This window comes from Drosophila navojoa, chromosome 5 (assembly GCF_054131105.1).
Source record: "Drosophila navojoa isolate 15081-1374.11 chromosome 5, UAZ_NAV_1.0, whole genome shotgun sequence".
Taxonomy (NCBI): Eukaryota; Metazoa; Arthropoda; class Insecta; order Diptera; family Drosophilidae; genus Drosophila; species Drosophila navojoa.
Window position 1 is genome coordinate 8,395,687 of NC_142893.1, and position 144,179 is coordinate 8,539,865.

Below are 144,179 nucleotides of genomic sequence, written 5' to 3' on the forward strand. Positions count from 1 at the left end.
AAGTTTTCGTTGTTTCTATTTGTGTGTGCGCGCCGTGTTCTGGCAATACTTTTTTGTTTTGCTTTTTTTTTTTGTGCTTTCTTTTTGCGGATGTGTATCAAATTGGCCGACATAGCATGGCATAGCAATTGTTGTTGTTAGTGTAGCTTTTTGCTGTTATTGTCTGTTGGCTTTTCTTGATGCTTGTGTGTTTGATCGTGTCGCGCATTGTTTTTGCTTATTCACCGTTTTCCGTGCGCTTTTTTCTTCTCCTCTCTCGCTCGCTCGCTCGTTTCGTGTGCGGACGCGCTTTTAATAAACTGACTGCCGCAAAGGAAATGATTCCGTTAACTCTGTCGGATAGCGAAACGCGTTTTGCTTGCAAATAACTGTTTCTCCTATGTTCTTTTTTTTGCTTCCTCCTTGCTTGTTTTTGCTTTCCCTTTTGGCTTGGCCGCGCGCTGCTCGGTATTTATTAAATTTCAATTACAATCGACGACTCGCTTTCTCTCCTCCGCTATCCGCTTAGCGCTAACCGCAGCCAAAGAGATTCTAATTAATTGCATAATCACTCAAACAAAACCGCAAAACCCTCCAGAGCCCGCGACGCGACGCTTGTAAATGAGAAGGCAAAGAAACAATCAAAATTCCAAAAGTCAGTGGTGCGACCCTCGCAACGCCCCGTCTGCCCCGCCTGCCCCGCCCAGTGCGCCAATTGGCGCCGTCAGCGACAATTGTACAAGTGTTTTTAATATTTAATTGCTTTTTAAATGAGTCCAAGCATTTTATTTTATTTGATGATGTAAACGTTACTTAGAGCACGTCCACCAGCTGCAGGCCAGGCCAGGCCAGGCCAGGCCAGCCCAGGACAGGACAGGACGGGACAGGCTACACAGCCAGCTCCAATTCTCGACGGCAACTTGGCAAATTATTCAAAGCGTCCTTGTCGACAGCGACTGTGGCAGCGGCGGCAGTAGAGGCAGCAGCAGCGCCAGCAGAGCGACAAGTAATGGCCCAAGTGGCAATTTATCAATTAAAATTGTGCTTAACAACACGAACACCAAAGACAGTTAGCAAAAATACAAAAAGAAAACAAAAGAGAAAGACGAAGAGTGCACGAAAAGCAAGCGGAGGAGTAAAGAAAGAAAACGTAAGTCACAGCTAACAATACCCTGTTAATTAATTTAATTAATTGTAAAATTATTCCATTTTTTCTATCCTTATAATAAATGAATGTTTATGTTAAATATTTTTCTATATTAATAATAATACTTTAAATGTTGAATTGCTATTATAAAAACCATATTTTCAATTATAATATATTTTATATATTTATATTTTTGATTGAAAGTGAGTATATCTAAATAATAAATAAACAAAACAAAAATAATAATGCTTTAAATGTTGAACTACTTTTATAAAAACCCTAATATTATATTTTATATATTTATATTTTTGATTGAAAATGATTATATCTAAATTTTAAATAAATAAAACAAACACTAATACTAAGTCATGATATATTTGCCATCTATCTTCAATTATGGAAACATTTATTTACATTAACTAATTAATTATGCTTTATATTTCATATATTATATATCTTAAATTTTTAGCTATTTCTTATATCATAGATATTCATATTTATATTACTATTTATAATACAATATATTTTTATATATTTTTTATATTTTATTTAATTTAATTTTTTCCTCTATACACTATGTAGATATTTTATTTTTAAATTCAATGTATTGTACATGAATTTCTTTCATTCTGGTTAAAAAGTAAATGAAAATGAAAATCGCGCAGCGAGTTGTAACTGCCAGGTGGCAAGTGGCAAGTGGAGTGTTGCTGTGGCAGGGTTTTGTCTGCTACCATTGGCATTGTCAGTTGACACAGTCGCTGATGCTGCAGCAGCTGCAGCTACTGTTGCTGCTGTTGCTGCTACTATTGTTGTTGTTGTTGGCGCTTTGGCACAGTTAATATTTGCCATCGCCTTCGCCTTGGTGTTGCTTTCCATTCTGTCCAACTGTCCAATTGTCGACCAAACTCCCCCAACTGCAACATTGATGGCTACTCGGGTTGCAAGTCGATTGTAGTTGTAGTTGTTGTTGTTGCTGTTGTTGGCACCCGTTGCAGCTGCCACCACTGAGTGGCAATTTAATTAAAGCTCAATCGCCTGCTGCATAAATCTTGCTGCGCAATGAGATGCGAATCTTTTGTGGTTAGAGAAAATACCAAAGCAGCTTCAATTGAACTTTACATTAAATACTTTATCAAGAGTGGCATCAGAGTGCTTCAGTTTGATTAGTTGCGAAACACCTGCTCACGCTCTGTCCCCCCCTCTCTCTGTCTCTATGACACTCGCCCTATCTCTATTTAGCTCTCCCTTTCATTCACTGAGTGGGCTAATTAAATTAAATTAGTTAGTTGGCTGCGTTTAATTAGAATTTGCTGTTTGCAAGGTGAAATGGATAAGGGCTTGAGTTTGCATTGAAAATGTATTTAGGGATATGAGTTTTAGGATATTTACTGTAAAGGACATAAAGTTGATGTACTATTAGCATTTATATTGTGGAATTGCTTGGAGTGAAAATATCTATTAAATATTAATGTGAACTATGTTGCATTTATATAGAGCAAATTTACTGTAATTAATATCTAAGAATTATAAGCACTAATTATATATATTGAGCTAGAAAGAAAAGCTTTTTTTAACTGAATAAAACTGTATTTATATAGAGCTGTATCCATTCAGAGCATCAACAGCTTTGGAATTATAAAAAAAATATTAGATATATAGAAAAAAAAAACTCTTAAAGCTTCCACTAAACATTAAGACTCTTAACTAGCTTGGCCTCTCCACAGCTCTCTCTCTCTCTCCATCTCTCTCTCTCTCTCTCTCTGTCCCTCTCTCTCTTTCTCTACTTTTCTTTATTTAAATATACATTCTAATATCATATCGTACATCTTACATTTCAACTTCTAGCAAGTTTTTTGTTATTGTTTTTTAATGCACATGCTCAACTTGAAAAGCAATTTACTTATGACTTTTATCCTTTGCTCGACGCGTTTAGGGCCACTTCTGCTAGCAACATTACCCAGGCTTTATACACATACTTTATACATCAACACACACACACACACACACACACACACACACTTGCACACACATGCCTTAGGGGAGCGCACGCCGCGAGTGCGTCTCAATTGCATGAAAATTTGCATAAGTTGCCAGCTAACGTCTGGCGCAGCATCCTCGAACATCGAGCATCCTGTGGCCACAATTTCAGCTTCTGGCGCGTGCATTTTGCGCCATTTAATGACATTGACGAACGCTTAAATCAAAGCGAAAGCAGAAAAAAAAACGAACATGAAAAATGACATCAAACTTTGGCGTAAATTGAACTTTTTCAATTTTTGCTTGCCTCAATTTACAGAAATGTTGCAGGAAGAAGACGAAAAAGTCAAGTAGTTACCAGAAAAGACTATACATATATATGTATGTATATATAGTGACTGGACTGTAGACTAAATCAACAAAAGAGTTGAGCCAAATGTTTGCTTTGCCCAGGGTACACAGCTCTGAGAAGCTAAGAGGAAGCTGACTAGCTGCACAGTGAAGGAGCTGTTGCTCCCCATGGAAATCTCGCCGGCGCTTAACCTCAAAGGAGGCAATGCAATTGCACTAACAACAACAATGGTTACACTAACAACAACAACAACAATAGCAGCTACAACAAGAGCCACTAAACAGAATGCAATTTGCTTGTTTGACCCAAATTGTTGTGAGATTTGCTCTGCACCACTTTTATTTACATTTTTTCTCTATTTTGTGGGGTATTTTTTTGTTGTTGTTTTTCATCTGTTTTGTTGTGCCACGCCCCGAAGAAACGCAGCTAGAGTTTATCTTTTAGCAATTGTGCGCCAGGAACAGGACGAGCTGCTGCCGTCGCTTCAGGATAACAATGAAGCGTTACTTTCACTTTCACTTTCACTTTCACCCCAGCTCGCTCTTTGTCAGCTGCATCCTTCGCCTTTTGTCTATCCCCATCTTCGTTTAGCACTGCGGCCAGGACGAGGGGACAGCAACAGGCACCTGCATCTTGAGCCAGGCACGTTTTGCATTTCGTTTGCATTTTCGGCTGCTGATTATTGCCACTTGGCGAGTGTGTGTGTGAATACTGCACGACTCTGCTGTAGCAGCCAGCTGCCAACTGCCAACTGAGAGCTGCGAACTGCCAAATTGCCAAAATAGAAATAAAAGTGCATAAAAATTCTGTTAAACTGGTTCAAGTTCTCTTGTCCCTTTACATTTCTATTTCCATTTATATATCTCTCTCGATTTCTGTTTCAGTTTTTGACTACATTTAGCTCCAACTACATTTTATGGCTTGTTTTGATCGTTAACGCTTGGATTCCTATTTGCTTTTGGCCAAAAGTAATTTCGCTTAATTTTATTATTGTTTTTACTTTATTATTTTTTTTCTTTTCTTTGCTTTTTGGCCAAGCTAAACACAGAAGAAGCAAAAAGAAAAGTTATGACAGCGCCCGAGGCGCAGAAGTGCGACGCAACAACTTTGCATTTAGCCGCAATAGAAAATTAACGCAAAGCAAATAGTGAGTGGCATTGAAGGACTTGTAAATACCCTGGAAATGGCTGTGAAGCAAACAGTTAATGAAAATATAACTCTGAATATTTTTAAAAGATTTTCGATGGTTAAAATAAAAGAAATTTTCACTGAATACTGTTTTTTCTTCAATATTATTATTCTAAAAAATGTTATTAAAAATGATGAATATGTTTTTAATATTTAGTGTTCAATTGTGTATAATAAATATTTTTTATAATTTTTTCATTAAAAATATAAAATATGTTTAGATGCAGTTTACGCTGCGTATACTTAATTTACATATTTACTATATAATACCTTAACCCAAATACTCCCCATTCAATCTCACGCTTACTCAATACAGGGTATCTGCAAGTTAAACATAAATAGCGCAAGCCAAAAAATAAAGTTCATATATTTATTAAGAGTGGAAAACTTTGAACTTTCTTGGCCGCTGTTGTAGGCCGCGTGTTAATTTCCTTTAGGAATAAGCCAGGCCACCGCTGCTATTTCTCACATGGCTTTCTAATGTCTTAAGCGACGCTTTGGCTAATATGCTTGCTGGCTCACTCATGTGCTGAATTATTTACATTTATTGAAAATCCCACGCAACGTTGCCACGTCCTCGGGCTGCATGTTCATAATTTATTTAAATAAGCCCTTATGACGTTTTTAATTCACTGACAATGACGGCAGGTGAGAGAAGCAGCGCCGTGTGCCAGCCGAGGGTTGCGAACAAAACAGAAAAAAAGAAGAAAACGTTAAAAATGGAGAATTTTTGTGAATCTGCCGGTTGCCAGTTGCCAGTTGCCAGGCAGACGCTGACGACAGTTGCCATAGAATAATTTGAATATTTTCAACATAAAAACAACAAGCGCAACTAAACAACAACAACAAAAAAACAACAGCAAACACACACCAAAAGACTTTTTACACTGCTGACAATGTTGGCGCAAATCTAAGCAAGTCGCTAAATACCCTTCTGGGAGCGATTTTGGCTAAAACTTAACTGCATTGGATGAAAGTTTCAGTCAGTAAATTTATGTCTACATATCTTATACTTTTGGATTTGAGGGAGTGAAAATATATTTAACTCGTTTCCTTAATTTTCTTCGGAAATAGCTTAAATGTGTCCAAAAGCTGACTTAATATTTCAACTAAAACAAATTATTTCCTATTAAAAAAAAATATATATATATTTTATATTTTAACTTAAACTTAATTTTTTCTATACCAAAATTTCACAGATTTTTATATTAAAATATATAAAAATATATATTCAAAGATATAAAAAATTAATTTAATATATCAAATATATAACAAAAATATATTTATGCATTAAATAAAAATTATTATTAAAAAAAAAATATTAAATAAAAAATTAAAATTTTAAATAAATAAAATTAAAGTATGTGTAATTTCAATTAATTTAATTTCAGCAAAGGCTCTTAGCTCAAGTTCACTTAAGCTACTCAAATATCTCAAAGCTCTAATGTGCTTTCAAAGCTTCTTTTATTAATTATAATAAATTTCAAGAGCTATTAAGTTAATTTACAGGCTCACAGGATGAGCTTAAAATTAAAAACAATAAAAAGTTGAGCTCTAGCCATATAAAAAAAAGTAATTTGTTTAAATTTAAAATTCAAGCCTCAGTGCAAATATAACGGAAATCGCAGACTAATCGTAATACGTTTCCTGCTTTACATTGTTTTTCATAGAGTAGCGCTGATTTTAAGCATATATATATATATATATATATATATATATATATATATATATATATATATATATATATATATATATATATATATATATAATATCAGCAAACAGCAAATGAGCGTAAGCAAAAATCTTGTCAGGGCTGAAAGAAAAGAAAAATTATAAAATTTCTCTTCAAGCATTTGCAACGTAATTTTTCTCAATTCCAGCATTGTTGCTGCTGTTGCTGCTGTTGTTGTTGTTGTTATTGTTATTGTTGATGACGATGTTGTTGTGGTTGTTGTCACTGTCGCGCTAAATGTCAACGGGCGGTCCGTGCAACATGACGGCATACAACACGTACATGTGGCAAGATGTACTTAATATGCGCTGCCTGCTGCCTGCCCTGCAAATAATATGCCTGATGAGAATGCGGGGGCGCTGTGACACTGTGGGCGTGTCAAATGGGAGAGACGTCGGTTCTGTTGGCGGTCGTCTGTCCTCGGTCGTCTGTCCTTGGCCGTCTGTCGTCAGTCAGGTGGCATTTGCAGGGGTCCACTGTATGCCACAGCGACGCCGGCTGCTGCTGGGCTTAAAATGTGTTCACTGTACAAATTAGCATATTTAATGCGAGCGGCACGTTAGGTTATTAGAGACACATTCTCACCAAGAGTGTGGCAGCAAAGCAATGTTGTTGCAACAACAGTGGCAATAGCAGCAGCAGCAGCAGCAGCAGCATGTAGCAACAATCACGCCCACACACAAAACGTTAAGTAAACAGCCGCAGCAGAGGCAGCCTGGACAACAATTTTGCATAATGTTTCAGCTTCTTTATGCTGGCTGAGGGTGAGGCCAAAGCAATGGGCTTGTAAGCTACTTAGTTTTTATTACACTTGCCGCATTGTTTTTCATGCCCCAATGCAGCAGCAGTAGCAGCAGGAGCAGCAGCAGCAGCAGCAGGAGTAGGAGTAGAAAAAAAAAAAAACGACTCTCGACTCTCAGCAATTTGTGTTTTGCTTTTTTAAGCTTTAACGCGTTTCTCCTTTTCTTTGCAATATTTTTTACCGTACAAAATCCACTTGAACGGCAACTTTTTGCATGCACTGTCTCGTGAATGCTTAACTTTGTGGCGTGCTGTTGCTGCTTTAATGTTGCATTTATTACGACGAGCATGCAACCATAATCAGCTGACAGAATGCAAACTGCCACACACACACACACGCAGCTTGTTGGCCGTGATATGGCCAACAGTTACACGTGTTTCGCCTGAATGCGATAAGGCCAACAACCCAGCCAATGGCCAGTCAACCAGCCAACAACAATAGCAGCAACAGCAACAATAACAACAACAATAACAACAGCAACAGCAGCTGCAACAAATGAGCCTACAGCCACGTTTCTCGCGCTGGCGTTAAAATGTTCACCGCACGTGTCCTGTGTCTGTGTGTGTGTGTGTGTGTGTGTGTACATATTTATGTTGAGATGTTATCAATCATGGCTTTTGGTGTGGATAGCTGCGGCCAACGCGGTCAGTTTTCGTTGCCAAAAACTGCATGTGTATGTGTGGCAGATTGAGGCTGCAGCTGCCACGGACTCCATTTAACATTTGGAACAATTTTTTGTTGTTTGCTTTACAGTTTCGTTACTCATATGACCTGCAGCTCATTAACACTTTAACGCTCTACTTAAATGAATTTGCAAGCAGAGCTGCACAGTGCCTGGCGTAAATATCATATAATATGCATAAATATTTACTTTTCTGCTTCAACTGCAGATATAATTTAGCACATGTAAATCAGAAAATCTGTGAAAAAACAATTGAAATTTATTTGAAAACTTAACACTTTGGAGTGAGCTAAAGAAAATCTGCAATGCAGAAAATAAAAAATTATAAACTATTAAAATATAAAATAATAACTTTGGATAAGAAACTAAAGAAAAAAATTTAACATTCATGGGAATACTTATAATATTTACAAAATATTTAAAAATATATTTAAAATAGTTAAAAACACATAAAAAATATATTTAAATTAATTTAAAAAAAAAATTATTTTAAATATATTTTATATTTAAATTAATTTAAAATTTTTTTTTAAATATATTAAAATTATATAAATAAAATTTTAAAAATAAAAATGATTTATTGAAGAAATATATTTTCCAAATGAGAAGGACTTTTAACGAAGCTGATATACTCATTTCACTCTCATGAATGAGGATCAAAATAAAAATAATAAATGTGAATATTAATCTTCAACCAAAAACCACTTAAAACTCCCTTTTTATACCCTTTTGTGACTTCAAAACAGATTTTAAATTCTTTATCAATGAAATGCTACAGTTGTTCACTGCCCTCCCATAAAATTGTAGCACATGTATGTGGCAAACATTTGTACAAGCATTTTTTTATGTGCAACAAATAAGTGCAACAACAGCAGAGAAGAAGAAGAGGCAGCAGCAGCAGCAGCAGGAAATGAAGCATAGAGGAAAAGTTGTTGGGTTTATTTTATGTATTTTGGTTCAATTTGTTTGCTATTTTTCATGTAACAATATTTTCTGTGCGCTCGCCACTTGTGCAGCTGTTTTCGTTGTTGAGGTGCCAAAATAAAATGAAATAGAAACGGAAGGAGAAGAAGAAGCAGCTGCAGCAGCAGCAGCGTTTGGCCATTTAGCAGTTCGCACACACACACACATACAGATACACCCATACACACTCACACTCACTTCCATTCCAGTTGCCGTTGCCGTTGGCACTTCTACGCCAAGTCCAAATGCTGCGAGTGTCTCAATCTTTAAGTGGGTCTCTGTTACGCCTGCTTTATGCTTGCTCGCTCTGCTGGATTCCTTCTGGCAGCATGCTGCAGTCAGCAGCAACCGGCTTTAGCAACGGCTTCGGCTTCGGCTTCAGCTTCAGCTGCAGCTTCCTATGCGCAACGCACCCTTTGGCATCCTTTCGCACCCTGCCTCAATGTGGCCCTTTATATCCGCTTCCTGTGCTGCTGCTGCTGCTGTTGCTTCTACTCCCGCCTGTCTCTAAAAATACTTGAGCTGCTATTTGGAGCACACTTTGCGTCTGGGCTCTGTGGCAAGGAGTCGTCATAGTTGGTAGTTGGCTCCGTTTTGTTGCCATCGTCTTTGTTTGCCGTTCGCACGCATTGCTTGTTAGTGCGCCCCCAAAAGTATGCACTGCGAAATTGCAGCTTTTTGTTTCGACTTGCACAGCACTGGCAAAAGAACGAACCACCCACCCACCCACACACACACACACAGACACAAGGCAACTGGAAATTGTGGTCTATTTAAGTTTTAGCTTTAGCAACGTGACTTCAATAATTTTCTTGTTGTATCTCACTTAATGGCACTCACTTTGACTAGTTTATTGCATAAGCAGAGAAATACTTATGATACGTATCTACATATATAATAACTATGGAAAATATGAATGAATGTATGTGTTTTTGTAATATTTATCAAGCAATCTGATTTCAAATCAAGTGCAACGCATCTGCTGCCTCCGCCTGCGAGCCTTCCTCAACTCAGCTCAACAATCTCGGCTCGACTCGCTCAGCTTTCAGTCAGATCTCTCAGCTGACTTTTGGCAGCACGAACTTCCGTTCGCATGCAATTTCGTTGGCAATTCGAGTGCATATATGATAACAGACAGAAAACCAATCTCTACTGGTATTGCATTCACACTGCAAATAAATTCGTATATCTCTAGAGGACAAGCATATTTCTTATGATATATGAAATATGAGGAAAATCAAATAATAATTAATTAAATGTGTTTATAGTAAATTGTAAAAAGAAACTAAAAATGTTAAATTCAAATATTCTTTTCTGCTGCATTTACTTAAATTGAATATAAACATAAATTTTATAAATTTATTTAATATTACTATTTCTTCGACTATTTGGGCATGAAATCAAATAATTTTTTTTTTTTAATATTTCTAAAGTGGTCTAAGTCTTAATAATACGATTCCAAAATCCATTTACAAAATTTATACGAATAACTTAATTTAAACAATAAAAAAATTTATTTTTTTTTATTATATTAAAATAAATAATCAACTGTTTATTATAATTGAATGAGAAAATTTATGAAGACAAACCTTTAAAATATTCTTCATATTTTAAAGTATTTATATATTATTTTATTTTATCTTAATTAATTAAAAAGTCATCAATTTATAAACAGACCAATTTTTTTTTTTTTTTTTAATATATTTTTTACATAACTGAAGCATTTTCAAATAAAGTAATTAAACAAAAAATTTCATTATTACGCTTTTGTTATTGCTCTTGCATGTGGGACTATTGCTATAGCTGTGTATATTGCATAGTAGGTCTCCTTTTCTTCAAGTGTAAACGCCTTTTCCTATATATTAATACATCTGTATATACATATATATTTATACAAATATATTTGAAATTCGATTTTCAGCGTGCTGGACATGTGCGACTTTCATCATCACAATTTTCATTATTTACAATAAGTTATATAAGGAAGTGTGTGTGTGGATGTGTGCGCGTGGGCTCTGTTAAAACTGAGCGCTACACCCTTCAGAAGTCGACAAGTGTATTTGCGCAATGCTCCTCAAAATTTGCCACACAAATACCATATGAAAGTAAACAGTCAAAACTCGAGCTGTGTTGCCATCAGCAATCCTGCAAAAGTGTTAATATGTAAGATCATATATGTATATGCACATGTATATAATTTATTCATTTATTTACTTATAATGAATATTTCAATTTGATGGAGGCTGTGAAAGTGATGTGAATAATGCCCAAACTAAATTGATTTGTGAGTGACGGCGATTGGCATAAGTAATTATCAAAGTACGTGCAATTGACAGAGAGAGAGAGAGCGAGGGAGAGAGAGGGAGAGAGGTAGAGCATGCATGCAAGCATTTAGCCGGATATACAAAACATTTTATTTGACCAGATGCCAGAGGCGTTAATAATGCATGTCTCTCTAATGGGTCAGGGCTTATGGACGGCCCAACTAATGAGTTGGACGGACTGGCCAAGACTCGAAATATTTGTTGTATACAAATGGAACACCTTCAGGCGAGAGGCAGCTGCAGCAGCAGCAGCAGAAGCAGCAGCAGCAGCTGTTGCTGTGATTATAGCCCATAAGCCTTGTGTCTAGTCTTGTGGAACGACGAGGACGGGCATGCAACAATGCTACATGCAATGTGATTTGCCATGTAATTGCAATTTAGCTAACACTCGCATAATAATGCACATGCAAAACCAGGGCGCATGCCACAAGGACATGCCGCATTGCAAATATGCACAAGACAGCAACAACAGCAAATGAACGTTGATGACGACATGGAAAAACAAGCAGCAGCAGCAGCAGCAGCAGCAGCAACAGCAACAGCAGCAATAACAATAACAATAATAATACTAATAACAACAACAATAACAACAGCTAGGCAGGCACTCTGTGTGCATGACAAATAACCCGAATGGAAAATCTGTTGATGTCTAAAAACCATCAAATACACACAGAAAGAGAGGGAGAAAGTATGAGTGTGAAGAGAGAGACAGAGAAAGAGAGAGACGTATACAGCTACATGTATGCCAAATCGATGCATTTCATTGCGGTCAGCGAGTGTTGGACTCGACATCGACGCCGACGTCAACGTCGGCTTCGTCGGCTTATGCGCTTGCCATTTGGCTCCCAGTTCAGTTATTTAGCATCGAGAGAAAAGTGTTGAGCAATTAGCAATCAACTGACAGCCTGACAGATCTTGGCCCAGCCCAAAACAGTAGACAGCTATAGTAGATAGTCTTCTCTGCCTTTGTTTTTTACACACATCAAATGCATTCTAATTGAGTTTCTGCACTAGCTGCATGCATATTTATGGCTGCATACGCTGCACAGCCAGCATACAGCTGAAGGATTATTTAATTAGACACACACAGACAGAAACACTAACAACTTTTGTAGGCCTCTAAAAATGTAAATTACTTTTAAAATTATTGTCAATTTGCAATTATTAAATGTTAAATTAATTATTAAATTTATTAAAGTAAAATTTGTGAGGCCTTTTGCTTAAATTTTTATAAAATAAATATTAATTTGCTTTGTTATATATTTATGACATACAAGAATTTTAGCTTGTCCACAAAAAGCATTTTACGTGGCTTAAAATATTTGAAACTCCGCTAAGCGGCTTTTCAAAGAGATTAAATTTATTAAGCAGAGTTAAGTTAAATAAAAAAAAAAATTATAAATAAATATATATAAATTTATTATTATTCTCATTATTCGCCATTGTAGACATTTTTTTCATTTCTTTGGATTTATTATAATTTTTCTTTTGTCAACAAAAATTGCTGCAAAAACTAGAAGAATTTTTTAAGAATATCAAATTACAACTTTGTCATATTATCAACACGTTTTTTAAATTTGTATTATTTTTTTTTTAGTTTTTCAATTTTTTATTGAAAAATTCAAAGCATTTGCAGTAGCTGCCATAAAATTTGCCACAAAAATAAATGCATATCATAAGTATATGTATGTATGTTTACTTGAATGTTGACCAACTGAAATCAATTCATTAATATGCATTTGTTATGCAAAAATAAAAACTCGCAGCAAATCAAAATTGTTTTTCGAATTAGATAAATTGTCTGGCCTAACGGGATCAAGATATTTTGTATGCATTGCGTTGCAAACAAATCAATATTAGCAGCTTTTTCATGGCTCAAAGAATTAGCGTTCGAGGGGGTTCCATGTAGATATATACATACATAAATATATATATAGAAAATACAATTTTAAATGCAAATGTGCAGCTGCTGCTGTTGTTGTTGTTGTTGCCCCACAATGCAACTTTTTTCTCAGCTGAAAAGTTTTTGTGTTGATTTGGCACGCATTTGCCATGAATTTGGACAGTTTAATTCAAAGAATTGATTGAAAAACACGAATGCACAATCTGTGATGGGCACACGCACACACAATGAAAGAAATGTTTAATTTATGCAATTTATAAATTGTTTATTGCGTTCAAGTTGCCATTGTTGTTGTTGTTGTTGTTGCTGTTGTGCAAAAAACTATTGAATAAAACAATTTTCATTTAAATTGTGTGAACTAGCCGACCCAAAGGGACCATAAAAATAATAAAAGTAAATGGCCGAAAGAGAGAGAGAGAGAGTGAGAAATGAAAACTCTTTCTATGCTCACTCAGAAAAGTCAAAGGGGTATATAGGTTTTTATGTCTTTCCATCTGGCTGTCCTAGCGTCCATTTGTATGCATGCCAAGTATTTCTATGTTATTGAAACTAGAGTTGAAATTTGATATATTTACTCGTATCAAGATCTATGCGTTGCACCCACATGGGGCGTGGCAAATGGAAAAATGTGGCATTATAGCTCGAAAGTCTTAGTCTAAAGACTAAATTGGTGAGGAAATTCTCTAATAATTTTTATTTACACATTGTGGGCGGGGCAAATGGGAAAATAGATCTGGCTGCTATCAATGAGTATTTCTAAGTCGTTACCACCCGATTGCAACTTTCTTATTTGTGTTTTTTTTTTCTTTGTTTGGTTTTGTAGGCTCTTATGATAAATAATATTTTTAGTACATATCTAACTGGTTACTCTAAATTTCTAAATATATGTATATGTATGTATGCTTGTATGTACATATATGTATGTGTATAAAAAATTTCGAGTAGCGCTTATGGCCTTTCTATGCAAATAGTCTACACTTGTCTATGCATATGCGCCCTGCGCACTGTATAAGTACGTGTGTGTGAGTGTGTGTGTGTGTGTGTATAAGCATAATAAAATTGTGTGTTGTCTCCTTCCGCTATGTGTGGCTAAAATCCAAAAAATCCTGGCCGTATTGTTGCTAACCAGACAAAAACAAAAATGGCGACAGTAGAAACAAAAGCAAAAAAAAAAAGAAGAGAATAAATATATATATATATATATATATATATAAATTGTCTACATATATATCTGAATAAATATAAGCCGTAAGGCAGAGGCAAAAATGGCGCAAGGCAAATTCAATGGGGCTTGGCGAAGGCCGCATATTTTACGTTACTTATCTTTATCATTGCCAACTAATTTCACAGCAGCGTGGGGCTAAGGCATGGGCCAACAGCGTGCAGGCATAAGCAAACACTCACACACACACACACACACACATTAATATACATGGCGTATACAAAATATTTGTTTATTTCTAGTTCATATCTCTCATGTGCGCTACACTTGTTTCTCTTGCTCTGATCTCTGTCTCAGTGTATGCATGTGTGTGTGTGTGTGTGTGCGGCATGTTTGCGCCATTTTGCGTTTTTGTTTATGTTTAGCTGGGTCATACCAAGCACTGCATATGTCTGTCTGTCCGTCTCACAGTCCCGCTCTCTCTCTCTCTCTCTCTCTCTCTCTCTCTCTCTCTCTCTCTCTCTCTCTATGTGTGTGTGTGGCTGCTTTAAGTGTTTTTATTGTGCTTTGCTTGGGGTTAAGTTTTGTCATTGCCACGCTTTGTTTATTGCCGCCCGGGCAACCCGGCCCGCACTCTGTGCGTGTGTAACGAGCTAATCCTTTTGTTTTATGGCATTTAATTTATTTTTAAAGCCCGCACTCACTACTTGCTTTCATAGGCCGCAGCAGTGAAAGATAGAGAGAGAGAGAGGGAGCAGAAAAAAATTTGTAGCATACTTTTGTGCGCTCGCTGCCAAATACACAACTATTCCCTATGGCCTGTCCAGGCAGACGCTGCGCACTCAAACTACACACGGTAGCAACTGTGTGTGTGTGTGCGTGTGTGTGTGTGTTGTGCATGCCTCTGTTGTTGCTGCCACAGCACATGCAACAGGAGGCCAAAGACCGGGCTGAGGCTCAGGCAACGTCACAATAATTGGCCACAATTTTTGCCAGAGCGCAAATAAACGAGTCTTTTGTAGCACACACACACACACACATGCACAGAGACATAATGCGCAATTGGAGCAGACACACACACACACATACAGTCATGCACACCCTGGTACTTAAACACACAAGTAATTGGCTACAAAATTGCAATAATAACAATAACAATTCAATATGCCCGCAACAGATGTTCCCTGTGCTAATGCCACAAAGACCTACAGCAACAGAAAAAAATACGAAAAAAAAATTAACAAAAAAAAAAAAAAAAAAAATAGAGAACAAGAAAACTCAGCTTACGTCTAGCTATGGTCAGCTGCTAAGCTGGCCTAATTGACGCTCATTATATGAAAGAGTTTTTGCGTGGCGAATTCCAAGTACATATGTATAAAGGTCATGTGTGCGACGACCCCTGGCCACAGGACCTACGAGCGCCTTTCAGCTCCTTTGAGCTTCCACAGATTTCGCTCAAACGCGCAAAGGCAATTCCCCGACGACTTTGACCAGCAATTGGTTCTCTCGCAGCTTGTTTAATATTCTATATTAAGCTAACAACTTTTGTGACAGACACACACACACTCACACCCATACACCCACACACCCACACAGCTGCATATTCACGTGTGTATACGTAATATTCAAACGATTAATCTGTTATTGAGATGCAATAATGCGTGAGTGTGAGTGTGTTTGTGTGTGTGTGCTCGATTCTTTGTTGGTGTTTTGACCAGGCTAATAGCTTTCAATTAGAACTGTTAGCAACGGCATCCATTTTGGCGCGGCTTAACGCCGCAATGCCTCAATGTTGCCTAATCAAACGTTATTAGTTTACGCAGAGGACACTGCGCTGATGATGATAATGATGATGATGATGATGATGATGATGATGATGATAATGATGATGATGATGATGATGTGATGTGTGTGAGTGCACCTAAAGCGGGCTTATTATGATCATAATACGGGCTTAAAGTCAAAACATTCAAAGGTATTTCAAGGTACAGCGCCGACGCCTGCGAGCACTGAACTGTGAGAGAGGCGTTGTAATTGAACTAATGAGAGCTGCACCAAGAGGCCGCATAAATCATTCGTTAATGCTGCAGCTGATGTGGTTAATTGTGAGTTGAAATGGATTTGCATGAAAAGGTGTTTGTTTATTTGAGGGAAATTGGAGAAATTAAGCCAAGTGAAAGGCTTTAAAGTGAAGTATGTATAGTGTAAGTCTGCAAGTCTACTATGGGTAAGTGTTGAAAATTTGGAACTTTCGCTTTGATAATTATGGTATTTAATCATTTGCTCAATGACACTCCCCATCCTTCCATATACAGGCTAAAAAAAGCCCAGCTTGAACAGCCACCAGACCGCATTTTTCCCTTGCAGAATTCTCGCATTCGTTTATAAACACTAATTCCCATTCATATAGCTCAGAGTAGTCTACATTAACTGTTTTCTATATCATTCTTACCAGTTACCTCAAAGATGTTCATTTTATTAAAAAAAAATCCAGTAAATGTCTAAAAAAAAAAAAAATAAATAAATAAAAAATAATAATATTAATAATAATAATAATAATAAAGTAAAATAATAAATCAATAAAAAATAAATAAATAAACAAGGAAATAAAAAAAAATAAATACAAAAATAAATAAAAAATAAACAACTAAATAAATTTAAAAAATGTACAAAATAAAATAATTAATAAACAAATAAAAAATTAATAGAATAAAAAATAAATAAGTTACTAAATAAATAAGTAAATAAATTAATAAAAAATAAAATAATAAATAAAAAAAAAATTGTAATAAATAAATAAATAAGTAACTAAATAAATAAGTAAATAAATTAATAAAAAATAAATAAAATAAAATATAAATAACTAACAAAATAAAATAAAAAGTATTTAAGTAAATAAATAAATAAAGAATACATAAAATAAATAAGTAAACACAGTAATAAAGTAAATAAATAAATAAAGAATAAATAAAATAAATAAGTAAACATAAAAATACGAAAATTCTCCTCACATCCTATCACCACGAATCCAGTAGCTATTCTAGTCCTTAACCTGCAGCCTGTTTATCAAGTCCTTCAATCAATTCAAGCTTGGCACTGTTATTCGTATTACAGTTCGCTCAGCTCCCATCTCATTCGTCTCAGAATTCAAAGCACATTTGCACAGACTCTCTGCTTATAGATGCATACGTAATATGAGCTGTGCATTGGGTCATATGCAATCCTAAAAATTGGATTAAATCAATCAATTGTTGTTACCTTGCCGAAGCAGGTGCAGCAGCTGCATAAAATTACTAAAACAACTATCAAAATCTTTGCATTTGCCTTGCTCTCTGGCATACTCGAGCAGCTTAGCAGGCCCCGTAAGCCGCTTAGCAATGGCCAACAACTTGATTTGAATTGATTTTCTATTACGATGCATGATTTGGCAGCAGCGGCAGCTGCTGTAGCCGCAATTAAATCTGCTACTTATTGAATTGTTTTCTATCGCTCGCTGCAGAGTTCAAATGTCAGCTAATTGCCTGCTCGTATTTCAAATTTAATGGGCCCTTGGGTCGAATTTAAGAGAGCGCGCAAGAGAGAGAGGGAGAGAGGGAGTCAATTCTAGTTTGAAGTGAACCCTGAAGGACTCTTTGCGCTCAAAGTTCCGCTCGAGTGGGGCTATCGTCTTGAAATTCAGCGGAATAACAATCGACAAATCGACTATCGATTACATTTCATTTGCGTGGCCATAATAAAAGCATTCGCAAAACGTTTTCAACAGGCCGTTGCGAGTCGTACGTGTCTGTCATGTTGAATTAATGCCAGGGCGACTGAGGAGCACTCAATTCGGTTGCACAGGGCGTATGAGCAACGTTTTGTAAACTGCTTTGCTTTGCAGCCCACCACCCCACGCCCCAAACGCCCAAACTGTCTGCTTGTAGCATAATTGTGCGTCGTTAACTTGATTATGAAGGACACACACACACACACGCACACACACCCACACACATGCAGAGACAGTTTTAATGTGCAAATGGCGCACTTTAAGTCAAGCAATTGGAAACTAAATTGGAATTTTTACGACAGGCATCAAGCAGCTCAGCTCAGCTCAGCTCAGTTCGGTTCGGTTCAGTTCGGCAGCGCACAATGGCTGGCTAAGGGGGCGTGGCTGAGCATTGTGTGTGCGCATTTGACCGACAGCCCAACAACAATACACACACACACACAATTTGACTGCTGCTGCTGTTGCATGTGAGCATTTATAAAATTTCCCTTAGGCCCCGTTCGTCTGAATTAAATGTTGACGTGGCTAAAATTCACGCCTGACTTGGCTGCCGCTGCCTAGTCGACCATGAAAAATTGTCGCCTTTCCCCCTCCCTCCCCGAAAAAAAAAGAAATGTATAGAAGCGACTAAATAAAAGAATATTGCTACGCTTCAATGTGCCGCAAAATGTGTTGATAAAAAAAAAATAAATAAATAAAAATAAATAAATAAATTTAAAAATATGCTAATAAAATTTAGGTGCAGCAATTATTAATTTTGGGACATTTTCAATTTGTTTCATAAACATATAATTCGATTAAATGCAGCGATGCAATGCGCTGTGCATAAATAAATCAACAAGTGTTTGGCGCTCTCTCTCTCTCTCTCTCTCTCTCTCTCTCTCACTCCATCTCTCTCTCTGTTTTTAGCAGTCGATTGGAAATTGGCTTTGATTATTGACTTGCGGCAAGCGTTTGTTTGCTTCGCTTAGATGCAATAAATGCAGCTGTGGCTCGATACATGAAATTGCTGAAATTTCGCTGAAGGGGCCAAGTAAGACTGTGGGCGTGGCAGTAAAAAATCGTAGCTGCGCGCACAGCCAGCGGCTTTGCTTTTGATAAATACTTGTGCACATATAAGCAGCATATAGTGCTGTAAGTGTGTGTATGTGTGTGTGTGTGTGTGTGTGTTGTTTGCATAAACAGTTGGCAGCTCGCAGGGCTTGCGGCTGTGTGTGTGTGTGTGTGTGTGCGATGTGAGCGAGTGTGTTAACTATTTTTGCTGCCTGCAATTGCCTCGAGGCTATTGACACATTCACAAACACTTTTGCCACAATCTGCTGCTGCTGCTGCTGCTTCCTCTCACTCTCTCTCTCTCACTCGCACATATTTTTCTTCTTCTTCCTCTTGTAGCCTGCAACCACATTTTGTGCATTTCATGCTGGAGCATTGGGTATTTTTTCTGTATTCGGTTTTTGAGGCTGGCAAATGCAAAGCATTTCGTGCGGTTCGCTCAGCTCGTGTGTGCTCGGCGCAAATAGCGCAATTCATTTGAACTTAAGATTTGGTAAACAAAATCGCATATCAATTGCAAATAGCGCAGGCAAATGTATTTTCCTATTTGCTCATCTTTTTTCTCTCTCTCTTTGAGCTAAGCTATTTAATTTGAGTATTTGCTGTCAGGCGGAAGTTGAGGCTTTTAACACTGTTTCATTGGTAATTAAAAATCCAGCAGATGCCTTGAAGGAGCCTCCATAGGCTGTCTGCCCCTTCCGGATGCTTGGCAAAAATTTAATGAGCCCTAGAACAGGCGGCTTTATTGACTAAGACCATGTTTTCTATGTAATCGCATTAAATTCAAAGAAACGTATTTGCTTCTATTTAAATGTGGAAATAAATGTGGAAATATATATATGTATTTGGGAAAACCTTTTATGATAGCCCAAGCGAATTAATTATGAATAAATAAACGAAATTCGAAATATATATATAAACGTTTACATACATACATACAAATATACATATATAAGAGCAGCACTCTGTGCCCCATTTAATAACTGAATTATTAAGAGAAGCCAAAAAGGAAACAAAAAAAATGTATATAAAGCATGCCGGAATTTGTGGCGCTTATGCTGAAAGCTCAATAGAAAAAAGAAAGAAAATAAAATCCAAATAAATCTTATGAATTGTACGTCGAATTATGACTTAATGCAAATTATGTATGCAACATTGTTGAAACTTGAAGACATTTGGGGAACAATTTAAGGCCACTTCAGTTATAATAATTGCTGAGCTCTGCTTAGTTTGGAGAGTTTTTTTTATTATTATTATTATTTATTATTATGATTTATTATTATATTATTTATTCATTTTTTTTTTTTAATTTTGATATATTTTATAATATATATATAATATAAATATAATAGAAACAGACGGACAGAGCTAAATCGACTCAGCTCCTCGTTCAGATCAAGAATATATATATGTATACTTATACTTATATGGGGTCTGCCACGCCTCCTTCTGCCTGTTAGATAGTTAGATTAGGTATCAAGAAAATAATTTATATAAAGCTAAGGAATTTCTATATGGAGTAGTCCATATCCACATTTTTTGTGTGTGTCCAAATATTTTAAACCGAACCAGAAACCCTCAGCACATTCAGACAAACTTCTACCAGGCCAAAATGCAAATTGATCGAAACCTTAAAGTTGATCACAAAATATCTCTATACCTAGACCGTAGCAAGTCCGTGCAAGCGACTTTAGAAGTTTCTGTTGTAAATTTGATTTTCTACTCAAGTGTTGTTGGGCCAATACGAAATGCTAATGAAATATATATTACACCGACTCCGTGCACCTAGTTAGAGTCTGGCTGCACTTCTTCAGTGTATGTGTTTTCCGACCACAAATACCAGGAGCTGCTGCAGATCTCGGCTGGCTTTAATTAAGTTTGAGTCATTCAAATTAGCAAGAAATTAAACCAAATTAAACCCAATTAAACCAAATTCAACCCAAAGGCAAACTATTTTGTGGGCTTTTTTGATTTTTGGCTCGTCTAAGTGAAAGTTTTCTTTGGAAACTATTTTGCATATTGGTTCTCGTTTTTGTTTACATTTGTTATTTGAGCAACATTTTTATTAAATTTTCGACTTTGTTGTTGAAATGAAAACTTAATTGAGAGCATTTCGTACAGCTTGTATTTGCAAGCATCCATAAATCAGGCTTCAATTGAGTGTAATCACAGAGGGAGAGTGAGTGAGTGAGTGAGTGAGTGAGAGCGAGAGGGCTATACCATAGTCAGTGTCATTGTGAGCTGCTGCTCATTGTCGTTGGCTTCACGCTGTCATCATTCTCAGCACACAATTTAGTTTTATTAACCAAGCCAGGCGAGCAGCTGGCCATGGTCGAGAGCTGAGAGTGGAGATGGGGCGGGCAGGCGGGGGGGGCGTGGCGAATGGCACCAAGAAAAATGAACTGCACTTCTTGTCGCTTGTCGCTGCTGATGTTGATGACTGCCTGTTGACAGTAGCTTGGCGGTGCAAACAATGCCGGCCCGGCCCCTCAGCTCGCTCTGGCCGGAACGACGAGCGGCTTTTGTTGGCCATGCATAAGCCAATCTGCACACTCAGCCAGACAGAGGGACAGACAGACCAGCCTGGACTCAACTCTTTTGTGTTTGCCCCTGGGATCACTTGAGATTGCAAAACTAATCAAATCCCAAGCTTAAAGTCTCACGAGCAACGCCCCATCGAGAGTGGAAAAGGAAAAGAAATTGTTTTTTGAAATATTTTGCATAATTTTATTATGTTTTATTTTCTGCACTTTTGTTGACTCTTGTAATTTTTGTTACATTTAACTACACATACTTAAGAGCTAGTATTTTTTTCGAATGCATTTTTTTATATATTTTATTTTTCTTTATGTCAAATAATTTTTTTTCTATTTTTTATTTAGTTTTCTTTTAATTTTAGGTTATCATACACATCAATTAAAGTTATTATGTACACTGCAAATAGTATTTAAAGGGGAGGGGGCGGCGAGGGCGCACGTTGTGGAATTTTCTATTTAATTTACTCGAGTTTACCCTTTGCGTTTAAAAATACGAAATATTTCTTAAGCTAGAAAATAGTTTATTTTTGATTACTCTGTTCCTTGCTGCTGCTGCTGCTACTGCTGCAGCCTTGTTTGTTCTTCTTCTTATACATATATATTTATTTTGTATGTATATATATTCTGTTTTTGATTAGCAACTTTTACACATGGCCAAAAGTCTTTGTTTGTAGTAACCAACATTGAAATTTCAGCTGCATCGGCAGCTTGCTTCTGTTTTTGTTTTTGTTTTCTCTCTTTATTTATTTATTTTTATTTTCTTTTTTTTTGTTGCCTCTAAGCAAACATCTTATGCTTAAATATTTACTTGGCTATGCGAAAGTTCAACAGAAAAAAACTATACCAAAATAATGTATATATATTTATATTTACAGCATTGATCAAACAACAATTTGAATGGAACTTTGGCCAAAATTAAATTTAATTTATACGGTATGTACAATTTTAATTAATATATATTTATTTTAGTTTACTCGGAATTGGTATTTTATATATATTATATTAAACTATATAGTTGACATATTAATTAATTTGTTTATGTTCCTCTTATTTATTGCTAGTTGTTAATGCCAATTTCATTTTTGTTGTTGCTTAAAATCACTTACATAAAAGCTTCAATTAGCTTTTAGTTAGAGAATGTATTTTTTTTTATTTTTGTTTTTTGTTTTCGCTTTTAAATACACTTTGCTGTATTAAATGCACAGTTAATAATTTATTTGATTACTTGATTTACTTGATTTCTTATCATTCTTAACTTATAAGTGAAAAAGCGCTGCTTGAACTCCCTCTTCCTGCACGTGTCTCGATTACACGGAAGCTAGCAAACGAAAGGCTCAATCAAACACATGCATACTCAAATCACACTCATACTCTCATGCACTCACACGCTCATGCACTCACACATATATATAAAAGTAATTACACATACGCACACACTTACATACATATATGTTGATTTATTTATTTTATTTTTTAAGAGAGCTTAGAGATGATTAAATGTTGAAGAATTGTAATAAGGTTTTGTTTTTTACTTATGCATTTAACTTAATTATCGCCTTTACGTTCCCTTTGATGAAGTTTAGTTACAAATGTTGCGGGCAGCGAGAGTCTCTAGACAATCTTCATATAGACACTTGTGTGGAATATCCGATAGCCGATGGCAATCATTGCCATCACGTTGTGCAGCAGCTGCCGCTGCGTCGTTTTGGTCGAGCCGCCCACATGTCCGTGATACATGGCCGCAGGATTATCGCCTGTGAGAGAGATGAGCGTGGAGATAAAAATCAAGGTAAAAATGTGTTCAAATTAATTAAGACCCACACATACGCTCAGGTAGAAATAATAATAAAAAAAAAAAAAAACAACAACAAAAACAAATGCTAATGATAGCGCTTGCCGCACAACCTATGCTGGCCATATAAGTTATGAGCTTTTGCCACGCCCACACACACCCACACACACCCACACACACCACTTGTAGGTGTCTGTGTCTGTGTGTGTGTGTGTGGTTTAGTGTTTATGGCCTGGCTTTAATGGCCGCCTTGGTGGTTCGGGCATTTTTAATCCGCCTGACTCTGTGGCCCTGTAATTTTCATAAATTACTTTTATTGTTTTCTCTCTCTATCTCTCTCCTTTGCATATTGTTGTTGCCTTTTCGCACTTGATATATGAACTGTAAAAGCGCCAGGCACAACTACACAAATACGTTTGCAAATAAAGATATACAGATGCAGATACGCATACAGATACGGATACAGATACGGATACGTATACAGTTGCAGATAAATTTGCATTTATGTGGGTTGACGCAGTTGTCCATCTTTTTTATTTTATTTACATTTTATTTACTTTTTTTCCGGGCTCACTGTGGGCTTAAATTTTATTTCGGCTTCAGCTTTTTTGACTATTGTAAATTGCATTTTGTCGCTACTTTATTTAATTCAATTATAAACACAGCGTGCAATTTCAACATTGAAAAGTTCATCTGCATATATTCAGTCACGTTTCCTGCTTTCGCGTTAGCCTGAAGGCTTTCAGCGTTCTATGCTTTATGGCGAAGTTTCATTCGACAATGCATCAATTGAGAATGTGTGAAAAGTTACAGAACAGTTTCGATTACATGCTCGTATGTATTTTATACATTTGTGTTTCATTCATATATTTCCAATATAAGTTACAAAGTAAATAAATAAAATTAAATCTATTAAATATATTATAAAAAAAAATAGAATAATAATTAAAATCTTCAATATATTCAATACTCAATGCTTAAATTAAAATATATATAAATAAACTAAAAATGAATATTAAAATATATATATATATTTTTATTTGTGAATTTTAGATGAAAGTATTTTGTTCATGAGCAAAAATAAAAATTTAAATAATATACAAAAATTAACAAAATAATATAAAATAGACTTAAATAATGTAGAATAGAATTAGATAAATAATTTGCAATTATAAAAAATTGCTATTTAAATAAATATTAAAATATAAATATTAATATTTAGAGAAATCATAAACTAATATTTTACAAATAGTATTTTCTAAATTTTTCTATTAACTCTCCACAATTTTTTAATTGATTACGCAATCAATAATAATCACAAGAAACGTTTTATCCCATACGTAATTAATTATCACATATTGAAGGGTAACAAATTATTTTTCCATAAAAACGAGTTAATATAAAAACTTTAAGCCATAAATCAAATGCAGAATGTGTGAGATTCCATTCGCATTGATTGCAAAGCTGCAGTCATTTACTTATCTTATTTGTTTTTTTTTTTTTTTTTTCACAACTGCATTAAGTATACGCACAGTTAAACAACATAAAAAATAGCGAGCTATCGATGCAGTTGAGGCGCTGACTCACCTTTGAAAATGTGCACCAAAACGCTGGCTGGCTGCGTATTACTGGCCACACAGGTAAAATTGCCGGAATGCTCACGACGGGTGCGCTGAATTGTAAGCTCCGATGATTGAAAGTCTGCAGTGAAGTGAACGCAAAAATGCAATCGATGTTATGGTTATGCTGGGTTTGAGTTGGGCTTGGGCTTCGAGTTGGGGTTTGATGTTGGGATATGGGGATTTGGGTTTTTTTCGAGGCAGGTGTCGTAAATATTGGGAAGGCTGAAGCGGGCAGCACTCACCTGGCTCCGTTGACACATTAATGCCCCGATCAATGTCATAATTAATCATGCGGTTGTCGTGATACCAGAATATATACTCGGATGCCTCGGTATTCTGGACCACGCGACATTGCAGGCGCAGCGTCGACCCGGGCGTCAGATAACGTATGGGGGGTCCTGATATTTCGGCGCGCGCTTCTAACCGAATTGAATGACATTTTGGGAAATTGAATTGCCATTGCCACAATCGGATGTAGTGTGTGTGTGTGTGTGATAGATGTGGAAAGGTGGCAGCGCAGTAGAGATGAAAGATTTGTAATTTAATCAAATGTAAATGCAAATGCGTGTTAGAATATATACATATATATGTAATATATACTAAATCGGATAGTTGACTATTTTATACAAGTGGCGTATGCAAAGAGCTATCTAATTGGAAATTCTAGATAGTCTAGTATACTTGACAATCCTTACTATTGTTATTGTATATGCATTTAATACTGCTAATGATTTTTTTTTTAGCAAGAAATTCTTTTTTAATAATTTCCAAGCAACGTATTTATTTTTATTATTATTTTTGGTTCAGGGAAAACAAAGTAAGCTGCAATCTTTAATATTTCTTCTATTATTAAATTTTATTAATTTATTTTTTTTCTTTAAGAATTTAGTTTCTGTGGCTCTGGTTGCATTTACTAATAATTAGATTTAAACACAATTTTTGTTTTTTTCGACAATTTTTATTCGATTTGACAAGCATCATTATCGTATCTATCGACTTAGTTCACATCTGCTAAAATATTCCAGGCATATTCGACAATCTGTTCTTTTAGAGAAGAAAATAAAATTTTCTTTGCTGATAATTTCACGGTCAGATGATTTAAGCCATTCAAACTATTTACTTGCTGAAGCAAAAATAAATTGCTCGGCCAAGGTTTTCAAAATCTCGACTACTTCACAATTTTTGTTTGCTCTATTTTTTGTATTCCCGCCCTCCACGCGCTTTGTTGCCAATGTTTTGGGCCAACATCTGCAGTGGGCCAGAGCTGCGCATCAACTGGTTCGACCGAATTTCTTCAGCATTTGCGTGTTGTATATATATATATATATACATATATATTTATTTTATTTTTCTCGATGCGCTCATGCTGAAATTAGAAATGTCCATATGCCAGTTGCAAGAGAGTTGGCAGCCAAAAAAAAAAAAAAAAAAAAAAAAAATGTAAAGAAAGAAAAAAGCTAAAACTGAAAATGAAAAGCAAAGGCATAAAAAAGGGACACCTGCCCAAATGGTAGCGAGTCAGCAAAGTTGCCTCCCAGCAAACAACGTTGTCGACGTGGTCCATTGTTGTTGTTGTTGTTGTCGTGTTGTTGGCCTTGGCTAACGCTAACTGACACACATTATTCTGAATTTAACAAACAATTTACTTTGAATGTGCTGCGCCTAATGGCCTTTTCTGCACAAAAATAAAAAGGCCACGCAGACACACACACACACACACGTGCGTTGCCTGGCTGAAACTGATGTGAAATGCGAAGTGGAGAAAAAAAGTAAAGAGAAATAAAAGTTTGCTACACATTTTTGGCAACGTCTCGCATGAATCAGACACAGACTGGCGACACACTTAATCAGATTCATGCTTTTAGCTCAACTTGCGCGCATTTAAGAGCTCAGACTCTCTCTCTCTCTCTCTCTCTCTCTCTCTCTCTCTCTCTCTCTCTCTCTCTCTCTCTCTCTCTCTCTCTCTCTCTCTCTCACTCTCTCTATATGAGTTGTTGAGCGGCATTTTCCTTTGTGTCGAGATATACGATATTATATGCATTAGAATTCAGCTGAGCTTAGAGTCTAAGCACTGCCCAGTTTGTGTAGTCTGCCCATAATTGTGGCTCAAGTTGAATGCACTGAAAGAGTTTCATCTAGCTGACTTTATTTCGAGTGAGATTTAAAGAGACGGCAGAGATTGCTGAGTATATATTTGAAGAGTATGGAAGTATGAATCTTATTGTATTTTTATTTACGCTTTTAATTATTCATTTATTTAACTATATTTATTTTATTATTTTTTTTGTTTTGTTTATTAAGCTATTTTTCCCTTGATTATTATTTTATAACTCTGCTACAAATGGATTTTTATTTATTAGCACAATCCAAACTGATTCCTTACATTCAACTAAACTTTGTTTGGTATATTAGTATAACTCTAGGCATGGCCACTTGTATGCAATTGAGCAGAGAATCTTATCAGCAAATGAATGAATTTCTCTTTTGATTGCTTTCCATATCATGGCGCTCTCTCTTTCTGTGCAACTCTTTCGCTTGCTCTACTTACCGACTACACTCAAGTGCAAAAATATGGATGTGGGCGGATGTGTGGACACTTGGCACTCGTAGACGCCGGCATCACGTAGCTGCACAAATTTGATTTGCAATGTCCAATCCTGCAGAGACCGAGAGAAAAACAGAAAACAAAAACAAGAAACCATCAGCAACAAAGAACAAGTGAGAAGCGTGAGTAGGTATTTTAGTGCAGAGCTCCCTCTCTCCCTCTCTCTCTCCCTTCTCTCTCTCTCACTCTGTCGCACTCTCTTTGCAGTTTTCGTCATTTGATTTCTGTCACGTCTATGCCGCGTTGTTGATTTCGCATGCAACGGGCGTTGCGTGCCGTTGGCAAGGCCCAGCTGTTGGGGCCACAAATGCAAATTAGTTGTGAAACTCACCTCGGAATGTTTTAAGTGTGTCGCACTGAAGCGCTCATCGCTGCTATAGGTTGTTAAGCCGACCGTGAGCAGATGATAATCCTTTTTGCGTATCCAGGAGACCTGCAGAAATTCAAAACAGAGTGAAAGCCAGACGGCGCCATTAGTCAAATGCGATTGAGGCTAGGCTAAGGCTAGCTTAGGCTAGGTTAGGCCTAACACAAACAGCACACACACACACACACACATACACACACACATAGGCACTTCTTTTAACATATGCCAGCATTATATTGGCCAGTCGTGCGTTGCTCCTAGCCAGCAAATGTTTGTCAATCCATCAAAGCGGACGACGACAACACGATGATGATGCAATTTTTCAACAGAAAAAAAAGAGGAGAAGGAGAAGAAAATAAGATACAAACTTAAGACCCGTTGCTAAATCGAAAATAAAAAATATATATCAAAAAGCAATTACGTAAAGAAAGCAATATAAGCAACAACAACAACAACAATAATAATAATATAAGCAGCAGCAGCAGCAACAACAACAATAATAATAATAAACATAATAGCAGATTGATTGATCCCAGGTTCAAAGTTCAAATTGGCTGCTTAACTGTAAATAGACAAGCAAACAAACAAAGGCAACAGACACGTGAAGGGCCTCTTACCTAACTGTGTGGCATGACCACGCCCACATCTCGCTCTCTCTCTCTCTCTCTCTCCCTCTCTGTCTCGCTTTCTCTATTTGGCTGCGTGTGTGTCGACTTTTAGCTAATCTCAAATGACCATTAATCATTTCGATTTCGACAGCAGCCACGTTTTGGCTGAGAGGTAGCTCAAAGCGCACACACACAAACACAAACACACACACACACACACACAGACATACAGTTAAGTAAACATCTATTAGCCCAGCAGCAAGCTCAGATGAAGCCTAAAGAGTCGACTGAGCAGCGCAGCTACGCCAGCTAGCTGAAGTTTGACAGGCAATCGTAAAAGCTGCCCAGGCATGGCAGCTTAAGTGGGCTGTGCTGACTGCAAGCTACTCTGCTTGGAAGTCAGTGGGCCTAAAGAGCCTGCCAGCTGAAGTTGGGCCATAACTGAGCTTAAGGCTCCAATACAATCCTAATGAGTTGCTAAATTACTTGCTGCCAAAGCAAGATTTCATCTAATTATATTTTAAATACCTATTATAGTAAAAACCAAATATAAAAATAATAAAATAATGATCATTTTAATGTAAAAAAATGTATAAAAAAATAGATAAGTAAGAAATAAATAACTAACAAAAATAAATAAATAAAAAATTATAAAAAAATAAATGATTAAAATATAAAAAAATTAACATAAATAATATAATAAATAATATTCATAGCTGACTTTATTATATGTTTATTTATTTATATATTTTGTAAAATGTATTGTATATATTTTTTGTAATTAATTATTAGTTGATATTTAGGTATGCCAATACAATTGCATTTTATTTTATGCTCAAATTTAATGTTAGTATTTTTTTTACATCTATGTACATGATTTTTGTCTCCAATTTAAATGCAGAAATTATTTTTTTAGGTCTATAGAATTTATTAAACTTTAGCTATATAAATATATACAAGAAAAATCTTGCCAAATTTTCTGAATTCCTTCTTCTTTTTATGTATACAAAATCTTTATGAATAAATACCAGATTTTAGCATACATATATAAAAATATTTGTCAAACAAAAATCTTGGCACACTTTCGCTTAAAATCTTTAAGCTCCATCAAGACACAGACCCACATGTTTCAGAAAAAAATCTCAAAGCACAGCAAATACTGTTATGCCAGACAGAGCAGTGTATACAGCACAAGGGTTCTCGCTTTCATATTAGAATGCTGTTTCTGCAGTTTATCCCACTTTTTGTACAGCCCAAAGTGCGCGCGTGTATCAATCAATACGCAATTGATAGAGAAATTGTATTTATTGGCTCAGAAAGAGGAGAAGAACAGAAAATAACGAATAATGGCAAGGAAAGAGCTTTGAGGCCAATATTGACACGCAGTAGACGAGGCGCCAGCAGGAACAAATGTTGAAATTAACTACAAAGTAAATTGTTAAATCGTCAGCAATTGGCAGCACCAGAAAGAGTGAGAGAGAGAAGCAGTGAGAGAAGGAGGGAGGGAGACGAAGAATATAAAAACCACTCGCTAAAATTGCTATTGAAATGTACAATGCGGCGTATACGCAATGCGCCACAAATGAAATGAAATAAAAATATATGACAGCTGCTATGTAGGAAATTTCCAGGAATTACAACAGCTACAACAACAACAACACGCTGAAAAATATCGGCTAGGTATATTTATTTTGTGTAAAAATTCTATCCTTGACTCTGACTTCTTTAGGCGCTTAAAATGTTTTTGCCTGAATTTTTCACTTATTTTTTGTTAAATTATTCACAGCATATTTAATGCGCGAGCATATTTGAAATTGAATTGTTTTCGAGCCTCGAAAGTCATTTTTTATCGTGATTTCGCAATAGGTTTATATAATCAATACATCTATTCAATAAAAACGAGAGAGCTGCATAAATTGTGAACATGGAAAAACTGAAGCGAGCTGAGTTCAGTTCAGCTGAGCTGAGCTGCTGTCATACATCCATCTCTCTCTTGGCCTTCTTTACAGCTCGGGTGGCTCTTCTACTTCACTCTTATTTTTTATGATATTTATGATGGCTGTGTAGTTGGGTCTAGCTGCGACGTGTCGGCAAATAAACTCTGAACCGTACGCAGAGCTAAGGCAAAATGTTGCAAAAAGCGTAAAGCGGAATGTGAGGATGTGGCTGCGTCTCCTGCTGCTCCTGCTGCTGCTGCTGCTGCTGCTGCTGTGGCAGCAGTGAAGCCATCACGAACAAAAATGTGTCTGCCCATCTCAGCCAAGTTGCAAGCCAAAAGAAAAATACACAAAGCGCTCGAAAAAAGTAAAGAGAGAAGAAAAAACATTGGAATATATGTATAAAATGTTGCGGCAATTAATCAAAAGCATACGAATTCCTTTGCCAAAGTGTCTCTGTGGTTGTGAGTGCGTGTGTATGTATGAGTGTGTGTGTGTGTGCGTAACTGGTCATGTTTGCCATGTGTGTGCGTGGCGCATAAATCTCAGCTGGCTGTCATTTGAGTGTGTGTGTGTGTGTTTGGTGTGCGTGTGTGGTGTGTGCTATTGCGGCTGCTGCGGTTGTGTGCGTATGTGTGTGTGTGCTGCAGCTGCGAGAGCGCAGATAATTGTTTACATTTTACCTTTTTTTACAAAATATACACAAAAATAAAAAAAATATACGCAGCACCAAAATAAAAAAAATGCGCCTGCAAAAATAAAAAATCAGCATTTAATTTATGGCCAAACGTTGGCTGGGGGCGCTGTTTGTTAGGGGTGTCAGCGGTACGTCCGGGCGGGTGGGGGCTCTGGCTGGAGTCTGTGCGCTGCGCACAGCCACAAATCACTTGTTAGCAAATTTATGGCAAATTTATGCTAACTACATGTCCTGGCCAAGCTGCCAACAGGCAGGCGCACGTAGGTAGGCAGCGCGAATCCTTTCCTTTCCGTCTGTCTCTGGCTGCCAATGCAGAAATTGTAGCATACTTATTTGCGCGCCGATATGTTGAGCCATTCTTGGCATTCGCCCCAGCGGCCCCACCCGTATGGAGTGTGAGTTGTGCGCTTATCGCTGAATCTCTCGACAGCTGCACGCATATGCAAACTGTCTAAAATGCAGGTAGATGCAGAGAGTGGGGCAGGGGAAGGGGCTGGGGCTGGGCCAGAGGCAGCTGCTTGTAATTGTGAACGAGAAAATTCAAATACAAAAGCCGCTTGCAAAAATTGATTTTTTCTCCCTCCCCTTTTTGCTTTTACTTTTGTATTTTTTATTTATCTTTTCCGGCTGTTCCTTTTTTTTTGTCTTTTTGTGTTTTTCTCTTTTTAGCAACCAACTTTAAATTGGCTTTTGTTGTAACTAGTTGTTGCATGTTATTGACGAGCATTTTGTATGCTTTATTTCGCGCTGTCCATCCAATTTCCGTTGCCGCAAGCCCATGCGGGTCAATGGAACACGAAAAATTGCAGCGAATAGAGCGCCCTCTGCCGTTCGCTGGCAGTCGAAAGGGCAGTTAGTTGTAAACTGTAACAACTTTACATCGGTTGCTTGTTCTACACATTCGCGAAAGTGAAATGGGCATATTGGTTTTGTGAAAAGTCCTTCTTAAAGTTGAAAACTCTATTGAAAATTCTATTGCAGATGGAGATTATATATTTGGAATATTTAAAGATTTATATGTCAAGATTTTCTAGATCAGCTCGCTATGGGCGTGGCAGATCATTAAGTGAGAAATCATGGTAGCTAAAGTGCTAGAGAGTCAGCTCACAATCATTAAGATATCTATATCTTCTGTATAAATATATAGAAACAAATGTTGTCCATGGCAAATCAAAAGAAGAATCTTTCCAAGATTTATGAGTCGTGAATGGGTAATCTGCAGTCGTCAACACCTGTTTGCATGTTTTTTACTTGTTATTTATTTATTTTTGGTTCGATTGTATGCAAGCGATTTTAATAAAATTCTATTTAGATGCTGCTTTTTGGCAGCCATTTGTGCAACGTAACGAGAGAGGATAGGAGGAGATAGATATGTATATAGATATATAAGTATATGTCTATATGAATACTATAGTATTTGTGTAAGCATTTTTTGTGGCATTTGCGCGCAATTTAAAAAGGTACAAATAGCTGATGTAAAAAACAAACAAGAATTACAAACTTTTTTACCAAAATACGCTCAATTTAATTTTGCTGTGTGAGTGTGTGTGTATGTTTGTGTGTGTGGCTTGTTATGTGTCTGCCCTTGTATATACGTGTGTGTGTGTGCGTGTGTTTGTGTGTGAGTTGTCTGATAACTATTTTGTAGCAACGCGCTCTATGTGGCATTTGGGGTAGCTGCACACAGTGAAAAAAAAAAAAATAATAATAAAAAAAAAATAGCAGTGCTCAACTAGCGGGCGCGAATATTTTGCACTAACTGCACAAGTATTCGTGTGTGTGGGTGTGTGTGTGTGTGGGCATTCAAGTGCGCGCCATATCCATAACAAACTGTAGACAAAAATGGGTCAACAACTTATAACAAAAAAAAAATAAATAAATAAAATAAAATTGCACGCAAAAGAAAACTTTTACGAAAAATGCGCAGAAATTGTTCAAGTTTACGTTTTATCAGCCAACAAAAATTCGACTCGTTTTTTTGGTAATGCAACTTTCAAGTTCAATTTGTGAGTTTGTTTTTTTCTTACATTCTGCAGCTGAACATCAATAAATAATTTTAAATGCCTTAAATTGTAGAAGAGGAGAAAGAGGTCGCGCACCTTGTTAGGCATTATTCATTATTCTTGGAGCGGAAGTGCGCATTAAATGCAATTAATGCATAATTAAACATTGAGCATTTGCTAATTGTGCTCAGAGCCCATCGTACGCCCTCAAATTAGCCTGTCAAATGGAAAGGCGAGCGAGGCGAAGCTCGAACCCTTTCACAAAACAAAACTGGGCCTCCTCTGCCAACGCACAATAAGCCAGCCATTCTATACGTACATATATATATAGAATGAGCATTAATAACAATCATCATAATAAAGGGCAGAAGAAGACGAAGGCCCAGTCCAATGTGCAAATTACCATAGCCTACTTTTCAGCTGTCAAGGCAACGCGAATCTGCAAAATGAATGTGAACAATTTCGAGTGTTTGAGTGCGAATGTTTCCCTCTCTCTCTCTCTCTCTCTCTTTTTTGTGGTATGTCTGCAGCATCCCCATTTCACATTTTCATATTTCTCAGCTCTCAGCTTTCATTTCTCATATTTTTCATAATTCACAATTCATATTTCTTTATTTTTTTGGTGGCTTTCATTAACGCCGCCCACAACAATTGTTTGTTGTCATCGTAATTGCAATGCAATTAAAGTAATTAAAAGCGAAATGCAGCGCAGCGTGGCAATGCTCAACTTTTGAGGGCTTTCAATTTGAATTTCATTTTATTATTTTGCATTTTTTTTTCTTATAAATTCACAATGTTCTAAGAGCAACAATTAGGCAAGGCGTGTCATTGAGGACTGAAACTGTTTATACAGAAATGTGAGAGGGAATTTGATAAAAAAGCTCATATTTGGAAATTGAAATTTATATTTCTATAAATGTTGTTTGTGTTTTAGAAGTGATGGGAGGCTATTTATTTTACTATTATTAATATTATTATTATTTTTTTAAATATATTTTTATTTGATATTATTCTTTTGAATAAATGATATTATTATATATATTATATATATATTTATTATATTATATATTATATATTTTTAAGTTTTCTATTTATTTTTATTTTTATTGTTATTATTATTTTGTATATCTGCTAACTTTGTTTAACTTCTAAAGCGTATCACAGATAGTATATTAATATTTTATGGAAAGAGAATGGAAAAAATTAACTAAAACTATTTTCTATGATGGACATAAAATTTCAAAAAATTCTGTGTGAAAATTAGAAGAGGAAAGGCAGACTTTAATATGAATAATTTGTATTTTGAGCAATCTTAAAAATTGTAGAGCTTAAAATGCCAAAGGAAGGTAAATTAAAAACTTATATTTTTTTGACAAAAATATGTTCTAAAATCTTCAATCATGCCGCTAAAAATATTAATTGTATATGTATATTTACTGCAAGTTATTCTAGCTTTATTAATTATATTTCTGATGACTATTTTAGCTATGCATAAATTTAACTGCTAACCTTTCAACAAAATCTCTCTATTTAAAGCAGCATCAGTATTGCTCATCTTGGCCCTTTTATGGCTTTGACAGTCGCTCTTTTCTTTGCCTGATAGCTTTAAAAATTTTTCTCTGTAAGTTTCTGCAGGTGAGTTCATTCACAATTTATATCTCAACATTGAACTTTCACCTTTTTGGGTCGTCGAAGCTCTATCGCAGTGCAGGAATTTGCAGCTTTTCTTAATTGTTTTCAGAGAGCCATTTGTCAAAACAATGCACATAAAACTTTATAGAAATAATGAATCCATTTAGCATAGACCCACCCACACACACCTTTACACACACTCCCTCTCTTTCTCGCACACACACATTCTCCGTGTCATAGAGTGAAATGTGGGTCAAAAATTGTTTGTCTTTTGTTGTAGCATTTGTTTTAATAAACATTGTGACAGGCAACGACAGGACCAAACAAAAGGACACAGCTCATTCAGTGCGGGCGAGCAGCTGGCTGCCTGGCTGCTTGAGTGTAAGCCTTTATCAAGTTGTCTTGGCCAGCTGCCGCAGCAGCGGCAACAGCCTGAATGCCTTATTAGCTGACAAACTGGCTAATGGCACAAACAGGACGAGCAGGAGTGCAAGTTCCGCTCGTTCAGCACCCGCTGCCATTGGCCGTCACTTGTGTAATTAGGGTTCAGGCTGCCAGTGAACAAAGTGATAATGATTTGTATTCATTAAAAAGGTTTATGGCAAATTTTGAGCAACATTTACTTTTCGGTCAGGCTGCCAAACAAACCTTGCATGGCCCTCGGCCCCTTCTGCTGACGTTTAGTTAATGTTAAATTAGCCAACAGCATACAAAGGATGTGGCCTCTTTTTGGGTGAGGGGGCCTGTGGTGCCGGCTGCGGTTCTTGTTGCTGTCATAAAGTTTTCTCATTTAATTGCCAAGCTCAAGACGCAGTCTGACAAATTTCTCAAGCCATGCGGCTTTATGGCAATGGCAACAGCAATGCCATAAATGCAGTTGCCTGAAAATGCAAGCGCAGGCGACAGACAATGCCAGGACTTTATTTCCATGCTAATTAAATGCTTAGCAGTTGGATGGGTATGTCAGGTGCATGTCAAGCTAATAAAGCGCATTTAATGAAGTGCTGAGTGCGCTAGAAAAGGAAACAAAAGTCGTGGTTAAAGCAGCAAAAGGGGAGGTGGGCGGAATGTGAGAAACAGAGTTTGTCGAATGAAATGATGTAGCTTAATATATATCAAATTTGTGACGGGTGCGTGGAATGCTTAAATTCATTTGTTTTTGTATATATGTAAATAATATATAAGTAAAATATATCAGTCAGATTTGCTCTGTGGCAAAGATTAAGCATCATAGCTTAGCACTGCTTGTTCTTCATTTTATTCCTCACGCTCTGCTCTCTAGATCAACCGAAACTTAAACGTAGAGTGCTCCCATTGGTCGACCGCAGCGATGTCTACCTGTCACCGAGCTCAACGTTTGAGAGCGAGTAAACCTGTGAGTGAACGTTGCCCTATATAAGGGGCAGCAGCTGCAGCATTTCTGCAGTCGCCCAGGCCTGTTGAGAGGTGAATGCGGTGAGGTGAAGTGAATTGTGTGAGCGGTAAACGGAATCAAACGGAGGAAATACTCAGAAGGAAGACTTTCAGCGAAGAGAGGATATAGTTGGAGGAAATACTCAGAAGACTTTTTGCTTCATTTAAATAGAGTCAACGAAAACTAAGAGCGTAACAAAATGAAAGATCGGGGACGAACTGCTGGAACAATCAACTTCACTCCCGGAGTAACTCTCTTAAGTTTTTCACAGACTATGAGTAAAATCAAAGACGAAATTGAGAAATATATCAAATACATGATTTCTTAGAGGCAGGTTCGCATACAAAACTATTAAAAAAAAACTATATAAAATCAAATGGAAAATTTCATGATATTCTTCTTCTTATTCTAGAGCTTAGATATATATATCTAAGAATACTTTATATACAATATATATATATATATATATATATATATATATATATATATATATATATATATATATATATATATATATATATATATATATATAAATATATTCTCATTTTTTATACATAATCAACCGTCGATTCACATAAAATAGCCCAATTGCCACTTGTTTCGGCCAATTTTAACTCTCTCTCCCTCTCACTAACACCATAAAAGGAATATATATGCATATTAAATGTTTTCTGCAAATTGATGGCTTCAATAAACTTGGTGTCAATCACTTGAGAATTTGAAATAAAATAAAACTCGGTCTGCTGCGGCGACAAGTTTTATTTAATTCGAGCGGTTTTATGGAACTTTTGAGGCTATTAAAAAAGTCTGCAATAAAAAAATGTAGTAGATGGGAATACATGGTTTTTATTTTAAAGGAAAAGTTGTGATTCCATGACAAGTGTGGGCAGACCTTTAGGTCAGCGGCCTATGAAACTAACTGCAGCTATAATTTTGCTACAATTTTTTGTTTTATTCATAAATAAATTTTTATATTCAGCAAGAAGTCTGGTGGAATTGTTTATTATGCTCAATGCAGACAACTTGTATTATCTTAACTTCGTTGCTGAAGTTTCTCTTTTTTTCTGCTTAAATTCTGATTCTGTAAAGCTGCTTTGCCACCTCTGGCATCGGGCATTACGAATAGCTACAGATGCACCCACGCATACAAACAGACACACTCACACTTGGTTGCCATGGCAAACAATAATAGGAAAAGTATGCAGTGTGTACATACGTATACATATAACAGGGACTGTGACTGCCGGGCACTACAAAAATATTTTATAATTTTATATGCTATTTTAAGCAGCGTTGACGGCGACTCTGGCTAGAATGCCAGAAGCTCAGACTGCGAGCCTCAATGCCACATTGCACAGATGTATGAATGTGTGTGAGTGTGTGTGTGTGTGTGAGAGAGAGAGATGAATGCAAGTGCCTTAAAGCTCACACAATTCATACGTAACAAAAATGTGAGCTATAAAAACGGGCCAAGAACAAAAACAATAAGAAAGCAGAGCAAAGCGAACAATAAACAAAACTTCAAATAAAATGGCACAAAAAAAATGTATATATATATATTTATATATGTATGTGCGAGTCGGACTATATAATATTACGAACTCTGAGCCTTCGCATACATAAAAAGTAATTCATGTGCACAAAAAAAAGAGGCAAAAAGCAAACTCTGCAAAGAAAAGGAGAAAAATAATTTATAGCAAACTAAGCTAAGCAAAACAAGCTCCGGTTCTGCTCTATAAACGACAGAGCGTATTTTATTTTGTAGCAATAATAAATACAAATTATTAGACACGAATTATGTGTTTGTTTTGATTAAAAACGCGCCTGTTTGCCATAGCTTGCGATATATAAGTGTGTGTGTGTGTGTGTGTATGCCTAAGCAGTGATTTTTGGCAAGTTTAGAGTAACCCTCGTCAATGTGAAACAGTTAGGCAATGCCCTGTATAGTAAAGAACCTGAATTGGGTATTTGCATTTATGGTCTTTGAGCACACTTTTGTATTTGTATTTTCAGCGTTTATTTAACAAAAAAAAAAAAAAAAAAAAAAAAAAAAAAAAACAATTTCTTATATTTAAAGATTTTTCAATAAGAAACAAAAATCAAATATATTTTTAAACCATTTATTTTGAATTAAAATTTTTTATATATGGGTAAAAAGTGTTGTTAATGTTTTTATTTAAAATTATATATTATATTTTGTTTTTTTTTTTTTTTATGAGAAAAAAAATCATTTCCAATCAATGCAATCAACATAAAAAAATAAATAAAATCATAAATAAAATAAAATAAAATTAAATAAAATAAAATAAATAAATAAATAAAACAAATAAAATAAAATAAAACAACTAAAATAAAATAAAAGAAAGAAAATAAAATAAAATAAAGAAAATAATGTATTTAATATAACAAAATTAATTTTTTTTTAATATATTTTTTTTATTTAATTTTAACAAATTAAATTTTAAATTAAATGTAAATTTTTTAATAAATGATAATTTTTTTTAAATAAATTATTAATATAAAAATTATCATTATAAAAAAAATCAGTTTGCCATTTGTTTACATTTAAAAATAAATAAAACTGTCTTCCTTCTACATTAAAAAGAGATATCTATGAGTCTACCACTCGTTCTATTGTTTTTCCATACTGTTTTGCTGGTTTGGACAATGCCAAGTTGCAGCATATCAGATCTTAAACTTTTAAAATTCTAACAAGTTATATGCGAGCTATATATATGTTTTTTTGTATGTATTTGTGTCTGTAGAAATAGAGCTGGGTTTTTGCTTAAATATTTGCGTAACCTTTTTTATCTAAACGACTTATCTGAGTGGCGGGCGGGGGTAGGTGCCGCTAACCAGAAATTCAATCCGAATAGTGTGAGAGAGAGAGGGAGGGAGAAAGGTGGAGCAAGAGAGAGCGAGCATAAACCCTTGAGCGTTAATTTTCATAAAATACCAATTTCGGCATTTTTATCTCGAATTTTGTGTGCACTTGCTAGTGGCTGTGCGTGTGTATGTGTGTGTGTGTGTGGAAATGAAATTTACCTTATAATTATATTCCTTTTGTAATCTAGCAAATTATATATAAATTAGCTGCTGTATCTGCAAAAGTTATCTAACTGCAGGGCTGCCCACTTTTCTAACACTCCAAGTTGCTCGAGCGGCGGAGCTCCGCTTAAGTTGCGCTCGGAATTTAAGCAATTGCCATTTGCAATGGCTAATGCCTTTACTTTGGCTCTCGGTCTTGGGCCTGGTGACATGCTGTGAGCACATTTAATTACTGCCACTTTTCTCTATGAAAATATCTAAAGAGTCTAGACATTAAAAACGACAATTTATCTAAAAAGTAATTAAGTGCTCAAGTCGCAAGGACGCACACGCGCACCAGCAAACAGCAAACAGGATGACAGCCTGGCTACCTACAGCCAGGCTTTTAGTCTGCCTCTGCTCTGGCTGCTGATTAAGTTCAATTTATATATGTATGTATAGTATACTCGTGTGTGTGTGTGTGTGTGTGTGTGTGTGTGTATCGCTGCTTACAGTCCATCGCTGAGCTGCTGGCTTGTGCTCTTCGTATTTGCTGCAGTTTAAATGTATTTGCCTTAGTTTATTTCTAATGCCATTTAAGCTGCATTTCTCAAATGACATATTTTAATGTCAACTTTGTCTCTGATTCCGAAATGTGTCGTAATTTACAAATTTCCAATGGAGCTTTTTCCACTCGACTAGCACGATTGCTGCTGCTGCTGCTCCTGCTGCTGCTCCTACTCTTGCTGCTACTCCAGCTGCTTCTGCTGCTGCTACTCCTGCTGCTACTGCTGCTACTCCTGCTGCTAGTCCTGCTGCTGCTGCTGCTGCTCCTACTCTTGCTGCTGCTACTCCTGCTATTCCTGCTACTTCTGCTGCTGCTACTGCTACTCCTCCTGCTACTCCTGCTGCAGCAACTGACATTTAGTGTTTTTGGCTTTTATTTGCTGTTTGTTGCTTGCAATTTGATTTATACGCTTTAAATTTGCTGTTTGTCTGCCTGTCCGTCCGTCAGTCCGTCTGTCTGCCTCTTTGGCTAATCAAAGATTTGCCTTATTGTTGTTTGTCATGCCAATTGCTTTTGTCAAACTCATTTTGCAAATTTTCCAAGACATAACTTAATTGGAATTCGGTTTGAGATTTTGCCAAAATCAAGCCAATCAACTTGGCCAGCCAGATTTTCTATGATTGAGCCGGAAATGTTCTTAAATGACAGCTTGAGAGAGATTTTCTGCATAAAATATTTATATAAATTGAGAATGCTTAAGAATTTTTGTATAATTTTATTTGTGTAATTAAGTTGTCAAAAGAGCATGTAAGGCATATGAAAATGTAGATCAATTGGATTGTGGTACGCAAGAATTTCCCTGATATTGTCTTTTCAGAATGAGTTAAGCTCCATTCCCTAAAGTTAAACGAGTATATTGGTTGTGCGCAATGCTCGTCTTGCTATTGAGATTAGAGAATTGAAATTTGGCATATATAGCCATGGGTATACTCTTCTGATTTAGGAGCGTATCAAATAAGGAAATGCTTTCTAAGGTATCTCAGAGACTTGCTTAAAAGGCATATTCTGGCAATTGAATAAGTTAAGGCAGACTCCTTTACGACTCTCAGCCGACTCCTTCCTTACTCTGTCCTCTCTTCATTACTCAACAAAAGACAATAGTTTGAATACCATGAATGAGTATTATGCAGTCGGAAGTGCCTGTCTGTGAAATTCTTACTTGTTTTGTGTTGAAATTATGAAAATTAAATAGAAATACTTCTGGCTTCACCCTCAATTCCCATAAATTTACAATTTAAAACAAGCAGAAACACACATAATTACTTAGTGCATAGCTCTTATGGGAAACTTTGTTTTCCAAAGGTGTTTCCTACACACGCACACACTCATAAATATATGCTTCGATGATTTATACATTTGCCCCGCTTCCTTCTGCTGTTGCTGCTGCTGTGTGGCAAAGGGGCGTGGCAAAGGAAAAGACGGAGGCACAGGGAAAGGCAAAAGCAACGACTGCAAAATCGCAGCGCGACAAAAATTAAAATTGCAGCAAAATGGTGAAACAAAGGCTCAGGCCAGAGCCAAAGAGAACGCATTTACGTGCTGCTTCTCGCGGAAGCAATTCATTTATTTAATGTTTCCTGCATTTTATTGTCGTCTGAAACTGAACAAAATTTACGACAATGGCAACATTAACGACGGCGCAGTACGCAAAATGTTTAGAAGGGCAAGCAAAACAAAAATATAAATAAACAAGTAAGAAAGCTCTAGTCGAGACTGCTCGACTACGAGATCCCCTGAACCCTTCGAGCAACTGATATTTCAATAATAATTCGCACATACACACGCACACATACACACACACGCATACAAACAAACACACGCACACACACACACACGCATATACAGGCGATTGCGCTTGGGTTGCGCTGCAGTGTTGGCGATATTATGAGAACTTATTTGTGGAATAATTTAATTTCTAGACGTACGATCGTAATGAAACTTTCAGAACGTAATCATGATGTATAAATGTATGTGTATACCGAAGCTCAAGTCTCTAGTATTTGATATACGGCTTCTACAAAGATGAGGGTGAGGGGGTTGATATAGGGGTGGGGGGTAAATTTTAACAAAAACCGAAATTGTATAAAATTCATCTTAGTATACATTTTAAATTTGGAGACTCTAGCTTAAAAGATGTAGGAGATATAATTTTTAAACTGATCTTCGATAAGGTTTTTTATCGATAAAAAAGTATCGGAATGAGTTATCGTTTTTTAGTGATAAACTCGATATGCGCGTGATAATTACGGACATTTTAAAAAAAAGTTGAAGTCTCTAGCTCTTATATCTTCTGAAATCGACGCGTTCATACATACGGACGGACGGACGGACGGACGGACGGACGGACGGACGGACGGACGGACGGACGGACGGACAGACAGACGGACAGGGCTAAATCAACTCAGCTCTTCGCCCTGATCAAGAATATATATACTTTGTGGGGTCTGCCACGCCTCCTTCTGCCTGTTACATACTTTTAACAAAACCATTATACCCTGATTTCCCATTTTCAATGGGTTCAGGGTATAAAAAAAAAAAATAGAAAAAAGAAAAAAACAGCCTTCATTAAGGGTGCAACAAGCAACAAACGCACAAACCAACCAGAGCACAAAAACAAGGGGCAAACCTTTGCCTAGCATTGGACAAAGGCAAAAAGTTGGCTTGGCTGCCAAATGGAAATGAAGTCAACGAAGTAGATATACCCTGTAACCTGTAGAGATGTGATGGAGTAGTGTGGAGCTAAGAGCATGAGAAGGTTATGAATGAGCTAGAACTGGAAGAGCCGAGCTATTAATAATCTTTAAGTGCCAAACAATTTTATTTATTTGCAATATGTAGTCTTAAGAAAGTTGAAAAAAATTTTTATTCAAATAAATAACAAAAAAAAATTAATACGAAAAATACAAAATAATAAGCAATTGATAATAATTTGTAATAATAATTTATAATTGCAATTTATTTAGTTTTAATTACTTAAAAATTATATTTTTTGGTGTTCAATGCAGTGAAAATTCCAAATAGAAATAAAAATTGCTTTCAGAAATAAAAAAAATATATTAGTAATTAAATACAAATATTATTCTGCTTTTCATTTATTTTATGGAATTACTCGCCTTATTATTTTTCCCTTTAGCATTTTGGTAATGAAGAAATACTCAATTCGAATTATTTCTTCTTGCTCTTTTTATCGCTTTTCATTTATTCATTCATTATTTCTTCACATACTGTGTTTCATTCTTTTCAACTTTTTTTATGACTTTAGTTTTCTTATTTTTTTTTATTTTTTATTATTTTATTTCTGTAAGTTGTGATGTACTCTATTTTTCATTTGCTCATAGACCCACTCTTTTCTATTTCCCAGCCCTCACTCCTTTGTTGCAAATATCTAACCGCTCTCTACGCAATTCCCATAAACCTGTACTCACAACTTTTCCGCAACTCTCAAGTTTTATGCATTGAAATTGTTAAAGAACTCACAAGCTGCGCTTTCGCTGACTTTTCTATATATACGCTTCATATATCACTGCCCTGCATGTGTATATGTATATGAATATGTATGTATATGTATGTGTCCCATTTGTTTGTATACATGCATGTACATATTTCCTATTCATTGAACCTTTCCCATTGCAAAATACATTTGCATATTACAGTGGTCTGTATGTATGTGTGTGTGTGTGTGCCCTTAATGCTGTTCATAAATTTCTGCGAATATTAATGCGCAGTCGGCAAAGGCAGCTGGCCTGTGGGTGTGTGTGTGTGTGTGCAGCAGGTGTGCAGGGGCAAACTATAAATATATATATATAAAAGCACACACACACACACAGAGCTACAGGCAGGCAAACGTTTATGAAAATGCATGAAAAATGCTGTGAAATGTAAATGCATTTATAACAACTTGAGACTATCATCGATGAGTGTGTGTGTGTGTGTGTATTGTGCATGCATTGCTGGCATGCATATGTGTGCGTGTCTGTTGGCAAGCCATAAGCAGCTTAAAATAGCAAAGGCGATGCATTTCAAACTGAATTCAATGCCAAAGACAAACGACTTTAACAAGCAAAAACCGAATCGAAGCTGAAAGGCAGCTGTCAACGTGGTGTGTGTGTGTGCGTGTGTGTGTGCGACCAAATGAGTCTCAGCTTCGATGAAAATTACTCTGCTTGCCTCGTCTTTAATTTGTGCGCGCCAATTACTCCGGCGTATGCTCGATAAGTGCGTATACGTATTTTCTGCTAATGATACACAGGCCATTCACACACTCACACACACACACACACACAGTCACTTACGATTGCTCGTATGGGTAAATAAACACCGTGGCCATAACAGCACATCACATTTGGGAATTATTATCATTTTCAAGCCAGTGGCTAAGCTGTTTCGTGGCGGGGGGCGGGGCAGGTCGACGACTGCTGTCATTTAGGCGATTCAAGTTTAGTAGCTGTCCAATGGCCACTTAAGCACGACCATGGCCCGGCTCAAGTGCAAACTGGCTAACCGGACGATGAGTTAACACACTCCAAGCACAAGTGTGCGCGTGGGTGTGTGTGTGTGCGTGTGTGTGAGTGCGGTCCAAAAGCCACACAACTTGCTGGAATTTCGGCCTACGGGCGCTTAAGTGCTTATTAACTTCTGCACACTTGAAGGCGCAATTATGAAATCGTCAATTTAAACCAGACACACACACACACACACACATGCAGAAAGAGAGTGAGGGAGAGAGAGAGAGAGAGGACGAGGTAGGCTGAGGGTCTGCCAACACACGTTTCTAATCGTGTCCAGCATTTTGGGGCATAAACACGTTGAGTCCCGGCAAATTCCCGAAGCGCGTGCTGGGTTAAGGCGAGGGGCAGCGGGGGGTCGGGCTTAAACAAATAGGCGAAGCGTGCGTGAGGCGTACGCTGCGTATGAGTAATAACTCTAGACAAGCGTAAAATTAATACCACTTGAGGCCATATAGCAGCAGCCGTATTTCTCACTCACTCACATACTCATCCTCTCTCACTCTCTCTCGCTTTGGAATTTGTCTCTGTGTATTGCTTGATTATTTGTAGTTGATGTACATTAGCCATTGCTGTAATTTGTTACCCCTAGACGACGTGCAAGTGTGTGTGTGTGTTATGGGTATGAGATATATGTATGTGTCTCTGTGTAATACAATATTTAGTTTCGTTTTATTATTATGAGCCACGCTCACCAAGTGCAGCATTCGATAACACAGGGAAAAATTTAATTAATTCTGCGAAATTGTCAGGTGTGTTAGGGGCGCAGGTGCCATTAAGTGGGTGTGGCAGAGCTACAAATATAGCCAGAGCTACGTGTGTACCAAACACACTTGAACTTAACCATGGAGAGAAGTGTCTTATTTTATTTATTTTTTGTTGCCTTCCACTTACGCCCAGGGTGTGATGAAAATAATTGGGATTTTTCTTAAGAATTAGTTGGAAAATCAATAAGCAGTATTGCCGAAATAATGTACTAGGTGAAGGAGAATAATTAAAGATATTATTAATTATTACCCATGATTAAGAAAGATTAAGTAAATCGAGGGAGTACAGAGAATTACACAACTATTTCCTGTAAACGTGCATAATTAATTGTTTTAAAATTGAAAATAAATATAGTATATTTATAAAAAATGTATATTTATAATTATAAAAATTTATTCAAATATTCGTGTAAATTTTTTTTATATAAATAAATATTTTCATAAAATAAATGTAAACAATTTTGTAATCAAATAAATTAAAATATAGAAAATAAAAATAAATAAATAAAAACAATTTAATTATAGATATTTTTTATATATATAATAAATAAAAATTATATATATAATTTTAATTATATAATTAAATTAATATGTACAGAATATAAATATAAAAAAATAATTATACTTTTTTCCAATTATTTGTATATAAAAGTCAGTTGAATCCAATTCAAATTTAATTTCTTTTATTTTTAATTAAAACATGAAGTGGAAATGCGCTCGATCTATTTGCCATTGTGAATGGCACTTTGTTAATTTATGCGACAGGCAATAACAGAGACAATGGCAAAGAGAAAGAGAGGGAGAATGAGAATGAGAGTGAGTGAGCGAGAAGAAAGGTAGGAAAACTTCAAGTCGAACTGCTCCAGCTCACAGCGAGGAGGGTAAACAAAACAGTTGATGAATTGATTTTAAATAAAATATTAAAACAATGGCGCGACAAGCGGAGGACCGCGAGTGAATGCGTATTGCGGTATGCCATTGCCGTGGCATGAATGAGTCATTTGTGTGGCACAGGTACAGGAAACGGACCACAATTATAACAGTGAGACTCTGTGAGAGTCGCTGGAGTATGACAGAGTAGATGAGAGCGAATATATCTATATTTACTTACCACACCCTCGCCAATGTGATGCACGGTGCAGGGTATGTGGGCTGTGGCGCCAATTTGTGTCGTAACGAGGGTTGAGTTCTCGGTGCCAAAGTACATGGGCGTGCCGAACACATTATCCGTACCATCGATGCCGTGCGTCGACTCCAGATGGTTCTCAACGGGCTCAGGCCTGTGGGCAGGTATTGGATACGGCCCGGCCGTATCTTTGGCCTGAATACGTGAGTGTTGCTGCATCTGAAGCTGCTGCTCGAGCTGGTGCTGCTGGTGCTGGTGCTGCTGCTGGTGCTGGTGTGTGGATTGCGGCAGTCGCTTGTCATCGATCAAGCTGTTGGAGTCGAAGCTTGTTATGCTGCTGCCCGAAGCGGATGAGGACGCTGATGGGGAGGAGGGCGAGGCAGAAGCTGGATGTGGAGCTGTCAGTGCGGCCGCCGATGCGACGGCAAAGCTCGAGCCGAGCTCCAGCTCTGGCGACATAATTAAATTTTGATTTATATGCCGTTGTAATTCCTCACTTGGGCCGCCCGACGTCGCGCTGTGCGCTGGCGCCAGCTCCATTGTTGTTGGCTCTGTTGGCGTTGTTGCTGCCGTCGCTGCCGTCGCTGCCACCGCTGCGATGTTGCCTGTTGAGTGTGGTAGAGAGCGGAGTTGGAAGCATTTTAAAATGTGTTAATATATGCGCTGTCTGTCGTCGGATAAACAATAACAGCGTGAAGTCAATTAATTTGAATGTGCATAAGCATTGCGTATACGTAATATCTTTCATTGGGATTTTCATTAGCAGCGGGCGGCGCGCACCCCATCTAAATATCATTTGCATAATATGACACAGCTAATTAAGGTGCCCCGAATATTATGATGCGTTTAAGCTGAGTGTTTCACCTGCCCGCCTCTGCCCACCTCTGCCCGCCCCATATGGGACCCCGCACCCACGCTCAGCTACTATTTGCGCATAATTTTGTGAAAGCTTTGCTTTTTTCGCTTTACAAGCAAAATCATATGGAGTAGAGGAAGACGCGAAATGTCAGGCTTGGACATATTTACATAAATATCAGCTTGTTTATTACACAAAACACACACTGGAGGCAATTGTTGGTGCACGTGCACAAAAGCAAATAAAAACATTTTATTTATATGCAGCAATTTGAGAAAATTAGAGCTGAGTGTGGTCACAAAGGAACTCAAATTGCTACAATAATAAATTCGTATTTATTCAATAAAATATGTTTAAATTTGAGCTTGCATTTCTAATGAATAGGTAGCTAAAATTTGTCAAACTAAAATATATATAAAATATTTCTATATTGATATTTAATTGTCACATTTTAATCCGAAATTAAATTGATTAAAATTAAATAATAAAACGTATTTAAATTTAAGCTGTTAATATAATAAAGGGAGGAATATAATAAATAGCAGTTGAATTTTAAATAAATAAAATTGTATTTTTATATAATTTAATTTATATAAAATTCAGCTGAATTTTAATTAAATAAAATGGTAATTGTATATAATTTAATTTATATAAAATTAAGCTACTCTTTCATTGAACTACCAGAATATGATTTAAATATATAATTTCTTTTAAATGTATAGCCTAAAATAGGACTAATTTATTGAAATAGAAGCTCAAATTTAAATAAATTTTATTGAATTCATATAAATATATTATATAACACTAAATGAATTACAATAAAATGCAGCAAGGTAAATTTGAACTACTATTTCATTGAATTGTTTATTTAATTTAAGTAAATTTACAATTCAATTAAATCTGTTTAATATTTAATTTCGATATGCTGCTCGAGTTTCTATTTGAACCGCATGGTTTTCATTTCTCTTAATATTCAAATAGAAATTCATAAATATTTGTATTTACACAACTCTTGAGCAATGCATAAATTACGCATACGCCCCCTAAGCACACACGCAATTAACTTTCAAATGCTATTTAAATACTTTCATTAAAAATATATTACGTATACGCCACGTAATTGACTTGAGTCAGTTGAGACTGAGCGCTCACATATCAAAAGTTCATAATTCATAATTGAATTATATAAGAAAGCCACATTCATGAGCTTAACATCTTGATTAACAAACCGACTCCTTCCAGCTGCTTCTCCTGCTGCTGCTGCTGCTGCTGCGGCTGCTCACTCTGCAGCTCTCAATCAATAATACCCGCTACCCCTAGCACAATCGCCAGGGTATAACCAAGTGCCTGTCGTTTATCTCTGTGTTATTTCATAAATATATGAAAGAGAGATAGGAGTTGGAGAAAGAGAGGTAGAGAAAGTGGGATTGGGCGCCTGGTTAGCCTGTGGTTAGCTTTTTGTTTATACGCCACGTTTATTAACCTTTTATGGTGCGGACCGTTGCTGATGGGACTGGGCTTTCGCCATTAAGGCGACCGCATAACACGTTTCGGCATCACTGAAACTCATTTGCAGTGCGTAATTTGTGTAAACCCATTAATATTTTCCTATTAAACATAATTGCATTGAAGAAGCGCAAATTTGGTTTTCAGCAATTGTCCTTGATTGGCATTTGCCTCTCATATCAATAGGGGCAAAATGCCAAAATTCAAATCTCAATTGCTTTCTATTAATTTGGTCACGCATTGCTAAGCCACAATTACAGCAAAAATTTCATTTCCTACGAGAGACAGAGAGTGAGGGAGAGAGAGAGAGAGAGAGAGAGAGTAAAGTCCATTTCGACTAGCATAAATATTTCGTAGACTACAAATGCATTTGCGAATGTCAGTGACAACTATTGATTGGATTGGCAATTTGATTTGATTTGCATTTAATGCTGCACTAATTAGACTGCAGCAAAGACATGTTCAACAAATTGTCAACTGCTCAACATTTATTACATTTATTAATAACAGTTGATTCAATCAACACGCCAAAATGCAACCAAATTTGATTTCCAATAAATCATTTAGGCTGTGCATGTTTGCAAAATCATTTGAATTTGCAATAAAGAGCACGGATTGATGTGATTCAGCTGCAATAATTAATTATTATAAGTTTCCATTTCACAATTCAATTACAGCTCATCAGAATTTTCATTTGAGTCATGAAAATTAACTGTCATAAATCAGAAAATTTTTAGAAATGGAAATACGAGGGGAAATTACGTAAGGTGGTGTTAGAGTGTATGTATGTAGGAGTAGGAGGCGTGGCAGAGCTTTTGTGTGATGTATGTATGTTCGCAGTCGTTTGAGCGCAGTAATCTCATCAGTCATATCTGGATCTATTGATTGATCTATGATATAGACTGAAACTACTTTGTAGCTCGCTTTAATATTAACACATGGATCTATGATATTTGTAAAAGTTTGTGTTTTAGTAGACACAAAAGCCAATTTAATTAAAATTTTTTTTTATTTATTTATATACTTTTCTATTTTTTGTTCACTCTCAAAATTTCATGGAGAAAGTTTAACTAGAACAAAAATTATGCAACAATCAGCTCTGCAAAGTGAAGCTCATAAGCGGCGCGTGCTTATGTGTGCTAGTGTATGTGTGTGTATAGATATAATATACATGTCATGTGTCGTAAGCTTGGAATGATTGACGCAGCCATCAGTCACTCCCTACTATAACATTGACTAGCTTCAGTTAAATCTCTATCCAATTACCCTCGATCAAATTACATAATTATTAAATTTAATTGAAAATAATTTTGATTAACAATTCATATTGATTGCCAGTATGCTTTGTGAATATGATATCTAGATATATAAATAAAGCAGCAAACATAGCTCAAATTTCAGATAAACTTCATCAGCCAGCGCTGAATCAATAAAAATCAAATATTTGCACAAAGTTTGCATCAAAATGTTTAGCAAAAAATCTGGATAAATACTCAAAAATATGCTAAGCTCTAGCACAGACAAATCTGTCATGTTGAGGGCGAACCAGAGACACATACATAGATAAAGCATTGTCAATGGTTTGGCATTAGAGTGCCAGCAGTTGCTGCTGATGTTGCTGTTGCTGTTGCTGTTGCTGCTGTTGCTGCTATTGCTGTTGCTGCTGCTGATGACATATGATGCAGCTGATGCATCAATTGACAATCTATTTGTGCGCATAATTCACAGTTATTTTCAGGAGTTTCGCATTTGAATGCGCAATGCCTCGGCCATGACATCACCCACGAAACTCTTACAAACTATATCGCATTTGCGGTACTCTCTGCAATGTTGTGGCGCAACCTCGGCCAAAAGCCGTGTTACGTACGAAAACAGTGTAATATGAACACAGACACACACACACACACACAGCTGCTGCGTGAGTACAATGCGAGTCAAGCATTTGTAGCTTTGCATTCGTCTCCATTGCCATATCCATCGCCGTCTCCTGCTCCATCTCATTCTCTGTTTTTGTTGTTGTGTCTGCTTATGGCCATTGGTAACGGCTCTGGGAAAAACTTGTCCAGAGAGCTTGGCGCATCATCGTGGCATTTTTGTCACGTTCGCACGTGACTGCTTACAGAATTCGGCTAACATTTGCCAGCTGCCAGTTGCCCATTGCCCATCGCCCGTTGCCGTTTTCTACTTTTGTAGTTCGCAGTTCTAGTTTTTCTTCTTTTTTTCCCCCCATTTCAGCTGGAACAAAATGACGACCGCACAGTATACACACACACACAACTGACTGCCGCTGTTGCTGTTGTTGTTGCTTCAACATTTGCATTTGCTGCAAATGCCATAAAAAAGTTTTGTCTATACTCTAACGCGCTGCATTATAATTTTGTTGCGAACTGTGTGTGTAATGCCTTAACGATGGTCCGAAGTCGTTATGACTCTGCTTCGACTGTGCATATTAAATTTTCCTAAGCTGAATCGGATGAACTCATGAAATATATATGGTCCTATTGGAATTTAATAAACCAGAATTTAATAAACCATATGGGCTACATCTTTGTTGTCTTTTAGATTTTTAGTATCATACAAAAGCTTACCAGATTAAAATTAAAATTATAAGATATTATTAAAATTAAAAATTAATTATATTATTAAATTATTATTTTAATTTACTGTATGTATATTATACACATATTATATTTCATTCCACTTTAATAAAAATTCTAATTTTTAGAACATTATATTCTTACTTATATATTTATTATATTTATATATGTATATTTTAGCTTTCCTATACGGATACAAATTTATAAAAATAATAAACGCACCAAAATGTTTGGGATTGATAAAATATATTTATATATTTATTTAAGATTCATTTTTATTTATTTATTTATTTTATTTTATTTTATTTTATTTATTTATTTTTTTTTTGTCTTGGAATTTACACATTTCTTCGTATATTATATATTTCCTAAATATATCATAGGAATATTGCTCTAAATTTAAGCTCAAAAGCTCAGAGCATTTTATGTAGTTTCATATATTTATTTTATATATATTTTTTTCTTATTCTTATTCTGTCTCGCCTGTTCCCGTTTTCCTTTCCGTTGCCTTTTTCTTCAATCAGAACATAGCCTTAGAGTATTTAATCATTCACTGTTTGCCTCCGTAACATCGTCTTCTATTCTATTTTATTTTTTTGTTTTGTTATATTTTTTATTTTGCATTCCTTGGCTGCAGTTGGACGACTTTGTAATTGAATTTTTCACAACGAGTAGCTGATGCGGCGGCTCTTGCTTTCGCTGCTGTTGTTATTGTTGCTGTTGCTGTTGTTGTTGTTGCTATGGTACGTTGTGGTTCTTTGTGGATTTACAAGCGCTGCGCATTGTCAACTCAGTGAGGTGCAAGAGAATCCCAACTGCAGCAGCAGCAGCAGCAGCAAACGGCGCCACAAACATTTTGCGCAAAGGGCAACAACAACAGCAACAAATTGCCTTGGCTGCACAACATGCACGTGCAGCTGAATGTGTGTGTGTGTATGTTTGTGTGTGTGTGCTTACGTGTGTGATTATTACCGCTGCGGCATTCGCGAAACTTTTGCATATGCAAGCAGCAAGGCAAGCATTTGTTTAGGCTGTCAGCGGGTGAATGTGTATGTGTGTGTGTGTGTATGTGCGTGTATGTGTATGTCATGACATTTTAATCAAAAGTTGCGTCTTGTTTGTGATGATGTCTGTTTAAAACAATGATTTGTCATGTGTGTATGTGTGTATCTGTGTGTGTGTGTATGTGTGTGTGTGTGGCTATATTCTGGTAATAATTTCAGCTATTTCATGCGGTGCGTATGCGTAATATGCACAGAAAATCTCTTCAATGATGACTTTCATTTATAATATAATTTAATTAAAAATATATATATTTTTATATATTTTTTATATAATATATTTGATTGCATTTCATGGGCAAATTAGCCAAATTTAATTTGATTTTTAGCCGCAGGCTGCAATTTTAATGGAAGCCCATTTTTGTTTTTAATTGATAAATATGCTAAGCATATACGCACACATATACATATATTTTATATGGATTGTGTGTAGCATATAAAATAAATATATAATTGCACGCACATCAATTTTACACAATTTGTTATTTTTGTATATGAAATCAGATAACAAGCATAGCGCGGGCTAAATATGCATAAAATTATCAAAATATGGCCGGGGCACAATAGTTGAATGGATATAATGAATAAAATAACAAAAATCAACTTTTACATAAGCTGAACTGAAATGTAAATATATGCATATAATGTGGAAGTAAAATTGAGGAGAGAAATTCATAAGGAAAATATTTTATAAATATATATATAAGGTATATAACATTGTAAATAATATGATAATATGATAAAAATAAATATAAATATGATAATAAAAATAAATAAAAAATAATTTTAAAAAATAATCTTGAACATTAAATGTATAAATATATTATATATATATATATATATATTTTTTTTTTTAATATTTTTATTTTCTATATCTATTTTTACATTACATATTATGCACTTCTGCTTTCTATGGAAAATCAATCAAACTTTTATGTCTGGCAGCTGCGGTTCGCTCTCAACTTTTCCTTTATTTTCAAATCAAACTTTTTTCAAAGCAGACTCAGGTTTGGTTTGCTTTTTGATTTTTGACTTACAAAAGTGAGTAACTTGAGGGTCTATCTGCTATATATACATATAGTAAATAATCATATATATATTTATATATATTATACAAGCTCTAAGCATAAATTTGTTATATGCCACCGATGCACATTATATGAATATGCGTATACTACCCTTATTTAATTTCAGGCAGATTGAGAGTCTGTAATGATAGATATTACACCGATACACCCACACACACACACAAATATAAATTATATGTGCTTTTTACATTCGCATTTGGCATTGTAACATTTTCATTGCCACCGCAGAAAGTGGCAGAGTTTAATTGTGGCACGCCCACACGCACAGCGTCGAATGTCCGCCAGAGCGTTTAACTTTGCGACTGTCATAATTTTTATTGAACGCGTTAACATTAATGGCCAAAAAAACAAGAGAAGAAGAAGAATAAGAAGAAGGACAGACACAATGGACAACAACAACACGAAGCTGTTTGGGTGTAGTGTAAAATCCAGATAAGTGCGTCGTGTGGCAGTTGCAGTCGCTAGACAAGCCCGGACCGACTATTTGCCATTTATTTAACAATAAAGCGTCACCGCTGCCAGCGATCCTAACAATCATTAATGGGGCGCACTCTTCCAGCGCCGCCCACGCCCCCAGAAAACTAACAGCTGCCCCAACGAGGCCCACTAACTGCGCGCCCCATAAAAGGGCATTAAGAGTAAAGTAAAGTGCCTATTTAAGTTGAGTCATAAAATTGGCTTTCTATCTGCCAAATGGCAGCCCCAAGTCTCAGGCGCGTCCCCCCCCTCCCCTCCAACAGAAGGCTAGGCAACCCAGCCACAATGGGCGCACAGCTGGCCAAAGCTGGCCACGTTTCTTGTAATTTTATTTATTTTATTTCAATGCGTGTCTAAGTGCTCAACTTTGACTATTGCACCAAATCGAGAAAACTCTCTTCGAATTCTCTCACCATTTGGCTGGCAAGAAATTTGCGCATAGTTCAAATTGTTGTTGTGTTTATTCCTCTTCCTCTTCTGCTGTTGCTGCTGCTTCTTTTGAAATGTCTGCAATAATATTTACACAATTTTTGAAAGCGAGGGCGTGGCAGTTGAAGGCAGGTCGCTACACTAATTAGCAGCACTTTTGAGGCAGCCAAAAATTTAATTAATACCTGCGAGTATGCAGTAAGCCATATATAATAATATTTTCTGTTTGCTGCACAAACTTATGGCGAAACTTTGTTGGTTTTTTATTTTTATTTTTTATTAATATTATTATTCTCTTTCATGCTGTAGGCATCTTCCAATTTAATTCTTACCAAAGTTTGCGTGCTTCTAAATTAAAATCTGCCAGGTAAGTTGGCCAAAGTAAATTATTTTCTTATCTTTGTGCACATTTTATGCAAATAAAGTAAAACATTTCTGTGTGTATTTATAATTAAATAATAATATATATATATATATTTTTTTATTGTAATTTTTCTTTAAATTTCATTTTTTCTTTTAGATTTATAGCATTGCAATTATATATTATGTTTTATTAAATTTATTATAATATGTTTTTAGATATATAAATATTCTGGACAACATTTTTTATTTTATTTTTTTTATTTTCTTAATTTTTTATTTATTTTTTATTAATTTTTATTTGACTTTAATATTTTAACATTTTTTGTTATTATAAAAATTTATTTCTATATATTTATTTTTTAATTTTTAAAGGTATTTAAATTTTTTGATTTGCTTTATTATACTTCTTGTCTTTGATTATATCATTCAATAATTATGTGTGAGCTCCTCAGCTGTTTATTAATATTTTTTACACAAACCTGCACAAACACATCGCAACTTAAGTGTGCCTCAGCCAAATGCCCTGCATAGTTAGCATCTTATAGCTAGCCTTACTTAATGCCAGATCTATGCGAGCATTTCACAAATCCCAACAATAAGCCAAGTGATTCAATTACTTTAATTCATACATATATGTCTAAATATATATGTATATGTATTTACTTTTTTCTCGCCTTTCACCAATTCATCACTCAATTTCTATTTTTGGCAACTTTTGGGGCTGTCGTAAGTATCAAATTCTGATTTTTATGCCACTTCATCAAATGAGGCATCAGCATTCGCTTTCTTTTCTTTTTTATTCCTTTTTGTCAATAAATGACGCCTCGGCGCTGAAGCCTGCTCGATGGGGCGAAATTGTCAGCGTCTACTTATATATTTATAGAGACTTACAGGCACATAGAGAAAGTGTGTGTGTGTGTGAGAGAGAGAGAGAGATGAATAAGCAAATGGTAGACGAAACAGCTTGATGAACTAATGTCTGTCCTGCTATAGACAGTGGCTGGCATTGACACTTGGCCCCTAGATTAATCTACGAAATGAAAGAACAACAAAGCTCATGAAAGCTCTTGAAGTGTTAAATAAATAAAATGATTGAATTACGCCATGTGATATATAGATAGCTAGATATATTAGTGATAGATATATATAGGTCTCTTTAAAGCTGAGTTTAAAGCTTTTAGCAGCTTTTAGTAAGTCGCAAGCAAAGCTTTTAGCTGCGTAAGTCAACATTATTGATTCATAAAGACATTCATTGAAAATGATTAAAAATTCCAATTGATTTTCGCAATGAAAACTTATTTAATACGTTTTCCTGCATTCAATATACCCATCAATATTTATGTGAGTAGGCAGTATCAAGGGCCAAGGCAAGGCTGGGCGAGGGGGAAAAATTGAAGAAAAGTATGCGCAACATTAATAAATTATGCGAAGCAAAATAAATAAGGTACAAATATGCTACAGCTGATTTTTCTTTCTTTTTTTCTTTATATCTGTAAAGCCGTTGAGCTGTGCTCACATTTCTGCTGTGACAGAGAGGGGAAGCGGAGCAAGCGAAAGAGGGAGACTCTCGGTCTCTCGCTGTGTGTGTGTGTGAAATCAGATGGAAAAGTCAGCAAAAGCGCAAAATATATAAAGAGCATAAGTTAAGTGCGTCATGTGGCAAGTGGCATGAGTGAATCTCTGTGTATGACTGACTGCGCGGAGGGCATGTGAATGCCGCCAGCTTGTGCCTCAGTTTGAGTTTGAGTTTGAGCCTAATGAAGATTTATACCTTACACCACCCACACACACAAAAGGCACACACACACACACACACATACATGGAGGCACACATTAGAGGCATTTGGCAATGCGTTTGGATTTTGTGCCAAATTGCAAGCACGTGCAAATTAGAATACGATTACGAATACCAAGTGAATACAGTGAATGTCTGCTTGACTAAGCACTTTGAATAGTCGACCTCGGGGCCAGCACCACCAGCAGCAACAACAACAACAGCAGCAGCAGCGAAAGAAAAAGGGCAGCTCAAGCAGCAGCAATGCCAAACGGCTGTGACTTCAATAAATGTTTAGTATCTGTCTGTCAGAATGCTATACGGGCCAGAGCAACTATGGGCCAGGATCCGGTCAGATCCGGCGAGTCCTTCAGTACATAAAATTAAATTGTCAACTTCCGTAATGCGACGCATAAACAGAGCGAGAGAGAGGGAGCGCGGCCAAATGGAAAAGAGCTAGAGCAACAGACAGAGAGGGAGAGTGAATGAGAGAGAGAGAGAGAGAGAGAATGAGAGCTAAAGCGAGTGTGAGTGTGAGCACAGACAAAGATTTAGGCAAAGTCTTGAGCAAATGTTGACCAAAGTGGCCTCAGCATCAAAGTAAAAAAATATTATTAAAAGCAAAAACAAAAAAAAATAAAAATAATAAAAAAAATACAGAAAAAACAGGAACAAAAAATTCAGCAAACGCTCCGACAGTTTGGAATTTTCCTCTTCTTCAACTTTTTTTTCTTTGGCCAGTCCACTTAATTTGAGCCCAGTTCCCAGACACACACTTGACACACCCACACACACTTAGAGAGGCGACGTCGCGTCGCAGTCGATATCAGCTGCTGCGCAGGATGTGGCAAATTTGGTGGCTCTTCTGTGGGGACTCGAGTCATAATCAAAGGCAAACAGAGGAGGGAATAGCAAGCCGCTGAATGCGCTAGCTGAAGGTCTAAGGGCTAGGCTTTAAGTTTAATAATAGCAAACCCATTTTGTAGAGTATCTAATATGCCAAGTAGACAAACTATTTAAGAATTAAATTCATTTATAATATACTAAGACTGCTACTAAGGGAGCCCCTCTCTCTAGGGCATCTAGGACTCGTCAAGAATTTCCCCCTCGACACCCACTTAGTAGCAGGTGCCAGGGTATCTTCAGTACATACACTCACACGTAGTGGCTGCCATTGAATGTCCCTTTCTAATCGATTTGGCCGTTTTGAAGCATTTTCTGTTAAATAAATTTGCTTTGACTGTAATGGGTTTTCTGTAGAGCATATAGAATAGGTTCGCTTTCCCTTTATAGCCATGTCCATTTCATTATAATAGATTTGCCATTTGACAACAAAGGCGCCGAGCACTGCAGAGCAGCCAAAGTAGCTAAATTGTTGCTTAGCATAATGAGATAGTATTAAGTGTATAAAATTGAATTGTGAGATGTGGAAATGAGCAATAGAGTATTGTAATATCGGAAATGCCTATACATATATATTTTCTTGATTAAAATGAGTTTCATTTCTTTCCATTTCCACTGCAACTGCAGGGTATCTAGACTTCTGCTATTCTGCAGCTTTTAGCGCACTGCTTACCTCTGGCTACGTCCTGGGCGCATATTAGGTTAAAATGTCCTTGACGTCACCTATTTAAGTTCAATTTATTTGCGGCCGAAAGGACAGCTAAACGAATGCCATTGATCGATTCCCTTTGCCCATTTACCATTTCCTATTGCTCTGTCCCCCAGCTCATTCTGCTTATTCTTCTTCTTCTTCATCAGCATCAGCATCCACTGGCCATTTCCATTCCGCAGTTCGCATTTGAAATGTGGCGCCGAGCATTGAGATTGGGTAAATCTCGTCCTGTCTTTTATGTTGTTGTTGTTGTTGTTGTTGCTTCTTAACATTTTCATGCGGCGGCAATGTGAAATGTCACATTTTATATTAGGGGCGACTAGAGAGACACAGAGAGAATGTGTGGTAGAGCGAGATAGAGCTAGAGAGTTGAAGAAGAGGAAACAGCTCTGACAGTGTTTGGCCTTTATCCGTTTTATGCCATTGACATTTCCACACACCAAACCCAAAGACCAATTGACTTTGGCAGCAGACGAAAGTGTTCTGAAATGTTTTTCTTTTTCATTTTCATTTTTTATTTCTTATTTCTTTTGTATTTTTCATTTTTCATTTTTCATTTTTAGTTGATTTGCTGACGGATGATAAAACCCAGACGCAGCAAACAAATCAAATTGCGGTTTATATTTTGAGTATATTTTGGCAATTTATTGTGGTTGAAGTGATGAAGGGAGGGCAAAACAAGCGCTCAGGTGTGCGTGTGTTCATAGTTTGCATTTACAGCATTTTTAATGGGGCTCGGCTGCCGAGGTGTTGCCAGGCAACGCAGCTTGCAGTCGCTGCAGTCGCACAGACCGCAATTGTTTGGCTTGAATCAAGAATTTGTGCTGCCACAAAATATTGCAGCTGCTGCGGTGCGGAGGGCTGTCAGTGGCATCGTGATTGACTAGGTGATTCTCAGCATAGAATAATTGATGGCATTATATATATAATTATATATATAATCTTGATCAGCATGACAAACAAACTTGATTTAAACTCAATCTATGTTCTCTATATATGCCCAAATCTCCATATCCATCTCCATTCCACTCAATTCCATTACAGTCCACTCTGTCCCATTCCATTCCCTATATTCCAGCTACTCTAAGCTCAAGGCTTTCTGACTCACAACTCTCTTCTCAATCGAGCTGCTCATCGTCGAGTGCCTTGAGCCCTATAAAAGGCGAGCCAGCTGCAGTCGTGCCTTGCAGTTGGAGTGTATTTATACATATAGATTTTGTTGTCTTAAGCTTAACAATGTATTTTAATCAGTTTATAAGAATTTGTGAATAAATTTAAATGAATTTATTTGATATTACAATTTATTTTATATACATGTTTGACTGTACATGTTTATGTACTATTAAAAGCCTTTTATTTTATGCGTATTTTAGCTAGTTTATTTTGAAGCTATTGTTAACTGTTATTATTTATTGTTTATTATTTATTTATTATTATTTTTTTATTATTATTTATTTTTTATTAATGTTATTTTTAATTATTATTATTTTTAATTATTATTATTTTTAATTATTATTATTTTTATTTATTTTTATTGTTATTTTTTATTCTATTATATATATATTTTTATTTATTATATTTAATTTTTATTTATTTCTTCTTGTTTTTTTTTTAATATAAAAGGCCTATTAGTTTTTTTTATTAATATGTTATTCGTATATAATTTATTTATTTATTTATTTTATTTTTTTCATTATTTATTGTTCTCATTCAATGGATTTTTTATGGATTTCTTTTTTTTGCATTGTTTCTTATTTTATATATTTGTATTTCTGTTTATTTCTTCTTTTATATACCTAATGAAATTAAAATCTCTGCTCGCCCATTTTATACATTTATTATAATACAAACTGCATTCACGCGCCTGACCTATACTCCCGTTGGTCTGCTGCACATATAAACCAAAGAGTATAATACTCCCTGTCTATGGCACAAAAATCGGTTAACAATTGGGTTAGCAGAAACAACCAGGCAACAGGCAGACAGCTAGAAAATTGCATGCAAATGCTTGCCTGCATCTGAATGCAGTTTGTGGCTTTCAAAGATGTCAAATCCCAGCACTAAACAGGTGGCATTGTTGTTAACGTTTGAGGCTATCACTTGACTGCTAACTACAATAGTAGGCAACAGGCAACAGCAGTTGGTAGCAATGGCAAATTCTGCCAAACAAAAATTTTTGCTAAAAAATTTTCTGCATGCGCACGCTGCGTATACGTAATTTAAGTTAACCTTCTTTGCAGAAGTTTCGCCGCCACTTGCAGCACTCTTTGTGCCTCTCTCTCACCCTGAGTCTTGCTGTGTTTATAGCTATTATCTAAACAAATTGACTTTAATTTTGTTGTTGCAGCAACTGGCGCCGCGCTGCACTTTGCATGATTTCCGGCCATTAAGTTCGCAGTGCAACAATTTATGTAAGAATTGAGCTGCAGTTGCCAGCTGGCAGTTGGCAGTTGGCAGTTGGCAGTTGGCTTCGTTGGCTCCGTTGGCTTTCGTGTCTGGACAACATTTTGCTGAAAACTGTGCCCCGTCTGCAGACAGGCTAATTGCAACAGTTTCCGTTGCACTAATCAATTTTGGCATATGCGCAACTCCTTTGCATGCGCATTACAACTTGCCAAAGTCGAGTGGCATGTGTTTGCAGAGCATATTTGATTAGTCGCTTGTGGTCAGAGTCGCATCTATAGCGTACCGAGTCAATCTGGCATAAAGAAACTCATCAACCCGGTTAGCCCCGAGAGCTGAGCTGAGCGCTTGTCTGATTCGACTGGGAAAGCAAACATTTCCATTGTTCAAATATTCACAGTTCTCTGTTTGAGCAGCAGCAGCAGCAGACAGCAGGAGCAGCAGGAGCAAGCAGTCCATGTTGCAAGTTGGACTCGCATGTTGCAACACGAATAGCTGGCAGGTGATTTCGTTCCAATTGTTTGGCAACGTCATGCTCCAACCGAGTGTCTTACATCTGGAATCAATTCATGCTTTTAGCCTCCACATATGCATGTAAAGCAAACGAAGCTTGGCCTGAGTAGAGTTCAGTAAAGTTGTTGATTTTATCTATATATATATATATATATTGTATTTGTATTCTTAAAGACTGTGAAATTTTCACTATTCATATATGCAGTTTTCCTCGAGATATTTTCATATGCTAAAAATGGAAATTTGCGAAAATACAGGAGGCTGGACAGAGCCTATAAATTAGAAATATTCTGGATCAGCAGCAGGAGCTAGGTCTAGCTTAGAAATGAATTTTGGTAAGGCAGCACTGCTCAGTGGCTAGGGTATATTTAAGTCGAATTAAAGTCTTGCTGAATATATTTACAATATTTATATTATTTGCTATGCAATAGGAAATTTATTATTCAGCTCCAGAGTTTTCTGGATTTAATATTTATGTTGTTGATTTTTTCAATAGGCCTAGAGTTTATGTTTGTATATTTATATGCAGCAAAATATTCTTAAATATTGCTTATATTTGCCATAATTTAATCACATATTTTCCCAGAATTTTTCGCTATAAGAAAATGTAGTTTTCCACATTTTTCGTTGCATTTCCTTAAGCCATAAATAACGTCAAAATCAGCAGCCACGCCCACACTTCTGTATATGCAGCCCAAGTATTTATTGTTATTAACAAAGTGGACTGTCATAAATTTATTGATTTGCCGCATTCATTATGAATTATGATAATTAAGCCACAAAATTCCTAATGAAGGCCTGTCACAAAATGCCCAAAAGTAATTTATACGCTTCAGCGCACACACAAAACAATTTTCGATCAATAAATCTGTTGACGATACGATAGATTCCAGTAAATCAGTGTGCAAGAGACAGAGTGAGTGGGAGGAGAAAGGAGAGAGAGAGAGAGAGAGAGTGAGACAACATATATAGCATTTTTCAAGTCTGGCTCATGGCTCATAATATTGCCCTCAGGAGAGCTCTGGGCCGGCCCCCAGTTTGGGGCGTGGTGTGGCCAAGTTTGGCATTAACTGAGTTAAGCAACAAAGTTTTCCACTTTTGAGTTTTTAACTGCAATGTATACACACGCACGCACACACACACGCAGACTGACACACACACACACACTCATACGCACATACAAAGCTGCAGGCATTGCGAATTAAATTCTATTTTCAAATTTACTCGCTTGCAATTCTATTTGCGTTGCCATTGCCACGCCCCCATTGACTAAGCCCAGATCTACGCACAAACATTTTTTGTGTGCATAAATTTATGAAAAGCATGTTAGGCTAGGCAATAAGAAGAAGAAGAAGCAGGGTGAAAAAAAAAATGAAGACATACAAACATGATGTTTGATATGCCAAATACCGTAAAGTGAGCTAGGCAAGGCATGCTGTGCCTGTGGGGGCGTGTGTAACAAGAGCTAAATGTGGGTGTTGACATTTTCATTCTACTCGAGACTTCGCTTACTCCCATACCCTTTTTTTCTTAAGATTAGCTCAGGAAACTCGGGATGTTGAATTCTCTATAAAATTTATTAAAAATGTCAGAAATATTGCAATAAATGATAGAGTATCATTATAGTCACTCCCACCTTACATAAATATTACTGCATATTAAAACAAACAAAAATATTTCATTATATTTATAATATAAATATATAGGGTATGCCAATAGTCACCCACACTCACTGGCCCAATGCCAATTCCTCCATCTCCATCCTTTACAAGTACCAAAATTTCATTATAATTTCTTCATTGCCCCCATAGCCATTACAATTTGGCTAGAGGGTATATTATAGTCACTCACACTCTCTAGAATTATTATTCTATGATTCTATTCGCGGCATGCGAACAAATCTGCGAGTCAGGCAGGAAATATTCAATCTATGCGGCTGGCGCGTGTATGGAAAACAAAAGTACAAACACGCACACACACACACACACACACATACATATATACACACTCACAATCTCACCAAGTCCTCAGTTACCTCATTGTTAAAGCAAAGTCAAGTGAATAAATGCAAATGAACGTAGATTTTTGCGCCGAGTGCTCGAAACTGAGGAACTGAGGAGCTGCCTTTTGCTGTGGGGTTGCGGCTTGCGTGTTTGTCTTATGCGGTATCTGGCCTCAGCCACCCCTCTCTCCCTCTCTCTCTCTCTCTCTCTACATTCGCCACATGCCCCAAAGAACCAGAAGATACTCTTAACAATACATGCTCGCTTACAGTATCTAATGGCAAAAATTTGTTGTCGCAGTCGCAGTCGCAGTCTTTGCTGTCATCATCATATTCTTGTCGCTGCTCCTCTTGTCTTTCTTCTTCGTTCGTATTTTTTGTATATATATAATTTTATTTTTGTTTTTTTTTTTTTTTTGTTGCGTCGTCCACCCGCCCCGCCCATATAGCGGCTTAGTGCCTACGCCCCCGCTTGGACCCTTTTGGCTTTTGTTGACAGTATCATTAGGAGGCATTGCTGTGGCTCTGTCGAAGTTGCTGCTGGCGCTGTGTGTTAACCGTTATCATTTGTTGTCCTTGAGCTGCGCTCAAATCTTTTGTAAGCGCAACTGAAATCGCGTAAATTTCTCGAGCCACCGCCCCCTGCCCCCAGCCCCCTGCGCCTCCTGCAAACAAAGATTAAAGGCAACAAATAACATAGCCGGGCCAAGAGACGACGACGAAATTCGCTTGCGCTTGTTCAACTTGTTATGGTTCTTTAATTTTTTCCCTTTTCGTTTGTCGTGCCTTTATTATACCCTGTATGCATAAATAATGCGCGGAAAGGGTATCATAAAGTGCTGCAAATATATGTGCGACAGCCCAGAGACATCTGCAATTCCATAAAGTACATATGCTCCCGATCTGACCGAAATATTTATTTGCAGTGAACACTCCAAGGGACACTATAACAGCTGCTGATAAAAGAATTCGTATAAGCCAGATATATGTGTTACTTTAAGGTACATGCACATGGAATAAGAATAAGTCAAGGTTAACCTTTTGCGATGCTCATGAATTTTTTTTTTTTCTTAGTCTTTGATTTATTCAATTTTCTCTGGTCAAAATACATTCATAAAATCGTTAATGGTATTTTCATGCATTTCTCATAATTTATTAAAAAATCAGAGAAGATTTTTAAATTTCTTAGTTAAGCTTTTGATTGAGCTTAAACGATTATTAATTTAATTTTTACTCAATTTTTGTTTGTATTTTAATTTATAATTTGTTATTCATATACATTTTCTGCAGATATTTCGTTGATTCATTTTTATTTTATTTTTCATTATTATTATTTTATTTAATTTTTTAGTATATTAATTTTTAGAAGATATTTGGTATTTTTTAAATTTTTATTTCATCATTATATTTATTTTTTTTATTTTAAAAAAATTTTCACATTTATTAATGCTAAAATACTGTATAGTTTTTTTCTATAGAGACTTCACAATTAACCCCTTTACGGGGTAACTGCTCATCGATCACTGTCAATAAAAGTCGCTGTAATTTGATTTCTTTCTGCCTTTTTCCATCTAAATTTATCTGCATTGTATTCATTATATATAGAGATGTTTATTATGCATGTATTTGCTTATAATTTGTGGCTTTTCTTTTTATGGGCTGAAATTGAAGAAGTCAGCCATAAATTACACTTGTTGGGCACTTGCCACAACTCAACTTTTCTCCACTGCTTACCCCCTTACTTTCCATTTTTCATTTTCCACTTTCACACAGACAGCGGCACTCACACACACGCAGACGCAGCGTCTACATTTGCATACTTTGGGGCGCCACAAAGAGAGCCTTTCAATATGTTTTTAGCTCATTAACAGAGCCGCAGCAGCAACAGCAGCAGCAGCAGCAGTCGGGCCTCTGGAATTGCGTCACTCAGTTTGTCAGTTTGTCAGTGGGTCAGTTAGTCATGCAGTCAGTGCACCCTTTCCAGCCAGCCAGCCAGCCAGCCAGCCAGCCTGCGGCTCTTTACCAATAATTTCGAGAGCAATTTTCATAAATTAGCTTGTCACACGCTTCGCTCCTCCGCATCGTCGAGGCAGCAATGGCAAACAGCCTCCAAACTGTCAACTACTTCAAGCGTAATCCAAATTGTTACGCAAGGTCTTCCTACGCAGCTGCACAGATACACACACACACACATACACACATATACAGCATGTATATGTATATGTATATTCAAATGCTTCAACCAGAGTGCTGCCTCTGCCTACTCTCCTTTTCTACCCGCTTCGCATTTGCTTTTTAGTTACAATTTCTGTTTATGTGTGCGTGTGTGTGTGTGTGGGTAGTGGGCGTGGCTCGCTTAGAGTCTGGGCGTATGCCATCTAAATTTACTGCGCTTTAAACTTTAATTTATGTAGAGCGCACAAATGTGCAGCCAAATGGGCTAAAGTTAAAGCGCGCTGCCAGCGAAAGTGTAAATTATCAACGGTAATTAAGTAAAGCCCTACATACATGTATCACACACACACACACACTCCCTCTCTCTCTCTCTCTTTCTGTGTGTTAGCCATTAGCAGTAGCTGTAGGCTTCGCGCTGCCTATAAATTTCAAATTTAATACCAAAGACAAGCGCATAAACCGCAAAAGCCCCGCCATCGACCGTCCTACCCCTAAACACGCTTTCATAGATCACACAAAAAATTTGTGGGCGTGTTTAATTTGCGGAAAAAGCGCGTTAAACCTAAAACACATTCATCATATGCACTCAAAAAATACAAAATATTCTATGTAAACATCGCAAAACCGCAATTAATCGATTCATTTAATTAAGCGGTCGCCCTTGGAAAATTAATTAAATAATTTCATTGTGCTGGCATATATTTAGCCAATTTACATAAAAATATATTAGACTTCAATAACATCCCATATACATATATATATTTGATTTAGCACGTAAAATTTCTGCCTCGAATTTTGTTTGTTAAACTGATTTTGAAGCTACATTAACTGTGCTTTTAGAATTTTTCCTCTTCTTTTTTTGGTGGAATATATAACCGGAATTTATTTGTGTGATTTTTTGGATTATTATTATTTTGATTTTTTCATTGCTTTTATTATTATTTATGAGCTTGGCAATTTAACTCTTTTTTATCTAATATGTTAAATGTAAATTATGCGAAATATATTAAATATAAAAAAAAAGAGTAGAATTTCGTAGCTCGGAAATGATTTGCTAACCTTAACTTATAGATTTTTTTCTTTTTATCTTTTTTTTGAAAAAATTATTTATTATATTATTTGAAGATTTTTTGCAAATTCGGTATTCTTTAAATTGTATTATTTCGCATAAGCTTAAGCACACTCCTTTTATTTTCAAGCCCACAAACACGCAGACAGAGCTTGGCATGAGCTGAAGAAAGCCGTAGCCGCCGTAGCAACCCGTAATGAAGAATACCTAGAAGCATTAAATCAGGGCGCTTGAGGATTGTTGAAGTCGAGACGGCTATTGGAATGCTGTGATATTTCGCATATAAAATGTTGCCAGAAACATTTTAATAATATTAAAATTACGTCTACATTTAGTTTTTCTTATAAAAAATATTCAAGAATTAAATATATTCTAGACAGGATTACATTTCTCTGAAAAATACTTACTTCAATATATTCTAAATTAATATTAAAATATATTATAAATTATTCCACTAAAAAACCTTTATCTAAAACAAAACCAAACGAAATTTACAGCTAGACGAACTGCTTATTAGCTCTTATCTAATTCCCCTTTTGCTTGGCTAATTTATTACATTTTTTTGCTGCGCTCTCTCTCTCTCTCTCTCTCTCTCTCTTTAATTTAAAACAATACATGCAAAACAATAAATTTAACGTTAGATTATATCATAACATAATTAAGTGCTGCACACTAGTTTTAATAGCAGCACAGTTTCACCCCGAGCATACAGATGGAGATGGATGGCAACACACACACACACACACACGCACACACATACGTGCAGCACTCGTGGCACTCGTAGCACTCTTACTTTTTTATGAAACTGAGCTCATTGTTCAGATGAAGGGCATAAATCGCAGTGCTGCTTGGTGGACAGCACACATTATTAACTGCCATTGCAACCTTGGCAGCTAAATGCAGCATGTACGGACTGAAATTGAAGCTATCTGCCTTCCGTCTCCCATCGCCCAACGCCCGTCTCCTGCTGCCCCCAGCAACTATGCTGGAAAATTAATTACCGCATCATGGTGTAAAAATGTGCGCCGTGGCGCTCTTGCTAATGCCTCAAAAGTCATGTTCCTAACTTTTTTGTGCGCTGCCAACTACAAAAAAAAAGAGAAAAGTTTCTAATTACGACCGTGAAAGCGGCTGGCGGTTTTTTATTCACTTAACAGCCAGAGGTTGGGAAATGAGGGCTGTTATTTGTTGTTGTTGTTGTTGTTGTCGTTGCTGCTGCTGTTGTCGGGTGTCGCTTATCGTATTTAAGTTTTTAATATAAAGAGCGTGAGAGCGAGGAGGCAGGGCAGCAGGAGACTGGAGTGTGACTATATGTAGCCATTGCCTTAGCTCTCAGCTCTCAGCTCTCGGTGTAGCTGTAGCTGTAGCTGTAGCTGTCGCTCCGACTGTAGCTGACAGAATGGAAGCCATGTAAATTGTAATTACACTTAAAACCATAATCCGGCTTTATGCGCCAAACGGAGCGCGCCTCCGTTTGATATGGGGCGCAGCCGTTTCGGCGCATTAGAAAACCTGCTAAGCAGGAAAGCTCTCGCTCCCGCGAGCATCATCAACAGCGGCAGCAGTAGCCTGTAACAAGACGAGTTACACTTGCATATACACATACATACACACATACATACATACATATATATAATGAGAAATCCTGTTGGGAGAGCGAAGCCTCCAATAAAACACTTGCTGCATTAAAGCCAGGCAATATGCATTTAAAACAAGTTTATCCAAACTCACTAATGTCGAACATGTGGCAAAAGTTGTGCGCAGCAGCCAGCAATATGCAAAGCGGGCAATCAAGAAGTATTTTTTTTTTTTTTTTTTTGGCATGTAATGAATGTGAAATGCTGTAGACATGTGCAACTGTGCATGGAGCAAGCGTGATTAAGTAAATGAAAGTATTATATGCTTTGGCAATATTTGATAATGATGATAATAATTTACCAAATGAATAACATAAAATAATTTAAAAAATTAACAATATTAATAATGATTTAAAAAAGCTTAAACTAATTATTATTTACCAAATATAAATTTTGAAAAAATAATAGAGTATTGATATAAAAAATCATTTTTATTTTGAAAATATAATAAAATATAAAACACTAACCAAAAATGAATAAAAAAAAAAAAAAATTAAATAGAAATAAATTAAATACAAATATAAATTTATAAAAAAAAAATTAAAAAAGTAAAAAAAAAACATATTAAACAAAATTATATGTAGAAAAAAAAATATATAAATACGATAAAAATGTTAATCAACAAAAGTAAATATAAATACAAATAGACAAGAAAGCAAAGTTAATATGTAAGCGATTTAATAATATATAAAAATAAAATAAAAACGTAAGAAATAAATATTTACTTTAAAAAAATTAAAATTAAAATAAAAGAAAATAATAATGCATGAAAGCTACCAAAAAATAAAAATATACAATATTACATATAATTATAAATATGATTATAAGAACAGGTATATAGAATATATATAAATATTTTTATATATATTTAGGAATATTAAAATTATTATAGAATTCTTTTTTTAGTTTAACTTAGAAAATTAATTATTTGCACAGTAAAAAGTAACAGACAGTTAAAAGATGTATATGTAAAAATATATATAATATTCAGTTCTATAGCTGATACGTCGTTAACCTAACTGTTTATAGTTTTGTAACTCAGCTCACTCTTTAAGCCCTTTCAAAAATATATATATTCATTTTGCTTCATTTTGTTGTTGTTGTTGTAGTTTTTTTTGGCAGCAGCTTGGCTTGCATTTAATGCCCATCTCACATCTAAAGCTAAATACGCCCTTAGAGAAGAAAACTTGAAACTGTCAGCCAACTAAAACTGTAGTTAAGTCTGATAATCCGCATAGCGAGGGCGCACTGTAGCCGGAAAGTAAGAGAAACAAAAGCAAACGCAAGTTCATTTGCCGTCGACAGGCTGCAAGACAAAGTGTGCCGCATATGTCTTTGCCCCAACTCGTGTAGCATGCAACATAATTTCAATTTTGAGAATTGTAACAACATGCAATACTTTATTCTGATGACTTCTGCTGGAGCTGGAGATGTAGCTGAAACTGGAGGAGTTGGTGGAGCTGAGCTGCTGCTTGCTGGCTGCTGGCTCAGCTGCTAAAAGGATACGACGCCATTTGGCATTTAGCTTTGCATTTTGGCGTCAATGTGCTCGTTGGCATTTAAAACGCAGACAGTTTGCTCCAGTTGCCTCAGCGCGCAATTACTTAGAATACACACAGCACACACACACGCACACGCTCACACACAACAAACCCCAAAAATATCTAAAGCGTATGTGTGCGTACAAAAAGTTGGCCAAGAAGCAGCAGCAGCAGCAGCAGCTCCAAAAAAAAAATGGAAGGCAAAACCCGAAAGTTTTCACTTGAAATTCAAGCAATTGCTTTTGAAAAGTTTCAATTTCTGCGCGAGTTTTGCAGCTCGAGTTGCGCGAGCTGCCGAGACAAATTATAGGCAAATTCGCCTCGTCCTCGTACGCCTCTGCTTCTGCTCCCCCGCCTCCTCCTCTTCCTCCTCGTTTTTTCTGCTCTCTGCTGACAAGTTCTGTAATGAAATTGTGTCAGCGGGATTTTGTTTCAGCCGCGCGTTTGCCTTTTTTTCCCCATTCGAAAATTTCAATTTTATTTTACTTTTCTCTGTATTTTTTTTTTTTTTTTTTTTGGTCTTTGCATTTCGCTTGTCTTTTCAGGCAACATCAAGAGTGACGCGAAACACACAGAACGGAAATCAAGCCCAGCTAAATTAATTGCTTAAATAAATTGCGCAAAGAGTTTGTTAAGCCTAATAATTATGTAGAAAAGAGAGAGAGAGAAAGGAGAGAAAGAGGGAGGGGGTGGAGAGGCAAGTGCAGCAGTCACTTGTCAAAGTTCTTCGGCCAGCAGCTCGTTAGCAGATAGCCAAAAAGGGTCCAGGCGGCAACTATGCACGTCATCAACATCCGCCCAATGCGAGTCCCTAGCAGCAGCAGACCATAACGATGTTGCGGCTCAGAAAGTTTATACCCAAAAATAGAAGTTGCTCACAAGCAACACCAACAACAACAACAAGAGCACGACAAGTAAAACGGAATTGAAAAAGAAGAAAGCAAAGGGAGAAAAGTAAAAGTAGAAGTAGGTAAATCAGAAAATCATTTGCATATACGCCAGCTAAGCAGTGGAAAGTTGAAGTGCCTGTCAGCTCAGGTAAGTTGACTCTTTGCTTGTCTTTAATGGATTTGCATGATTTGCAAGAAAGCGACACCCCAAGCAACCCACACACAATCCAGGAACCTACACACACACACACACACACACACACACACACACACACACACACACAACTGCTATCAACACCCCAGTCCAAAACCCTCTTCGAGCTGTGCCGCCGCTAACTGAAGCCGCATAAACGACTTTAACGCGCACAGATTGACATAAGTATTATAAATGCATAACCAGCTCTTAGCTAACACACTTGCCGAGCAAACGAGGAGCAGATGCAAAGTGAGCTATGGAAATACCCTGTAAATAGATTAGCCTGCAACAAAAGAGAGAGAGAGAGAAAGAGAGACAGAATGCTTTGCATTTGTAACTATGATTTTCTTTTGGCTTTACAATTACATTTGCGCATGGGGAAATTTATATTTTTGTTAACAATTCACAGAAATTTTCATGCAGATCACATTAATAGTAACTGCGTTTATATATAGAGCAAATGAATATAAAATATGTGCATAATGAAGTAGAGGGGCTCATGTCTAGTTTAAGTACTTTTCAGTGTCTTTTCTAGTTAGCAAAAGAAAACAAAATTTGCATATAAATTGAGACGAATAAAACAGATTAAATATTATATTCATATATATTACATTTTCTTATTAATTAAGCATTTATTATGATAGTAAAAAAATATATAAAATAATGAAAAATATATATATGTATATACATATATATATATATATATATATATATATATATATATATATATATATATATATATATTTTCACACATATAAAATATATTTAATATTTAATAAAAATGTATTTTGGTTTGTTATGCATATGTTAATATTTATAAATTAATTGAATATATTTCTAAGACTTGCGTAATGGACAAAAAAGTCTGGTATTATTTTTCATGTTTTATAGTAATATTTTATTTATGAATGTTTAAATTTTTTATTGTATAGATGTTTATATTTGGGTATTTATTTATAAGGCTGGGCAGCTCCGTCTGCAAATTATTTACTGAGAAATCTATAGAAATTGCCTCAAATTATCATCCAGATTAAGATTATGTAAACTTCTGCCACGCCTATTTTCCCACAAACGTATTCAACCTAAACTCACTTTTTTAATAGCAGCTCAAATCACATAAGTTTACATAACAAAAAAATAAGTCTCTGCATTTTCTCGTCTTCCAATGCTTATGAGCATAATTTCCCTGGCACATTAGCAGCTGAGTTGCGTCTCGTATAAGTTTCCTAATTATGACAGACATGCAGGAGCAGCTGCTGGAAAGCACACCAAATTCCCTGCGCCCCTCTGCAGTTGCTCCCTGCCCCATGCACACATCGAGTTCATATGATTAAAGGCAGCCAAATGTGAGGAAGGAAATGATTTGGCGTTTGTTGCTTTTTACGTAAATGTATATATAAATATATTTGTATATCCATATGGAATATAACATATATATGTGTGTGTGCGCGTGTGTGTGTATTTGCCTAAGGCACATGCTAGCAAATATTTTCACAACTCTATATATGCGCGCTCTCTTTCATTTCTATTTCCGTTCTGCTCGCTCACCCCGTACTGCTTCTGCTGGCTCGCTGCTCTACACCCTTTTATCGCAGCCGCAAATCTCAGCTCGCAGTCGCTCGCTCGCATCCGCTGCTCGCTGTATCCGTATTGAGATTGCCAAAAAGGTGGCGCCGCCTTTGAATTATGTGGAATTTACGTGCATGCAGGCGAAAGTGCAGGCTCAGCGGCAAAGATTCGCATGTGTGTGTGTAGAGCACATGTAAGCTGTGTGCTGTAAGTGTGTGTGCATGTGTGTCTGTGTGTGTGCGACCATTAGTTTTTGTGCTGATTATTATGGCTGCCATGGCCACAGCAACGCCCACGTGTCGTTGCATTTGTAACAGGTGAACTTTATGGCTCTGTTGCAGCGGCACACACACAGTACACGCCTATCTGTGTGTGTGTGTGTGTGTGTCAGCACTATTAAATTATGCTTGGCAACGCGCGCATGTATGTGCATTTACCAAACGCGCCCCTTTCAGGCCTTGACCCGCTGGAAGGTTTGCGCCGCGGCTGCTGACAGCCCGACTTCAGTTTATTTAAAATTATTACGCTTGAGATGAAGAAATATTGAAGTGTGCGTGCATGTGTGTGTGTGTTGTACGTGCCACGTGCCACGTGCCACTCTTTGTTGCACAGCAGCTGCCATTAAGCGAATGAGGTTTTCCAATTGCTTTTGCGCTTGTTTCGCTTCAATTAAAATCATCAATTTGAGCGCAATTGAAATACACAGCTTATGCCACGTTACGTATACGCCCCGCAGCTCATATTACGCATACGCCCCGGGTAGCTAAACGGGTTGGCATATCCCGGCAATTAGGCAATCGAACGGGCTCAATTTACACGACTCTCTGCTCCCCATTTTTTTTGCCTTTGCCTTTGCCTTTGCCTCTGCTCTGCCCCAATTAACTTGATTTGCCCCAAAGTGGCCAACTAATCGCCGGTTGCTGTAAATGCCAGACAACGCTTTGAATATTTGTTGACTGCATTTTCTTTTTTTGCTTTAAAGGTTTCATTGTCACAGATAGAGAGAGAGAGAGAGAGAGTGAGAGAGAGGCAGATTTGTCCTTTGGCTATCTGCCTGCACAGCTGGCTACATTTTCAACTGCTGCAATTGCTGCCAATATTTCAAATGCCGTCACGTAGCTGGGCAAAACACCTGTGTCTCGACAAATTGCCAATGGCGCTTGCCTTTTTTTCGACAGAGTTTCAGGCAATGGATGTAAGCTTGTATGGGATTTGTTGTGTGAATAAAATGTACATTTAAATATATGTATTTTTTTTTGTTAAAGTCTTCTTTTATTTTGCATTTTTTCTAATATTTGTTAAATATTTGGGCATTTAAAAATGTAAGCTCTTCTTCTTCACAAAGTCAAGTCTGTCGCTGGTGAAAATATAATCGAGCAATAGCTGGTAGCAAGTTCGTGGAAAGTCTGTCAGCTTTAGCTTAATTAATAAATAAATATTTGATCATATTTAATTGAATAAATATATATGAAAAAATATGTATATATATCAAATTTGATTTTTGTTAACTATTTTTAGGAGTTTAATTCAATATACATAAATAAATACATATTTAAATATATAAAGACCGTAAATATATAAATAAAATTAATAAAAATTACATAAAAAATATAAAATAGTATATATATAAAAAAAAGAATTATTTATAGTAATAAACACAAAAAATAAAATATAATAAAATAATAAAAATTATATATAGCAATAAATAATAAATACAAAATGATTATGAAGCCCCTTCATCTCAAACTTCGTTGATAATAGCTCAACTTTAAGCAAGCTTAGGCCTGTCTCAGACTAATTTTAAAAGTTTTTGTTTGCTTTGCATCTTAGCCATGTCAGGTTAGGCGAACCCTTTTAAGCCTTGACAACATGCTGTTAAGTCTCTTGCTTTCATTTGGGATTTTGTTTCTTAAATAATGTGCTTTTTAACGCACCAGAATTTCGAAGCCAACCCAGCTCTGAGAGTCATATTAAAAGAGAGAAAATTCGCCTGAAATATTCGCCCACATTTTAGTTGCACAAACAATGCGCAGTTTTTCTTTTTCCCTTTTTTGTGTCGTTTGTTTTCATTTTCTCAGAAAATCAGTGCATAGCTATGGGCCATGCAATTCTACTTTTTTTTAGGCCATATGTTATCATATCGGATATCATATTTTCAATATGTATTCCTTCTATTTTTGTGTTTTTGTTTTTGCCTCGCCTGAATTATGGAAATGTTTGCGTGCATTGAGCTGCAGCAAATGCGGTTGTGCGCGCTTGGATTTCGAGCTGTCCTTCGAATCCTCCTGGGCTCCTGACATGCATAAATATTGATATACGAGAGCCTGATGCTGAGCTAAATATTAATGTGGCCCGAATAAGCAGAAAGAAAATGAGAGACAACACGTACATAATAGAGAAAGAGAGGGAGGGAGAGAGAGAGAGAGACAGTAGAAAAGCAGCTAGCACAGCATTAAAATTGTTTTCATTTAAGAACTAAGCTTTTGTTTGCTTTGTTGTTTTCAAGAATTCTTTATTACAACATTGACAGTGACAGCTGAAGTGAGCGAGTGTGCGAGTGTGCGTGCGTGTGTATGTAACCCAAAAAGCTGGGGCACAACACATGCAACAATGGCTGCTCTAGTTGCGGCAGAAGTGCACAGCTCCAGGGCCAGCAACTGGGTCGCTTTATTTGACGATTTCACAGACCGTTTTGTAGCCCCCAAAGGAGGCAGCAGCAGCGGCAGCAGCAAATAAAAAAAAGGGCGTGCCTGGCGATAGATGGCACGCACAGCACGGCTGTAGTTGCTCCAGTTCTTGTTTTTGAGGGCCAGCAGTTACACACACATACACACACACACACACATGTGTCTGCTCTTTGATCGGTTTTTCTTTTGCACTTTGCTTTTTATTTGTTTCAATGATTTGGCAACAAACATTCGCAAAGCTCAAGCGTCAAGCGGCAGCACCTTGGGGCTCTACCCAACATACACACACACACACACATGCACACTCACATTCACGGCTCCATGATCCAAACGGGCTGGGGGCAATTTCTGGCTTTGTTGATTGCTTGACAAATTGCCAACAGCAGCAGTCGGCTGTGGGGCAAACAGTTTGCACTGCAGACAAGTGTTCGCATTCATGTTTTCTTCTTTCTCTCTTTTATTTTGTTTTCCTTTTTGTTGTTGTTGCTGTTGTTGCCATCCCCACGGCAGTTGTTGTTGTTGTTGTTGTCGCTCTGTCAGGCATTGACAAGTGATGCACGATTTCCGCGCTATCGCTGACCTGTCAGTGAGCGACATTGCCAATAAAATGTAACACATTTACCATCAGCTCATATTGCCCTTCACACACACATACACACAAAGAATTCAAACTACAACAGCATAGGTATGCAATAAAGGACAGGTGCAGGCGGTGCCAGCTATTCAGCCATTCAGCCAGTCAGCCAGTGGGACAGTGGGACAGACAGATTACCAAATCTGTTTTTGATTAGTTTTGCAAACTGTTGTGCTAACTTTGAATAGCACGAACTGTAAATTCAGCTCGAGTGGCGCCTTTACTATGGCCAATACACAGCAAGAGTTAAGCATTTATTTGGTTTTTCATTTAAAGGGAAAGCTTTACAGTTGGGCTTACATAGAAACTGCAAAAGCTAAAAAGATTGCAAAGATTGCAGCTGACTCCATTAAATAACTTTGAAAGCTAAAATATGATTTAGATGTAATGTTGCTGCTATGCCAGCTTCTTTGTTGTTTGATTGTGCTCTAACTTATTAACTCTTGATTCTTCTGCTACTACAATAGGTTTAAAAGCGCATTTTGAGTTTTTCTCAATAAGCAAAATCAAAGCAGCAAAATAGCTTAAGTTTGATTGCTTTTAATATTATTTATAATTTTTTTAAATTTTGGTTTTTTTTTTTTAATACTATTTATTATTAATTTATATTGGTAAATATCTAATAAAAATTGTTTTTAATTTTTTAAATTTTTCATAAAATTATTTTATTTTTAATACTATTTATTATTAATTTATATTGGTAAATATCTAAAATAATATATTATTAATTTTTAAATTTTTCATAAAATTATTATTCTTTATAATTAATAATAAATTAATATATTATATTATTGTTGCTTATATTTTTTTCTAATTATTTTTGTATTTTATTTTTTTTTTTAATTTTATTTTGTTTTATTTAATTTTTTTTTTTTTAATTATAGTCATTTATTATTACGTTTATGCTTGATATAAATAATTTAAAAAAAATCATTTATGCTTTAAGCTTTCATTACATTTAGCAGCTCCACTTGTGGCTACGTGGCCTAGTTATTTATTTATTTTTCTTTATTTATATTTTTCTTTGTGGTTAGCATAAGAATAAACGACAATTTCAAGTAAAATAGCAGAAATTGGGAAGCATTTAAGCCTCTTTGGCTAAAGCTTGTTAGCACAGCTTGTTGCAAAGCCTTGATAATGCTTAGTCTTCAGTTAGAGAAGTTTATTGTTATACATAGTAATTTGTATGTAAATATTATATATAAATGCATTGTGGTATTCTTAATTAATACTTGACAAGTCAAAAATTATATATTCAAAATGAGCTTGACTTGATTTTCATATGTCAACTTGGGCGCATCAGGAGAGTCAAGAATATCTCAACTTGACAGCTGCTAGTGACTTGGCAAGACTTGATGAGAGACAGAATAACAGAAAGAGAGGGAGAGATAGATAGATTGGATGGACTGAAAACTTCAAGATATGATTTCAAATTATCAGCACATGAGGCACGTTCATCCTATAAATCCTATAACTGTATTATTTTTAATATTATTAACGCTCATTATATGCAACATAATGAGCATTAAAAAATATTTCTTTGCCTCAAATGTGCTCAAAAATATGTTTGCTGTTTGATTGCAAATATGCGATTTATTGCATTATTAATAAGCCATATTATGATTAACTCAATGCATCTCTCTCTTTCTCTCTCTCTCTCTCTATCAAACATTTCATACATCAAGCACAAATTTAATTATTTGTATGCATTTCGCTTTTGCCAGTTCAACGAGAAACCGCAATGAAAATTTGATATGTCATAATTGCCATGAATACGAAATGAATGAATTTTTTTCATTTTTGTTGTTTCTCTTTTGGCCTTTTGCAGTTTGTTTTATTATTGAGCAAAGGTTTGAGCCATATATATGTCTCTGTATCTGTATCTGTATCTGTGTCTGTGTCTGTGTGTTTGTTATATTTACCGCAAGTGCTGCATGCCGCAATGTATGCTATAAAAATAAGTGCCGACGCTTTTTGCATGCCGCCAAGGACACGGCCGTGCTTGATGCGATATAATCCACTTGATGCCGGCATTTTATTGTTGTTGTAGTTGTTGTTATTGTAGGTGTTACAGCAGCTGCTGCTGCTGCTGCTGATTTTTCTTTATTTCTGTTTGTTTTCTTTCTTTTATTTTGGTTTTTATGTACTTTGCTTTCAATTGTTTTGCATACGTAAATCAATTTATCAATGTTTAATTCAATTTGGGCATTGTCACCGCCATTTCACTTGAATGTGCACGCGCGCACGCTGCGTATGCTTGATTTTTGCATATATATATAGAGAGAGGGATTTTATTGAATTTTTGTTGATTAAATTGTTTAATCGTAGCTTTGCTGCAGAATTAATCAAGTCGTTTCATGCGCTTTCATTCAGTGTTAATTTATATTTCAATTATTTTTCAACACATTCTCCAGCATTTTCTTTCACTCTCACACACACACACACCGTCACAGACGCATTTAATTTAGGCTTTTTTGCGCTTTTCGGTTTTTTTAGTTTTCACTTTTTTGGCTTTTTGCCTGGGCTTTGCCTGCCCCACGCGTTGCACGAGCCACTTGCCATATGCCACCTGCAACTTTTGCCCCGCATTTGACTTTTCAGCTTGGCCACTCGTAATGCTTGTTTTTATTTATTATTTTATTTTTATATATATTTTGGTTCACAAAAAATGCACATATTGCGTATTCGCCCCGTTAATTCAGTTCGGTTTCAGTTCAGTTTCAGAGTTGACTTGAGTCGAGCCGATGACAACAATAACAAACAGTGAAATGCCGCAGCGAGGCGACTCGAAGCGCACGCAACGCGTTGCCGTTGCTGTGGTCAGAAATTAACTGAATGCATGCGGCGTCAAAGGATGTGGCAAGCGGCAATGGCAACAGCAACGCCAGCAGCAGCAGAAGTAGAAACTGGCTGCTGCTGCTGCTGCGTCTAACCGATTAAAGGCGTCGCTGTTGCTGTCGACGTCGCTGCCGGCAGCTGCGTCACTTTTACTGCGAACTCGTGCGACTGCTGCTGCTGCTGCTGCTGCTGTTCCTGTTTTAGTTGCTGTTGCCGTTACTGTTGTTGCTGTTGTCTGTGGTTGTCGTTGGCGCTGGCGACGCCAGCTGCTTTGGCCTGGCTCGGACGACGCTTGTCTGTTTACTTTACGCTTTCGCAAGCGACTGGCAACGGCAACTGCTGTTGGCGAGGACACGGACACGGACACGGACACGGACACGACACCGACGCGATGAGACGCGATGCGACGCGACAAGCCAGCCAGCAGCAGCAGCACAGTCTGCACAGGCAGCGACGTCAGCAGAGGCAGCGCTAGCCGAACTCTCTCTCTCTCTCTCTCTCTCAGCACTCGCTCTCCCTTGAGCACTTCTCACGCTCTCTTTATGGCAACTTCTTGGCGTTGCGTTCAAAGTGCGTTAAATTGGTCCATGGAGGAAAAGTTTGAGGAGCATCTGATAATAAGAAGGCACGCGTGCACTTTGCTGGCATGTCGCATATGGTCCACATACTGGCCCACATATTATTTACAAATTAAGCTGATGAAATTTTAAAGACATTTTTTATACAATTATGTTATTATTTTTGTAGAAATAACAACTCATTCCTTGTAATAATTATAACAAATCTGAAAATTGTTTGATAACAATATTTAAATTATAATAATATTCAATATATAATATAAAATATATAATAATATAACTGAAATAAACATTTTTTAGAAAATATTTAACATATTTTGGTGAAAATTATTGTGAGAAAACATTTTCATATACAAGACGAGCTTAATTTTGGCTTAGATTAATTTATATTTTCAATAAAATATTTATAGAAATAAGCAAGATTTATCAACATAAAAATAATTAAACTTGATTATCGAATCTTTTATAATTATAATTCAAGCAACAAGTTAAATCAGAAAAACTTTTTCTGTTGTTTTTTTCGACTTTTAAAAATATTATAAAATATTAAATATATGTTGAAATTTTTATATATATATTTTTAAAATTTTTCCGTATTTTTATATAATTTCCATGCGCCATGCCTAATTATTAAATATTTAAAAAAATAATAATAATAATAATAATAATAATGAGTTAAGCAAAGATATTAAAACTTATGCACTATATATCATATTTCTGACTTGATAAATTCCTAGTAAAATGATATTTCATCAACTACCCAACGACTTGTAATTTACTTAAAGCCCACCGCACAACATGACGTATCAAGCTACTCTAATTCGGCTAGCTAATGTTACGTTTATTATTATGATTATGGTGTATTTTAATTAGTTTTATTGCATATGAAGCACTTCATCATAGCAGCAGCTCCCCCGTGAACAACTTGTGGGTTAGTTCGTTTGCGCCTTTCTTGAGTGGACTTAATTGATGCTGCGTTTGAGGACAATAAAAACAGCTGTTACGCGTTTATAGCAAACATTTTTCAAAATGCTCTCACAGAGTCTCTCTCTCTCTCCCTCTCTTCCGCACGCTTCTGCGCAATGGACTTGCCATAAAGAGAGCGAAAGAGAGAGAGCGAGAGTTTGCTGCCACCCTCTCTCTCCCTCTCTCTCTGTGAAGCGCGCTGTCTTGGCAGCTCTTCGGCTCCTGTCTCGTGTTTCGAGGTCTGCAAACAAAACACAAAAACCGCTTTAATTTGGGTTATTGTGCTGAAATTAGTAGAGGGCCAAGTTTGCCTCTTTTTTTCGGTTTTTAGCCTTAGCCCTGCGTTAGTTGCGTGCAGCAGCAGCAGCCCTTGCTACCAGTTTTTGGCCAACACGACTAGTGTAGCTGTGGGTAAATAGCCAAATATTTAGCATACTTCTTGGTTAGCTAGCTGGTCAAAAGCATTTGGCTTTTGGCCCCTTGAAGCCCTGCATTGGCACAGTTTCTCGCATTTAGACGTGTTGAATGAATTATGAAGAGAATTTTCGGGTGTAAAAACTTTTTGCTAGTCGTTGAACTCTTTATATATATAATGGATTTTCGCTGACTGCTGATATATAATTTATGTGCGATTGGCCGAGATGCTTAAGCCGGGCAGCTCAATTTCGAGAGACGTTAATTTTTTTGTTCGCTTTCACTGGGCATTGGCAAATAAATGGGCCACAATATCAAGCAGCCAAGGCACATAAAAAGCAACATTTTAGCCAACTCTTACTTTTATGTGCCCGCACAAATAATGGACCAAGCTGAGAGAGAGCAAGTGTGTGCATGTGTGTGTGTGTGTGTGAGCTCTTTCATTATCTAAAAACAAGAAAATCACAGACAATCAGTTAGCGAGTGCGTGGGGAAATAAACTCGTCAAGAGTTTGTGTTTTAACGGCACACACATACACACGCACACCAAGTCAAAGACCAACACAAAAGTTACATAGCAGACAGAGACAGTGACAGAGAGACAGAGAGAGAGAGGGAGACCGGCAAAAACTTTGTCGGCTGAGTTCAGTTTGATGCCAGTTTTGCCGCATCCGTCGCTTTGCCAGTTTGCAGTCAATGGCTACGTCATTATTTTCATTTATTGGCGCAATCAGTCAACGTTTTATTTCCGGAATGTAATTAGGTAAACACACACGCACACACACACACAGACACACACACATGCAGCACCGGAAATACGCAGACAGTCTGTGCTGAGCGCTGCAGCTGCAGGGCAGACACAGCAGACAGACAGCTCTATAAAGTCGCCAAGTATTTTTTTATGAGCGCATGCTAATGTCCCCTATGACATAGTGCCAGTCACTGATGTATATGTATGCATATGCACTCACACACACACACACGCAGTCAATCAACATAGTTATAACTGCAAGTGCTTTGGCTCTCAGCTCTGTTTGCTCCGCTCTTTGCTGGGCTCCCCTGATTATTATTTTCTGATACTCTTGCTTTTTCGACATGGCAACAACTTTGGCATACCCTTCAAATTATGAGTGTGTGTGTCTGTGTGTGTATGTGTGTGGGGAAAGCCAACGCCTAATTTGAACGTTAACGAGCTGAAACTTTTTGTTTGTCATGGCTCGATTACGCTTGCTCTCAGAAATTCAACGCCACGAAACGCGCTTCTTTATATGCCAGACGGTGTTCGAAACGGGTTGAGCCACGGTTTTTTCTTTTCTTCTTCTTCTTCTTCTGCTTCATTGCTGTGTATTGTTTGTTGCTGGCAAAAAAAGGGTTACAAGCGAGATTTTATTACGCGGCAAGTGTTAAAGGATATTCAATTAGGAAGCACAAGTTGCCAAGGATGTGCGCTAAATATCATCAATTTATTTATGTTTAATTTATCAGGAATTCATAATAGATTGAAGGAAATTCGAATTGCATACGGATAACTGGATTACTGGTCTTTGATGGGCAATTATAGCATTGACTATTAATAATACAAATTAAGATTCAACTTAACAAAATTTGTTGAAACCTAATTATTTCTTTAATAAAGTAATTATTTATAAGCATAAATATTTTGGTTTTCTTGCATTATTAGTTTATTTTTATATTATGTTTTTTATTTATTTGTTTTACTTAGATTTTTATTGAAAATTAAATTTGTAATTGTAATTCTCTCAAATTTTATTTAGTGTTTATTTTATTATTGATTTTCCAAAGTTTATTTTGGCAAACTTTACATTTTTAACTTTTTCAATTTATAAATATAATATAAATATTTTATTTATATATATATTTAAAAAAAAATATTTTTTCTTCATTTAATTTACATTTTTTCAATAAAAAATTTCTTTTTTCTTATATACTATATGTTCAATATAGTAAAAATTAAAATACTTGAAAATTAAATTTAAAATGTTTGTATTATTTATTTTTTATATTCTAAATATTTAGAAATTTAACTTTTTTATTACTTTTTTATACTTTTTAAAATGCGGAATACATTTTTGACTTATTCAATATTAAATAAATTAATTTAAATTATGCCTTAAATATTTGCTCATCGACATTTTATATAAACACAGAAAACGTAAGGCGTTTGCCTATTACCTTCTCAGAGCGACTGTAAAAATTCGCCATATAAACCAAATCCGTTTATAGCTCTGTAAAGACTCTTTACAGCGAGTGCCTAAGAGCCACTCAAAGAATTTAAGTCATAATTAATTACAAATTCAAAGCTACCCAATAGCAGCAATGGCAAACGAAATTGCATCATTATGTTGTTTCGCCTCGCATTCTGCAGCCACACGAATGTGGGAGCATGAGCCAGCCCCCATGTACTCCACACACATCATTCCCGTGGCTAGCTGACTCGACGACGTCTGACAGTTTTTCAGGCTTAAGGCGTAATTTCTGATGGCTTTGTTCGACATGTGCCGCAATATCGTCTCGACTGTTGGCGTTACGGCGACGTTTCTGGGTCTTCTTCATTACGGGTTGCTACGGCGCCGGCATTTGCCTTCTTTTCATGCCAACTTCCGTCTGTGAGTTGGCTTAAAAACAAAAGGAATTTGCTCGCACTCAAACTTTTCCCTGCTATGCGACGCACTGAAGCCAACACGAAATGCACTTTGGGCATAAGTAATCGAGCTGGAATTTGGTTACATTTTGCAGCTATTTGCGTACGTAATGAAGAAGAAGAATATTAAATAAGAAATTTTAAACAACGTCTGATATATAAATCTCATTTCGAGCCAAACTTTTCATTAGCATTTTCACATTATGGCAAATATGTAGCCAGCAAATTAATTGCCTGAGTTATGAAAAGCAAAAGCCAATAATTTCAGTCATAAATTTCAAATGCAAAACTTAATCAAAACGAAATACACACATTTGCCAGCCTAGCCAGTGTTGCAAAGCGCATTTGTGCTTCGGCCTGCATTTGCTTTCGCTCCAACTGCCTGCTAATGCATTTCCCATCTACATACAGCAGGTTAAGTCTGTCTTATGTTTTTTCCCCTACTCTCTTTACTTTCAACTAATTGCTTTTGGCATGGACAATAATGCGAAATAAGCTGTGAGAAATCAATAAAATTAACATTATTCCCAAATACAGAACAAATTGCAATTATTTGAGAGCAAAAAGGAAAAGCAAAACGAATGAAGGCAGGAAGGAGCAAAAAATAATGCAGCTGCGAATAGTGAATGGCCTGATAGCTCATACGCCACGTGGCCCCGACCCGGGCCAGGCCAAAAACAAGTGAATTGAGTGAATTGGAGCTGCTTAAATTGAAAACAAATACACAATAACAATGGCCAAGGTAGAAGGCAAACAAGAGCTACAACAGGGAAATAGTCGTGGGCGGCAGGCGACTGGGGGCGGGGCGCAATAGGAAATGCTGCTCAAACAAGCTGCAGCCAGCAGCCAGCAACCAACTGGGCAAATTGAGCGAATTTCATAGAGTGCCACGCCTTAAGCTGCATGCCAAAAATTGCCAAAAACAGGAAAACAGGTAAAATAAAATGAATTCGAACTGCGTGAGAAATTCGCTAGCGTGAAGATGAATTGTTGGCACTCTCGACTCCTGCTAGGCCCCATTCAACAGGGCGCCAAGTGGCGGGGCGAACGATGCTAACCGAGCCACCGAGCCATCGCACCATCGCATCACCGCACCACTCAGCTGGCAGCAAGTGAATTGAAGCGCTTCAGATAGAATTTCGAGCGCACTAAATTTTTCAATCGACTCGCTAATAAAGGCAATAAATATTCCATTCCATTCGAATCCATTCGCTGTGCTGCTACACAGCTACAAAATTTTACAACAATTTTTTTTTCCACTTTTTTTCTTGTGAAAAACATGACAAAGATTAAATTTAACAAGCAATTTATTGCTATAACTAGATAGCGCTTTAGATAAGTTGCGGAAGGGGTTTGTAGATAAAAAAGCACATTATGAGTAAAGGTATTGCTTGATTTTGTTAAGCTCAATTTCTAAATATTTAAGAATAGTAAACAGCTTATTAAATATTAAAGAGAATGTATTTTGTATATTTAACAATTGATAAGACCATATAAATATTTGTACGACCTTAAATGGCCAATTTTATTTTTATGCACTCTAAAAAGTATGCAACAAAAGCGTATTATTCATTTTTTTTTTTTTTTTTTTTTTTTTTTTTTTAAATTTATTTATTGCGGATTCTGTCTTCGACTCTATAGCGCAGTCATCGTAAAACCTTAACCTAAATTAATTAGATATTATTTATGAACATTATTTAAAATTTTGTATATATATAAAATATAATAATTCTGTAGTAAAATTATATAAAAAATTGGCAGAAAATTTAAAAATTATAAATAGATAGTATTAATATTATTATTATAAATAATATTATTATACAAAATTGCATTCAATAATTGTAAAGCTAACTGATAGAATAGAGGAAGTAAATAAATATATTTATTTATTTTTTTATATATCACTTCAATAGAAAATTGTTTTTTTTTTATTTATTTATTTTTTTTTTTTTTTATTCATATAATTTATTATTTTTTATTATTAATAAATTACAATTATTTGTTGGATTACTTTGCCTGATTTTTGTGTATATATATAAGGAAAATAAACTATTTGTCAATCTCATTATATTTATTATTTGATAAACACTTGCTTCTCATTTGTTTCGCTTGACTTTAAACACACTAATTCGAGCTTTTAGTTCTAGTTTAGTTCTATAGAGCAACGTTTTCGTATAATTTGAAGAGAAAGCGAGGGCGGATTGACCGCTTGTGACGACTGACAGCGAAAATTTCATTACGTTTCATTGCATTTCAACTTAAATTGAATTTAACGTGCTGGTATTTTTTACGTAGCCAAGAATGGAAAAGAGCAGAAAAAAGAAAATGAAAACGAGCTGGAGAAAGTACGAGAAAATAAAAAGGAAAACTTTGCACTATTTTCTGGTAAACATTTCTTGTGCTTTTCACTTTCGGCTCGCCTTTTGTTGTGGACCCGCAGTAAATAAAAGTAGCAGCAGCAGCAGCAGCAGCAAAAGCAAAGAATGAAGAAATTGTACTCTGTAAAACGTTTTCCCCAAACCAAAATGGAAATGTGTCACACAATGTCGGCGTTGTCGTTGTTGTATTTGCTGTTGCTGTCGCATGTCCCTTACATTTCGTAGTTACAACTGCCAAAGCCCATCTCTCACCCCTGCTCCTGCCCCTGCCTCGTCTGTAACCCGGCAAGCAGCTAGAAAATGTGTTAAACGCATAAATGAGCCACAGTCAAGTGAATTGCATGGCTATGGCTTCTAAATTGCTGACGTTGACGAACTGGCCATAGTTTAACTTCATTTGGGGCCAGCGCAAAAATCTGCGTATTATTTATAGCACACACCGCCCCCAACGCCTCTGTCTGGCCATGCCCTGCCATCGCTCTCATCAAATGACCAGCTGGCAAATAGAGCTGAGCAGCAGTTTTTTTTTTTTTTTTTTTTTTCTATTTTTCAACCATTGTCAAACTTTTGCTAGCTATGGATGAGTGCATGAGTATGTGTGTGTTTGTTGGTGTGTGTGTGTGTGCGTGCCACTTAACCAAATTGAATATGGAAATTGATTTTTATTGTAATTTTTGTCGATTATTTATATTGGAGAGGCGGTCGTGGCTCTGACTTAAAACATTGAAATTAGATGCTTTTGATTTGCCTTTGCTTTTCTGTCTCTCCGCTCTTCCTCCCTCTCTCTCAGCTCTTTTCCCTTCTCTGTCGGTTGCCTCTTGTAATTTCATGCCTCCCAGGAATCCCTGGCTAAGCAGATAGCCAAGTTTTGGAGCGCCGAAAGTTTATTGAAATATTTAGCTAGAAACTTAAGTAATAAGTTGCCAAATCAGAGCGCAAAGATTAAACTCTAATAAAGCTGAAAAGCAACCCGCGACTTGCCAACAAAAAACACAAAAAAAAAGGAAAAATGCGGGTTAAAAGAGAAAGGGAAGAGTTAAAAAAGAGGTTTAGTCGGCAAATTGAATACCCTCTCGATTGGCAATTTATGGGACGTGATATGAATGAAAAAACCTTGGATTTTAATATGATTTATATAAATTTTTGTTATATTACACTAAATAAGATATGAATTCTAGTCACACTTATATTAGAGGGGTATTTAAAGAGAACTGGAAGTAAAATTGAGATCTTCAGGAGACGAGTTATATAATAGTGAAAGCCATAAAAATGCTTTAAATATATGAAAGATAATTCATTAAGACAAGCACTTTTCTTCTTTATAAAGGTTCCTCATTTACCGTTTTTTCAGCGTTTCAAATGCATTGCTCTCATCTTCAAGTACCTTTAGCAAGTGTATTTACAAAAAGTCTTTTATGCCTTGCTCTACATTTTTCCCCATCTCTTTACTGGGCTCTAAATTAGTTCAGAAAGTTGGCATTGCCGTTGCCACAAAGTAACCAACATAATGGCTTTCAATATTTAACGCAAATGAACATCGTTTGCTTCTGATATAATTAAACAAGTGCAAAAGGCTGGCTTTAGCATGTGCCGCGGCCCCTACTCCCACCTTTGCCTCTACTTCGTTATATACCTCTGCCTCTACTTCTACTTTAACTTCTTTCTCTGTCCCTACCTCTGCCCCTACCACTGCCACTACCTGCGCCTCTACTTCTGCCCCTACCTCAGCCTCTACCACTGCCAGTACCTCTACCTCTACTTCTGCCTCTATCTCAGCCTCTACTTCTCCCACTACCTCTGCCTCTACCTCTACTGCATGAATGGTACCGCTGCGTATACGCAACAAAGGCACACACAATGGACTTTGGCTCTCTTTTGCTTGAGTTATGCTGTAGTGCCGCTCGCACCGCCAACTGCATTGATTACCCTTCTGCTTTTCTTTACATTTCAGTCGGCAAGTCGTTAATTATTTTTACACACAATATCGCATCTCTCATGAAAATGTCGCCTGTCGCCAGTCGCCTGACGTCCAATTATCGGTCATAATGCTCTGATTTAATTTAAAATGCCCGCCCGCCACACACATATCGCCCGGTCGCCGGCGCCCAGTTTCGCATATTTCTCTGCCATTATATCTTGTTAATTATAGCCGCGAGCCGCACTGGCTCAGCAGCTATGAAATTTTCCCAGTGGTTACGCTTATGGTCCAACCAGCTGAAACACTCAGAGAAAGAAAAAACCTCAAGCGCCTTTTCATTTCTCCAGTCCAATTTTAGCCAGAAGCCTTATCTACTATTAAGCCTAAGCATCAAAGTTTCCGGTTAAGAACTTTCTCTCAAGAATTTTCATTACCATAATCGAAAATTCCAAGTATACAAAATTAGATTGAGTTGAATTTAATGGAGGCCAATTGTATTATATATTTATTGGTATAATTTCTGCATAAGTTTCAAGACAATTTGTTTCTTATAGGACATTTTTAGGTAATTTGTATTTTGTAGAGTTTTTTTTTGTGAGTCCACAGACTATTTTGTTTATTTATTTATTTTTTTGTAATAATATTTTAGTTTTAAATATATATAATTTTTATTGAGATTTAATAATATTAATATTTATATAATATTTATAATAAAATTAATTTACATTTTATATTAAATCAAAATACATTTTAATAGATTTTTTTTTGCACCCACGTTTTTAAATATATATCACATTTTTCAATCTTTTTTAAGGAGCTCACATTTATTTTAAGCATTTAAATATCTGTTGACTTCTCATGACCTCTCTCATTTCCTGGTTCCATTTGAAAATTCTGTTGAAATGCGAAATGCTAAATTTATAAATTCCCAGAAAAAAGTTCTGGTGAACTGATTTTCGTGCCTCAAGTCAGTTAATTTAAATCTTCAAATTCTGGGAAAATCATTAAAGCTAATTCTAAATCTAAGGATATTTATTGCTCTCCAGCAGCATTTGAAGGCATTTTAATTTCATTGAAGATATTTGCTTTTTATACCATTTGATACTCTCAGTTTCGCTGAGTGTACAACTCTTGCCTCCAGTTGTCAGTCGCCAAATATGATGACAATGCTCGGCGCTGACTGCACCTTCTGCATGTCCAAATATTGCAATTTACGACATAATCCACGCTTAACCGCTGCCTCAAACAATGGCAGGCTTGGCCAAAAAGATGAGGCTGATAATTTCCATGTGGCGTGCAGCAGCAGCAGCAGCAGCAGCAGCAGCAGGAGTCGCAGCAGCTGAAGTAGGAGGCGCAGCACCGCAGGAATCGAAGGCCAGATTTCTCTTTCTCTCACGCTCTGTGTCTTCTCATCCTGCATTCGTCCTTTGGCAATTGCCTTTTGTTTGCTGATTGCATTACGTTGTCCTCGAACGTTCTGCTACTCGACTTTGTTTTCAGCTGCTTTTGCTGCTTCAGCTGCTGCTACTCCTGCTGCTGCTGCTGCTACTCCTGCTGCTCTTGTTGTTGTCGCCAGCCTTTTGGCAGAGTGCAAAACTTTTAAATTAAAAGTCTAAAGCTGGCTTATGGCTCAGTTTATATCCGCTTAAGCCGCTTCATTACGACCAACTCAGTCGAACAAGACTGCAAGAGAAAGGGCACAACAGATAGAGAGAGTTGGAAAGAGAAAGGGATGTCGAGAGGACTATCCAGTGAGTGCTCTCATATTGCAACAACGTTTAGTTGCTCAGTTGCTTGGCACACAACTAAAACAATGCAATTAGCTGGCCAATATCGATGGCTTGTTAGGTAAACCGTAACACAACTTACACGGAGAGAGAGATAGGTAGAGTAAAGAGAGAGACAGAGAGGGAGAGAGAGAGAGCGACGCAACCCAACTCATATTCATGTCTCGCACAGCAGTTTGGCTGACGTCAGAGAACTTTAACAATACATAATAAATTGTTGGCCCTTTTCTTTTTAAAACGAACGAGCCAACTAATTCTGTGGCAACAGCCTTAAGGCATTTATTAAAAGACGACACGTGTGTGCCGACGCTCTCTGGAGCTAATTTGACATCTGTCGTTGTGTGTTTGTCTTGGGCGAAAATAAATTAAATTTCTTGTGTCAGTTAAAAGAACATTTAACATTTGAACCCGACAATTCTTTTTTTCCCTCCTTTTTTTTCCCCTTTTGCCATTGCAAACGCAGCCAAGGACTGCCGCTGTGAAACTTGTCAAAATCAGAGCCAAAGGTCTAACTTTTAGCTTGCACAAGAGCAAAAGAAATCAAATGGATATACAAACATAGACAAAGTCACACACAGACACACACGCACACACACACACACATAGACAACACACACCTATACACAGAGAGAGAGATAGACTCCTTTGTTCGGCCGACCACCTATGAGGAGAGAAAAACCGCTGATGACAGCAACTGTTGCCAGTTGCCGCATTACGTCGCAGCAACAGTTGCTGCTATAATTTTGCATCTGCCGACCGCAACTAAGCCCAGCCGTAGCACTAAAGCCAAAAATTGAATATATATCTGCCAGGAATGAGCACTGCGATATACCCAGCAATGATTACTTCAAGGAAATTGCAAACTGTCCCCTGGGTTTATTTTGGGTGAGTGAGGCGAGCTGTGGCACTTGATTATGTGAAAATTGAGTAGCTGATGTAGCTGTGGCACATTCTGATTTCTGATTGTAAGCATTTGCGGCATTTAATTAGCTCAAAATTCGAAAATAGAAAGAGGAAATGCAAAAGGTGTGAGCCTATCAAATAGAAGTTTAATAAATTGATTATTCTGCTAACTGAATGAATAGAATTTTCAGCTAAAATCACAGAAAAATAAATAAAATAAAATAATATTACAAATAAATAAAAAATATAAGTAAAATATTAATTATTAATATTTTTAGTTTTTTACATTTAGATATAAATATACATATATATTTAAGTTATAAAATATTACAATACTATGCAAAAAATATATATTTTTTAATTAAATAAATAAATAAAAAAAGCAAATTTTCAAGATCCAAGCAAACCAATTCATGTTGAATTTAGGGACAGTAAAATTAATATAATAATAAATCAAATCTGGACATAAATGTTTCATTGCTTATATGACTTTTAAAATATTGTCATATTTTCTCAAACTAATGCAATTTAAAACAATTAAAATAATAATAAAAAAATAGCTTCTACTCTGCTGCTCATAGTGTCATTTGAACTGTTACAGAATAACCTAACGTAAATTCTATATAATTACATACAATTCTATATAGCATGCTATATAGAGTAATGTTCTCTAGTATGAAAATGTAAATATACACAAAGCTCATGCAGTTTTTTTTAATGAATAAATAATCATGATGATAATAAATAATCACAGAAAGTGAAGTATTTTAAGTTCAAAGTCAACGATTAATTAATTATTTATTAAATAAGTTAATATTTAAATATTTTAATTATTAACATAAATATAACATATATACAGATATATACTAAATTATATAATAGTTCTCCGGTATAATCATTATATATATATATTCCTTTAAATAATTAATAGTTTAAGTTTCCATTGCCTAATCTTCAATTTAGTTTGAATTATATTAAATTACTCCCCCTTATAAATAAAAAAGAAACCTTCAAGTGCCCAGAAACTAATAGACAATTATTATAGTTAATTAATGCTTCACTCCAGAGCATCTCTTGGCTGTCAACTGGATTATGCCAGGAGAGATGAACGTATATTGCGAGGTATTTTGCATAAAAGAGCCAAAACACAAAAATGTGAATATCAACAAGCTGAAGCGGCTTACGAATGCACACAACTGCAACTGACGCTGTGGCCAGGTTTGGTCAACTGCAGAGAGCTGAGCTGACCAAAAACGAGCAGACCAGAGCAGACTAGACCAGGACAGGACAGAGCAGACCCTAGCAGACCGGATCGGAGCGAACTAAAAGTGAACTGGCAACTGAACGCAGAGCTAACCAGAGCAGACGAGCAGCCTAATTAGTTTTCATTGGGATGCACACGTGTGCGCTAACCTGACGCAATGGACAGGCCAGTGACACGGCGAGGGCGCGGGCACAGGTGGGCCGATGGACAGGTGGTGCCCGTGTTGGGTGCCTCATGAACCAGGACGTGGCTTGGCGCCTGCCGGAAACGGATGCGGATGCGGAATCGGCGTGCACAGCTGCACGGCAATGGCAATGCCAGTTACAGGTTGCACACACACACGCACACACACACACCTGTGTCTGTGTATCTATGTGTGTGTTTATGCGTTGGTTTTAAGTGCAAAACGCATCATGTGGTTAATGGACTTTAATTGCCGTTAGCGTTGTAAACGTGGCTTTCGGGTTAAGGCCGAGTGGGGCGGCAGGTGGCGCCTCATGCGTACCATTTAACTTGATTAAAGTTGCGTGCCGCGCAACTAACTAAGCTCAGCCAGCTGAACATTAAATGCGCTAACAAAAGGCACAAACGCACTAAAATTTAATCGCGCACTTATTCCGATCAACTGCTGACTCTCGCTCCCTCTCTCACACTGAGTGTGCCTATGTGTGTGTGTTTATGTAAAGTATAACTGTAAATCTACGGCACACAAAAGGCCCTAGTTCTAGTCCTCGCATCATTTTCCAGTTGCGCATTTCCCCAGCGTGCAATGAAAAGCTTTAATAAATTTCCCGAACGCAGCTCGCATAAAAACTTGTTCGCTCGCTTCTTCGCTCTCTCTCTCTCTCTCTCTCTCTCTCTCTCTCGCTCGCTCTTTTCAAATGCAAATCTCATTTGGCCAGCCCCACCCCACCGCACCGCCCACGCCACGCATTCAATTTAAATCACATTTTAGAATTTTACAATCGGATTAAATCTAAATTCAAATGCCGTTTGCCATTAGACCGCAAAATGTTTTGTGGACCAAATCAAAATCAGGGCAAAACGCTTGCTCTCTGGCCTCTAGCCGTTTTTCGCGCCTTGCCGCGCTGCTTTTTAGCCAAGTTCGTGTTGCCTTCTTTTTTTTTTGTTACTCTTTTTTTTTTCGGTTGCCAAATTGTTGTACGAATGTGGCACACACATGTGGCACATGGCTTGTTACCGTTTTATACGAACATGCAACACAGCACGAAATGCTTGAATCGAATTAACATATAACAATTTCGACTGCCGTTACACACACACACACACACGCACGCACACAAGAGAAAAGTAAACAAAAAACATGTAGAAATACAAGTTACATGTATATATGGCATGTTTATGTTTTGTATACCCTGTAAATTCGCATGAGATGAAAAAACAGGGAACCGAACAATGATTTCAGTTAAGCATTCAAAATGAGCATAGATAAATAGGCTATAGCTTGCACTATTTATACCCTGGGAGCTTGGTTATATAGAGCGTCTGAAAACTGGAAATTTGGAAAGTATGCCAGTAAATACCCTGCAATAAAAAGATGTCAACCGCCCATTAAGGGCGTGTATATGTACATTATATGTACTTGTAAATATCATAATGTATAAATCTCAGCTCATTTTTGCTTTCAAGTCTGATATTCATTAAATCATTTCCGCTTACAGAGCATCTGTCGGTCTAATCCAACATGTCCAGTCGTCATATCACACTTTTTCATTGAAAACTACACAATAAACTTGCACAAAAAAAAACTTCCACTAGAAATAAAAATAAAACATAAAAAATAATAAGTAAATTCACAATGAAATAAAATGTGACAGTCAAAAGTTTAACACGCCAACGCGTCGCGAGCGAGCGAGCGTTGTATTTGCATAAAAAACTCATTATGAATTTCAATTTAGTGGCCAGCAGCAGGAACTTTCAAGGATGCAGGCGACAATGGCAACTCTATTGTGAGCAGCGCACGGGAAAACGCGAAAAGTCAATGTTGCTGCATTAGCGGATGTATAAAGTATGAAAATTTATATAGAAAAAAATTGTAAAAATAAAAGTTGAAAAAAAAAACACACACACACAAACAATAAATAAAACTGCTAAAATATGTTTTATAACTGTTTGCTTTTGTGTCGCTGGCCAAGGGAAAATGTATTATTATTTAAATTTAATATTTAGCTTTTGTGCAGGTAAAAAAAAAAAATTACTTAAAAAAACTTAAATTCAATCAACGTTATGCATTCATAGCTTTACAATTTTTTATTAGCTTATTTATTTATTTTTTGCTCATATTTGATTTTAGCAAATTGAACTTGTTTTTATAGCAAACAGAAAAAAACAAAAAATAGAAAATTCAATGCGTCATTTTAAGTCTGTGCAGCTTAGCCCAAAGGCTTTTATTTAAAGGGACTTTTTTTTCGTGTGCTACAAAATTCTAAAAATAAATTTTATTTAATAATTATTAAATGTATGTATATGCTATGAATAATCTGATTTTTTATTGCAGAAATTAGATAACTATTTTTATAGTAATAAATGCATAAATAAAATTTATTTAATAATTTTATTTTATTTACTTGACTAAATAAATAGATTTTAGTAGGACGAAATATTATATAAAAATAAAAAATATTACTTAAAATATATTAAATAAATTATGTCGGCAATCATCATTTTTATTTACCTAGTTTCATCCATCAAGTTACAATTTTAGTATTAAATAAATGTAATTTTAATAAGAGTCAGCTATGATCGAATTACTTAAAAAAACAATATACAAAACATAATGAAGTCATTCAGAACTATATTAGTATATGGCTTGAATATATTTATGACTCTTAGCTGACTTTATTGTTCTTTAAAAGACAGCAATTGGCCCTCGCTAAAGTTCCCCGAATTTCCAAGCATTATCATCTCACTCCCATATCTTATCGCAGCTCGCTTGCCATTGGCCAATTTTATTTCGCTAGTAACTGGGTAATAATTTCTTTTAATGCCTAATTTTAAAACATTTATGAACAAGCTGCCTGGAGTGGCTCTTGGCATGGCGTGATTTATTGCTCTTCAGTTGCGGCCCGAAACGTGCTCATAATTAAAAAAAAAAAAATCAAATTTCCAATTTGCACAGATTTTGGCAAAACAAAATTTAAAAGCCAGTTAAATGTTATTAAAAAACATATTTTTCTTTTTGTTGTTTCTCGATACGAGCAGCATTTGAGGAAATACACTGTCTAACACGAAATATATTTCGTGTGTGCACTTTTAATCTATTTATTTTTGCAACTATTTCTCTGGGGTTTTGTTTAGGCCACAAATGTCGACACGTTCTGGCACAAGGTTTTGCGGTTGTTGCAAAATTCTAAAAAAAAAAAAATACAAAAAAATAAAAATGGTTTGCAGTCACTCCCATTCCTCGCTGTGGTTGCTGTTGGTGTTTGCTGCTCCTACTCCTGCTGCTGCTTCTCCTACTCTTGCTCCTGCTGCTGCTGCTGCTGCTGCAACAGCCACTTTTCAAATTAAAACTGCCATTGTGCGTGCCCGTCTAGACCGCCCATTTATTTGCATACAAAGCTGCAGCGGCAAACAAAAGCGAAACCCCACTGACGGCAGCAGCAAACAGTGTGCAACAATACGCAATGTCCGTCTGCCGTTGGCTGGTCTTGAAAATGCGCAACACTCACATAACCAGGAATCGCTTGCATGAGGCATGAAATGCCATTTTTTGTATATTGTTTTTAATGATAAAGTGCGCACAAAGCGCCTGGCCTGGCCTGGCCTGGTCACAGTTATAACTGAAGAGTGAGAGGTGAGAGTAAGGTGCAGTGGGTGGAGTGGGTGGGGTACCCACTGAAAGTGGATGAGGTGGCAATGGCAGCTTTATGTAGTATGAGTATTTAATCCGCTGACAGCGGTACGAGCACGTGATAACAGTAGTCGGGCTCTTGGCATAAATCATTGTGCATTTTGGCGTGTGTAATGAAAATGCTTAACAGCTACTTAAAACGCAAACAGAAAAAATGAAAAAAAAATGGAAAAAACACTGCAAAAATAAAGCAGAAAGCCGACAAAGTGGCAGCTGTGGCAGCTGCCGCAATACAATGCGCGTGTAAATGACACTTCAAGCCGCATTACATGACGCCCACTCGACAGCGGCAAACAACAAATGAGCAAAGGCGCGCACGAGCTGGGCTCATTTCACATTTTGGGGTTGGCCAAGGTGACAATGGTGTCATTAAAAGTGCCAGACCATTGAGAAACAAGCAAGCAAGCAAACAAACAACAGCACACGCAGCACACACAGCTGTATACAACATACAACATACAACATACAGCATTCAGCCGAGCAGCTGTCACACTTGACGCGCTGACGGCTCAGCGCTAAGGACGTGCACTTGGCTTTGCAGCACAGCCAAACTGAACGAAGATGTCAGCCAACATTTAAATTAGCCAACATTGGCGAAATCTGTTGCATCCCACCTTGCAGTCGACTGTGTGATGCTCTACAATGGCTACATTTTATATCTCACTTTGTCTATATATAACTAGAACTAATTTGAACTAATTTTTTTTTTATTTATTTATTTTTTATATGACTGTTACCTCTTTATCTCTCTCTCTCTCTCCTTCTCTCTTTCTATTTTGGCTGCTAATGTGTTTTTGTTGTCTTAGTAAGCTCTTTCTTATTTTTACTGATATTGTTTCTGTCTGTTTTCATTTCTCCCTACAATAGCTATTCTATTTCTACAACCGTCTACAACCGACAAGCTGCACTCTCTCTCTCTCTCTCTCACTCTCACAATATCTGTTGCCCTTTCTAACCAACATTTCTCTGTCAATTCGTGTCGCACTTTGACTATCTCTGTCTCTTTCTACGGCCACTGTATTTCTCTTTAACATACCTTCTCACTAAAAATCAATTTGTTCGCAGTTTTAATTATTATTTATTTTATTATTATTATTTTTATTTTTTTTCTTCTGCCTAATGACCATATCTCCCTCTATCTATCTAACTCTCTCTCTCTCTCTCTACCTGTCTCTATCTATCTCTCCTCCCTCTGTTTCTCTTGGTCTTCCTCTACCTCCTTCACCTTCTCTCTCATTCCTCACTCTCACTTTCTGTGTCACCGTCTCCTTCACATTTTCACATGTTCTCTGACTCTAATTCTCATTCGTTTCCTTACTCTCTCTCCCTTACTCTCACTATCTCTCCCTCTCTCTTTCTCACTATATATTTTTCTCTCCTTTTAAATATTTAATTAAATTTTTTCAAAAAACTAATAAGCCCTCTTTTGCTCTATGAATATTGTATGATTAGCACGTGAGCTGCCCCTTTCTCTCTGTCTATCGCTCCTTCTATCTCTCCCTCTCAGTATCCCTCTCTGCCTTTATCACCCTCTCCAGAGGCCGCGTTGTGGTTTGCCACAGCTTTTGTGCCATTAGCAGCAGCTGCCACGCCCACTGCCTCCACACACCTTCACAAAAAGTTGCAGGCATTGCCCGCCTGCACTTTATACTTTTTTGATTAATCGTTCGAGTTGTGCGCCCAAACATAAGCAAAAAGAACAACAACTACAACAACAACAACAACAAGGGGTACATTTTCTTTTTAAGCCGCGAGATGTTGACGTTATTTCTCTAGAGTTGCTCGCAGCATGTTTTACCTTATAAATCTTGTTTGCCCTGTCGCATGATATATGAGACACAACGCACATCTACATACGCTCATTGTGCATGTGTGCATGTGCATGTGTGTGTGTGTGTGCTGCTGGCTTGTTGTGATAAATTTGTTGGCAACTGTGAATTTCAGCCACTTTTCAAAATTTGTTTTGCCAGCTTTTCTCACATGAAAACTCTTGGCACTGATTTCCAGTCAGCGCGCGCACCTCAGACCATTTTTGATAAATGAATTGAATTTCAACCTGATTGTTTGCCAATTGACTGCCAGCTGACTGCAGGTCTTGCCAGACTACCTGTATTACGCCTCTAATGAGCTACCAAAATTTATTGACCAACAGCCAACAAGAACAACATGTGGCAGAGTGTGAGACAATGGCTGACTTAACTTCACTTCCATGAAGAGCTCTTACTCCTATAGGGATTTCCTGGAATCCTAAGGCTGTGTATATGAGTTTTGTATGTAATGAATCAACTTCTTCTAGCATTTTGAAGCATGATGTGAAGATATTAAAAATAAATCTGCCAACTCATATATAGAAAATTATTGTAGCTGAAGAATACATAATAAAGAAGCAAGAATCTAATATGTTGATTATAAATAAATAATATGATAAGTTAAATAATCATTTAAATATATAATATATTTTTATAACAGATTAACAAAAATATTAAGAATTTATAAATAATACTAAAAAAAATTCTAAGCGAATAATATGTGTAATTTAAGTATTTAATTAATAACTATTTTGTTATTTGTAGTCAACATAAATCTTTAATATTTGTGTAAATATATCAAATGTCTGAGTTATCTATTTATTTATTTTTTATTATAAATATAAATTAATAAACTGTTAAAAAAATACATATTTTTATTTTAATAATTAATTAACTTTTTCAGAATCATAATAATAATTAGTATTTTCATTTTAATTTTAATAAATTATTTCGTTATATTTCTTATTGAATTATGACCTAGTAAACTTTTCTAATATTAATACGACAGATACAAAACTCTCTTTAGCCATTTTTAATTACTTTTTTCGTATTTTGTTTAATACTCTACCAGAACATTCCACAGTCGACTTCTGTAGGCTCTCTGCATATTTTTCTTTGGGCCACGCTAGAAAGTAGTGTTGCTTTATCTGATTTTCTCATTCAATCCATCAAATTTATATCGCACAACAAAATTGGTTTCATTGACATTTTCAATGTACTGCAGGTAACTGAGGCAATTGTTTTTTACTTTCTAAAGAAGCTAGACAAAGGCTGCGAATGATGTATCATTATAATTTTTTTATGAATTTGTGTTTAATTACTTTCTTGTTCTAGCTCGAAATGAGTAATATTAAATAGCGAAAAAAAAAACAAAATAAATTTTAACTAATTAAAAAAAATATATATAAACATTTATATCTACAAATGCCATTAATTAAAAAACAAAACAAAAAACTATTAACAATATCCAATATATTAATAGAAATTGCTATCTCTCAAAGCCCTCCGATAACGTCGCAATTATTGTCTTGTAAAAGTAAATAAATAAAGTTCAGTACACGAGTGCTTAAGACCTTTAAAAAACCAAAACGTAATGTGTTTTACCATTCATAATTTACTCAAAATGAATAACAACTGACCGAGGAAAAAATAAGTGGAGGCAACGATAAGGGAATTATATGGAAATGCTCTGCACATTATCATGAACTGATTAAAAAATTTTATTGCCGATGATGGCATGGGCCGATACCCCTATTACTTCTGAGAAAATACCCAGATAGGCTTTCATCATGACGTTTGCCAGATAAACGTGTGAGCGAGCAATGGGGAAATCATACGATACTATCGGCGAGGTACTCGAGAATTAAGCAGCGATTCAATTAAGACGCGTGTGTCAAGAGACTTGCATTCGATTTGATTACAAATTGGTTTTACAAGTGCCCCAATGATTCAGTCGGGGTTTATGTATATATATATATATATATACAATTTAAAAATAAGCTCTTATATCATATTTGAGGTACGATAAGAATGCAGACATCAAGACACCGTTCTGAAGCTGTCTGATAAGGCAGCAACTAATGGGACATGAACATTGATTATTAGTGTATGTCTAACTGTATGTGTGTGTGTGTGTGTTTTTCTTTGGGGGCCAATTTATCATAGCTGGCGCTTTACACAATAACCTCGGCCAAGATATCACTGCAAAGGGTTGTTCCCACTTGTATTAAAACTGCACAGAAGCCAATTAAGCCTGCCAATTGTCTTGTACATTTCCCCTATCTAATCGAATGTTGCAAAAACAAAAAAAGAGGAGCAAAAACGATACAAAGAGCGAGAAATCAGAAGATATTGCTGCAGCATTTAGTCAGCTATAAAAGCAACTGAGACATTGAGATGAGCAATTAGTTAGCACTCGAGAAAGCAACTGGAATAAGATGAAATTGTTTACACGCATTCTACTGCTCGCCGTCACAGTGCTGGGCGTAAGTAAACGGACAATTTTCATTTAATTACTATTGAACTTTTACTATTGGCTCCATTGCAGGCCAGCGCCTGGCCCCGCTCGGCCGACGAGACGACTCTGCTTCGCATGGTGATGACACAGCTGGGCGTGCCGCTAGCTCAGCCGCGCGCCCTTGCGTCGGCTGGTGAGGCGGCCTGCTTCAATCGGTATACCAATGCGACCAGCAAGATCGGCGCGGATTTGGCCAGCAAAACCACCAAGTGCGAGGATGCCGCCAATCGCACCGTCAAGGAGAATATCCAGCACAGCAATGCCACCGTCAACACCATACGCAGCCAGCAAATCGAGCTGCAGAAGAACCTGCAAAGGTGCCTGAATGAGACGGACAGCCAGCGCTTCATCAACTGCACCGTGGCTACAGTAAGTGCATGCCCCAAATTATATATACATTTATATATAACTAATATCTCTTTAATATCTGCTTAGCTGGATAAGAATCTGGAGCTGCTAGATAGCTGCAACACCTTGGCTTATCAGACCCAATCGCAGTTTGTTTCGAATGCCTCTGTGGTGGAGACTCAGCGCTCCAGCTGCATACGCGCCGCCGTCGGCGAATCGAAGGTGAAGTCCATTGAGGCAGCCAACGACTTTGATAACTGCATGATCAAGGTGTCGCATCAGCGTGAGCTGCCCGCCCAGCTGGAGGAGCAGCAGCCGGAGCAGAAGCAGCTTCAGCAGCAACCAGAGCAACAAGTGGAACAGAAACCTGTGCAGCCATTCGAGCAGCAGCCCGAGCAGCAGTTCGCTCAGCAGTCCGTGGCCGTGTGAGCTATAGAATTTATGGCAACAACTTCAGTTTTATTGCCGCAGAATAAAGAGCTTTAATATTCAATATATATTACTTGACCTCCTCAATATGCCGTTATCGAAAGTCAAGATCTAATTAGCCACAAGTCAATGGCTCCCATAAAGCAATAACAATTTATAGCAGCTGTCAAAAGACTTTGTCAAGTGCTTTAGGCAATCAGAGCTAGCAGAATTTCAGTCTGCGAATTATTCACAAATATTAAAATAGTCATATTTATATAAATATATATATGTATGTCTAGATAAATGTAATTATCAATCAAGGGTCTTGTGGCCTTATCATGTTAGCGGAAACCTTGCCAAAAATTACTTCGTTGGCTGTGATTTTTTCATAGAGGCAATAGCGATAAGGCCAAAGACAACAATAGAAAGTTGAAATCGTCATCGTGTTTTTGATTTAAAATGCTTGGCCAGACCCAGTGACCAACTCATTAACGAACGAAGCCCTCAACATGGAGGTTCTCTGCAAAATTATTGTGCTATTCGCACTGTTATTCAGCGCAACGGTATGTAGAAAGTTACACAAAGATTAAATATATCTATTAATGATTCACTCTATCATATCTGAGTTCTAAATTTGTCAATGCAAAATATTTTTAAAAATTATTAATTTGAAAATAATTAAATTTCATATCTATGGAGTGCTTAAAGATGTTGTTGATAAGTCTGTGAAGTGATCTATAAATAAAGCGAAAAGGTATTATATAATAATAGATTAAAGAGTAACGAGAAGAAATCACCCAATAGAGTCTAAGTAGAGACTACTGGAAATATGATATATAAGTTATAAGCTATTCATATTCCAATTAAGATCTATTAGTTCCATAGGACACAGAAACTAAAACTTCCGAACTCTGCTCATCAAAACCTCTCTTGATTTATAGACATCTGAGCCCATTCAATCGAGCCTATCAAATGAGCTGTTCGATGCCATCGTTGGAGATCTTGAATTGCCCCAATTCGGTATACTCAATGATTTGGATCAATGTACGGCCAATTTTACGGTCAGAAATGTGGAGATATTAATGAATGCGGGCAACAAGCTGCGTCAGTGCGGCAATGTGAATCAAACCCAAATGCAGAGCTATTTGCAACAGCCGAGCTCCGCTGGAGTGAGGGCTGCCTTCCAGCAGCAGCTGGCCGGGTGCAGCACGCGCAAATGCTACACGGATTCGGTGAGACAGCAAGGGAAATAAACAAGCAAACGAGCAGGGTTACTAATCAAAGGCTCTTTAATTTAGGTCATGAATCTGTTTGCCGGTGTGCGTCCCATGCTGAAGCAATTCTGGCTGACGGAACGCTGTGTCATGCATGAAATCAGCAAAACTCTGCATGCACTCGAAAGGTCATTCGGACTCCTTGAATATTGCATTGGAAGTGCCTTTGCACCCTCTTGGAACTCAAGCACGCCCAGCTGGAATCAGACGACTGATGGTCCTCAATGGAATTTGACTACTCCCACTCCACCCAGCTGGAACTGGACTACTCCTACCCCGCCTAATTGGAACTGGACTACTCCTGGAACACCTAGCTGGAACTGGACGACTCCTGGAACACCAAGCTGGAACTGGACGACTCCTGGAACACCAAGCTGGAACTGGACGACTCCTGGAACACCAAGCTGGAACTGGACGACTCCTGGAACACCAAGCTGGAACTGGACTACTCCTGGAACACCAAGCTGGAACTGGACGACTCCTGGCTGGAATGAGTCTACCCCTAGCTGGAACTGGACTACTACCACAACACCAAACTGGAACTGGACTACTACCGGAACACCTAGCTGGAACTGGACTACTACCGGAACACCAAGCTGGAGCTGGACTACTACCACAACACCAAACTGGAACTGGACTACTACCGGAACACCCAGCTGGAACTTGACAACTCCTGGTTTGAATGAGTCTACCCCTAGCTGGAACTGGACTACTACTGGAACTCCAAGCTGGAACTGGACTACTACCGGAACACCTAGCTGGAACTGGACTACTACCACAACACCAAGCTGGAACTGGACCACTACCGGAACACCCAGCTGGAACTTGACAACTCCTGGCTTGAATGAGTCTACCCCTAGCTGGAACTGGACTACTACCACAACACCAAGCTGGAACTGGACTACTACCGGAACACCAAGCTGGAACTGGACTACTACCGGAACACCTAGCTGGAACTGGACTACTACCGGAACACCTAGCTGGAACTGGACTACTACCACAACACCAAGCTGGAACTGGACTACTACTGGAACTCCAAGCTGGAACTGGACTACTACCGGAACACCAAGCTGGAACTGGACTACTACCGGAACACCTAGCTGGAACTGGACTACTACCGGAACACCTAGCTGGAACTGGACTACTACCACAACACCAAGCTGGAACTGGACCACTACCGGAACACCCAGCTGGAACTTGACAACTCCTGGCTTGAATGAGTCTACCCCTAGCTGGAACTGGACTACTACCACAACACCAAGCTGGAACTGGACTACTACCGGAACACCAAGCTGGAACTGGACTACTACCGGAACACCAAGCTGGAACTGGACTACTACCGGAACACCTAGCTGGAACTGGACTACTACCGGAGCACCTAGCTGGAACTCGACTACTACCACAACACCTAGCTGGAACTGGACTACTACCGGAACACCCAGCTGGAACTTGACAACTCCTGGTTTGAATGTGTCCACACCTAGCTGGAACTTGACGACTACAGAGACACCCGCTACAACCACGCTAAGCTGGTGGGACAAACTGATGAATGACCTCGGTTTCTAAAGCGTGGCGGCAGAGGGCGTTGCTGTGGGGCAGCACCTCTAAATTAGATACTAAGCAAACTAAATAATAAATTGATCAGCATTGAAATGTGTTTACTTGATAAGACTTGCCAGACTTGTAATTTGGTCCGCACAGGGCAATGAATGTCCAGTAATGTGATAAGCCAGCAGAAGAAGAAGCGAGCGAAAAAAAAGTGTTTATGGCAGTAAAAGCCCGCAAATAGGACACGCCCACATAGCTGCGGCTCGACTGAGCCGCCGTCTGATTAAGATTTATTAGCCGAACCGAGGGGCCACGTGTCGCAGATGGCTGCACAAAATGATGGATCTGAGCGAAGCGTCAGCAAAATACTGCACAAGGACAGGGCGAAAGCAGGAATCGAGGGGGTGAGGAGCAATATGAAGCTGTGTCAATAAGTGCGGCAGAAAAAAAAAAAACACCAAAAGTGAGAGAGAACTGGCAATAATTAGTTACACTCGGCGTGGCTAAATAATGAGCTGGCTGTCAGCATCTTGTGGTGCAGGTCTCGTTTGGCATAATCAGATATCTGGCTAAATGGACGAAGCTCCAATCCACGTAGAAGGCAAATCAAATAATCATAGTTAAAGCCAAAAGTTAAGCTTGAAGCTGAAGTTATGCCAAAAGTTTAATAATTGCGTTGAGCGCTCAATGTTAGGGCGAGCATATTATTCAACGCACTCTGACAGCTCAGTCAGGTCGAGAATTTGCATAGCCATTGAGCGCAGTGCACGTGTGGTTGCATATATGTATGTGAGTCTGTGTGTGTGTGTGGGAGCGTGTGTGTATGTGCTATGCATACAAAGGGAATCCTGACCTAAACAATGAGAGTATGCGCAAAACTTTTAACCTCAGCGTCAGTAGATAAATCACGTTGGATCATCACCCTCAGCATTCATTGTCCATACCGCAGCGCCATTATGTGACCCAGTGTGTCTGTGTGTGTGTGTAGGTGTGTAGGTGTGCACACACGGACACACATTGCAGGTGCTGCACATTCAATGGCGATTTGCGGCCTGGTCTGGTCTGGTGTTAAACCTGCTGCCATTGCCACTGACCAGAGTCCAGAAACCATAGCCCCCAGGCTGGCTGCCTTTGCCTTGGCCAGAACGATAAATTACCGCAGAAGCTGTGTAAATACTTCTCTGCCAACGCTTCTCGCCCTCTCCACACCCTTTCAATGTAGTTGTTGCTGTTGTTTTTTTGCAGTAATTGACTGACTTTCTGATTCGTGATCCAAGCTGAAAAAGTTTTAATGAAAATGCACAAATTCAAGTGATCAATTAACATTAATTGCAAAAGGCAAAGTTCATAAAAATTTCATCCGCCAATCACGAGAAAAGAGCATTCGATAAATGAGCCAAAAACAAAGCGAAACAGTGATTAGATAAGGCGCTGTGCGAGTTAGCTTAGCATAAGTAAAAAAAAGAGCAGCAAACATAAAAAGAAATAGCAAAGCTAGACATGTGGACTATGTGCTAAGAAATACCCTGTAAAAATTGTGCAAGCTACGAAAATATATAATAAAGTTGAAAGCATCCAGTAAAAAAAAAAAAAACAAAAAACTATTAAACAGTCTTATTAAATTTTTTATGGAATTTGAGTAAATCCTTTAAATAATTTATAAATATTAGTAATTTATATATATTTTTCTACAATTCTTCTAAAAACATATTTATAAAATTTTGAAAATAGAAGAAAGTTCTCTAAAAAAATCAGTTCATAGACCAACTCTAAGCTCTGCCATAACAAGTTCTTCCCCAAGAAACAACCAGATTAAAACTCCACGATTAACTGCTTAGCAAAGGGGCTTGTTTTTATAGATTAAGCTCATAAAGGCAAAGTTTGGCCGGGCTAAACCCTTTTTTTTCTGTTGCTTTGCAAATGTTTAGAGGCCTTGTAATTTTTGAAATCAAAAAGTTTTTGAATATCTTGCTCAACATAAACGTAAACTTTAATGATATGAACGGTCGACGGATAGCGGACAGCCGACCACGCCTCCTGGCCCAAAACGACAATTTAGAATTTTTAAATAAGAGTCTGGCGCGCACAAAGCTAACTGAAAATTAGTAAGTCATTAAAAGCAAACGCGACGGTGCGACCTGCCAAAAGGCCAATAAGTGCACGAAAAGGTGTCCGAAACGAGGGGCAAGCGAACTTGGCCAAGAGCGACACACAGCAGCTGACAGACTGACGTTTGGGTAACTAATAGGCCTTATTTGCATGTTAATTGCTCTTGACTAAGTCAACAGCAGCAGCAGCAGCAGTTGAAAAAAGTATTCTAATAAGGCCAACAAGAATAATGAGAGACGGGTGCTCCTTCAACAACAACAGCAGCAACAACAAAAGTGAAGGCGAAAAAGACATTTACAAAAGCCAACAAGAATGTTGCATGAAGCCATCAGCAACCACTTGAGATGCGTGCGCGACGCTGCAAAGTAGGCAACACTCGTTAGGGCGGCGCCATTAAATTTGCAGGCGCTGCAGAGTATGCAACGCCGCCATTGCCAACCGAAACCGAATGCCAGCCGCCATGTGGTCTAAACTTGTCCGTAATTATACGCAGCTGCCTTTGAAGTGCCGCCCGAACAGCGGGTAGGCATCACGTCTGCCCGGGCCATGCAACAACAGGTAGCCAAGTGCTGCGGCAAGCTCTGTGTATTAAAGGTGCCGGAGATTAAAGGCAGAGAGAGATAATTTTGGTGAATCGTATTTAGTGTGAGATATTGGTGAATGTAATTTAATTAGCTTAGACACAAAACTAGAAGTGATAATTATTCATTTTGTGGGCAAATTGACCTAGCGAAGGTTAATATAGGCGAAGATTGAAATATGAGGATAAACAAAAGCTTGAATGGAATAAAAATGTATATAAATATTTATATATATATTTAAAAAAAAAATATATATATATAAAAGAAAATTAAAAAAAAATTGTATTAAATATATTTAAAAAAAAAAATAAACATAAAAAAATAAATAAAAATAAAATATATTAAAAAATATTAAAAAAAAAAAAATATATATATATATAAATAAATTTTTTTTAAATTGTATTAAATATATTAAAAAAAAAAAAAATAAACATAAAAAAATAAATATACATAAATAAATAAATCGTACGCTCTCTCTCTTTCTCTATCTCTATCTCTATCTCTTTCTCTCTCTCTCTCTCTCTCACTCTCTCTCTCTCTCTCTCTCTCTCTAACTCTCTCTCTGTCTAGGTCTGTATCTATCACTCTCCATCTCGCTATTTGTCTCCCACATTCTCTAAATCTCACTCTGTCCCTCCATCTTTGTAGCTTGTAATACCTATGTCTTATACTCTCATTTCCTATTATTTATTTATTTTATTTTACTTTATTTACATATACATTTATTTTATTTTTTTTTCTGCTTCAACCTTCATTGTTCTCATGCAACTCATCTCAACTACTTTAGAGGATATCCATTCGCCACATTCACTCTCACTCAGTCAGAATTTATTGTTTGAACGCAAAATGTGTCATTGCCATTAGCTTTGAAATGTTCACAGAGCGCAGAGCAAATAAATTGTGTTTATGTAGGTATTCCGTGGCTCTGATTGCGCCGTAATTGTTCCATTTGGGAGATGCGCGCTGCATATGCGAATATTTATGCAACTTTTTGGCGCATGCAGCGGCGCGTTAAATATATATTTGACGTCTGTCGGGCCGGCAGCCAAACGAAAAACTCTACAAATTTGCACATTTTGCATTTATTTCAAACAATTCGTATGCATATATATTTTGCACATCCATATTTGCGGAAAAAATAATCCCACAAAATGAACGTAAAGCCAGAAGAATAAAATACTAATTATTTAAAATATGCCATAGAAATTTGATTCAATTTGATTTGGATTGAAAATTTGATTGAAAATTTCTCAATTTATTTTTAGTTGGGTTTGAGCCAAGACTTGCATCGGTTTGGCTTGAGTGCATCGCTCAGTTACAAATAATTTAATGGCGTTTGGCTGTGGCAACCGCAGTGCGGCAACCACATTAATTGCTCATAAAAATCTTGTCGCCCATTTTGTTGAATCGATCAAAGTTAATTGGCATGCGACCGCCATTTGCATGTCATGCATATTTAATAAACAAAAAACCAGCATAAAAACTGCAAACAGCAGTCAAATTAACATAACCAAACGACAAACGACACACGACACGCAATCGCACATCGGAAAATATTATATAAACGCAAAACATAAACAATTACCAAAAGCAGGGGAAAACAAATATTTCCCTGCGTGGTTTAACACAATTTGCGCATAGTTTGCCCAAATTGTAATTGCGCGAGGCAGGAGCAGGGCGAGTGGTTAAATCAAATAAACTAAAGAACTACAATAAGTAATTCCGCATCAAGTTAAATGCCCAAAAATTAGGCACATAAACTCGCTTCAATTTGTGCGGCACGCAACACGCGGAAATCAACTTTCAACTGGGGAAATCAAAATAACAACAAAAAAGGAAAGAAATAAATAAATAAAAAAGAAGGCAAACAAATAACAAAAACCGCGCATTCGGCGAGCGGATTCCATTTTTGGCACATCATAAATAAAACATTAATGCACAATGCGAAAGCAAAGAACTTGAAGAAATCCGTGAAAAGTTGAAGCTCGAATACTCTTGTTGAGGGGCTAAGTTTGAGAGAGTAAATATTGAATTTTTATAGAATTAATTATGCAAATATTTAGTATTTATTAATATATAAAATGAATCAATTTAATATTTAATTAAATTCAAATTAATAGTTGTATAGTAGAATAGTAAGACAAACTAATATACTCCATTTACATTAATGCCGACTAAATTTACTTTATGAACTCAGTTTACAACTCTCCCATAATTCAACATGTCATATCAAAGATTTTCACAATCTTCTCATAACTCGGAATAATGAATTCGTGAATTAAAAATGCGCGCACTTCATACAAAAATATGTCAAACTTTTTATTTATCTATATATAAAATGCTTTAAATAAAATATGATGCAAGTTGAGATCTATCAGATGTGATTAGATGATTAAAAATTAAGAGAGTAAACAAATCATAAACAAACTACTTGAAATAGTAAAGCTGACTTGTCTTAGATTTGCAATCAATAATTTAAAGCTTCTAGAAACTCAAATTCTGGGAAAAGTCTATGGCCCATCTATTACCTCAGCTCAGTGTAAATACTTTATGAGCACAAAATGCACATATCATGTCCAAGTTATTGCACAATACCCTTACTCTTGGCCATATATATATACCCTCTATATATAGATTTATATAAAGGTAAAGAAAACCCTTTCTGCGAGACAAACTCTTATTTTTTTTACAGTTTTCAGTTGAGTTTTCGCAGTTGCCACGTGCCGTGGCTGCTTTTATGTGGCGTATACATTTTTAAAAATCGCATGCTATAAAAATTGTAATTTGTATAGTGCGGCAAGGTGTGAAGCAGGGCCGAGACCATAAAATGGTGGCCAAACAGGGCAAATGTATTCCACACGCAGTGCCAATACAATCACAACGATATGAGCGCGTCTGTCTCTGCTCAAGCAGCGCAAGCACACACAGCTAACTACTTGCACGAGGGCGAGGGCTGTCCCATAAGTAGGTGTAATGTTGATTAAATTTTTATTGAATTTAAGTAAGTTAAAGTGGAATTTATTGCACTGTAACGGAGATGTATGTATGTATATAATATATATGTGTATTATTTTCAGTTATTTATTTTATTTTATTTACTTATTTATTTATTTTTTTGTGATCTGTTATAAAAAAAGTAAAATATTTTTAAAATGTATACAAAAATAACAAAAAATATTTAGATTAAAGCATTGAGAAATTTTTGACTATATTCTTGTTAGCTTTATCTTATTCTTAAAATTGAGAAATAAAAAAAGAATTGAATAAGCCTTAAAACAAAATCTAATCTAAAACTATCTCATCATTTGCTATCAATTCATTGCTTCATAATGAAAGTACAATCTAGAGATAAAAGAATATCAGACACAAACTTCTTCAAACAGCCCTCGCCTCGCACAGACATAAAGTTTCTTCAACTATTCGTATAACTTTGCCCGCTGCGTTGCTCTTAAAGACTTTGTTAGTCTTTGGCATTAATGGGCCGCACTTGTGAATTTATGGGCATGGCCTGCGGCTGTTTAGCCAAATGCATAAAGCGAACGGGATGAGGCAAACCATTTGGGAAAAATCTTTAAAAGCGATTTTTGCCTTTTATCAGCCAAGAATTGTGCAATTTAACAAGCAAACCTCGAGGCCATCTATTTAAAATGCGCCCGAGTGTGAAAGAGAGAGGGAGAGAGCGAGCTCATTGATTAATTAACTATTTGAAGAGCCATCTGGTTTATCAGCTGATTGTTGTGCATTTAGTCAGGAACACCGCAGGCCATGTCCATAAATTCACAAGTGCTTTGCCAAGACTCTGCTCTTAAGCAGACACTGAGCCAGATAGATAGAGAGTGGGGGGGAGGCAGGTAGAGTGAGACTCTCTTAAAGCACGCGCTGCGGCAGCCGCATTGCCATAAATTTTGCACGCTTAATACAATGTCGCCTCAGCCGGTCCCCTATAATGGCCTAAGTAAGCGGTTAGCGGTAGTCAACACTTGCGGACGGGAGTCTTAGCCGCAAATGCGCGAGGATCTCAGCTCCATTAAAATTGCCATTGTGCAGCAATGTGCGGAGCAGGAAGTGTAGGAATATTTTATGCCATTGGATTTCAATGCGCAACAGTCTGGCTCAGCCAGGCGCAAATGCCGTTGAAGCTGAGCAAAAAAAAAAATGAGCAGAGGATTTAATTGAAAAAGTCAATATGATGTGCGGATAAATATCCTGCAAAGGGCAAGAAGCTCTCTGAAAAGTTTTTATTAACAAATCAGAAAATTCATCTAGCAAAGATCTATCAAAAAAAACACACATAGTATAAAAAAAAAAATAATAATAAAAAATAATAATAATAATAAAATAATAATAGTAATAATAATAAATTAAATTAAATTAAAAAAATTCGATAATATTTAATATGATATTACGAAAATTAAAATAGCAAAAATTAATAAATAAATAAACCAATAAAATATTGTGTTATTAAAAATATATATATATGTATGTATAAACTGAAAACTATAGATAAAACCTTTTTAAAATATTTTCAAAATATGTGTAAAGCAATTTTTTTTTTAAATCATTATATCTAAAAATAAAATAATTAATAATAATAAAAAAAATAAACAACATTTTAACTATTAAATATATATATATATATTAAGAAATAATAGAAAAATAAAAATAAATATATACAGAGCAAATTTTCTTTTTTAAAATCATTAAAATTTAAAGCACAATTAATGTTCAATTAAATAAATAATATTATATATGAAAACTATATATTAATATAAAAATATATATGTCTATCAGCTGTGTAAGATAAAAATTTTGCGAATGCTTGATTCAGCTATAATCTATGCTCTTTTTAAAGCAACATCATACCCATTTCAACTTTGGCAGTCAAAAAAAAAAGAAACGAGCCACACAGACAGTAAAATACTTTATAAACCTGCAAACATACACATACACACAGTGTGTATGTGTATGCATATCGAGTACGTAATTTAACTTTACAACTGTTTAATTTACTGCAATTTTATGGCGTCCACGAGCCACGGCGCAAATGGCCAACCGCTGATTGAAATAAATCGAAACTTAATGCTGCCGTTGCTGCTGGCATTGAAAAAGTTGAAATTGCGCATACGCCGCATGGTACGGCGGTGCATTTATATTCAATTAAAATTTAAATAAAATATATTTGTACTGCCAGCTTATTTATTGTTGAGATATTAATCAAATTTTCGTTCATGATTATGCTCATAATTCGGCATAATTAGCGCCGCACACACAAAGGATTCAATCAATTGGAAAACAAAACTCTAACCCCATAAATACAACAACAACAACAACAACAAAGGGCATCCACTCTGATTTGGCCAACGAGTTTTTCGCAATCACAATGAGTTTTCGCACATAAATTAGCGCATTATAACTGCAGCGAGGTAATCGCTTCCTTTTGCTATGTATGTGTGTGTGTGTGTGTGTGTGGTGTTATGGTTTTATGTAAAGTATACGCCGAGTGTGGCCCGGCCCGGACTTTTTGCGGATAGTTTCGCTGGTATTTGCATTTGTGCATGTGCGGTGAAATGCATTTGTTTATATTGCGGCATTCAACCGCAATTGAACATTTTGGAGCTAGCTCAGCGGAAGCCAAGCCATAAATGGACATTTAATGTGCCAGTGCCATAATCGTAATCGCCATAAAAACCCCAGAGCCAACCCATTCATATTCATACGCTCATTAATATATCCATTATCGTTCATATTTTATTTGAAGAATTAACAACAAACACTAAATAATTATTAGTTAAATTATATGCTGTGGCATTTAATATGCGTGCGTATTTTATGTGTATTTATTTCTCTCTGTGTTTACATTAATTGCATGAGAAGTTTTTAATAAATATAGCACAGTTTATAAAAATAATGTTTATGTGGCATTAATTGTGCTTGTGTTTATAAATTTAAATTTATGTTTATTTTATTTTCAATGACAGCAGCTGGAATTAGGGAGTGTTTTATGAAAGCTTCTGAACGATTGTGTAATACTCGCTCATAGAGATTGATAATATTTAATGAAAACTTGAGTCAAAGAAGAAGAAACATCTTCTGTATATTTTTTTTTTTTTTATAAAAAAATATATATATATTTTTTTTTATAAAAAAAATTTATTTGTTTTATATGAATAAAAATAATAATAAAGTATGTATTTAAAAAAAAATAGATGTCGGTATACATAATAATATATAATAAGTATTAACAAACAAAAAATATAATAAAAAATAAAAATAAAAATAAATAAATAAAAAACATTTAAGCAATGACAGTAAACTTTTAAATATTAATATGCAAAAAAAAAAAAAAATTATTTCATTTTAATATGTTTATATTTGTATAACTGTTCTATAAGTTATTTTATTTATTTATTTTGTATACATTTATAAATATTATTACATATAGTAATCCATATTTATATATAAGTAAACCACGTTAAATATATTTTAAATACACTTACATATATTTAGACATATTTCTATTTATTGTCATAGGCATTTATTAAATAATCGAATCTAAGCTGGCCGTATATATAATCGAGTATAATCGAGAGAGTTTACTATAATCCCACAAGAGTTTCTATTGATTCGAGAGCTTAGTTTTATTCATTTCAAAGATCTCAAGTAGAATTTCTGATGGCCATCAAGGAATAAATGTGAGGGCTTTTCTTTGTGTGAGCTGCTGTTGTTGTTGTTCATTTGTAGTTTGCTGTGTCTGTGTGTGTGTGATTGCTCAGTGTTTGAGCGCTTAACCTTTTTTGTTATTTTAATTAAAAAATTTGCCTTTTGCTGCACTGCAAATAAGGGACAGAGACGTTGGCGGGGCGAGGGCGGAGCGAACGGTTGCTGAGATTAAAATCAATGTCCTCGCTGCGTGCAGTGCAGGCAGTTTGTCAGGGCCAGATCAGAGCCTGGCTGGCTGAAGGATGCTGCAGGAGCACATCAGCCGAGTGACATTGGGACCCAAGAATGGCAAATGGAGTGAGTGAGCAAGAGGCTGGGCGAGGTGAGGCGTGGCCGGGCGAGGGCGGCGTGCGTACAATAAATTTCATATTGCCATAGGACATAAAAGGGCGTGTATAATATGCAAACACAATCAACACGTCAGGACATTTGTGTTAGCTGCACACGCACTGCGGCGGCAGCGAGAGGAAAAGGGAGAGCGAGCAGGAGAGAGTGTGAGCGAGAGCGAAGGGATTGAGCGAACGGACTCGCAATGAAAGAAAGACGCCGGCAAGCATACACACGCGCCTGCACACATATGACAATTCGAAGCCAAGTGCCACACACACACACACACGTACACAGATGCTAACAACTAACTGTAAAGCTAAACTTTGAAGTGCCACGCAGCCACATATTGTATAAGGGTATGTGCGTGTGTGTGTGCGCGCATAAAGCAAAGCAATATAAAAGGAAATAAACCGGCGACAGCGCTGCCAGGCAGCTCGACTGAATATGAGCAGAAACTAAACGAAAGCATATAAAAAAAAAAAAAAAGAAAAATAAAGAAGCTGAAAAAAAAAAAACAAAAAAAGAACTGAGCAGCAAGAAAGTATATATATAAACATATAGATATATACGAGCATACACACACACACAGAAATATATATATATATATATATAATACAGAGAAAAAGAGAAAAGTTTTTTATGTGGAGACGTGCAGAAATTTTTAATTTGCGGTTTGCCACTGCTGCTGAGGCTGTCGCTGCTGTCGCTGCTGCCGCTGCAAATAGAATGAAGCAGCAGAGCAAACGATGGCGGCCTTTATTGCGTGGCCCAGAAGTCAGAGCGCCGAATGTAAAGCCAGTTGGCAAGAACTTGCAGCAGTATGGGAGCTAAAGAACTCGGCTCTGCCGCTTATTATGATTTACATATTTTCTATGGCCAGCGGCTGACTTCGAGTGCTGTAGACGCACACACACACACACGCAGGCAGGCAGGCAGCAAATGTGAGCTTTGGATTGTAATTAAAGTTCACGAGGTCAAAGCAAAGCAGACTCCGAACATCGATGGACCAGTTGCTGTTGCTGCTGCTGCAGTTGCTGTTGCATTGTTGCAGCTGCTGCGGGCTTTGGCATATTCATAGCATACACTCAGGCGCGTCGTGGCACAATATCCTCAGCAGCAAACGAGTTAAGTGCACTCTAAAATATGTGGCGTTGAGTCCTGCAGACGCAGTTGCGACTCAAGCCGTGGCACGCAGAACTCCACAACAGAGCTCAGAGCTCCGAGCTCCGAGCTCAACTATGTGGCGTAGACAGAGCGCCAGAGCAGCTCGAGTAGATGGTGGTGCGGCGGTGCGTGTGGCAGAGCACTGTGCAAGTCTGTGGCAGCAAATGCAGGCAGGCAGCTTCCGCATCTTGTCTGTCATTTGCATATTTAAATTGCAGTCGGCAGATTGTCATCAGCGTCGTTTTAAATGTTGATAAATGCGCGCCATAATTTAATGTCCTCCCGCTATCTCTCTTCCACTTACTCTCTGTTTGTCTCCCTCTCTCCTCTCCCTCTCTGTCGCTGCCTTTGTCTTTGTAGTGCAACTTTTGCTTGGCCCACACGGCGTATGCGTAACTTGCGACAGCTGCCAACGCCAATGCTCTGGGCCATGATTAATAAACTTTTTCGAGCTTTCATCTTTGGCCGCTAAATAATTTTCAAACGAATTTGCGTATTGAGTCTTGAATGCGCATAAATTGATTCACTGATTCATTTCGATTAAAGTCAAGCGGAAAAATGTTCGCCTTGAATGCGAAGAGTTCAATGCCCCGAGCAAAACAGGCGCCAGTTTATGTATTTCAACTCGAATTTGAGCTGCTCTAGAAGATAAAAATAATTGCAGTGTGTGTGTGTCGATGGCATATATATTTTTTAAATTTATTTATTTAATTATTAAATTTTTTTATGAAAAATGAATTAATTTTTATTTGTAAATGTCATATTTTATTATTATATTATTTTATATTATATTATATTATATTATATTATATTATATTATATTATATTATATTATATTATATTATATTATATATACATGTGCATTTCTTTAAATTACTTTTAAAATATTCCTTAATATTTTCATATATATTATTACTTGAATATATGTATTTAAATATAAATTTTCAATGATTATTTTTATTTATTTATTTATATGGGCCACTCTATTTTTTTTTTTTTTTTTTTTTTTTTTTTTTTTTTTTTTTTTTTTTTTTTTTTTTTTTGTCAATTTTCGGTATCAAAATTTTATGTTTTACATTTCAAAAATTATTTATCTTTTTTTTATATACACACTTAAATTTTAATATCATGAATACATATAACCATACATATACCAAACAGAATTTTCCTCATATAATATTAGTAAAGATAATTGTAATTGTATTTTAATATATATCACATTATATTAGTTGATGTGATTGTAAATATACATATAATCCCACCAGCTTATGGTTGCTCTATCCTATGCCCCATTTGCAGTTCTTTCATTAAATTCTTAATCAATAACCCTCCACATAGTTGACTAAATAAAATCGACCATCTCATGCTGGCACACAAAGTGTTTATGCCGCAACATTGACTCAGGGTATAAATGCTATATCATTAGCCATTGCAGATCAGTGAATGCAAAACAATCGACTGTCAAATGCTGCGCTTGACAGAGCACCGCCTCTACGCCTCCCCCCCCCCCCCCCCCCTCTCTCTCTCTCTCTCTCTCTCTATCACTCTGACTCCCTCTTCTGCTCTATCTACTCTAAATGTTTCATCGTCGACTGACTGCCTGCCTGTTGGCAAAATGTGCTTGAAAAATTATGCAGTTATTTTGCTAGGTCCTTGGGCTCTTATTTAACACTTGGCTGCAAAAGCGAGCAACATAACGAAAGAAAAAAAAAAAAAAACTAGATGGAAAGTAGGGAGAAAAAAAAGTGTCGTCACGTCACAAAAAGCATTTCAAGCAGCAAAAATTCAACACTTTGTTAAAATGTCAAATGAAACATGTCATTTATCATGCCGCCACTGGCACTTACACTTGCCAGTTGGCCCCACCCACACGCCCACGCCCACCCCCACACCCACACCCACAGTCATTCTCTTCCCATTCCCCAGTCGAGTGCATATATCCTGTGCGCTCTCTTATCTGTTTTAACAAGCGTTACACTTTCAGCAAATACGTTTATGCCCCTCGCGTGGAGTACGACAAACAACCGCACGCTGTTCCGGCTCTTCCGGTTGGCATTTCTTTTGCTATCCGCCCGGACGAGTCTCTCGCAGCTAACAGCAGCAGCCGCCTGTCTCTACTAGAAGCAACCAAGTCCTGGGTACAGCCAGTTACCCATTGCCATTGCTGTTGCTGCTGCCGTTGCCGTTGCTGTTGCCGTTGACATTGCTTAAGTGCGGGTCCAACCTTTTCGCACTCGAACGCAACGTCGAAACATTTTCAGTGGTAATTTTTAGAATACTCTTAAAAACAAGACATTTACAGTTTTGTTGGCCAATATGTAACGAGCCAAAGGAAATTCTCAGTTACCAGTTTAATCTGCATTATTAGTGGTAAAAATGTTGAATCAAATCTTTTAAAGAGCAGCTAAATATAAAAAATAAAATTAAAAAAAAATAAAAATAAAGAAAAAATATAAAATTATTTATTATTATTATTATTGCAGCTCAATAATAAATATTTATAAAAATATATCTTTCAGGAAAAGCATCAAAAAAAAAAACATAATTGTAAATAAAAAAAAAATAAATAAATAAATAAATAAAAAATATATGTATTATAAATTTTATAATATTTTAAATTATTATTTAATAATTATATATTAAAATAATTATTTAATAATAATATATTAAAATAATTTTCAGTTCGTTTTTTTAATAGCAAAAAAGAATAGAAAATAGAGTCCCATGAACAGTTATTTTAATTTAAATTATATTACAGATTTAAAAAAATATGTATTATATTGTATTTTTTATTATTTTTGTTCTTGACAAAATATGTTTATAAAAATATGTTTAATTAGTTCTTATATGTTATATAAAAGAAAATTGCGTTCAATAGACTCCTTGCACATTTTCAACTTCAACAAATAGCTCTCCCTCTTCTAGGGTATCTGAGCTTCGTCTGCTTAAAGTCAACTCTTATATCCAGTTTTTTTTCTCATTTTGTTAGTTTCTTTTAAGTGTACAACAGCGAAATGCCAGCGAAAGGCGCCAGGCGAAGGCGCAAAGGCACGCCCACTCGCACTCACATACATAGAGCATAAATACACAGTGCGCGCTAAAACTACACGTACCGCAGTCAACATTCAAGCAGCTGTTGTTACAACACACGTGTGTCTATATATGTGTGTGTGCGTGTGTGTGTGTGTGTTTGCAAACTCGCGACAAGGCATTTAAAATTGAAACAAATTGTGAATGATGCCATGGGAGACAGAGAGAGAGAAAGAGTGGGAGAGAGAGGTAGAGAGAGGACGAGTGCTGAGCAGCAACAGACGCCGCCGTCAGGAGCCACAGCCTTGGCGCTAGCTGAATGGATACCTACTACGTTGCGAATATCCTTTGGCTGTCGTTGTAGCTTCTGCTGCTCTGTTTGTTTCTGTAACTCTCTTGACGATTTGCTTTATTGCTGTTTGCTTTGTGCACCCCATACAAAGCAGGCAAACACCATAAATATGTACATGCCGCATGCTGCATGCCATGTGCCATTTGGCACATGCAACTGTTCGCTGCTCAAGTGCACAGTTATCTAACTCGGACTTGCTTAATTGGCGAATTTAGATTACACAATTTCCAGCTGCAAATCTGAAAAAACATGCTCCAAATTCGTGAATATTCATGAGCAAACGCGACTTTCTAATCAGCCCAAAGGCGAAACATGACAAATTGCATAACAGATACCCGAGTGTGAGTGTGTGAGTGCCTGTGCTCGTCTGTGTGTGTGTGTGTGTCTGTTAAAGTGCAAATGTTGACTTGGCACATTTGATATACAACTGCAATATATATTTTATATATGTACAATACATAACTGTATATATATGTATATAACTGTGCTTGGGTTTATTTGCCAACTTTGCTGTGGCTCTGACAGGTGCTAAAAAGTTGACAAGAATATGGCTAAAATGTGCACAACAGTTGCAGCAATACCAAAAACAAAAACCAATTGTTGAGTTTGATAAATAAAAAAGTAAAAAAAGATTTACCTGGCTGTTTGGTTTTTCCTGCAATGAAATTTGAAGTCACCATTGTTTACTGAAAATATTTCTTGCACAAATGGATGAATAGAAAGCTGATATCTGACTAGATAAACGTATATGTAGAGGCTCGCGAGATAGTAGAGCTAGACCTTTGGGATTCCATGTAACAAGAGAATGAACTGAGTGACTCGGGGTTAATTTTATTAATCATTAATTCAAGTTGCTCCGAAATAGATTGAAAGGCTTCCTTGACCAGAGAGAGTAAAAGATATATTTTTACTCAACCTGCTATTATTTAAATATCTTAGATTAAACAGATATAAATTAAATTTTAAATATTTATATATGAATATAATATTATATATATATATTTTTATATATATAATATTTATATATATAATATTTATATATATTTATATATACAAGAAAAAATAATACAATCCTTTAAATGTTAAATATCTTAGATTAAACAAATATTAATTATATTTTTAACATAAATATATCAGAACAAAAAAATTAGTGTAAGCTTAAAAATTTTTAAAAATAAAATAAAATAAAATAAAAAAAAAATTAATAAAAAAAAATTATATTTAATTTTGGAAATGCAGAAAATAACAACCTTATATAAATAAAAAATAAATTTTAAAAAAATTTATATTTAATTTTGGGAATGCAGAAAATAACAACCTTATATACATACTCTATGCCTTACGCATTGCCATTTCTCGCTGGTGTAAACTTTTAAATGAAACAAATCAATCCCAACACTTGATTTAATTTTTTAAAATTTGATTATACTTCATTTTTACAAATTATTTATTTTTTATATATTTTTTTTTAACTGTCATCCATTAGTTTGACTTATGTTTAGTGTCAACAGCTATTCAAAATTTCCAATACAAATGTGAACTTTGACCTTTAACTAAATTTGGTAAATATTGTCGCCAACGCAATGCCACAACAGAGATTTTTTATTGCAACAAAAAGCTGCCAATAGACATTGGCATAAAAGAAAAAACAAAAAATTCACCCCATTTTGTAAAACGAAATGGTAAAAAAATGGAATGGAATATGCACTATCGCACATTTAATGCACTTCAAATTGACAAGTAAAACCGCAAACATTTGCTGACCCCTGTTGAAAAAAAATTGCAAAAGCCCAGCTGAAAAACGCTTGACCAATAAACCAAAAATTGCCCAGGCAGAAGCGAAGTGGGAATACCCCCAATGCAGCTACAGTTAAACTGTTGGGCCGCAAAAAAAAAAAAAAAAAAGAAAAAGAAATGGTAAATGGAAATGGAACTTCAGTGGGGCGACTATAACATTCGAAACGTTTTTCTTTTATTTTTCTTGTTTTTTATTTTTTGCTTTGGCTGAAAATGTGTAAACATTTCAGGTGGCAGGAGGCAAACGCTAAAAACGTTGAATGCCGCATATAAAGCGCAGTGGCACGCAGCGTGCGGCTGCATTGAAACAAAGCCAAGCCATAAAAATAAATATAAATTTAACAATTTCTTTTGCCACTTTGGCCAACGGCCGGTCGACGGGGGCGGGCCAACACGTATACGCAATGTAAACGTTGCCAGGCTCCAAATTGTCGCAACGCCAGCAGCCGACACGCCAGGTGGCATTCAGTCAGCCAAAAAAAAAGTTTATATATGTGTGTGTGTGAAAGGTCGCTGCTCACCTGAAAGGTACGACATTGACGTCGACTGCGACTGCGACTGCGACTGCAGCAGCGACCGCGACTGCCGAATATGGTGCAAAGCGTTCTCATGCGTTTTTATGAATTATTTCATAATATATTTTCGAGAGCGTGTCTTTTATTTCTTGCCGCAAGCACTCATGCCACAGACAACACGCAGCGGCCCGGGACTCACCAGTTGACAGCGACACCTGCACCGCCAACCACCGAGAAAAAAAAAGGCAGTCACTGGACAATGCCAAAATTTAACGCTGCATTGACTTGGCTGCTATGCGACCATTAAGGTTAAGCTGCAATGAATACCCTGTAAAAATTAATGAAGTAGAGAGTGAACAAGACGAGATTATATAATATTAAATATACATACTATATACCATATATACTATATACCATAAAAATAAATGGAACATAGAAGAAAATAAATTTTAGTAGGGTATTCAAAAACAGGAAGGAAACTTTTAGAGAGAAAATTAATTTCCGGATAAACAATAATTAACTTGATGTCTTCCTTTTGCAATTAAAATTAATGTGCGATTCAAATGCGCATCGATTGATATGCACATTTGAGATAAGAAACACGAGAATTGAATCAAAACTAAACAAAGTTCAGTTAACTTTGCAGGCGCTCTGAATAAAAAAAACGTGTTGAGATCAAGACACGAGCCAAAAACTCAAACAACTATCAGAGGAAAACGTTATCAACGGCAATTGAGACAGCTCACTTCAGAGAACTAAAATAATTAAACACTTAAAATATTATATTACTTCATTATGTATAAATAGTATATTCACTAGGCGATAATGTGATATAAGCATTATTACAACAATCAATGTGATAAAGACATTGATGACTTTACAACAATCATTAATTAGGAAAAGCATGTGTCCACAATTCAATCAGGAAATAATCATTTTCCTAGAATATTGTCTAATCTAAAACACATAAGTAATTGAAGCGATTTATCGTAAATTTACAGCACGAGAATCTATTTCTTATCTAGCCTTGACTTTGGCTCAAATGTAGTTCGAGTAAATGCCACCTAGACTCATGGGAAGATAAGATACTAATGGAAGAGTGATAGGTAATGGCTGGAATTATTAAGAAGTTTTATAGCAGCTGTTAAGAGACTGATGTAAACCAAACTGCATAGCAACAGCTGTAAAATAACTGCAAGGCAACTGTAACATAATAGTTGTACAGCAACTGTAAGACAACAAATATTAAGGGATAGAAAATCATCATAAAGTGACTGCAAAGCAACAGCTGTAGAGCAAATGTAAATCAATTGTTAGAGAACTAAAAATAAACTATAAAGCAACAGCTGTTAAGCAAACAGCGAAGCAACTGTACAGAAACTGTAACTGTTAAGCAACTATGGAGTAACTGCAGAGCTAAAACTATGAAAGGAAACTGTAGAGCAACTGTTAAGCAACTATTAAGCAACTGTTAAACAACTGTTAAGCAACTGTTAAGCAACTATAGAGACAGTTTAAGGCAAAAGATATAAATAACCGTTGTAAGGCAAGTGTAGATAGATAAAGACATTCTTAAGCAATAGCTGTACAGCGACTGTTAAGCAGTTACTGTGCAACAGCTGTTAAGAAGCTACTGCGAATCAAATCAGCTTTAAAATTAGCATTAATCCAACTTAAACATATTCAAATACCCCACTGCCCAGCAGTCTTCATAAAGCTAATTAACATGCCTTGGATTCACTCTCCTTTGCAGGGTATATTAATAACAAAAAAAGAAAGAAACTCTGACAGCCGACAGGCTTCGGCGTGGTTAACGCTGCGGTTTTTATTCATTCCATTGTGCGCTCAAAATCCAGATAGCACACTCACATACACACGCACCATATTGTATATGATTTATATAGATATATACTCTGTATATATATGTATATGTATAAGTGTGTGTCTCACTGAGGAGCAACGCTTAATGCAAATATTTAAATTTAATTAACTATATTTACAAGCAGCGCTGCGCTGGCTATTAAGCTGCCCGCACGCACATGCCGAATGTTTGCTCTAAAACTTTGCGTCAATCAAATCGAAGACGAGGAAGAAGAAAAAATGGCCAGTCGAGAGGATTTGAAGCGAAGCTGACAACAAGTGTGAGATACCCTGTAAAGTGGCGTAGGAGTGGGCTGCTTTGAATGGGAGGAATTGGAGTGAGAGTGTAGTGGAGAGTCTAATCTGCTATCAGCGAAAGCTAGCGAGAGCTTAACAAAAGCTGTAAATACCCTATAAAAATAGTATATGTGATATTGTGTAGCTCAAGCAAGAGCTATTGCTTTTTATGTTAAAGTGGAATGGTAGAGACAGACATTTTTATCAGATTGAATAACTAAGTGATATGAAAGCACCAAATATACCCTGGAAATCACTAATCACTCGCCCAAAGAGAATTACTACAGGGTATACACCGGCTTACTACGACTGCACCACTGTAGTTAAGCTCTTGTTCGCAGCATTTTATTTTTTACGACTTCTTATCTATCCATTTATGTTCCATCACTAATTTAGTGCCACAAAAGGAGTATCTAAAAGTGGCAGAGGAGGGAGGGTGGAGCGAGCGGAAGGGTGCACAAAGGATCTACGGAATTAGCATTAAAATCAAATGCAGGATATATGGGTTAAATGGGCGGGCAGTCAAGGAGTGTTTAACAAATAAGGGAAGTGGGCAGGGGGGAGGCAAACAGTCGGTAGAGGCAAGGCGGGCAGCGGGTAGAGGTCTCCGCCTCAGCTATGGCTACAGCTGCTGCAAAACTATTTCTATTTTTTTGTGTGGATATTTCGAAATCGTAATACATCCGTTCGCAAACACAACCACACAGACATCTACACCCTCACACACACGCACACGCACACATGAGTAAACCCTGCGCATTTGCTTAACTCAAAATTGTAACGGAAACGGAAATAAATGCTGTCAGCATTTTATTTGTTTGCGAGTGCGTGATTTTCATATGCCTACACCCAAGCCAAAACAAACAAACAAAGGGTTAAAAAAAATAAAAAAAAAAAATACAAAAAAATGTAAGAAAAGAAAGGCAAGAAACAAGTCTAGAAAGAGGGACGAAAAAAGGAGGAAGAGAAATAGTAATAATAAACGAGTGAAAGACGCAGCCGGAAAACGGAAAGCGACTTGGCCAAAGCGAAAATGATTCGTGGCTGCTTCGTGGAACTGGAACTGGAACTAGTTCCATGTCCATTGCCCGAGGCGTCATTTGCGGAAATGGCTTTTATAGTTTTGCAGTTTAGCTGTGCGTCTTTTATTTCGCTTCCTCCCAATGCTTGACATAGTTTTATTGGATTTCATTCATGAACAAAAAAAATAAGTAAAAAAAAAGTAAATAAAATAAACTTCATTTTACAGCAACTTCCACTTGCCATTTGCTGCAGAGCTGAGTGTATTACATATCCCATTTCCCGCTAACTCAGCTTCCTAAGCCATATCTCTCTCTCTCTCTCTCTATCTATCTCTCTCCATTTGTATCTCTGGCGCTAACTCCCTTTGCTGTTAAGCTGCAATTGATTTCGAAATTAAAGACAGTTAGCATTGCCATAAAAAACAATTTACACTGTGTAGACGCCAAACATAGTCAAATAAAAGCAACTTTGAAGTCAAGTAGATATGGCTGACAGGCTACAAAATACCCTCTAGGCTGGTTAAGTACATTATTTGTAATATTTTATACAAATTTAGAAACATTTAGCCCTCACAAAATTCGTTCGTAAGCGAGATATCGATAAAAGATTTGACTAAACATATTATCGATAAGTGGAATATATATTATATTACTTGTTATCGATACACGAATGTCTAAATTAGTAAAAAAAAAAATGTATATATTCAATGTAATATATAACAAAAATATATATAAATAATATAAAAAAAAAATTCCTCAAAAATATTTACTTTATTTTCTCGATATTCAAATGTTATTGATTTATTGATAACAACCCAATAGACATAAAAAACTTGACCTGTGCTAACTACTTATATGATTTCTTAGCCTTCAAATAATTCTGATATATTCTATGGCTGCCAAAACCTCCCTTTTGCTATTTTTCACATTATTACAGGGTATCTTGTTTCGCGTGCACAGTGCCACTAAAAACCTGTGCCACTTTGTAACCATAATAATACTTTTCTATTGTTTATCAGCCAGAGCTGATGTAGCCCAGCTCCAGCCACAGCCGCAGCCAGCGCGGCGACGATGACGTTGCATTGCCCAAGCGCATAAATAACTGTAATTGTGTGTGTGTGTGGCATAATGGTAGCACTGCCTTTGGCCACTCCATAGACACACACACACACACACACACACTCACACTCACATACAACAAACAAAGAAAAATATTGCTTCCGGTTTTTGTTTTCATAAATTACGCCGCATAAATTCCGCATTCAATCGTGTGTGTAAAAGCCAGACCCAAGAGGTATGAGACTGTGAGTGTGTGTGAGTGTATTTGTGTTTGGCCAAGTCCTGGTGTCCCTTTCAACTTTACGATGGTTTTATTTACTTAGACACTGGGCGCGTGTTTGCGCTTATGTTTAACCCGGCATCTACAATTCAATTGATTTTTAGCCCATTATTTGTTAAGTACGCCGTGGGCCAACACTTGGGCCAATTATAATGGTCAAGCTGGTGCGCTCTCTCTCTCTCTCTCTCTCTGTGTGTGTATGTGTGTGTGTGAGCTGCTGCTGCTAAATGTGCGTCAGGTGGCAAAGTTTAATAATGAAACACATAAATTGACAAAGGTTAGCGGCAAAGCCCACAGCTCGAGCCGGAGTCAGAGCCGTAGCCGTAGCCATAGCCGTAGCCATAGCCGTAGCCGTAGCCAGAGACAACCATTCAATAACTGTTGTTGCCCTCATAAAGTGGGCGAGCAGACACGCCCCCTTTTTGGCGTCTGCTTCATTATAGATGTGTGTGTGTGTGTGAGTGTGTCCAGGACTTTGATTTCGACAGCAGCCAAAGTAAAGTGAAGTCAAAGCCCTAAATAACTGCAGGTGCCCCGCTAACACTCTAACTCAGCGTGTGTCTGTGTGTGCGTGTGTGTGTCTGTGTGTGCGCCCATCTGTTTGGCTTTTCAATTTGATGTTCGCCTAAGTAAATTAGCAGCTAGTTTATTAAAAATGTTTGTGTTAAATGTTGAGCCCCGTCGTACACTAAAGAAACTTTTCCATAGATACCCTGTAATTGATAAAGAATACATAAGAGGGTAGTTTGGAAGAAGTATGTTGAACGTTGACAGATTACTCTCAATAGGATACCCTGTAATTAATTGAGAACGTGAATCCTGCTTTTCGTTCTTTTCCCACTTCAGTTTCCGAGGGTTGTCTAAAACATTCCAGCAATGTTTTCTCTCTTACATTCATTTTATACTCCTTAACCCCCCACAGGATATTTGCTAGTCGCCCACTCCGCACTTTAGTTTCATTTTTATACTAAATCCAATTAAAATACTTTGGCAATGGCCGCAAAGTTAAGCCCTGGTACAGCGCCTGGAACCGACGCTCGTTCCGTCCATAGTTGACCTCATTTCTCTGTTGACATTGGCCATATTGTGACGCTTATGGCCATATGGTGACTGCTCACTGGGCCAAGCTGTCCAATGAGCTTACACCACTACCCCTCAGCCCGCCCACAGGCGCTGTCCCTGCTTCCCTTGTTCCAACAGCTTGACAAATTTGCGTCTAATCTGAGCATTTTGAATTGACTGAAAGCAAGTGAACTACTGGACTGACACTTGAGCTAAACTACAATATGCTCAAGCACTCCCATAGTCAAGCAGGTCACAGCGAAGTGAACTCTGACCGCAGTAAATATACATATATATGTACATATGTACGTATGACTGCGAGGTTGGTTTCATAAATGTCAGTATTTACAACTAAAATAAAGCCAGATTCATTCTACAAAAGCTTCAATTTATCACATTACTTAATCACAATCAAATTTATATTTTGCAATCATTTTCAAATTGCTGTTTCGATTTAATTACGTAATTCTATTGAGCTGGTGTGACCAGTTAATGCGATCAGCTAAATGCCTTAGACTTTAAATACCCAAAATACTAATTACAATTAGCGTTTAATCATTGCGAATTTACATTAATTGCGTGAATTAGTGACATCACAAAAAGCACTAAAAATGCACACGTTTTTGTGCTGCTGCGTTAAATGTCGAAAAATTAAATACTATAATCTGCGCGCCACTCGTTAGCTGCGACGCTGACAGAGGGCAGAAGCGAAAGAAGCGTACAGGCATACCAACAAAACACATACGTATGTATGTGTGTATGTACCAGCGCCTATTGTTATCCCGTTTTGCCCTGATGAGCGCTCAAGGCATATTCCAGAAGGTCAGGGAGAGAGAGGCAACACAAAAGTAACGGTTAACTTGCGCGGCAGTTTCCTTGTCTTTCTTTTGTTTTCTTAAGGCGGCATCAGTTTAGTGTGAAAATAAAGTGCAAAGGAGAAAGTGCGGCGGCAAAGATTTATAAATTTGTGTTCTTTTTTTGTTTTATTTTTTATAGTGATATTAAACAAGTGATATAGAAAGGTTAAATAGAAAAGTGTTGTTTAACAAGTCTACATATAACATGTCAATTTTTTACAAAAGTTAATGGTAAGCTTAAAGCAGCTTTGCTTAAATGAATGTACATACATACATATGTTATTATATACATACATATATAGACTTATATACATCTGTATGTATGTATGCTTATATTTTAAGTAGACCAATATTGATGAGAGCCCTTAAAGTATAACATTCATAGATAATTTGCCTTAATATTTGTAATATTTAATGCTACGCAATTTTTCAAGCATACTTATAAACACACGCATGCATATACTCGCGTACGCATACACGCAAATACACAAGAACCACAGCAGACATAGGCACACACACAAAGTTAAGCCGATCATCGGCTGATTAAATTAACAGTGTCTGTCTGCTTTCCTTAGCAGCGCCTGCTTGCTCACTGCTAAAACACACATACAATATTCCTCAATCGTGCCGCTTGCTTGCCAGTTAACAGCGGCTTCGTTGCTTAACAGCGCCTGCTTAATTGAAGAGCTTGTACATAATGCAGCTAATTGAAATTCTGCAACAGAGTTCTTATAAGACTATAAGTTAACATGTTGACGATGCAAGTGCTTTTACATTCTTTGTAAGACTTTATTCTTATAAGACTTTAAGTGAACAACATGTTAACGATGCAAGTGCTTTTACATTCTTTTATATGTTACCCAACGGCAATTTTGCTATATTTAAAATCGACTATAGGAATGTTAAATATTCTTATTAGATCGACTAAAATAACTTTGTAAAAGTTTTTACAATTCAAATTGTTCGCTAATTTAAAGTTAATTTAGTCTGAGTTGCGATTTAACAAAATATTTTTAGCATGAATTGATTACTGTGAAAGGCATTTCGCAAAAGAATTACAATCAAAATCCAAGCATCCGCCATAAAAAACGACAATTTGTAGCCAAAAGGCGCATAAAAAGAAATATTTATTTTTATTTAGCTATGCATAAGACCTTTTCGAGCGCACCATGGCATCAATACTGGCATATTTAGATATGCATTTATTCAGTAAGGCGAAGGGCCTCAACAAAGGAATTAAAAGTAAATTGCTTAAGCTTAAATTTGGTGTCCCGAAAAAGTCTAGACCAAATAAATCAAGCTACAGCTGAGTTCATTAAACGTTGAAGAGATATTCACAAAAATTATTTCAAGCAAACCTGTATTCAAGTGGGTGTGTATGTGTGTATGTGTGTGTGTGAGGTCAAGTTGACCAAAGTCACGCTAATATTTGCACATTATCAATCAACATCAAAATCGAATACAAGTGCCTCTTAAGCAGCTGCTTCAAATATTCATGCAGGGCTGTCCCTCTCTCATTGTCTCTCTCTCACTCTCTGTCTTTTTTCCTATTTTTCTCTGTAGTGCTTAAAGTGGTCATCAGTCCACAATTACCGCACTTTATAACACTCGTAATACTTATCTATGGGACTTACGATTGCCCCCAGCAATTGTCGCATGCAATTTTTATGATTGCTTCGCACTCGCTAGAAAGGACATCCTGTGTGGCTGCAGCTGTCCTGCTGCTGCTGTCCGTTGTCCTTGTGCAAACTATAATACTTCCGCTGGCGTATTTGCATTTCCGTTTATATCTACAAACACACACACTCGCACATGTACATGTGTACATAGATTTAGATATAGATATGTTTTTTGTTTGTTTAATGAGCTTCGTTTGCTTTTGTGCTTGCAACCAAAATGGCTTGGACATGAGCATATTTGCAATTTGGCCAATACCCAGCAGACAACGGCACACTTCATTGCTGGCCATTATTGTGGCCAACCGGCCAACCGATATTGGCCAGGTGGCCGTCCATTAAAATTATAATTGAAAAACAGCAAGCCCCAGGCGCATATTGTTGCCATTTAATGCACTGCACGAAATATGCGGATGTTAGCCAAGTTAATCTATATTGAGTGTGATTTAAGCAAATAACTTTACAGAATTTTTAATAGCATTAGAAAATTGTGCTAAGCCAGATGAAGAGAAGGCTTGATAGCCTTTATTTTGTAAATATTTATTTAGTCTAATATTTATTGAATAAATTTTGTATTTATTTATTTTATTTAGTATTAATATTTTTATTAATTAATTTATTGAATTATACCAATTTATTGTTTATTTAATTTTTTGAATAAAAATACAGAATTATTTTTTAAATTTAAAATATTAATTTTTAAATATTTTTTATTAAATTAAATATATATATATAATAAAAAATAAAAAATAATATATATATATATAAATATATAAATAAAAAAAATATATATATTTAAATTTATATATATTGAAATATTAATTTAATATAATAAAAAATATTAAAAATTACAGATTTTTTTTTTTTAATTTGTCGCATAATTTATTATTTTTTATTTTATTTATTTTCCATAAGTTATTCAAAATTCTAGAATTTTTTGTATATTAATTAATATATCTATTCAAAGTAAGCAGACCAAATATTTGAATGCTATATTTTGGCCAAGTGCATTTGGGCTTTAGTACACAAAGGCTGCCTCACACTCCAATGCCGTCAATAATTTCAAGTCCCCAAGTCGACTGGCCGACTATCTATATAAATTTGTACAATATTTATAGAGGGTCATATTTATCGGCTGGGCCAAAGGGCTGCAAGGATTTAATACGTTGATTTTGTGGTCGAGTTGTTGCTGAGCATTTATTGCTTTATTACTTGGAAAGGAGCTGGAGGCGGACTTCTAACTAGCTCTCGGCCAAGTACATGGGAGCGAGGGCGCGGGGGTGTGGCATGTGTTGATTTCCATTAAAAGCGTTTGCATTAATGTATGGCGGCTGCGGCAATTTCTTGGCCTGGCTAATAGGATAACAAATGACAATTGTTGTTGATCGTCGTCATTTATTTTGATTTTCGGCCCAGCCAAAGTTGTAAGCCACAACAAATACGCACACATAGAGGCCATTGGCCATAATAATAATAATGGCCATATTTGGTTAAAGTAACTAAGCAGCTGACAACGACAACAGCTAATACGAGCCGAGAGCTGGCCCAAACCATTGCCGAAACTCCCTAGGGCAACTCATATATGTATAAGTGTGTGTGTGTGTGTGTGTGTGTTTTCTTCGTCCTTTGGCTAACATGAAATCCGCTTGTTGTCATGCGATTTGGCATTTTATTGACATCCACTGATTCTCAATGTGAAATTATGTGCCTAATGCCGCACACACAAAACCATATATTATGATGTCCACAACTAAAGCGGAAACTATACATAGAGAGAGAGAGAGAGAGAGAGCGAGAGAGAGGAGGTGGGTGCTGGCAGTGCAGAGTGGTTGAGATTTGGCGCTGTCAATGAAAACTAATTGCCGCTAGCTTGTGGCAACTGCCAACTTGAGCAATTTACAGCCGCCGCAGAGTATATCAGTTGGCATTGTAAATTGAAGACAACAATGTTTAAGCCTATCGAAAATATATGTGTATATATACATTTAAGTGGGATTAGGGAGCTTAGGAGCCGAGTACATTTATGTCGCTTTACTGCGCTGACTAAGTTCCGTTAGACGTGTTATTGTTGATAAAGTTTTCTGGGAAGTGCTACGAGTTCGTCGTATCATGTAGTAAAGGTCTTAGTGGCACTTTATTTATTTATATGGGGATTGCTGAAAAACTCTGGGAATTGTGTTAACTATATGATATGTTTCCCTATAAATGTAGATTAGAAGAGCAGGAAGTTCGTGCTACTACAATTGATATATGTTTCTTAAAAAGCTTTGGTCTGCTTGACTGATGTCTTCCATTAATATGTGTAAAATTTTGTCTTCAATCTCCCAATTCCAAGGCATTATGAAGTCTTTTTATAGGCCACACACACACACACACACACACATTTCACTTGACTGCAAGAGCATTTAAGCTTCCATCGACCACAAACAAGTTTAGCATCTTATTAAACTTTGTTGTTGTTACTGTAGTTGTTGTTGTTGCTTGTGATCTTTGGCTATATGCAGCATGTTCCATTAGCAGCACAAAATTTAATTATGTGCAATGTGAATTTCTGCAATATTAACGAGATTGTTGTCTGGCGCTGAGTGCCAACGTCGAGTGGATCGATGTGAGCCAAAGGCAGAGCAGAGCGAGACAGAGACAGAGAGAGAGAGGGAGAGCTAGAGTGAGTAATATTGTACATCGAATTTAATTTCAAATAACGCTCGCTTATACTTATTTACGTTCTTTTAAGACAGCCAAAGTCGATAACACCAACACGCAGCCCCGCCCACAAGCGGCTTACGTTGCGTTACGTTACGTCGGCTGGTGGAGATGGGGGAGGGGGTGGGGGTGTGGCTCTTGTGATGATTATGGGGCGCCATATGTTTCATCAGCCACGCCCAGCTCACCAACCCCCTAGTCCTGCCTGCCCCAGCCCGTCTCAAACACACGAAATTACATGTCAGGGCAGCTGCTCTAAGCACTTGAACACGGGTTTACTCAAGAAATTAATTTCCTTGGCCCACTAAAATCTAACGATAATGTGTGCAATTCGATAAGGTTTGCTAAACGTGGGCGGTGTGTGTGTGGGAGTGTGTGTGTGAGTGTGTGCGTGTGTTTGTGCTGGCGTGGGAAATCCGCTTTGAAGCAGGCGATAAAGCCAGGCGTTCTCCCTTTTTGGACTGAGCCTTACAGATTTTGCTGTTTATTTAATTCAAGCGCGTCATGCCACAATACACACACACACGCACACACACTCTTTCTCTCTCTCATTCCCTCCCTTTCTCTTTCTCTCTCTCTCTCTCTAACTTGGCCATGCCTTATGGCATTGAGCGCGAGCAACAGGATATGCTGGCAGCGCTTTGCTGCGTTTCCTTGACAGCGCGTCCTGGCCATGTAGCATTCGGGCCGCGCTGACAGCAACTGAAATTGCCGTTGCGGTTGGCCATCGCTCCTACCCCTTTCATTCCCCCATTCGCTCATTCGCTCACTCGCTCACTCGATATGGTCAACTTTGAATTGCCGCCCGCTGCTAGCGAAATATCAAACAGCCGCACAATCTCTGACTGCATTGTTGGGCCGAAGCAACGGGCTATATAGAATGGCAATACGGCAATATGGTAATGTTGATGTGCGAGAAATGTATTCAGGACTTAATGCGCCTAAGCTGTGAGCTCTAAGGCATACAGTATTAGCAGTAAAATTCATCTAGGGGAAGTTGCGGGGGTAGCAAATAAAGCAAATGTGGATGTTTGTTAAAGCAAGATTGGAAAAATTATTTTATTTTAAATTATACAAATTTCGGAAAATAATTAAATTTGAAAAAATCAGAGCTCCAATCATATAAAAAAAAATAATTAAATTATATCAAACAGAAAACAAAATTAAAAAAAAAAAATATGTAAAACGAAATAAATAAAATACTTAAATTAAATATATTTTTATTATAAATTTTAAATATATTGTAAAATGTTGAAATTATTAAATTAGAGTTTCAATATTCAAATATATTTAAAATCCTTAAAAATAAATTGATTAACAGAAGAAAATGATTTCTTAAAGTAATAAAATATAAGAAAAAAATTAAACGGAAAATATTTTAATTTAAATTCCTAATTATTATAGTACAAATACAAATATTAATAGCATTAATATATAAAATATTAAATATGAATAAATAAATAATTGAATACAAATTAAATATAGATATGAATATTATATATAAATAAATAAATGTCTTAAAAAATATAAATACTAATACTTTATTAAAAATATTAATACTGTATTTAATTTAATATATCAATCAGCATAAAATGCAGACCATAAATATTTAAAAATTGTCTTTCACATAGATTGCCAAGATTCTGGCATTAAATCAAATAAAATTTCGCTTTGAGACTATAAATAATATTAATTGGCATGCCGTTCGCTTCGGCTTTCAGTTCGTGTTCATTCCAAGTACTCCATTGAGCGAACTCGATACGCTTCTCCGGCTGAGGTGAAATTAAAAACTGATTTAGTTGGCAATTGGCAGATGCTTTGCTGCCACATGTCACATGCCACAACTGCTGCTGCTGTTGCTGCTGCTCCTGCTGCTGCTGCTGCTTATTCTGGTTGAATTAAATTTTATTCATTTGTCTGGCATCGTCAGGTGGCACGTGGCTGTGCATATGACACGCTCTTCTGTTTGCCAGCGTGTGAAATGTCAGCGGCTGCTCACGCTGCGTATACGTAATGCCATACAAGTTCCATAGTTCTGCCTTAGCCAGAACACCGACTCAGCTTGGTTTCTGGCCACTGCACTCAGCTGCGGCATCTCCAGGAGTTGCACATGCTGAAACGTGTTAAATTTATGGTTTGATTTCGTTTTGGCAGCGCCAATATGCCAAGCCACCGTCCGACCGAACAGGCGTGCCCCTCTCTCCCGCTCCCCTCTCTGGGTGGGCGGCTTGCCACAGCCCGATGTGTCTCATATATTTATGGCTAATACGTGCGCACATGTGCCAGCCACACACGCATACACACACACATACATTGTTGAATCTCTAGTAGAGCAGCAGAGCTAAGCAGGTTGTTGGCTTTCAGCTGCAGCTTCGCTTAAAATCTAAGTTAACCTCTGTCCCTCTCTCTCTCTCTCTCTCCCTCTCTTTGAAACCCACTCGTTCCCTTTGTTACTCAGCTTTCCTTTCTGTGCGTATTGCAAAATGATTTGACCAGCATATTTGCTATATGGCTATATGCAAGCGCATATATATCATGATTGCTGTCACTTTTGCCTAATACCCTGTAAGCATGAAGAATGAGGTATTAAAGGGTATTCTCACGTGTTCATTTCCCTTGAATTGCATTATAAATTGAGGAATTAGAATAAAGAATGAAGGAAATAGTGATGGGATCTTTTTCAGGATAGAAATATATTTTTAAATGATTATAAAAAATAAATTTAAATAAATTTAAAGAAATTTTAAGAATTTACACTTTTATTTTATCATTAAAAAAAAAAATATTTAATTAAATTTATCATTAATTAGTATTAATAAATTTTCAATTACTTTATTAACTTTCTGTCATTTTATCATTTTCAATTAACTATATTTAATTTAATTTATTTTTTAATTAGTGTTAATTATTCAATTATATTACTGATATTCAATATTTTTTGTATTAAGCTATCATAATTTATTTATAATTTAAAATAGAAAATATTTACATATAATTTATATAGAATAATTGAGAATATATAATATTGATTAAAAATGTTGGCTATGCTAATTTATAGGATATCTAAACATTCATCCAACCTACATGTTAATAAACTCAACTCTCTCTCTCTCTCTCTCTCTCTCTCTCTCTCACTCTCTCTCTCTCTCTCTGACTGTTAGCTCCATTACTGCAATTACTGCAGCTGCACGTAAAAATCACGTAAGTTTAAATTCACCTTAACATCATTAAGACAAAGTGCGCTGCTTGCGGTTTTTCCCTCAACTTTTCCGACAGCCAAGGCGGCGATGGGCGAACGCCAATGGGCGGGCTCAACGACGCAGTCATAGTCAAAGAAAGCAGTCTAATGAAAATTTAAGTGGTGCATGCTTGATTTAGCAAATGAGTTGAGTGCTGAGCCTGAAGCAGCGCCCGCAGCCGGCAGCCAGCCAGGCGACCCACTCAAGCAATGCCACCACCAATGCTGCCAATGCCACCTACATATGGGAGTCCGCCTAAAACTTACCCCGGCACTAAGCGCACATATACATATATAGAGAAAACGTAATTTACAAATTAATTAAATGCGCGTTGCCTGTGCGATTTTAATTGCATGTTGCATGCAATTTTACATTGCCATTCATGCACCTTTCTTCAGCGGCTGCCTCCCTTCGCCCCACCCACCTTCCTGCCTTCCTTCCTTTCTATTGAATTGAGTTGTGCCACACGAATTCATAACGCGCCACTCGAGCTGCGACAAGCTGTGTGTTGGCTCTTTGCTTAATTGTGCCCAACAAATTTTGTGTTTTCGTTTGTCTGGTTGGCCTTATCGAGACCGATTCATAAGCCCATTTATAAGAAGGCCTAATCTGGCTGTGGGCCCAGACCCACCGCGGTGCACAGTGGGGCAGCAATGCCACGTTTTTAATGGGTGTTGCGGCCATTTCGAATGCAGATGCTGTAACTGTAGCTGTAGCTGTAACTGTAACTGTAACTGTTACTGTTACTGTTACAGTAAGTGTAGCTGGAAGTGACCGTTAGCTCAGCAGGCGCCCAGTCGGAAGCGCTCAGCACTGTCTCCGCAGGCCTGTGCGTAACCTTTGAACCATTAAGATAAGCGCAGCAGCTAAAAAACGGAAGCAGGGAAACAGAGAAAAAAAACAAAGAATGAGAGAAGAGCAGGCGCAAAAAATGGGAAAGAGAAGAGAAGGCATAAGCACAAAACGTAGCTGACAAACAAAAGCGCAGAAATGAATTATGCGACGCGCCCTGGCTTTAAATACCCTGCAAATGTATGCAGGAATGGGCAGGGGTTGGTGCAACATTTTAATTAGATTATAATAAAAATTTTGAATTCATGTAACGTATTCACAGTGTAACGTTATTCGAATATTAAATATAAAACATAAAATTTAAATTATAAAATATAAAATATAAAAGATTAAATGTAAATATAAAATATAAAATATAAGATATAAAATATAAAAAGAAAAGAGAAAGAGAAAAGAAAAAGAGAAGAGAGAAAAGAGAAAGAGAAAAGAGAAAAGAGAAAGAGAAAAAGGAAAAGAGAAAAGAGAAAAGAGAAAAGAGAAAAGAGAAAAGAGAAAAGAGAAAGAGAAAAGAGAAAAGAGAAGAGAGAAAGAGAAAAGAGAAAGAGAAAAAGAGAAAAGAGAAAAGAGAAAGAGAAAAGAGAAAAGAGAAAAGAGAAAAGAGAAAAGAGAAAAGAGAAAGAGAAAAAGAGAAAAGAGAAAAAGAGAAAAGAGAAAAGAGAAAAGAGAAAAGAGAAAAGAGAAAAGAGAAAAGAGAAAAGAGAAAAGAGAAAGATAAAAGAAAAAAAGAAAAGAGAAAGGGAAAAGAGAAAAGATAAAAGAGAAAATAGAAAGAGATAAAAGAAAAATAGAAAAATATAAATAAGATATAAAACAAATATAAAATATAAAATATAAAATATAAAATATAAAATATAAATAATATAATATTGATTATATTTCTGGTATTTTTAAAATATTTAGAATTCATTATTAATATTTTATATATTTTCTTTCTTTTTAGCATTTGTTTTGCAGCAGAAAAACCTGCTTAATGATCACGGGTGAGTCAATGAATAAATATTTATTTAAATATTAATTATTTTTATTATTATACAAATACTTATCCCAAATTAGGCCTTTTTCTGTCTCACTCATTTATTCAAAATAAAATGCAAGGGTATCTAAAACTTGGCTTATCTGAACTTTGAAATCTATTCCTTATTTGTGGCTTTCGCATGGCGGCGTCTCATTAGCGCCGTTTTAAGGAATAAAGAAAAAACTTTGACTTCGGCCACAGTTGCCGGCAAAGTTTGGCCATTTTTTGTGGGGCCAGCCAGCTAAGCCCATATATCCTTAACTGTTGCCTGGGAGTGGCCGGCTGGCTGGCTGGCTGGTGTGGTGCGAAGCGGTGTGGTGTGAAGTAAAATCGCAGAACCGCAGCCAAATACCAAATCGCACATCGAAATCGGAAAACTGAAAATGCAAATCATTATTTTGGCTGCAGCAGCAGTAGCAGCATCTGCTGCATGCGAACGTGCTTGCTGCTGGCTGCTATTTACCCAACTCTCCCATGCCCACACTCTCTACCTCCTCTTGCTCTCTCCCTTTTGTCTCTCTGATCAACTGATGCTGCTGCTGCTGCTGCTGCTCGTCCACGTCTCATTGCGGCACATTTCGCCTAAGTATCGCACTCGGGCAACTTATTGATGCGCATAAATCAGTGAAACGAGTCCCAGAGTCCGCAAACACGAAATCGACCCAGAGTCAGAGTCGAAAGTCAGAGAGACACGGAAGAGACACTAGTCGAGTCGAAAGTCGACACTCTGCATGCCAAATCACTGCAGTAGAAAATTAGAAAATTTTTGGCTCAACTGTCAAGCGAAGAGAACAGACAGACAGACAGAGAGAGAGAGAGAGAGAGAGCGAATGTGTGTGTGTGTGATAGAGTTACAATTTAGTCCTATATACAGAATTTAGCTTTTAGCTGAATCCAACACGTAGCTGCATATCGCGCGACAGCACAGCTGCCGTCAATGAAGCCGTATAGACTAAACACAGCTACTACATTTACATTTAAATATATACACATATATATGTATATTCCTTTCTATAGTTTAAAACGTGACAGGCCAAAGTAACTGTCGCGGCAAGTGCCTCAAATTGCAATTAACTTTAGATGCTCTAATTGGAGGGCACGCAAAAACGAAGAATAAAAAAAAGCAGAAAAATATGTGAAAGAAGCAAAAAATGCGAGTAAAACGCGTGTCGAAATCCGCTTTAAGCGCTCAATTAGTCCAACCAGCTAAAAAAAAAAAAAAAAAAAAAAAAAAAACACAGAAAACAAAAAACTTATGGCCCACAAAAAAAAAAAGAAAAAGCGCAAGCAGCAATGAATGAAAGCATGCTTTACATTTTTAAGCAGCGACCCACGCTAACACACACACACACACACATATATAGGGACAGCCAGCTGGCGCTCTCTCTGTCTCTCTCTCTCTCTCTCTGTCCCCTTCCATCTTCTTTCAGCCCACGTTTGGTGAACGTGGCGCCAATTAGCGTAGCCACCGCCCAGCACTCAGCGTGCGCCCGCCCGCTAGGTTTGGTCTCACATTATCAATTGCTCACATCATCAATCAAGGGCTTTGCAGGTGTAAAGCACCTACAATTGCCGGTTAGCGCGACCCTGCAGGTGTGTGTCTGTGTGTGTGTGTGTGGTTGCGCTTGTCTGCTTTGCTGGCGCAGATAATTTGTTAAAAATATAAAGAGATCTGACCAATGACAAATGAAACTCAACAAGCGTAACACGCAGCCTAAAATCTATGCAAAGAGCAAGCATTTATCGTGCACACTAATTAATACCCTGGAAGTGATTAGACCTATTTCTCGTTAAAATATTATCAAGTTCTCTTAAGTAAAAGAGCTTAACTTTGAGTTCAACTGACTTGATTGATTGCTTGATTGATCTTTCATTTGTCATTTCCGCACTCATCAGAGTTGCTTTTAATCTATGCTTTACTCGCTTTGTTTTTAAGCTCTTAACGTTCTTTTAAGCCACCTGAAATTTCATGTGTCTAAGACCAAATTCATTAAAGCCCAATTAGCAATACATATTTTGTTTTTCTTTACATAAGGTTCATAGAACTTTTAACCTAAAACTTAATTTGTTTACTTGAAGCTAACTTTTAATATATTTTAGGTATCCTGCATTGACTTATACAGGGTATACAGGGTGTATATACATTTATATTTAATTAAGATGACTAATTGATTCGTCTGAGATATCTAAACATGACCAGCAAGCTAACACAGATTAGATTATAGCTCAGGCAGATTTAACTGTACATGGAATCGAACTAAGTCGATGACACCGAGCCAAAGTCTTTAAAGTGTCAACACCTACTTTATTTACTTAAAATGTTAATCTTATATCATGCTCAGTAAAACGTAAGAAGGTTTTATATATATATAATCAGTATAATTTTGGCCTTTGATAAAGATTTTGTATTATTTTATATTATTATATTTTACTGCAGTCTTTTTATACCATTTTATACTTATCTAATAAATTATTAATCTTATATATTATTTTGGTCGAGAAGATTGGGTGAAATAAAAAAAATTCTAAATATAATATTATATTTAAAATTGATAAAATATCTCTGACTAAACCTTGCAATATTTGTAAAAAAAAATAAATAAATAAATAAATAAAAATGAAAATTTCATTATAATTTTGTTTATATTCACAACTACTTTCTCTTTCCATTTTTCTCTTAGACTCAATTTCTAATAATATTAAATGCCTATACGCTAGCACACAGACTAGAAAATCCAACATAAGAGATAACAGCTCAACATTAAGGGTATTCCCGCATATTTCAACCAACAGTTGTTCAATCAGACAATTAAGCTCTATGCTTAATTTGCAAGTATTTTCTTAAGTACACCTCTAATATATCGATGTGTGTGCACAACAAGGGTATTCCCTATTCAGCACAGTTAAAAATAGTCTCACTTATCAGCTGAGTAGCTGAATATCTTATCATAAAAAAGATAGAAAAATCGTGCGTAAATGCTATCTCGTGATTTAGCTGTGATGTCACAGATAGTAAATTTCGCATGATATGTGCAGATAGATATACACATTTATATATAGGTAATAAAAAGTCACGCAAGGTATTTTATTTTCCATTTAATTTACAATCATTTGTCAAGTTTTTGAGTGGCGCTCGCAAGAAAATGTGATTTTAATTAGCTCGCTCGCCGAGCCGCAAAAGAGTTGGGCAATAATATGCAGATATATTTATGGAAATGCAAATGAATGCGGGTGTAATAGAGGGCGAGGAGGAAGGCGGAGGGGTAGTAGGTAGGGCAACTGGAATGCAATGTTTGCACTGCTCTTGCATATTGTTCGCACTTCATTTAAAAATAACTTTTAACTTGATTAAAGAATGGCAACAACACGCGGCAAGTGGCAACAGGAAACAGCGAGTTGGCGCCCATTGTGGGCGGCGCTGGGCGTGGCAACAAAGTGCAAAGTGAAATCTTATGCAATTAACTTAAAGTCAACTTGACTTGAGAGAGGTGGCCAAGGGAGAGAGGTGAGGCGAGCCCGTTTGAAAAACTAATTGACATCGTTGCTCTGGCAGCGCTGACAGCTGGAGCTGCCAACTCGCTTTGAATATATATATATATATATATACATGAAAAAAACTAGAGAAAGAGAAAGAGTACGAGTATGAGAAGGAAAAGGAAAAAGAAGCAGCACAAATATTTTCACAATTTCAACTGCTGCCTGGTTGCCTTTGCTCCTTTATTTCTTCGCTTTTTTCTGCGCCCATTTTGCGCGACAGTTTTAATTTAATTTTAGCCCGAATTCAGAGCCATGTCGTTCATTGCAGGCGCCAATTTCAGCGCCACCTCAGAGCATGACTGACAGAGCAGCAGCGAGGGAGATGGAGTGAACGAGAGAGAGCGAGAGAGAGAGGGGGTGGAGAAGCAGAGATAGGTACATGCCAACACGGCGACTAGCAAACCCAGGCCAAACCATTAAAAAAGTTTAGTCCGATTTGAGCGCTCGCGCTTAATGGCCAAGATTTTAATCAGAAAATGAGTTAAAAGCCAGCTAGCTTCGACACGGCGACGTAGAGCTCCCAGATCAGCGCAGCATATGTCCCAGGTCCATGTCTGGCTTTGATTATTGTAGCGCTTATGCGCAATTACTTGCATACGCTGACATGGCACATCCATTGGATGCAGTTGCTCCAGCAGCGCGGCACGGCAGCTTCGCCAGTTAAAAGTTTTGGTGCGCATTTAAAAGTTTTGATATGCGCAGCAGCGAAAAATTGCATTAGCCGCAACTGGCTGGGCGAAGAATCTAATGCAACACTTTCCGACAGTCGAAAACTTCCGCAGCGAGCAGGAGGGGAAGAAATGGTCTAGCTAGTCTTATGCAAACAATTGGACTGCTCTCGCATAGTCTCAGCTCTTAGTTTGGCAAATTTTAAGCAGCGCGTAAATCGGGGAATTATTGTTTAATATAGTGCGCCAGCAGATAAGAGCGAGAATATGCGTTCGCAAGCCAGCGAATTGCCTGAAGTGGAGCAATATTTTGTGCTAAGACCACATTTGATTTTGATTGGATCTTTATAAGTGTGCGAAACTTATGGATGAAATTAGTTAATGGAATTATAAACTCTTGACATATCTCCATGCTAAAGCTAAAGCATATGCTGAGCTTTATTTTTATATTTCTTAAACTTCTTTTCTCTGTATAAAATCTCATCTGTGCTTTGAAAAGTTAATTCTATAAAACACTTTTTACACATGCCCCGAGTAGGGTTTGCGACTTGAACCAGCCACGTTTAGTTCCGGATAGACTGCATGTTATCTGCTCATATCAAAAAGTCTCTTAGCACATGCTTAACCCCCTCGACATGTGCTGGCGCCTGTAAGAGCCTAGGCGATAATGCGAAACCTTTATCAAATATTCAACGAACCCCAACGAAAAGCAGCTTTTTGCCATTCCTATTAAATTACATTTTCAACAGGCCCCAAACATGGTTGTTGTTTATTAAATGTGTGATAAGGTGATAAAAAAAAGTTTCATTTGTTTATATTGTTATTATTACTATTATCATATTGCTAGCGGTTGCCATGGCAACAGCGACCATTCGTTAGACTCAACTCGACTTCTTAGGCAAACTGTCAAAATGCAAATAAATGTAAATTCAAAAAACTATCAAACGAGAGCTGACAAGGTGCTTAAAGGCTTGACAGTCTTAAGCTAGATTTATTGTATTAATTGAACACAATTAAATGGAACACGGAGCTTAAAGCACTGCAAGGTCAAAATATGTGTACATATATAGATATGTATTTATTTCCTATATCAGTTGACTCAGCAGTGGAGCGTCGAGCAGTTCATTACTAATTCCATTGCATGGGTGGAAAAGTGTTCCATTGCATGGGTGGCAGAGTGTTCCATTCGAGTGGTTTCAGCGTGAAGAGCGGCGGCAACGTGCTGCAATTCGAGCCACTGCACTGTGTCTGCGTCTGGGTGCCATCGCTGTTTTGGCTCTGGCTCTGGCTCTGACTCTGCTGTCCATCTCCCGACGCTTGTGCTTGGCAGCCGGGTCCAGTTTGCGTCTGTGTCTGTTGGCCATCCGACGAGGTTTGCGTCTGAGTTCCGTTGCTGTTGTCGTTGCATTGCACTTGCACTGGCAGCGCCTGTTAAAACGGTGTAAGGTTTAGCATGAATCTGGTGCCTCAGTACTTTTTGGGTCGGTCAATTCTCATTACGTTGACGGCGGACAGCAGCAGGCAAATGGCCATGGCCAAGAGGCAAACACTTTCAATAAATCTCATATTGAACGTTTCACGGCCGAAATTTCCAACTGAACACAATTGCTTTCTGTGCGGCACTTTTATAGCCAAAAAATAAAGCAAAAAAATCGAAATTGTAGTAAATAACAACAGTAAATTGATCCTACGACAATCGAAATTCCAACGGTCAGTGATTTTTTGTTATGCTTCTGAGGGCTTTGATAAGATTGTTTTTTCATATTTGATTTTATTTTTTGTCAGCTTTAGATTAGAAATTTTTAGAAAACTGTAAAAATCGTTTAAGTTATGGGATTACTTGATTTAATATGTATGATTGGAAGTAAAAGTATTCGGGGGATGTTCCAGAAAACGTTTACAAATAATAAGACAGTCAAAGGCAGGAAGAAACTACGCTGCTAAAACAACTAGAAAATTGTAAAATATTTACAAAATAAAAAAAAATAAAATAATAAGAATAAAAAACTAAAAATAAAAAGTTTTTCAATATTTTTAATTAATTAATTTTATTACTTATTTATAAAAATAAATATTATAATTTTTTTTGTTATTTATGTAGATGAATATTTTTCATTATTTTTTAAATTAAATTTAATTTTAATTTATTTTATTATTTTTTTTTATTATCAAAGAACAGTATTCATTTTTTTTAAATTTTCTTTTTAATAAATAAAAACAGTGTTTAATATTGTAAGCAGAAGAATAGATCTTAGGCATAAAGAAAACAGTAGAGAACTAAATATAAATTTTATGTTTATTGTTATTCCCAATATTGTATTTATATCAAATTAAAAAAAAAAATTATGGTAATGTAAATATTTGGAGCAAAATGTTGTCTCTCAAATAAAAGCCAAAGTTAACAATCAGCTTGACAACTTATAGCATGAAGAGCTACAGTCAGGTGCTGTGCCTCTGACAGCTCAACAATAAGCTGGAGCTGCCAATTGGTAGAGGCAACACCCTCAACTATTTCAACAATATAAAGAACTATCAAGTGACAGCTAATTGACAGCTTAAACAGCATTTTTTCGACTTGGCTGACAAAGAGAGTTGCCCAATTTATGTGCTCTGCAAAGTTGCCGCATTTGAGCGTTGCCAGACATTGCAACAGTCGACACTTGACTGGCGTGCCAGAAAGAGAGTGAAATGCTTGTCAAATGCAGTGTCCGTGCCAAGCCACGAATGATAACGAAATGCAGCTTCACATTGTTGGTTTTGTTTTTTAATAAATGCTCATATATTTTTCTATATTTTATTGAAATAAAATACACTTTAGACTGTCACTGTAGTTGTTGACTCGCTAACAGTCGAGCCGGTAGCACTGTCATCGCTAGTCGTAGGAGAACTTTGCGTAGTGCTCTGCACTGGGGCAGCTGTCGATGTGGTTGGCACACCGTTCTTCAGGCAATTGTCGAGCAGATCGTATGTGGCGGCCGTGTCGCGCACATAGTTGCTCTCGGTGGTATTGGTGCACTGATATTCCAGATCCTGATTGGCTTTGATGGACTCGGCCAGAGTGTTGGCCGTGCTGGCCGCATTGGTGGCAATATCATAGATGATGGAGACATCGGTTTGAGCCTAAAGCGAGATTAGTCAGAGTTATTTCTTGAGAGTACTTCTTGGCTTCCCTTCACTTACGGCCTTTGCGTAGCAGTTGAAGAAGGTGGTGCTGTCGTTGCTGGTGCTGTTGTTGCAGCTGCTGAAGGCAGTGCACAGGCCATCCACGTCCTGCTTGTAGATCTCCCGATCCTTCTCAGCCTGCGCTGTCAAATTGGCCAGCTCATTGTTGTAGGTGCTAATGCAGGCCTGATACGAACTGGAGAATGCGGCGGCCACCTCGTTCAGCATCGGCAAATACAGGGCGAAACACTGTGCGGTCACATCCGCCGAGACCATGTCCAGCCTGTTCGTCTGCACCAGATATTTATCCAGGGCGCCTTGCAGCTGCGTCTGCACTGTGCTCGGCTTGGCCTGCAGTTAACGAAATTGCACTTGAAATTGTATTCTTGATTATTTGCTAATCCCACACACTGTCAATTACTTGAGCAAAGATGGCCAAGATGGCCAGCACTAGAACGCTGCAGAACTGCTTCATGTTGAGACTCTGTACGGTTCGTCAAGCACTGTAGATAGAGCGCCGTGGGCGCTTATGCTTTATATATGGTGCGAGGCGCTGGCGAATTCATTGCGGAATGATTGATGCATTCGCAATGGTGAATTTTTGCTCAAATTTATTGTGTTTAGCAAGCCAACAAAAAAAATAATAATAATAATAAAATAAAAACAAACTGCCTCATCAGGTGAAAGGTGTGTGTGAAGCCGATCAATTAGGTGGCATTAAGTCGAACCGAAACGGAACCACAAAGCGCCTCATGCCAGACGCCACAAATTGCTTTGCATGTGCATTTATTTATTTATTTATTTATTTTGTGTTTGTTTTGTTGCTGTTGTGATGCCCACGTAACAGGCGAATAAGGCTGTGACCCTGTGGGCCAAAAATAGACAATGAACCGCCCATTCGACTGATAAGCGCCCCCAAAATGCGTTCACACTTGCCCCAGCCCCAGCCAGCTCGAGCGCTTTAGCCCGGCTAATGAAATATTAAGCCAATATATGCGCCAATGTGTCTACGACTCGATTGTTTTGGCTTATCGGCTTTAGCATATCATATGCTATCGCCTTCATAAATAATCGAAAACTATGCCAAAAATGCGCCGCTCGGCATTTCGAGTATGAATTGTCAAAGGCAAATATAATAAGGCTGCGGATTAATGAATAATAATAAAATATGCAGAGGCGAATTAATATGGGCAATGTGCATATGTTAATAAGTTTATTATAGTTGAATAATAAAAAAATATATATATAATGAATAAAATCAATGATTACGTATATTTTAATTTATTTAATAAATTAAGAAATAATTTAAAAACTATTTTTTTTTACAACTTTTATTACAAATTAATATTGTAGATTTGTTTTATTTTATTTTTTAATATTTTTTAGGGCTTTAAATAATATTAAATATATTAAATACTATTAAAATAATAATATAAATTAATGATTGGTAAGAAGAAAATTGTAATTTTTAAATAAAATTTGTT

The 144,179-nt window shown here is 36.7% G+C and overlaps 5 protein-coding genes across 10 annotated transcripts; 2 read left to right on the forward strand and 3 right to left on the reverse strand.

Annotated features, from left to right (window-relative positions):
* Positions 1–22,194: 22,194 nt before the first annotated feature.
* dpr13 (defective proboscis extension response 13) lies at positions 22,195–78,509 on the reverse strand. Of its 2 annotated transcripts, none has more exons than XM_030382444.2 (7): positions 77,242–78,509; positions 46,223–46,842; positions 27,918–28,019; positions 27,530–27,638; positions 25,224–25,397; positions 24,947–25,060; positions 22,195–23,321 (listed from the first exon to the last, which is right to left on the reverse strand). In XM_030382444.2, exons 1-7 carry the CDS (start codon positions 77,351–77,353, stop codon positions 23,179–23,181), a joined length of 1,374 nt encoding a protein of 457 aa, XP_030238304.2. In that variant the 5' UTR covers positions 77,354–78,509; the 3' UTR covers positions 22,195–23,178. The 2 variants fall into 2 exon arrangements, with proteins under 2 accessions (XP_030238304.2, XP_017962266.2); XM_018106777.2 differs by having other exon boundaries at positions 25,224–25,400; positions 77,242–78,506.
* Positions 78,510–99,035: 20,526 nt separating this feature from the next.
* Positions 99,036–100,072, forward strand: LOC108652726 (uncharacterized). Its single transcript, XM_018102920.3, has 3 exons — positions 99,036–99,195; positions 99,258–99,596; positions 99,663–100,072. The coding sequence occupies exons 1-3, from the start codon at positions 99,148–99,150 to the stop codon at positions 100,002–100,004; spliced, it is 729 nt and encodes a 242-aa protein (XP_017958409.1). The 5' UTR covers positions 99,036–99,147; the 3' UTR covers positions 100,005–100,072.
* A 323-nt stretch (positions 100,073–100,395) lies between these two features.
* Positions 100,396–102,913, forward strand: LOC108652727 (uncharacterized). 5 transcript variants are annotated; one of them, XM_089261471.1, is made up of 7 exons: positions 100,396–100,549; positions 100,928–101,218; positions 101,285–101,561; positions 101,823–102,116; positions 102,327–102,356; positions 102,447–102,612; positions 102,661–102,913. In XM_089261471.1, exons 1-7 carry the CDS (start codon positions 100,496–100,498, stop codon positions 102,824–102,826), a joined length of 1,278 nt encoding a protein of 425 aa, XP_089117597.1. In that variant the 5' UTR covers positions 100,396–100,495; the 3' UTR covers positions 102,827–102,913. The 5 variants fall into 5 exon arrangements, with proteins under 5 accessions (XP_089117597.1, XP_089117598.1, XP_089117596.1 ...); XM_089261472.1 differs by lacking the exon at positions 102,327–102,356 and having other exon boundaries at positions 101,823–102,014; positions 102,075–102,116; positions 102,387–102,612; XM_089261470.1 differs by lacking the exon at positions 102,327–102,356 and having other exon boundaries at positions 102,387–102,612.
* A 37,548-nt stretch (positions 102,914–140,461) lies between these two features.
* On the reverse strand, positions 140,462–141,179 carry LOC108655143 (uncharacterized). The gene is made up of 2 exons (XM_018106866.3): positions 141,034–141,179; positions 140,462–140,961 (listed from the first exon to the last, which is right to left on the reverse strand). The coding sequence occupies exons 1-2, from the start codon at positions 141,097–141,099 to the stop codon at positions 140,662–140,664; spliced, it is 366 nt and encodes a 121-aa protein (XP_017962355.1). The 5' UTR covers positions 141,100–141,179; the 3' UTR covers positions 140,462–140,661.
* Positions 141,180–142,320: 1,141 nt separating this feature from the next.
* LOC108658465 (uncharacterized) lies at positions 142,321–143,279 on the reverse strand. Its single transcript, XM_030382487.2, has 3 exons — positions 143,117–143,279; positions 142,714–143,046; positions 142,321–142,653 (listed from the first exon to the last, which is right to left on the reverse strand). Exons 1-3 carry the CDS (start codon positions 143,168–143,170, stop codon positions 142,348–142,350), a joined length of 693 nt encoding a protein of 230 aa, XP_030238347.2. The 5' UTR covers positions 143,171–143,279; the 3' UTR covers positions 142,321–142,347.
* Positions 143,280–144,179: the final 900 nt, after the last annotated feature.

Excerpts from the sequence above, each read along its gene's own strand:
- dpr13 (XM_018106777.2), bottom strand. The coding sequence starts at position 77,353 with ATGCCGGCATCAAGTGGATTATATCGCATCAAGCACGGCCGTGTCCTT. Across the intron at positions 46,843-77,241 it reads TGCGGCATGCAGCACTTGCG|GCAACATCGCAGCGGTGGCA; the intron begins GTAAATATAACA and ends CACACTCAACAG. Across the intron at positions 28,020-46,222 it reads ATCACATTGGCGAGGGTGTG|GTCTCCTGGATACGCAAAAA; the intron begins GTAAGTAAATAT and ends GAATTTCTGCAG.
- LOC108652726 (XM_018102920.3), top strand. The coding sequence starts at position 99,148 with ATGAAATTGTTTACACGCATTCTACTGCTCGCCGTCACAGTGCTGGGC. Across the intron at positions 99,196-99,257 it reads TCGCCGTCACAGTGCTGGGC|GCCAGCGCCTGGCCCCGCTC; the intron begins GTAAGTAAACGG and ends GCTCCATTGCAG. Across the intron at positions 99,597-99,662 it reads TCAACTGCACCGTGGCTACA|CTGGATAAGAATCTGGAGCT; the intron begins GTAAGTGCATGC and ends ATATCTGCTTAG.
- LOC108652727 (XM_089261469.1), top strand. The coding sequence starts at position 100,496 with ATGGAGGTTCTCTGCAAAATTATTGTGCTATTCGCACTGTTATTCAGC. Across the intron at positions 100,550-100,927 it reads CACTGTTATTCAGCGCAACG|ACATCTGAGCCCATTCAATC; the intron begins GTATGTAGAAAG and ends CTTGATTTATAG. Across the intron at positions 101,219-101,284 it reads GCAAATGCTACACGGATTCG|GTCATGAATCTGTTTGCCGG; the intron begins GTGAGACAGCAA and ends TCTTTAATTTAG.
- LOC108655143 (XM_018106866.3), bottom strand. The coding sequence starts at position 141,099 with ATGAGATTTATTGAAAGTGTTTGCCTCTTGGCCATGGCCATTTGCCTG. Across the intron at positions 140,962-141,033 it reads TGCTGCTGTCCGCCGTCAAC|GCGCTGCCAGTGCAAGTGCA; the intron begins GTAATGAGAATT and ends CCGTTTTAACAG.
- LOC108658465 (XM_030382487.2), bottom strand. The coding sequence starts at position 143,170 with ATGAAGCAGTTCTGCAGCGTTCTAGTGCTGGCCATCTTGGCCATCTTT. Across the intron at positions 143,047-143,116 it reads TCTTGGCCATCTTTGCTCAA|GCCAAGCCGAGCACAGTGCA; the intron begins GTAATTGACAGT and ends CGTTAACTGCAG. Across the intron at positions 142,654-142,713 it reads TCAACTGCTACGCAAAGGCC|GCTCAAACCGATGTCTCCAT; the intron begins GTAAGTGAAGGG and ends ATCTCGCTTTAG.